The sequence below is a fragment of the Leucoraja erinacea genome, chromosome 3 (genome assembly GCF_028641065.1).
Source record: "Leucoraja erinacea ecotype New England chromosome 3, Leri_hhj_1, whole genome shotgun sequence".
In the NCBI taxonomy this organism is placed as follows: domain Eukaryota; kingdom Metazoa; phylum Chordata; class Chondrichthyes; order Rajiformes; family Rajidae; genus Leucoraja; species Leucoraja erinaceus.
Genome location: NC_073379.1, coordinates 102,894,531 through 103,038,709, shown reverse-complemented (window position 1 = coordinate 103,038,709; position 144,179 = coordinate 102,894,531). Strand labels below are relative to the sequence as shown.

The following is a 144,179-nucleotide window of genomic DNA, read 5'->3' as shown; positions in this document are numbered from 1 at the left end:
CCATAAATTCACAACTCTCCGGGAGAAAAAGTTTCTCACCTCAGTCTTAAATGACCTCCCATTTATTCTAAGACTGTGGTTCCTGGTTCTGGACTCGCCCAACATTGGGAACATTTTTCCTGCACATCTAGCTTGTCCAGTCCATTTATAAATGTATATGTTTCTATAAGTACCCCCTCATCCTTCTATACTCCAGTGAATACAAGCCTAGTCTTTTTGTTTGGTATAAATAATTTTCCAGACTAACAAGGAAAATGAGAATGGATTCAATGCATTTAGCTACTCTGAAGGATTATTGAAGTGAAGTTTAGGGGCGGCACAGTGGCGCTGCGGTAGAGTTGCTGCCTTACATCACCAGGGATTCATGTATGATCCTGAGTATGGATTTGTCTGTGTGGAGGTTGTACATTCTCCCTGTAACTGCGTAGATTTTCTCCAGGTGGTCTGGTTTCCTCCCACACTCCAAAGATGTACGGGTTCGTAGGCTTGTAAATGTAAAATTACCCTGGTGTGAAGGATAATGTCAGGATCTGAGGAAGGGTTCGACCCAAAACATCACCCATTCCTTCTCTCCAGAGATGCTGCCTGTCCCGCTGAGTTACTCCAGCATTTTGTGTCTATCTTCAGTATAAACCAGCATCTGCGGCTACTTCATACACATTGTGTCAGTGTATTGGGTGATCGCTGGGCAGCACAGACTCAATGGGCCGAAGGGCCTGTTTCCGCACTCCATCTCTAATCCCTAAAGCCTAAAGCCAAGTGTTTTCCTAGAATCTAAAGTTGATAGGAGAGGGTGTGGGGGAGGGTGGGGGGGGGGGGGGGGGGGGTGGAGGGGGCGTGGAGGAGGGGGGGGTGGGGAAGGGGGGTGTGGCCTCAGCTTTCGGCCTCACACAGTAGATCCCGGTCCCACTCTGGCTTCACTCAGAGGCTTCCGGTTCAACTCAGCAACTCCCGGCTCGTCGTGCTGTTCACCATAGAAGCTGCCCGCACGCTACTCTCTCTCGGCAAGCTGCCCATTCTCCGCAAGCTGCTCTCTGCCCGCACGCTGCTCAACGCACCGCACCCCTTCAGCTTTTTATTCTCCTTGCTGCCGTTATTGACAGTGGGTGCCGGAAGGGGCGGTTTTTTCGATTTTTAAACCTTCATATTTCACCGATCGGAACAAAACTTATTTGACTTGCAGCAGAAGAGAATGGTGAGTAAGGTGGTGAAAAATCGTAGCGCTATGGGGGATCGTTTTTACGCAAATTTAAAAACAACGCAAACCGGAAGAGGACAAGAGTGTTTTATTAATAGTATAGATAGATAGAAGGTAGAATATAGGTAGAAGATATAGCAGAATCCTGGGTGGTAGCAGCAGATCAGGCACAGTTATTTCTTTTAATATCAGGAGAGTTGAAATAACTGGAAATAAAGGAATACAGATTTCCTAAAGAGTGATAAAACTGAAAAGGATTATGGAGATGCAGATGGGAAGGTATTACAGCCTGTACAGGATTTGGGAACAAGAATGAAAATCCATAACTCTTAAACTTTGCTTAAAAAGGTAGGGTAAGTTTAGACACAAAAAGCTGGAATAACTCAGCGTGTCAGGCAGCATCTCCAGAGAAAGGAAATAGATAATGTTTCAGGTCGAGACCCTTCATCAGGGGAGAGGGAAACGATAGATATGAAAAGGTACAAAGAACAATTTAATGAAAAATACGGAAGAGGACAAATCAAAGCAGACAACGATGATCAAGGAAAAAGTGGAGCCCACAATGGTCCATTGTTGGCTTTATGTAGGTGATGATGAGTGATACTGGGAAACTCAACCGTACGACAGTGAAACTAGTATGACAACTGGGGGGGGGGGGGGGGGGGGAAGAGTGAGAGAGGAGATGCAAGAGATACTGGAAGTTAGATAAATCAATATTCATACTGTTAGATAGTTTCGTTTAGAGATACTACATGGAAACAGGCCCTTCGGCCCACTGAGCCAATGCCGACCAGCGATCACCCATACACTAGTTCTATCCTACAAACTAGGGTCCATTTACAGGGGCCAATGAACTTACAAGCCTGCACGTCTTTGGAATGTGGGAGGAAATTGGAGCATCCAGAGGAAAGCCACACAGTCACAGGGAGAACGTACAAACACCGTACGAACAGCACCCATAGTCAGGATCGAACCTGGGTCTCTGGTGCTATAAGGCAGCAACTCTACCGCTGCACCACTCTGCCACCCTGTGATGCACAAAAGTGAATGATACACATAGATGCAACATGTAACATGGCCAGGTACGACATAACCCATGGCTTCTATCACCAAGAAGGCCAAGTGCAAGTAGGCATCTGGGAAAACACAACCTAGAGTTTCATTTCTTGGCATTGTGTGAATATCTGCAGTAGCAGGACAGTGCTGATTCAAAAAAATTGGCTCATTACTGATTTTTCAAAGGCAATTAGGAATAGTCAATAATCGCTGGCATCGTCAGATACATCCACATTCTCAAAATGAAATTTAAAAGAAACAACTTCTGCATGATCTTAAATTTACAAAAGCCAGGCATGATTTGGGATATAAAAATGGATATCTGCTTATAGTTATTTATTAGGTGAGATGGAACTGCAGATGCTGGTTTACACCAAAATGCTGGAGTAACTCAGTAGGACAGGCAGCATCTCTGGATCGAAGGAATGGGTGACGTTTTTGGTCAAAACCCTGACCCGAAACATCACCCATTCCTTCTATTCAGTGATGCTGCCTGTCCCGCAGAGTTATTCCAGCATTTTGTGTCTATCTTCTAGATCAGTTTCAAGTTTGAGATTGTCCCTTATAAGTCATTTAAATATACAACCTAACTTTTCTACTGTATCAATTGCAAATATTGAAATTTGAATGCAATTTTATACAACTTGCAAGAGAAACAAACATTTAACAATATTGAAAGATGGGAAAACTAATTTGCATGAAGAAACATTTCATAAATTAGCTTTATGGCAGCTTTGTGGATGTAACAACAGGGCCATAATATCCCTGAGATCTTGCTCGTGAAGTGCTGTTCATATTCCTTTCCCTGAGGCATTTGCAAGTACATGTTCATTTAAGAGCTGGTCTTGTTTCTTGCTTTGTTTTTATATATTTAGATAGTGTCTTAGGTCTCAGCTTTTCATTGCACTATATTGCCTTTCCAGGCAGTTTAATCCTTTGAGAACTGTGTAGTACAGCTTACAGCAAAACATAGGGTTTTCATTAGAAAGCAGTTGCCAACAGACACACCTGGCTACTTTTAGTGCAGTGCACACTTTAACATGGCTAGTTATTGCAGTAATTTAATCCCTTCTTTCTCGATGATAGCTTATGACAAAGCACATTAATACCAACTCTTGTGCTGAGACGTTGTAGTTCTTCATTCCTTTTATCTAAGCAAGTAATTCACAATATTTTTCTGACAAGGGATTGCACCCATGGAATTTTCAGGGCACTGTGGATGAGGTCTACATGTTTAAACATGTGAAAATGCTCACCAGCTCTGCTAACGTTCCGTGTCTTCCTCTATTTCAGTTAATATAGTCCTACACAAAATTGAGGAATAGAATGGGGTTATTAAAAGTGCAGAAATTGATAATTTGCTGGCCATTTATTTTTGTCATTCTTAACGTATTCTATGCATTGTGGGGAAAATCTGTTAAATGTATAATGACAAAAATGTACTTTTGTGCAACAGGCGAACTGACCTTTTCACCTGCAGGAAGGCTAATTTTGAATGTTATTGATGTCAGGGGCAGGATCTGCCATTAACTTTCATGTGATTTGATTATACCAGATGTTAAGTAATTTTCAAGGCCTACTTGATTGGCCTGGTAAAACAGCACTGGATGTTAAAAAGTCTGCATGTTCTCATCAAAAACAAGCAATTTGTCAGACCCTTACAATTCTCCTAGAAGTTGTACATTGGTGTACGTTGTGAGATTTTTTTTTTGAAATACCATCTTTTAGGTTTCTTTAAATGTCTGTACATTTCATTTCACAGTATCTTTCCGCAAAGACTTTTGGCTCATTTTTTATTTCTAAACAGGTACTTTAATGCCTATATTAGTGGTTGTTCCAGTTGTTAGTGCACATGTTCATCTGCTTTGCTGAAAGCAAAGGCAAAACGTTTCTATAGTAATTGTGTTCAGTTTTTGGCACCATATTATATGAAAGATGTTGTCAAGCTGGAAAGGGTATGGAGAAGATTTACAAGGATATTGCCAGGACTAGAGGGTCTGAACTATAGGAAGAGGTTGAGTAGGCTGGGGCTCTATTCGTTGGAGCATAGAAGGATGAGGTGTGAACTTATAGAGGCGTATAAAATCATGAGAGGAATAGATCGGGTAGATGCACAGAGTCTCTTGCTCAGAGTAGGTGAATCGAGAACCAGAGAACATGGTTTAAGGTGAAGGGGAAAAGATTTAATAGAAATTTGATGAGTAACATTTTCACACAAAGGATGGTGGGTGTATGGAACGAGCTGCCAGAGAAGGTAGTTGAGGCAAAGACTATCCCAATGTTTAAGAAACAGTTAGAGAGAGACATGGATAGGACAGGTTTAGAGGGATATGGGCCAAACGCAGGCAGGTGGGACTAATATAGATGGAACATGTTGGCCAGGGGGCAAGTTGGGCCGAATGTCCTGTTTCCTCGCTGTAACACTCTATGACCAATATAAAACTGAAGTTATTGAAAATACTCAGCAGATCAGGCAGCATCTGAAGAGGTTTCATATCAACAGTCCACCACCAGCACTGATATTCAAAGAGATTTCAGAATGCCTCACCATCAGAATACCCCGTAAGTGCACAGTAACAGATTATTTTTCATTATATAAACATATAACCATATAACTATATAACCATATGCCTTTCTGCAATGTAATACCATCCAACTCTAGGACAAAATAAAGACAAAGTGTGCATATGTTTTACACAAGTCAAATCTTTTATATTTTTTGTTTGGAAATCCATTGCATTAGCAACAATAAACATTACTAACTTTACTTAATAGGAGAATAAAATCCATGGGATTGAAAGTAGAATGAGTTTAATAATGTTCACAGTCCAATAAAACACAAAACATAAGCTTCAATGAATTAGCTTATGTATTGTAACCATAATTAAATGTGCAAGGCTCATTGAAGGTTAAATATGCTCAGGCATTAAGGCATCATTAAGAGCACCAAATTGCATATATAACTCCATTCCTGCCATAAAGTTATTCATTTCAGTATTTTGAGGACTTCTCAATGCTCTCCTCTGATATACAGCTACACATCTCTGACAAAAAAGCAATCCACAGCTTTCCATCCACCACTCATGAGAAGTTCTTTCACTAATTGTTTGTTTGCAGAATACTCAAAGACTGCCATTTGTCTGAAAAATCTCTTCCAAACGCAAGGCGAGAGAAATAGTATCATAGACTCATCCCAACTCGTCCTTAACCAACTAAATTGCTCCACAGAGCTAGTCCCATTTGCCAGCACGTGGACAGTATCCCTCCATACCTCTACAAGTGTTTTTTTTTTAAATGCCATAGTTGTATTCACCTCTACGACTTCCTCTGACAGCTTTTTCAGGGCCTGTCCCACTGTACGAGGTAATTCAAGAGCTCTCCCGAGTTTAAAAAAAAAAATCAAACCCGTGGTAAGTACGTAGAATGTACGTAGCGGGTACGTCGGAGGTCGGGATAGAGGCACAACATGAGCTGCCCTTCATTCCTCCAGTACATCGCATGTGATGACCAATGATGCAAATATATCTGCAGGGGTGCAGCAATTTCTTCCTTAGCCTCCCAAAATGATCTGGAGTACATTTGGTCAGGTCCTGGGGATTTGTCTACATTCATGCAATACCTTTTCTTCAGTGATGTGAGCCTTTATCCAAGACATCGCTATTAACTTCCTTGAGTTCACCAGCATCTATGTCTTTCTCCATGTTAAATAAAAAACCTGAAGAGAGAGCTCACTTGCTTTCTCCTTGTCTTGCAAACATATGTAAAAAGTTGTTAAATTATTAAATAAATACAATTGACCATGTTGAACTAATTCCTTACGCTGCAAAGTACTCTTGCTTACAATCCAATCTCTGCTTTCTCTTAAACTGTCCAGTGAATTTATTCAGAGCTGTATTTTGTTTTGGAGTCTCTGGAATGTTGGTACTGTGGAGGAGGGTTGCTAATAGTTGTAGTTCTGGAAATGCTGAGTCTCAATGCCTTAATGCTGACTGGGGACTATTCTTTGCCTTGCAGTGTAGTGTATCAGTTTCAGTCTTGGTTTCAATGTTGAAGTACCATCTGGTGTATTCTTAAAAAGTCACAGAGCCTGAAGCAGGCACATGGGTGTACATTATGTCTGCACTTGGAAACACATTAAGAAGTATTCTCACTGTCCACCCCCCTCCCCCCCCGTATTCTTTACATTTCTGTCAAATATATAATAATGCACCACATGAGGTTCAGTTCAGTTGTTCTATAGAAAATAGCTCCTCGGAATATCATTTGATATTAAGTTTCATAGCATAAAAAGTATTGTGAGACAAGAACAGCTTTTAATCTTCACATTAAGATTTATAAATCAAAATCAGCAGCTAAACATCTTTGGAAAAAACTGATGGCAGTCAGCAGGGAAACAATGTGTTCGCCAGTGAACCCGGAGAAAAGATGACCTTTTTGATGTAATTTGCTGTAAGGCATCATTTCAGTGGGATGCGTCTCATCAGCAGCTGTGAGGTCATCACGGTGTCTGAGCAGCCAGTCACTGCGATAAATTTTGAAATATTAACCCAAAATTTTAATTCGAATTTTAAAACATATTCCAAGAAGCAAAATAAAAATTGGAATACACCCATGTAATTAGATAGAAATGGAAATATTAAAACTAACAATATTTTAAAAAATTTCAATATCTATTAAATTCCAAAATATATTGAGGTATTACAATCCACGTATAATAATTTGTTTGGATGCAGAGTAATTACCATATAAACCCTCATAGCTCACATGCATCAAACTGCATTAGTTTCAGAGTATTTTACTGAAGGATTAAATGTGTAGGAAGGAACTGCAGATGCTGGTTTACAACGAAGATAGACACAAAATGTTGGAGTGACTCAGCGGGACCGGCAACGTCTCTGGAGAGAAGAAATGGGTGATGTTTCGGGTCGAGACCCTCCTTCAATCTGAAGAAGGGTCTCCATCCGAAACGTCACCCATTTCTTCTCTCCAGAGATGCTACCAGTCCCGCTGAGTCACCAGCATTTTGTGTCTATCTTTACTGAAGGACTAGTTTGTTTACAATTCAACTGCATCCCCCAAAAGCTGCCAAGGGTTACAAGCCTTGGGGGAGGCGGCAACTTTTTTCAGAAATTCACGTCTTAATTATGTGTGTGCAAAATCTTAAAGTTGCTCCAAAGCAGAGTGAGTCACCAACAACAATCAGACCTCATGTAGCACGAGATACCCCAACCCAGAATGAGGTCAAAAGACTCCAAACTGTTTCCAAAGGTCTCTGATGGAGGTATTTCACAACTGTTAAACATTAAGCCTAAACAATTAAAGAACATTTTTTTCAATACATTAAATTAACAAGACTAAGTACCCAAAATCAATTTAAAGGTTTTACCTGGAGCCTGGCTCCCAATGCATTGGGCTGAGCCTGCAATGATTAATACAGGGCCTCGTTCAATATCATTGTTTGACTTCACAGAGATCAGGCCCCACTCCTGCTTGACAGCTGTCAAAACTTTACAAATTAAAGGTCCATAAATCACCTTAACGTTCACAAACATATAGTCAAAAAAAAGGAACTATTAAAATGTAAAAACAATATTCAGATTTTTTTACAATGAAATACCCCAAAAAATAGACATTTTTACAAATAACCAATTTGTTATTTATTGATTAATTAAATCAGCACGAAAGGTTTACTCCCTCTGAGAGCTGTTTTCACTCAATGGCTTCATTAAAGTTACTGTACTTGCAGCAAATTTAACTGGCGGCCGAGGTCAGATAGAGGAAATAAGTGGGACAAGGGCATTGGGCATTGCACATGGATTGGAATGAATCCCATTGAATTCACAAGTTCACAAGCTATAGGAGTAGAATTAGGCCATTTGGCCCATCAAGTCTATTCTGCCATGGCTGATCTCTGCCTCCTAATCCCATTTTCCTGCCTTCTCCCCATAACCCTTGACACCCATCCTAATTATCTGAATGGTGGCCGATTAGGAAACACACCTGGAGTATTGCGTACAGTTTTGGTCTCTTAATCTGAGGAAAGACATTCTTGCCATAGAGGGAGTACAGAGAAGATTCACCAGACTGATTCCTGGGATGTCAGGACTTTCATATGAAGAAAGACTGGATAGACTCGGTTTGTACTCGCTAGAATTTAGAAGATTGAGGGGGGATCTTATAGAAACCTACAAAATTCTTAAGGGGTTGGACAGGCTAGATGCAGGAAGATTGTTCCCAATGTTGGGGAAGTCCAGAACAAGGGCTCACAGTTTAAGGATAAGGGGGAAATCTTTTAGGACCGAGATGAGGAAAACATTTTTCACACAGAGAGTGGTGAATCTCTGGAATTCTCTGCCACAGAAGGTAGTTGGTGTAGTTCATTGGCTATATTTAAGAGGGAGTTAGATGTGGCCCTTGTGCCTAAAGGGATCAGGGGGCATGGAGAGAAGGCAGGTACCGGATACTGAGTTGGATGATCAGCCATGATCATATTGAATGGCGGTGCACGCTCGAAGGGCCGAATGGCCTACTCCTGCACCTATTTTCTATGTTTCTATGTTTCTAATGAAGGAAGTGTCTATCTCTGCCTTAAAAATATCCACTGAAGGCCTCCACAGCCCTCTGTGGCAATGTGTTCCACAGATTAACTACCCTCTGACTAAAAAAGTTCCTCCTCACCTCCTTTCTAAAAGAGCATCTTTCTTCAGAATTCTGTCATGTGGTTGAATCCAAATTGGCACAGACCTGATCAGGGCTGCTGTGCAGTTAGTTCATCATAAGGCAGGAGAAGAATTAGGCCATTCGGCCCATCAAGTCTAATCTGCCATTCAATCATGGCTGATCTATTTTTCCCCTCAACCCCATTCTCCTTCTTCCTGTAACCTTTGATGTCCCTACTAATTACCTATACTAAACTGGAGATGATGAGGCTGAGATAGGCTGGCAGTGATAGATCCTTGGAGTGAGTTGATTTTAGAGTAATGGATAGTAATGATACATGAGGGGGTCAGTACGGATTATGTAGTTAGGGTGCCCTATGGATGAAGGTAAAGTTATTGACTTAACTGATAGCAGTGTCAATCCTGCAATGGTCTAGAGAACAAGGTATCCCCAAGATGGTGCTCACTAATGGTTGCTCTTGAGACAATACTGTCCAAGTTCCCTCATAATGCTGCAAAAAGGCCACAAACCCTTAAGACATAAAATCTGGAGGAGTTCATTCAGCCGCTTGTCCCTTCTAACGAATAAAATCATGACTAATATTTTACCGCAAACCCACATTCTTGTACTAACCCCATATCTCTTAATTCCCTTAATATCCCAAATGTTGTTGAGCTCTGTCTTGAATATACTCCCTCATTTTTGTTCTAAATAGCCTGCATGAATTATTTTACTTTCAGTCCTAATCATCTACATATTGGGAACACAACATTTTTACTCTTATACTGAAACCTCCTGCAAAGATAGGTCAACTGACAGGTTGTGTTCCTAATTACTGCATGTTCCTGCATGTTAACTTTTGAGTGATTCATGTACATCCAACTCCCATTGAAACCCAACATCTTTTGATTTCTCACCATTAACAAATTACTCTGCTTACTGATTATTTTTCTATTGACAAGTCTAATATCTTATTTTCTGCATTACATTCCATTTGCCCTTTCGCATAACTTATATGCGTTCTCGAGAAGTCTTTCTGCAATCTGCTGAAAGCCCACAAGGCCACCCAGCTTTGTAACAGGAGCAAACTTGATCCCTTCATCCGAATCATCAATGGAGGCTGTGAAGTGAGGGGGCCTTAAGATCAATCCATGAGCACTCCATGTTCACTCATCCCCCAACCCCAAAATGACTCATTCATTCCTCCATTATTTCCTCTTCATTAAACGATCCTCAATCCATGCCAGAATAACATCTCCAAATCCTTGTGCCCAGATTTCTGTTCATAACATCTTGCATGACACCATGTCAAAGGCCTTTTGAAAGTCCAAATACATTCAATATGATCATGGATAATCATCCAACTCAGTATCCCGTACCTGCCTTCTCTCCATACCCCCTGATCCCTTTAGCCACAAGGGCCACATCTACCTCCCTCGTGCTATATTTAAGAGGGAGTTAGATGTGGCCCTTGTGGCTAAAGGGATCAATCAGGTGGTATGGAGAGAAGGCAGGGACGGGATACTGAGTTGGATGATCAGCCATGATCATATTGAATGGCGGTGCAGGCTCGAAGGGCCGAATGGCCTACTCCTGCACCTATTTTCTATGTTTCTATGTTTCTATCACATTAATTGGTTTCCCTGTATCTATAATGCTAATAACTGCCTGGAAAAAAAACTCTTTCAGATTTGTCAAATATGATTTCCTTTTCATAAATCTACATCCAAACCTACTTCTAGGATCTCTGTTGCCTCTTCCTTAATAATAAATGTAATCATTTTGCCTTTGTCAGTCTAATAGGTCTGTGTGTCCCTGTTTACTCTCCCTATCCATAGGCAACTCACTCCCAGAAAGGCCCGGTCATTTTTTGCAGAATGTCATGAAATGACCTGGAAATGATCATTATTGTGTTTCATTCCAGAAATAAAATGAGTCTCAATGGTGATTGAAACTGCATCATGCAAATCAATTTCTGACAGTTTTATTTTGTTACCTGTTTTAATATAAGCATAACACACATACCAGAACATTAATTTGTTATGCTTTCTCAGTAGTTCTGTGGTAATCTGTTTCAAAAACACAAATGTATACCAATTAAACATCGCCTCACTGGATGTGCTGAAAATACAGGATGGTGAAGGATTGTGAATTATTCAGTAGCTTGTTATGCCCCCAGACTTGATTGGTTCCCTCTAAGATGTTTCCCATAAAAATGAATTCCCATGGTAGCTGAGGAGCTAGGCTTTTTATGATGTCCATAAAATGGAAGAGCAGGGCTTTACTTGAACTAATAATATCATGGTTGCATCGAGTGATTGATGATCTTCAAAAAGGGCTGGATTGGATTCATCTTTCTTCACATTTTATCACTGACTTGTTCCCAGTCATGTGCAATCACAAAGGCCAAGAGATGTAACAAGTGTTTGATATATGATACTTGAGACACTTTTGTCAGAACTGCATTCATTTTAAAACAGACTCATGTTTGATATTTAACTTCAACATGTACATATTGTTTCTTTTTTATTTCATTTTCAGCCCTTGGAAATGCCTACTGCTGAGGGACAGGTCAAGAGGGAAACCAATCGCAATGGTGAGATGCCAGATAAATAAATAACAATAGTGAAACAAAGAATCAGGCACAATTTATTTAGAGGAAGAGACTGTTATATTTTATGTTACAGGTCGTTTAGGTTTATAATGTATGCATGAAATCACTGCAAATTAGTCTTTGTTTGTGTTAGGTGAATAGAAAGGAGGTGTTTTGTTAAAAGAGAATAGAAATAAATGAGGAGATACCAAGAGTTAGTTTTGAGAGACCTTGCTGGAGTCATTCCTATTCAAAAAAACAACAATAAACTAACAGCTGGGCCAGTGGATGTTTTGTGTCTCCCTTCACATTAACTGCCTTCATGTGGTTTTATTTGCCTCCACACCAGCTTACAAAAATGTTAATATATCTTTTTATTTTGACATTTGCAGCACTATCGCAATGTTGTTTAACAAAAACAACTGGGGTGCCTGCAATTAATTTCTGCTGCGGACTGGTATTCTTGGACTGGCTACACCCCCCCCCCTCTTTGGAAGGGGAGTCATGACAGAAAGGATTTTGATTGAAAGAGAGACAATTCATTATACAATTCAGCAGCAACTAAAAGTGGCTCAGGGTGTCAGCCCCAGCTCCAGTGCTTCAATGCTAATGAGAGTCATTGCATATTCATAACCCTAAGTACAGTCAGCTTCTTGTAAAAACTTTTGTCACCCAGGCTTCACGGCATGAGCAGAGCAGCACACTGTTCATGTTGTGGCACTTCCGCCATCCGAGCACAAGAACAAGATTGATTGTGTTTCAACGCAGTTTGACAGGGAGCTAAGAGATGCTGCCCCAGGGATATGGAAGCTGAGCTTAGTTTGATTAAGAGGCTCTATATAATCAAAAAGAGAGGGACAAAAAAAGAAAGAAAAATATATCTTTGGTAAGGTAAAACAATGCCTAAAAGATGAGATGCAACTTCCCCACGTGGTGCCATGGGTTATTAGCTTCTGGCAGTGCAACAAACTTATTGTTAAGTTAAGGTATGTTAAAGATGGCGGATGTGTCCATTTTAACAATTGCTTTCTCAGTTTCGCTTGGTATTCATTTGCAGATCCTTGAGTATTTGGACAGAAAATTTGCTAATATTATTATTATTAAGTGGACAAGGATCTTCAAAAGGTCTTAATCAGTAGTGTCTGCCCATGAAGCCAAAAAGAGTTATAAGAGGAAGTGGAGAGGATGAGAAGATGAGAAGCACATTAGCAGACAGCCCCACAGTGTTGGCGGGAAATTGGGACTGGATTTTCACTCTTTGCTCAGCGACCTTCAAGATCCAGTCTGCAGTGCACACGTGCATTTACATATGGCCACCAAGTTGACTTAATTTACAGCAGTCTGTGCTCCTGCTGCTGCATGTAGGCTTTAGGGTGTTGCTGTTTGTGCCGCGATGGAGACTGCTGCAATAAAAGCAGGTGAGTCTGCATACTGATGATTATTATGGAAGGTGTACCCAAAGCCCTGTGTAGGTTTAGGTTTATTATCGTCACATGTGTGGCCTGAGGTACAGTGAAGACCTCTTGTTTGTTTTGCACGGCATCCAAACAGATCAGATATACCATAATTAGATACAATCTGTTCACACAAAAATACATCAGAAAGAGCAAAGGGGAAGATACAGAGTGCCGAATATAGTTTTCAGCATCGCAGCACATTTAGCACATCAGTTCCTTAGACAAAGTCCAATGTCCTCAATGGGGTAGAGATTAATCGAACAATACCCTAGCGTATGGAAGGACCATTCAGAAGCTTGATAATGAAGGGAAGAAGAGGAGACAAGCTGATACCAGACTTCTTCCTTTGAATTGGAACTCAGGCTTTCTGGCAGGTTTCATTTTGTGTGACTGTGCATCAGTCTCATTCTAAAAGAAGTCCCCACAAGATATTCTCACCTGGTTTCTCCATAACATAATTTATGCATGGGCTTGTCCTCCAAGTAGCTGGCATTGTGCCATCCTTTCCTGCTTTCGCACCAAAAATCCAATTATTTATCACAACCCCACCTCTTTTATATTGCCTGAATCATGGGGAGCATTGACATCTTACCTGGTGGCTGTGTGTGCGAAAGGAACAATGGTGTATCTCTATATCCTCTATCTTCATGCTGTTACTGAACGACTGGATCATATTCAGGTCAGGCAACATATGTGGATGAAATGGACAAATGACATTCCAGGTTGGGACTCTTCTTCAGGCTGAAAGTAGTAGCTGAGAGAAAACAAGAAAAGAGAGTTGGGGGTAAGCAAAGCCTCGGATGTGGTAGGTATAAAAAATACACAAAGTGGTGGAATAACTCAGTGAGTCATGCAATATATCTGGAGAACATGGATAGGTGACGTTCGGGTCAGGAGTTTGAAGAAGGGTCCTGACTCAAAATGTCACATCCATTTTCACCAGAGATTGCATGTAGCAATGGAGGAGGCGAAAGACAGAAATGTTTTGGGGGGGAATGGGAAACAGTTAAAATGATTAGCAACCAGAATGAATAGTATCCAATGGGTCTTGGTGGGCTGAGCACAAATATTCAAAGGTTTCAGGTTTCAATGGTTTCAAAGGTCTTTTATTGTCACAATTAAGATACAGTGATATTCAAATTACCACACAGCCATAATAAGAAAATGCAACAAGACACACAACTACATAAAAATTAACATAAACATCCACCACATCAGATTCCCCACATTCCTCACTGTGATGGAAGGCAATAAATTCCAAACTTCTTCCTCTTTATTCTCTCGTGGTTAGGGCAGTCGAACCATCCATTGGGGCGATCAAAGGTCCCGCAATCGCCGGTCAAAGCACCTGCGTCAGGATGATCGAAAACCCCACGTGTGGGCGGTCGAAGCTCCCCCGTCGTGGCTTGGAGCTCCCAAAGTTGGAGCTCCCATATTCAGTCTCTAACCAGAGACCGCAAGCTCCACGATGTTAAAGTCTGCAGGGTCCTGCGGTTGGAGCTCAGAGGTCGATCTCTGGCAAAGGGACTACCAGCTCCACAATGTTAAGTCCTGCAGGCTCCTGCAGTTGGAGTTGCTGAAGTCGGTCTCCAGCAGGCCGTGAACTCCTCAATGTTAGGCCATAGTGCAGACAGAGATACGATACGGCAAAAAATTGCATCTCCGTCGAGGTGTGAGATTAAGATAAATATGTCTATCTTCGGTTTAAACCAGCATCTGCAGTTCCTTCTAACACAACAAGTCCGTATGAAGCTTTTGCAAACGGGGGCTGGCATAACAGGATTACAAAAAATGTATGTGAAATAATGTGCGCGCAACACACATAACGAGCGCGATTCCCTTCACGGCCGGCGTCCACTTAATTATATTCAAATTATATTAAAAATATGATGCAGAAAGAAAGTTGCAAACAATGAAATTCATATTTTTCAGTATTGTTATCAAGGAAAAGAAAGATCCAATTGTTCGATATTATTCATATGGAAATGAGGGACGGCGGGGGGGGGAGGCGAGGGGCCAGTGGGGGGGGGGGGGGAGGCATGGGCCTGGCGGGGGGGGGCGAGGCGAGGGGCCAGCGGGGGGGGGGGGGGGGGGCTTGGGGGGGGGGAGGCTCGGGGGTGGGCCCGGCCGCAGTGCCGCCTGGTGTCGGGTCACGGCCACTGCCAGGACTGGGTTCAGATTCAGTCATTCCCACTCCCACCCAGCGACGGGAGAATGGTTTCCCCAGACCAGCCGCCGGCAGCGGACCCGCTCCCTGGACACCAGGCTGACCGGCGGCGAGGCTCCGACGCCCTGGATGGAGGCGATGGACCAGGCGGGCATTTTGACACCCCCAATAAAAACAAACAGACTCCCCCTCCCGCATCGCGATATTCCACGACCCCACTAACTCATCCAGACTAGACACGAGGCAAGAAAATGGTGGTGAGCTGATCCCGCCCGGGCCCACTGCGCACGCGCGGAGAGACAACGTCATTTTGTGTTGCTACTGTCAAGGATTATAGAGGACCCCTCCCCTTCTGACGGCCATGCACAAACGTGTATCTTTAGTTTAGTTTTGTTTATTATTGTCACATGTACAGTAAACAGCTTTTGATTGTGTACTATCCAGTCAAAGAAAAGGTTATACGTGAATATAATCAACCTATCCACAGTGCTTAGATAAAGGATAAAGGGTACGACATTTAGTGCAAAGATATATATCATTGAAATCCGATTAAAGATAGTTCAAAGGACTCCCAATGAGGTAGATGGGAGATCAGGACCACACTCGAGCTGATAAGAGGACCGTTCAGTTGCCTGTTAAAAACTGGGAAGAAACTACTCCTGAATCTGGAGATTTGCATGTTCAAACTTCTGTATCACCTGCCTGATGGGAGAGGGGAGAAAAGGGAGTGACCGAGGTGAGTCTGGTCCTTGATTATGCTGGTGGCTTTGCCGAGGCAGCATGAAGTATACATGGAGTAATTGGAAGGGAGAATGGTTTGTGTGATGCTCCGGGCCACGTCCACAACTCTATGCAATTTCTTGTGGCCTTGGATGGAGCTGTTTCCAAACTCTCATTTCCCACTCCCTCTGCTAGGACATATTAAGCTTCCACAACTTTTCCCTGGTCCTTTGTCAGGGATGTTCAAACTTAGCCCGCCATGTATTTATTTGTACTTTCATTCTACACATCCCTTTCTGAAAAATATGCAGCATTAATCACACTTTGCAATAGTTGTTCTCGAAATAGTCCCTTAATATTTTAACTTTACAACTGCACATATCACCCTGTCAATTTTACCATTGGTTACATCTTTAGTTCAACTCATTTCTGCTGCAATATGTAATGGAAGCAATAGCATTTCCAGAAAAGCTACCTCACTATGCACTACAACATAACCCAAAGGTCTCAGGGTTCAATCTAAAACAGCATGATGAAACTGAACTGTTAACTTTGAAACATTAAAACAAGCCATTTATTACAATAATGCATCCGGTGGGCGGCGCGACTCTCGTCAGCAGCGGCCTCTGCAGTCTGTCCGCGGTTTATTATTTTTTGTCTGTGTTTTAATGTAGTTTTTGTTATTTTTTGTTGGGGTGTGTGTGTGGGGGGGGGGGGGAGGGAGGGAGAAACTTTTTTAAATCTCTCCCTGCACTGGAGACCCGACCTTTTTTCGTCGGGTTTCCGTTGTCGTTGGGGCCGCAACGAGGAGCGGCCTCCAACAGGAAGAAGCCGGGGACTCTGGTGCTACGACTCACCGTCGCCGTCGCGGGGCTGGCCGAGTCCGGAGCGGGTGGAGCGGTGGAGGAGCGCTGCTGCTGCTGCTGCTGCTGCTGCTGCTGCTGCTGCTGCTGCTGCTACCGGAGAGTCGGAGGCTCCAACGGCAGGTCTGTGGACAGCGGCACCGGGAGCCCGCGGATCCCTGGAGGGAGACCGTTTTTCAGGGCTCTCGCAACGGCAACTTCCCCCGTCCGAGTTGCGGGGTCGAAGAGCTCCTGGAGCGGGGCCTTTACAGCACCACCCCGCGAGGCTTGGAATGGCCACGGGACTCTGCGAGCGCACACCGGGGGCTCTAACACCAAGACCCGGTGTGCGACCTCGCATCACCCGGCGTGGCTTTAATGGCCGCGGGACAATCGCCATCGCCAGCCGGGGGCTTTGACTTTGACTCTGACATTGTGGGGGGGAGAGTGCAGTGGAGAGATAAGTGTTTTTGGCCTTCCATCACAATGATGTGATGGATGTTTATGTAAATTATGTTGTGTTGTTGTGTCTTGGGTCTATTTGTTTGTAATGTATGGCTGCAGAAACGGCATTTCGTTTGGACCTCAAGGGGTCCAAATGACAATTAAATGTATCTTGTATCTTGTATCTTGTAATAATATATTCTGAACAACAGTAATATTTGCAATATTACATACTGGACCTCCAACCACCTTAGAAAATACTGTATATTCTACATGTCATTAAATTAACTGATCACCTCAGGTGTCCAAGCTCCAATACACATTTGCAGTTTGTTCTTTGCTGGGATATTATTGAGAGCAATGTCAGGAAAGGAGCTCCTGAGGAATAATAAAGAATGTTTGGATGATGATGTTTGCGTAAACAGCAAGTTGTACTCATCAAATTGATTAAAAGTGCTCAATATGATTAAAATGTAGCCTTGCGGTGAACACGGCAAATAGATCCCAGTGAAATTGAGAGGATACGCGTCAATATCAGCTTTAAATCTTTCTTTCAACCTCACGGCATGCTTTGAAACTCAGCATGCCACTGTTGTCTTCCTTCCTCTCTTCAACCTGATCATCCCCAGTCTCCAGACATTTTTTATCTCAAATATTAATCTATAAAATGTTCATGAACTAATTTAACTACCTCTACCTTTACAGTCCAGCAAATCCTTTGAGCTGTGGTTTTAAGTCCTCCCATACTTTTGATACAGCACTGATACAAAGTGCGGGGTTAACTCACTGAGTCAGGCAGCATCTCTGGAGAACATGGATAGGTAACGTTTTGGGTCGAGATCCTTCTTCAGACTGATTGTGGAGAGGGAGGGAGAGGAGCATTTGATTAGTACGGGTGTCAGAGGTTATGGGGAGAAGGCAGGAGAATGGAGTTAGGAGGGAGAGATAGATCAGCTATGATTGAATGGCGGAGTTGACTCAGTGGGCCGAATGGCCTAATACTACTCCTATCACTTATGAACATACTCTTTGCATGCCAGAAACCATCCTTAATAAGTGTCCTTAATAAGCTCTGTTCTATTCCTGTGCCCCAGGAAATATACTGCAAGTTCCTTACTTTTCTTTTCAAAGCAATTCATGGCCGTGGGCATATCTTCCTCAGCCTTATGGCAAGGAATCTCTTCCAAGCTGTTTGTTTTTTTCTCCGTTGCCATAAATCACCAGAAATGTGATCACTATCCGATGTATGCACATAGCAATGTTTTTGTTGGAAATGTCAGAGTGAAAGAATGGGAGAACGTCATAGAAACTTCCCACCCTTGTGCATTTCTTAGACTCTGTATTTCTGGTTAATTTCTGCTTTGCCTTTTCCAGAGACTGATCTCTTATCACCATGTCTGTTTATGGAACGCATTTTGGTTTTGTCTCACCTTTCCCTGCCTTTCAAAAGTCTCCCAATAATCCATTCAAGTGTAAGTACTGGAAATATTAAATATGAAATGTGTCGAGGTTTTCATGATTAGGAATAAAATGTTAGCAAAAACTGGGCAACGTGATGATACTAAAGAAAGGTTTTAGACTTTAGAATTTAGAGATTATGTATGGAAACAGGCCTTTTGTGTCACTGAGTCCACGTCAACCAGCGATCACCCTGTACAGTTGCACCATCCTGCACACTAGGGACAATTTATATATATTTTACCAAAGCCAATTAGACAAGAGTCTAGAGAGTTTAATATCATGTGTCCCAGATAGGACAATGACATTCTTGCTTGCTGCAGCACGACAGAATATTTTAGGCATAAATACAGATCAGATCAGATCAGTGTGACCATATAACCATAGAATATATATATACACACATAAATACACAGATAAAGTACAATAGGCTGTTATAGTTCATAATTTGTTTGAAATTGTGTTTAATAGTCTGATGGCTCTGGGGAAGAAGCTGTTCCTGAACCTGGATGTTGCAGATTTCAGGCTCCTGTACCTTCTACCTGAAGGCAGCAGATAGATGAGTTTGTGGCTGGATGGTGTGGGTCCTTGATGATGCCGGCAGCCTTTTTGAGGCAGCGCCTGCGATAGATCCCCTCGATGGTAGGGAGCCCAGAGCCGATGATGGACTGGGCAGTGTTTACAACTTTTTGCAGCCTTTTCTGCTCATGGACACTCAGGTTGCCGAACCAAGCCACGATGCAACCGATCAGCATGCTCTCTACTGTGCACCTGTAGAATTAACCTACAAACCTGCATGTCTTTGGAGTGTGGGAGGAAATCGGAGGATCCGGAAAAAACCCACGCAGTCACAGGGAGAACGTACAAACTCAATACAGACAGCACCAATAGGGAGGTTTCACGGCAGTCGGGTCACGACCCATGACCCGTACTGTTGCTACGCTACTCCAAATGGATTACATGCGATGAACTGCATGTAGGCACTTACCATTGTTTGCAGCGTAGCGGGTCCATTAAAACCCGCTGAAATTGTCAATTGTTGCGGTGTAAATAATTATGGAAATCGGGATAAGCGTGTGAGACATTTAGCCTACTTCAGAATTCCAAAAGTGAGGAGAAATGACGGCAGATAGAAGCGAAAGCTGAAGGGACAACAACAGACAGAGTGCTTAGCGAACATTGGCCGTTTGCTCACTGCATTTCATCAACTAAGGTGTTTTTTCTTGATTCCTTTGGCATCTAAAATTTTTCGAAGTGATAAATCTGGCTGTAATTTTTTTTAATCGCCCATGGTTCCCGTGGGTTTTTACATACAAAAATGAAAACGCATCTGAAGAAAAATTTACAGCCAGATTTATCACTTCTGAGAATTTTTAGATACCAAAGGAATCAAGAAAAAACACAAATAATGCCTTACTTGATGAAATGCAGTGAGCAAACGCGATAATTCCCAATATTTTCAATTCCGATATCTGCACGGCAAATGTTTACCAAGCACTTTAGCTGCTGTTGTCCCTTCAGTTCTCGCTTCTCTATACCTTCATTTCGCTTCATTTTTGGAATTCTAAAGTTGGGCACATGTCTCTCACACTTACCCCGACTTCCACAATTTTTTTCAGCGCAAAAATTCAACATTTTGGCGGTTTTTAACAGGTAGGAAAGTACGCGTTTCTTGCATTAATAACATATACCGGAAGTGACGGATGTCCTCCAGATGGATTTAGCGGCTCCGTGCGTCGAGCCCTCTGACCCAGTGACCTTTCGTGCAACCCCACTATAGATAAGATCGAACCCGGGTCTCCGGCGCTGTAAGGCAGCAACACTACCGCTGTGCCACTGTGCCAGCGTGCTGCGCCACTGTGCCGCCTTGTTTTAAAAGTTATAATGTGAATGTATCCATTGTAATCATGTATTGTCATTATGCCGACAGGTTAGCACACAACAAAAAGCTTTTCACCGTGCCTCGGTACAAGTGACAATAAACTAAACGGAAACTGAAACTGAACGACGAGATGCGACATAAAACTGGACAAAAGTACTGCAAACGCTTTAGTACAACAGACCAAATCACCACATCCTGAACTGATTTTTTTTTTAAAAACCCAGATATGGCAGTGAAATTAGTAGCCAATATCGAAGCAAAGCAAAAGTCCCACTATCACTTGAATGAGCTGCCCAGTGTGTGAGGAAGGACTAGACAGCAGACAATAGGTGCAGGAGTAGGCCATTCGGCCCTTTGAGCCAGCACCGCCATTCAATGTGATCATGGCTGATCATCCCCAATCAGTACCCCGTTCCTGCCTTCTCCCCATATCCCCTGACACCGCTATCCTTAAGAGCCCTATCTAGCTCTCTCTTGAAAGCATCCAGAGAACCTGCCTCCACTGCCCTCTGATTCTTGCATCATTCCACAAAGCAGAGTTCTAGGTCTCATTAGGTGAGTAAATAAGATGCAAGGTTTGTCAAATGTGAATCCATCTGAAGTAGCCATGTAACCAAGCAGGTTAGGGGTAATTATGTTCAAAACAACTCTGATCAAAAGCTGCAGAATTTTTCATCAGTAGTTGATGGTTTACATGTAGGATAATGTTAGTTTTGTCCATTGGATCTGGCACCAAAATAACGCTATTAATAATTAAAACATTAAGGCAACATGTTTAAATAATATCACAAAAATATCTGAAGGCTAAAATAATGGCAGTGCTGCTCATTGATTTCAGTAGACACCTATGTTCCATTCATTTGCTGCCAACTTTGCTCGGCAACTTGATGAACGACATCACGTGATCTACAAAGCTTCTGTACTTCACATGCATTAAGTTAGTCCAATAAAAAGTATCATGTATGGCACTTGGAGAATATATGCCTATAAAGTCTCCATTAAATTAGAATACTGCAACTTTAAATAACAGCATGGTGAGATTTTACATACCTGCCGTGCACAGTGGGAAAGGTCACTATTTTTTCAACAAATACATGGAAAATGTAAGGTATTACTTATTTCCACTGTTGGAGCCTGCATTTGCTATATATGTGTACCAAAACCACAAATCCCTTGATAGAGAAGGGTTTACAATTTCAGAACCTGCATGTCATACAGATGAAATCCTCCCTGAGGCTTGTACATGTCCTTTATCACTAAACTCACTCACCAATGGATTTACTTGTGGTTCAGCTATTGCTGCAGGCAGGGATTCGGCACTTTTGCGATCCATGTGTTTGGGTGTTCACCGTAAGGTAGTTTGACCTGGGTGAAGCTTTTCCGTCCTGCAACAGCCCGTATGGTGTTATCAAGCACAAACACAGATTAAAACATAAATCATTTTTCCCGCTGATTTACTCTGCTCTTGCCCTGAAGATGGACGCTGAAGATTGGGTGCAATTTAAGAGGCGGCAGCGATCAGCTACAACTCATTCAAGCACACAGGGATCAATCTAGTGCCTTCCAAATCAAGGAATGCTTCAGTGACAAATCAAAAAAAGCAAGAAAAATTGCAATTATTCAATATCACGATTTTCAGCTTCTGCAGACTTATGCCCCTGTCCCACTTAGGAAACCTGGACGAAAACCTCTGGAGACTTTGCGCCCCACCCAAGGTTTCCGTGCGGTTCCCGGAGGTTGCAGGTGGTTGCCGGAGGTTGCAGGTAGTGGAAGCAGGTAGGGAGACTGACAGAAACCTCCGGGAACCGCACGGAAACCTTGGGTGGGGCGCAAAGTCTCCAGAGGTTTCCGTTCAGGCTTCCTAAGTGGGACAGGGGCATTAGATAGAGTGGATATGGAGAGGATGTTTCCACTAGTGGGAGAGTCTAGGGCTAGAATTCATAGCCTCAGAATTAAAGGAAGGCTCTTTTAGGAAGGAGATGAGGACTTCTTCTTGTCAATGAAACATACACCAAATGAATAGTTAGATCTCAAGCCGGGTGTTGAGCAGCCAGGTTGGTTGAGGAGAAATTACTTTAGTCAGAGGGTGGTGAATCTGTGGAATTCTTTGCCACAGAGGCCAAGTCAGAGTTAGATAGATTCTTGATTAGTACCGGTGTCAGAGGTTATGGGGAGAAGACAAGAGAATGGGGTTAGGATGGAGAGATAGATCAACCATGATTGAATGGCAGAGTAGACTTGATGGGTCAAATGGCCTAATTCTACTCATAGTCCTTATGATCTTATGACTTAAGGACTATCAGAGCAAGTTGCACACATCATCCTGCGCGTCTTCTGTTGGGCAGTATAAGAGAGGAACATTCTCCAAACTGATTGAGAACAAATGACCCAAACATCTTATTTAATAGAGGCATAGTGTTACAGAATGGAAATACCACACTGGGTTTATTGAGCTCTGCAGTGGCAATGATTCCATAAAAAGTCTTCAAAGTACAAGGTGATGATGTGTGCGTTTAAGCGTGTATGCTTCATGTGTGCATACGTGCGTCCATTTTAATTTGTTCTTAGTCTGGGATGTGGAAGCACTGGCGATGCAGCATCTATTGCTTCCTTTCCTCATTGCCCCTGAACAGACTGGATTAACCATATAACAATTACAGCACGGAAAACAGGCCATCTCGGCCGTTCAAGTCCGTGCCGAACACGTATTCTCCCCTAGTCCCATCTACCTGCACTCAGACCATAACCCTCCATTCCTTTCCTGTCCATATACCTATCCAATTTATTTTTAAATGATAAAATCGAACCTGCCTCCACCACTTCCACTGGAAGCTCATTCCACACAGTAAAGAAGTTACCCTTCATGTTACCTCTTAACTTCTGTCCCTTAATTCTCAAATCATGTCCTCTTGTTTGAATCGTCCCTACGTCCCTGTCGGCACAATGGGCTAAGTGTTCGGCTGGCGACCGGAAGGTAGCCGGTTCGAATCCCGCTTGGAGTGCATACTGTCGTTGTGTCCTTGGGGCAAGACACTTCACCCACCTTTGCCTGTGTGTAAATGTAATGTAATTATGTGAAGCACTTTGGGGTCAATGCAAGTTGACTAAAAATGTGCTATATAAATAAGATTATTATATTATTATTACTCTCAATGGGAAAAGCTTGTCCACGTCAACTCTGTCTATCCCTCTCATCATTTTAAAGTCCTCTATCAAGTCCCCCCTTAACCTTCTGCGCTCCAAAGAATAAAGACCTAACTTGTTCAACCTTTCTCTGTAACTTAGTTGCTGAAACACAGGCAACATTCCAGTAAATCTCTTTTGTACTCTCTCTATTTTGTTGACGTCCTTCCTATAATTAGGCGACCAAAATTGTACACCATACTCCAGAATTGGCCTCACCAATGCCTTGTACAATTTTAACATTACATCCCAACTTCTATACTCAATGCTCTGATTTATAAAGGCCAGCCGATTGCCAGGCCGATTTTTGACATGCCATGTTGTTGGGTGAGATTAGGTGAGAATTATATATTTAATTCCCAAGAGGATGCGCGGGTGATTAGTACAACCACAGTGCTACCTCTATCCCCTGTGTTTGTGTGTGTGTATACATGCTGAGTTACTCCAGCATTTAATGTTTTACTCAAGATTCCAGCATCTGCATGCATACTTGCAATAACTTACAATTTACAAGTGTTAGCAAAGTTAGAGTAAAACACAAAATGCTGGGATAATTTAGCAGGTCAGGCAACCTCACTGGAGGACTTGGATAGGCACATTTCATTTTGGGACTCTTCTTTAGACTGTGCAGATAGGCAATGTTTTAGCTGAGGCCCTTTCCTCCGACACTCTTCAGTCCTCCATGGATGCTGCCTGACCTGCTGAGTTACTCCAGTACCTTATGTTTTACTCAAGATTCCAGCATCTGCCATTTCTTGTGACTCTATTAGAAAAGTTTATAGTGTGACGCCAAAACTATTACTGGGGAAAATTCAGAGCTCCCAGCAGAAAATTGACCAAAAAGGCAGCAATCCAAATTTTTCTCCCACCTCACAGCAGTCCTGGTGCATTAAAACATTGAATCGACAGTAACTCCTCAAGCCAGGGCCCTTCATTCAATGAGATTATGTTTGATCTGGTTGCTAAGTCAATACACCAAGCTTTGGTTCATAAGGTTGAATGCTTTTAATTAACAAAAATCGAAATGGTTAGATTTAACATTAAAACATGGTTGGTAATCCTTTACTCCCCCACCATTCAAAATTATTTTTCTCAAACAATCCCAATTGTTCCCCAACATCTTGAAAACTTCAATCACCCTCCTTTATCTTCTGAAGAAACACAAACGGAGTTAATGTCATGTCCACTCATAATACAACCCCCAGGTCCAGATGTCATTTCAGTAAAGTGAAGCTCCACATCCTTCAATGCCAATAAGTTTCTTTAGATGTACTGCCCAGAAAAGAACACAATATTCCAGAATGGTTAAAACAGCTTAAATATAAATTTGGAACCTACCATTTTGTAATCTTTCAGGCATGCATTAACCTTTTCAATCATTTCCTGTATTTTCCTGCGATATTTTACTGGTCCACATACAAATTACGAAATCTCTTTGGATCTGCACTATTTTCAGTTTTCTGCTATCTGTCCATTTTCAGGTCGGTTTTCGGATTTATTTACCCATTCGCTTAAGCGATTAACATTTCTTATGACTTTTACACATCCATTTACAATGAAGCCTGTTCAACCCTCCCCCTGGTAATGAGAGTTCCATTTTTACAGGCGTTCATCAATCAATTTTGGCCCTAAGTGGAAAATAAACAAAATGCATTCAATATGGTAACTATGCCTCCACAGTATTTTAATGAAGGGCATCAAAGCACATAAGGATAATAAGAAACATAGAAACATAGAAACATAGAAACATAGAAATTACGTGCAGGAGTAGGCCATTCAGCCCTTCGAGCCTGCACCGCCATTCAATATGATCATGGCTGATCATCCAACTCAGTATCCTGTACCTGCCTTCTCTCCATACCCTCTGATCCCCTTACCAACAAGGGCCACATCTAACACCCTCTTAAATATAGCCAATGAACTGTCCTCAACTACCCTCTGTGGCAGAGAGTTCCAGAGATTCACCACTCTCTGTGTGAAAAAAGTTCTTCTCATCTCGGTTTTAAAGGATTTCCCCCTTATCCTTAAGCTGTGACCCCTTGTCCTGGACTTCCCTAACATCGGGAACAATCTTCCTGCATCTAGCCTGTCCAACCCCTTAAGAAAGAACCATTACTAAAATTGGAGAGAGAGCGGTAACTTGTTTAGCACTTGCAGGAACGAGCGTACATGCACAGGCTGGACGTTTGAATTTAATAATATTATGAGATCATTCATTAGTCAGGTATCCAAAAGTCAGGTATTCATAATCAGAGGACAGGCTGCATTTCTCTCACTGTATAGTCTTGATACATCCACTAAATTGTTACAGAATACAGTGAATTGTTGAGGTCCCAACACAGATCTTATTAGTAACATCTGACAATTTAAAAACCTGCCCATTATTCTAAAATGCTCTGCCCTTCTCCTCACTCAGTTTCCTAACCAATCACCACCCTAATTGTTTCTCTGCAATTCCATGTGCTTCAACTCTAGCTGATATTGGGAGTTTAGTCAAATTAGTTTCAAAAGTTCACTTAAAAATTTCATAGGCCTTCTACTGTCCATCATTTTAGCTGATCTTGAAAGAATTCAATTGGAATCATTAGGCATAACCTACTTTAAAAAAATATTTTCTTCCATATCTAAAAAGAAAAAATATTCTTACCGATTTATGAACAATGTGTCTAGACAGAAATGCCTTAATTCCATTTGAAAAGTGGATTTGTGTATAAAATAACCCTTTTCACCATATCTATTTTTTTCCAAAGTCTAACAAAATGGATCCTCTTAGTGGCCCAGCATACATTTCAGAGCTAAATCCCGGGACACACATGGTATTTCTAAGTTTATTAAAATGTCAGATGCAAATAAAATATTATATTGGTCAAATTGTAATTAACTAACAGTGAACATGGGGAGCCAACTCCCATTAGCTATTCATGGCTAAGGTTATCTCAGACTCTTCCTCATGCCTAGACTAATTTGAAAGTCCATGGCAAGCTGGAGTTTAGATACTGACACATTTGGCCTCCTATGCCTTTGTTCATGCATTCTTGAGCATAGAGGCGGAATAAAGATGTGCTGGTGACTGGACTGGATTCACTTCACATTAAAAAAAACATCTGGCTCCTCAAAGTTAGGCCACACGTCAGGAGAGGTCTGGCATATGAACCGAGACATCATTCATTTAACCCGCCAGGTAAACATATTTGTGAGTAAAGTTTAGTTTATTTATTGTCACGTGTACAGAGGTACAGTGAAAAAGCTTTTGTTGCATGCTAACCAGTCAACAGAAAAACAGTCTGAAGAAGGGTTTTGGCCCGAAACGTTGCCTATTTCCTTCGCTCCATAGATGCTGTTGCACCCGCTGAGTTTCTCCAGCATTTTTGTGTAACAACAAAAAGACAATATATGATTACATTCGAACCATTCACAGTGTACAGATACCTGATGAAGGGAATAATATGAATAATATTTAGTGCAAGATACAGCCAGTAAAGACCGATCAAAGATTGTCCAAGAGTCTCCAATGAGATAGATAGCAGTTCAGGACTGCTCTCTAGTTGTGGTAGGATGGTAAGTTGAGTAATTTTACTTAATTTTATTTAATTCTAATGCTTATAATTAGTGATGCAATGTTAAATTATTTTTAATTAGGTTATTTTTTTAACAATTATTACTAATATGTATCTGTTTGAATAGTTCTTAAATATCTGTCAGAAATGCTTAAAAACAGTTTAAGAGATACTGCAATGAGCTGTCAAAGGTTGTCAGAGCATTCACAAAGTGAGGGCTAGAATTTAGCTAGAATTTAGAAGATTGAGGGGGGATCTTCGTTTATACTCTCTAGAATTTAGGAGATTGAGGGGGGATCTTATAGAAACTTACAAAATTCTCAAGGGGTTGGACAGGCTAGATGCAGGAAGATTGTTCCCGATGTTGGGGAAGTTCAGGACAAGGGGTCACAGCTTAAGGATAAGGGGGAAATCCTTTAAAACCGAGATTAGAAGAACTTTTTTCACACAGAGAGTGGTGAATCTCTGGAACTCTCTGCCAGAGAGGGTAGTTGAGGCCAGTTCATTGGCTATATTTAAGAGGGAGTTAGATGTGGCCTTTGTGGCTGAGGGGATCAGGGGGTATGGAGAGAAGGCAGGGACAGACTAGATGCAGGAAGATTATTCCCGATGTTGGGGAAGTCCAGAACTAGGGGTCACAGTTTAAGGATAAGAGGGATGTCTTTTAGGACCGAGATGAGAAAATCATTTTTTACACAGAGAGTTGTGAATCTGTGGAATTCTCTGCCACAGAAGGCCAGTTCATTGGCTATATTTAAGAGGCAGTTAGATGTGGCCCTTGTGGCTAAAGGGATCAGGGGGTATGGAGAGAAGGCAGGTACAGGATACTGAGTTGGATGATCAGCCATGATCATATCGAATGGCGGTGCAGGCTCGAAGGGCCGAATGTCCTACTCCTGCACCTATTTTCTATGTTTCTATGTTTCTATGTTAATAGGCTGCCTGAGGTTTCTCACTTACTTGTCTAAGACTGCACTGCCTCTAGTCTCGCAAGGCCGGAGGGTCAACTCACTCAGCCCGTCTTAACCAGAGGAGGTAAGTCCAGGAAAATCTGGCCTATACAACTGTGCTATTACACTTACATATTTTATGTGTATTAAAATAAAATCCTTAGAAACCGAGATCACAGATTTTGTGGAAAGGGAAATAAATTCAATGGTAGCTAAGCCGTTGAGATTTAAACATAATTCTATTCATTACAACTTGATTCTGACAAAAATAAACGCCCCAAGATACATAACTTCCTTTACATTGTCAGAGTGTAATATTCTTCCTTTCACAGTGGTGCTGTGGTTTGGCACAGCTCCACCAAATGGGTGGGAAACAACATTAGGAACTATTCAGCCTGTTTCAAATTACCAGTGATTTCCACTTTCGCAACATCATCTTTGCAATGGCCTATTCAATGAACTGTACCTCTTTATCTCATTCTGCTTTTAAAAAAATATAATAGTACGCATCAGGGGAAGTAGGACCAGGACAATGGGATAACTACACAAAATAATACAGCAGATGCTGGGACACTGCATCCCAGCTCACTCAGGAAATGTTAGAAAGTATTTCACAGGAATGTTAGAAAGAAACTGAGATCAGACTATGGAGTGAAGGTACTATTTAACATTTCAGGTGTGTGGGCTCTTAGTTAAGTCAGGAAGGTCTTACTAATAAATGTTGTCAGTTCTTGTCTGTTTTCGTCACATAGACTGCCTGACCTGACATTTGTAATGGTTTGGGCTTTTCTTCTGAAATGAGGTTAATGAGCCTGGACAAGGAAGCTGTGTTTACAGCCATTCTTCCCCAGCATGTGAAAACATGATCTTGATGTGTAAGTTAATGTGGATCAATACTTACTTACTTGGATTAAGACAGCGGGGATTACAATTGACCATCAAACAAATGCACTCCCAATGGCTATCGGAGTTTGTACCAAGCCTGTTCTCCTCCAAGTGGTTTATAGCCAAGAAATTTAAAAATACAAAATAGAAAATGCATAAGACCATTAAAGTGCGAGTCTAAATGAACATTTCTAGCACTGGATTGTCTTTAAGGTGTCCAAATACAAATTTAATTTTCTAAGCTTTCTAGTCAAATTAATTCCTGTTTTATCCTGAATATTCTAAAGATCTGCAAAACCATAATGATGAAAAAAAAATACTCAGAGTATAAATAGCTAGTTTTTTTTCCCCAGAGATGCTGCCTGACCCGCTGAGTTACTCCAGCTTTCTGTGTTTATCTTTAGTTTTCTTTTATTTTTGTATCCAATGATGTAATCCTGAAATGATTTGAACATTCTCAGAGAGAAGCATGGCAAAAGAAAGAAAAACCACATGAAGTAAAATTCAATGGAATAGTGCAGTTGTATAGGGCTCTGGTGAGACCACATCTGGAGTATTGTGTACAGTTTTGGTCTCCTAATTTGAGGAAGGACATCCTTGTGATTGAGGCAGTGCAGCGTAGGTTCACGTGATTGATCCCTGGGATGGCGGGACTGTCATATGTGGAAAGATTGAAAAGACTAGGCTTGTATTCACTGGAGTTTAGAAGGATGAGGGGGTGATCTTATAGAAACATATAAAATTATAAAAGGACTGGACAAGCTAGATGCAGGAACAATGTTCCCAATGTTGGGCGAGTCCAGAACCAGGGCCACAGTCTTAGAATAAAGGGGAGGTCATTTAAGACTGAGGTGAGAAAAAACGTTTTCACCCAGAGAGTTGTGAATTTATGGAATTCCCTGCCACAGACGGCAGTGGAGGCCAAGTCACTGGATGGATTTAAGAGAGAGTTAGTTAGGGGCTAGTAGAGTCGAGGGATATGGGGAGAAGGCAGGCATGAGTTATTGATAGGGGACGATCAGCCATGATCACAATGAATGGCGGTGCTGGCTCGACGGGCCGAATGGCCTCCTCCTGCACCTGTTTTCTATGTTTCTATGTTTCTAATGGGCATTTACACATTCAGCCCATAGTTAGATGGGTAGGGGAGCAACTTGGATACAGTTAAAGGAAAATAAATCTTTGTTTATATATCTATCATCATAGTGGTCTCTTCGATTAAATGGAGACTGAAATAAAATACTAGTATTTCCAGCGTTGAGAATTCTCCAAATATTCCCATATATTATAGGATGTTTAACTAGCCTGAAGTAGAAAACCTACATTTTGGGTGATTTATTATGGTAATTTTAATTTCTGGTAGATTATTAACTGTTGTGACATTACATTTTCAGCCACATCAGCTTTATTGAAGTAGAAAGGTTAAAAACAATGAGTGTTTGGTGGTTAGTGAGATTTATTTCTCCCTGCATGACAATCATTTAGTAGAATCAGGCACTCTGCCAACAATTGTGATTTAACCAACAACAAACATAATTCCTACCATCTCTTTACAGTTGTAACATTGATCAGTTTTAATTGTTCAACACTGTAATGGTTTGTGCAATGCTAAATGTTATTCCTGTGCCCAGAGCAGCTATAAAATGCATGACTGCCAACTCATTCATACAGATCAGCATGTTGGTATAAACCAGTTGACAATGAGCTACCAACTATTTTACAGTGATCAACCTGAACTCATCTCTGTTTTATAGTGCTGGTGATAGAGCAGTTAAAAATAAGGCCTTTATAATGTGTCATTATTCTTTAATGGACATGCAAGCAGTTTAATAATTGTATTTGTGAACACACTCCAGAAAATGCAAACTTCTTATATTGAACATTCCCTTTGGTTGCTATTACCGCTTTCACTGTTGTAATATTTTTCCTACATAATAAATCCATGTAGTTGGAATTTCCATCCATGTTTTATCAAATGTGTTGGCTTAATTAGGTTTGTGTTTCATAATAATTCTGATTGTTGTCAAAGTGTTGCACATAAAGTGCAACATTTCTATATTCTACAAACAAATAAATGAACAAAATGTATTATTGCATGTCATATAATGTTCTGTTTTATTACGCCATTTCCTTTTGCCAGCTGGAATTTCTCAAGTATTTTGTAGTAGAGATGAAACACTTTGTTTTAGACCACGACTATCGACCAGTGACACTAACGTCGGTGGTGATGAATTGCTTTGAGAGGTTGATCATGGCACAAATCAACTCCTACCTCGACAAAAACCTGGACCCACTGCAGTTCACTTACCGCCACAACAGATCAACGGTGGATGCGATCTCGCTGGCTCGCCACTCCACTCTGGACCACTTGGACAACAAAAACTCATATGTCAGGCTGTTATTCATTGATTACAGCTCGGCATTTAATACAATCATCCCCTCCAAGCTGGTTATCTAACTCTCAGAACTGGGTCTCTGCGCATCCCTCTGCAATTGGATCCTTGACCTCCTCATTCACAGACCACAGTCTGTTCGAATTGGTGAAAAAGTGTCAGCCTCGATAACAATCAGCACAGGAGCACCTCAAGGCTGCGTGCTCAGCCCCCTGCTGTACTCACTCTATACTCACGACTGCGTAGCCGGTCATAGTGCGAACTCCATCATCAAGTTCGCTGACGACACCACTGTTGTGGGACATATCACTGATGGGGATGTGTCAGAGTATAGAAGAGAGATCGAGCAACTCTCCATATGGTGCCAGCACAATAACCTGGCCCTCAACACCAGCAAAACCAAGGAACTGATTGTGGACTTTGGAAGGGGTAGGTTGGGGACCCACAGTCCCGTTTATATCAATGGGTCAATGCTGGAAAGGGTCAAGAGCTTCAAATTCCTGGGCGTGCACATCTCTGAAGATCTTTCCTGGTCCGCGAACACTGATGCTATTATAAAGAGAGCACATCAACGCCTCTACTTCTTGAGAAGATTACGGAGAGTCGGTTTGTCAAGGAGGACTCTCTCTAACTTCTACAGGTGCACAGTAGAGAGCATGCTGACCGGTTGCATCGTGGCTTGGTTCGGCAATTTGAGCGCCCCAGGAGCGAAAAAGACTACAAAAAGTAGTAAACACTGCCCAGTCCATCATCGGCTCTGACCTCGCTACCATCGAGGGGATTTATCGCAGTCACTGCCTCAAAAAGGCTGGCAGTATCATCAAGGACCCACACCATCCTGGCCACACACTCATCTCCCCGCTACCTTCAGGTAGAAGTTACAGGGGCCTGAAGACTGCAACGTCCAGATTCAGAAACAGCTTCTTCCCCACAGCCATCAGGCTATTGAACTCAACTCAAACAAAACTCTGAACATTAATAGCCCATTATCTGTCTATTTGCACTTTATCCATTTTATTTATTGATGTGTGTATATATTTATACAAAGGTATATGGACACACTGATCTGTTCTGTATTTAAGCCTTCTATATTCTGTTGTGCTGAAGCAAAGTAAGAATTTAATTGTCCTATCTGAGACACATGACAATAACTCTCTTGACCTTGATCAGTAAAGAAAGCGAATGGTATGTCAGTAAAGAAAGCGAATGGTATGTTGGCTTTCATAGCAAGAGGATTTGAGTATAGGAGCAGGGAGGTTCTACTGCAGTTGTACAGGGTCTTGGTGAGACCACACCTGGAGTATTGCGTGCAGTTTTGGTCTCCAAATCTGAGGAAGGACATTCTTGCCAAAGAGGGAGTGCAGAGAAGGTTCACCAGACTGATTCCTGGGATGCAGGACTGTCTTATGAAGAAAGACTGGATAGACTTGGTTATACTCTCTCTAACGTTTGAGAGGGGATCGGGCCGAAACCCTTCTTCAGACAAGGGATCATTCTTCAGACAATAGAGATTTTTTTCATTGTCTGGATCTCTGAGGGTAGTTGAGGCCAGTTCATTGGCTATATTTAAGAGGGAGTTAGATGTGGCCCTTATGGCCAAGGGGATCAGAGGGTATGGAGAGAAGGCAGGTACGGGATACTGAGTTGGATGATCAGCCATGATCATATTGAATGGCGGTGCAGGCTCGAAGGGCCGAATGGCCTACTCCTGCACCTAATTTCAATGTTTCTATGTTTCTATGATCTTGAACTACCCAGACCCACTCTGCAACTCTTTCTCTTGTACTTTGACTATAGATACCACTTCCTGTACTTGTGAAAACCTTTTTTTAATAATGTTTGCTGTCCATTTCCAGTTGTTCTACCTTCACATGATACATCTTTGACTTTTCCTCTCTGTTTTCAGCACAGGAGACAAACTAGCCTTCATTATCCAGAATGTCCAAATTCTTCCACAACCATATTAATTATACTTCCTCCCATCTTGCCTCTCCATTCTGCCATTCTTCCAGTTCCTCTGTTTCTATTGCATTTGCTCCAGCGATGAGACATTCTGCACAGGTGCCTTCTTCATAATCTGTGGCTTCCCCTCCCACATCTCTGCTCTCATCTGTTCTGCTCCTGGACAGAAAAAAAACAACATATCCCTGGTCCTCACCTCCCACCATACCAGCTTCTGCATTCGATATGACATACTACAATTTAAAACAAATGTAGGTCCCTTGAAGTCAGAAACAGGTGAGTTGATCATGGGGAACAAGGATATGGCGGACCAATTGAATAACTACTTTGGTTCCGTCTTCACTAAGGAAGACATAAATAATCTGCCGGAAATAGCAGGGGACCGCGGGTCAAAGGAGTTGGACGAATTGAGTGAAATCCAGGTTAGTCGGGAAGTGGTGTCGGGTAAATTGAATGGATTAAAAGCCGATAAATCCCCAGGGCCAGATAGGCTGCATCCCAGAGTACTTCAGGAAGTAGCTCCAGAAATAGTGGATGCATTAGTAATAATCTTTCAAAACTCTTTAGATTCGGGAGTAGTTCCTGAGGATTGGCGGGTAGCAAACGTAACCACACTTTTTAAGAAGGGAGGGAGAGAGAAAACTGGGAATTACAGACCAGTTAGTCTAACATCGGTAGTGGGGAAACTGCTAGAGTCAGTTATTAAAGATGGGATAGCAGCACATTTGGAAAGTGGTGAAATCATTGGACAAAGTCAGCATGGATTTACGAAAGGTAAATCATGTCTGACGAATCTTATAGAATTTTTCGAGGATGTAACTAGTAGCGTGGATAGAGGAGAACCAGTGGATGTGGTGTATCTGGACTTCCAGAAGGCTTTCGACAAGGTCCCACATAAGAGATTAGTGTACAAACTTAAAGCACATGGAATTGGGGGTTCAGTATTGATGTGGATAGAGAACTGGCTGGCAAACAGGAAGCAAAGAGTAGGAGTAAACGGGTCCTTTTCACAATGGCAGTGACTAGTGGGGTACCGCAAGGCTCAGTGCTGGGACCCCAGCTATTTACAATATATATTAATGATCTGGATGAGGGAATTGAAGGCAATATCTCCAAGTTTGCAGATGACACTAAGCTGGGGGGCAGTGTTAGCTGTGAGGAGGATGCTAGGAGACTGCAAGGTGACTTGGATAGGCTGGGTGAGTGGGCAAATGTTTGGCAGATGCAGTATAATGTGGATAAATGTGAGGTTATCCATTTTGGTGGCAAAAACAGAAAAGCAGACTATTATCTAAATGGTGGCCGACTAGGAAAAGGGGAGATGCAGCGAAACCTGGGTGTCATGGTACACCAGTCATTGAAAGTAGGCATGCAGGTGCAGCAGGCAGTGAAGAAAGCGAATGGTATGTTAGCTTTCATAGCAAAAGGATTTGAGTATAGGAGCAGGGAGGTTCTACTGCAGTTGTACAGGGTCTTGGTGAGACCACATCTGGAGTATTGCGTACAGTTTTGGTCTCCAAATCTGAGGAAGGACATTATTGCCATAGAGTGAGTGCAGAGAAGGTTCACCAGACTGATTCCTGGGATGTCAGGACTGTCTTATGAAGAAAGACTGGATAGACTTGGTTTATACTCTCTAGAATGTAGGAGATTGAGAGGGGATCTTATAGAAACTTACAAAATTCTTAAGGGGTTGGACAGGCTAGGTCCAGGAAGATTGCTCCTGATATTGGGGAAGTCCAGGACAAGGGGTCACAGCTTAAGGATAAGGGGGAAATCCTTTAAAACCGAGATGAGAAGAACTTATTTCACACAGAGAGTGGTGAATCTCAGGAACTCGCTGCCGCAGAGGGTAGTCGAGGCCAGTTCATTGGCTATATTTAAGAGGGAGTTAGATGTGGCCCTTGTGGCTAAGTGGATCAGAGGGTATAGAGAGAAGGCAGGTACGGGATACTGAGTTGGATGATCAGCCATGATCATATTGAATGGCGGTGCAGGCTCGAAGGGCCGAATGGCCTACTCCTGCACCTAATTTCTATGTTTCTATGTTTCTATGTTTCCACCAACTCCAACAAGGTTTGCTTCTCTCCTTTCAGCATTTCAGTACCTCTGTGACATCCTGGGCCACTCCACTGTCCTCTGCTTATTACACCCCATCACACGGCACTTACACACCCAAATATAGAAGGTGCAACTCTTGTCATTCACTTCTTCCTTTGCCGCTCAGAGGTCCAAATAATCTTTCCAGATGAAGCAACAAGTTCCAATCGGCATTCAGTGTTCAAAATGTAGCGCCCTCTACAGTGGAAAAGAACAAACACAGATCAGGTGATCACTTTGTGGAGTACTTGCACTCGGCCCCAAAGTAACCATGAGTTCCCTGTTGGCTGCCATTGATTCACCAGCCCATTGGCCTTGTTGTGAATGGCCTCCTACATTGTTTCAAAAAGGTCCAATGCAAGCTCGTCAACTCAAGTTTATCATCATAGGCAAGTATGGTGTGTACAGGTAGAACAAAAACCTTGCCTGCTGCAGCATCATAGGCATATAGACTCAGCCAAATGCACAAAAACATCAATTATACATAGAGTACATATAAAGTTCCACAAGGCAGGAAGAAGAGAAATCACTGCAAACATACAAGGTATTAGAGTGCAAAGCACAATTAAGATAAAAACAAATCCACAATAGAGAGAGAGGTGTTGTCAAGACTTAGCAGTCTGGGCATGTCACAGTGGCAGGATTCACTATCAAACTCACCAACTTTACACAATTCACTTTTTTCTGATTATATTAGAACCAATCACTTCTGCCTGAAACCATTTTGGTTCCATTTTTTTTTTTAATTCTAGCCTCCAGCCATATTCTGCAGTCTTAGCATTAGCTACATATCACATAAAGAAAACCTAATTTTAACTGCTCCCTTACTGTCACATTAGGTCATCCAGGGGAGTTTTACCAATCAGAGATATGTCTGCTGTTCTACCCATTCATTCCCCCCAAGCCCCGTTCTAATTTACTGCAAACTAACATTTTCGCAATCTTTCACAGTTCTAATGAAAGATCCAGGGATGTTGACAGAAGATTCCTCGAGGCGATCCCCGGGAACGACGACACGATACACTCTGTGACGCATCGGGCGGCCAATTCTGTCACCATGCTGGACGACGACACAAGCCAACAGCGAGCTACACGTCATCAGACACACCAGCGACCAATGAAAAATCCTAGGAAGACATAAATGCTGGAGAAATTCAGCGGGTGAGGCAGCATCTATGGAGTGAAGGAAATAAGCAATGTTTTGGGTCGAGACTCTTCTTCAGATTGATGTGGGGGTGGGGGGGTGGAAAGAAGAAAGGAAGAAATGGAGACAGTGGGCTGTGGGAGAACTGGGAAGGGGAGGGAAAGAAGGAGAAAGCAGGGACTACCTAAAACTGGAGAAGTCAATGTTCATACCACTGGGGTGTAAACTACCCAAGCAAACTATGAGGTGCTGCTCCTCCAATTTGCGGTGGGACACACTCTGGCCATGGAGGAGGCCCAGGACAGAAAGGTCGGATTCAGAATGGGAGGGGGAGTTGAAGTGCTGAGCCACCGGGAGATTGGGTTGGTTATTGCGAACCGAGCGGAGGTGTTAGGCGAAGCGATCGCCAAGCCTACGCTTGGTCTCACCGATGTAGAGCAGCTGACACCTTGAGAAGCGGATGCAATAGATGAGGTTGGAAAAGGTGCAGATGAACCTTTGCCGCACCTGGAAAGACTGTTTGGGTCCTTGAATGGAGTCAAGGGGGGAGGTAAAGTGACAAGTGGAGCATTTCCTGCAGTTGCAAGGGAACGTGCCAGGAGAGGGGGTGGTTTGGGTGGGAAGGGACGAATTGACCAGGGAGTTACGGAGGGAGCGGTCTCTGCGGAAAGCCGAAAGGGCAGGAGATGGAAGATGTGGCCAGTGGTGGGATCCCATTGGCAAAAATATTGGAGGATTGTTTGTTGTATGTGACGGCTGGTCGGGTGGAAGGTGAGGACAAGGGGGACTCTGCCCTTGTTATGAGTGGAGGGATGGGGAGTGAGAGCAGAGTTACGGGTATAGAAGAGACCCTGGTGAGAGCCTCATCTATAGTAGAAGAGGGGAACCCCCGTTCCCTAAAGAATGAGGACATCTCGGATGCCCTGGTTTGAAACACCTCATGCTGGGTCCAGACACGGCGAAGACGGTGGAATTGGGAGTAGGGGATAGAGTCCTTACAGGAAGCAGGGTGGGAAGAAGTGTAGTCCAGATAGCTATGGGAGTCAGTGGGTTTATAGTAGATGTCAGTCAGTAGTCTATCACCTGATGGAGAAAGATCCTACATCAGAAACTTTAATTGTTTCCATTTCCACAGAATCTGCCTGGTCTATTAAGTGTTTCCATTATTGTCTGTTTTTATTTCAGATGTTCAGCAGCTGCAGACTTTTGATCTTAACTTGTAACTATATTGATTCATAAAACCTAAACGTGCGTTCATGGCTGTGATGAACTATCAATAATTCTACCAACTATCATCCTCTTCCGCCCACATTTCAGGAACTGCAGAATTAACTTAATGATGTCAACGTTATTAATTACATAATTAACTTTCTTTTCTGTTGCCCTGTTCAGTGAAGCTGTGTCACTTTTTTTCTGCATTTTGCAAGAATCTGCCAAGGCTTTACTATTTGCTTCTGGCTGTTCCCAATACAAATGCTGTAATCTTGTGACATAATCCACACATACAGCATCACATGCATGTTTATGGCACCTGTCTCTGCTTTTTTTATAGTTTAGTTTAGTTTAGAGATACAGCGAGCACACGGACCCTTTGGCACATCGAGTCTGCACCGACCAACTCTACCGCTGCACCACAGTGACCCTCCACTATATTTTATTGGATCTATGTTTTTACTCTCTTTATGTTCCAGATTGTCGTAAACATTCTACAAATACTTTCTCATGAAGAGCCCTCGCTGGGGCTCGCCGGAGGGTAGCGCTCCGTTTCGCTGGCCCGGGGCAGCCGGCAGCCTGAAGCCGCGGTCTGCACAGCTCAAGCTGGCGCGGCGTCTACAGCCCGGGATCCCTCGTGGGGGACCCGGGGGAAGAAGAAGCCATCACTGCCGGCCCGCGGCCAACTTCTATCGCAGGCGCGGTGGCGACTTACCATCACCCCTGGAGGGGAGCTTCGACCGCCGGCCCTGCGGTCTGCGGTGCTTCTGGCTGCGGCGCGGCGGGAACTTTAAACTTTAAATCTTCGACCGCCGGCCTGCGGCCTACACCAACTTAAAGCCGCGGTCTCCGGTGGGGAAGAGCCGACTCTGGACTTGTACCTTGTCCTTTTACCATCTGGACGCCCGCAGCAACGGCTGCGGAGGGTTGAGGTCCCGACCACGGGGGAAAATGGAGGAGGACTGGCCAAATTGTGTGCCTTCCACCACAGTGATGAATGCTGTGGTGGATGTTTATGTTAAATTTTTATTGTGTTTTTGTGTGTGTTCTTTATAATTGTACCGCTGCTGACATATTCATTTCACTTGCACTTTATGTGTAATGTGACAAATAAACCATATTGTATTGTATTGTATTGTATTGTACATTGGAATGACCAAAGACAACATAAATACAAACATCATACACTTCTTGCTGATTCAATTCTCCCTCAGGCCACTATCACAGGCTGAACCAAACAGCTCAAAAACCTGAATCTTATTTCTTCTGATCCTTAAACCTATTTCATCACCAGTCAGGAATCACCAGACTGATTCCTGGGATGTCAGGACTTTCATATGAAGAAAGACTGGATAGACTCGGCTTGTATTCGCTAGAATTTAGAAGATTGAGGGGGGATCTTATAGAAACTTACAACATTCTTAAGGGGTTGGACAGGCTAGATGCAGGAAGATTGTTCCCAATGTTGGGGAAGTCCAGAACAAGGGGTCACAGTTTAAGGATAAAGGGGAAATCTTTTAGAACCGAGATGAGAAAAACATTTTTCACACAGAATCTCTGGAATTCTCTGCCACAGAATGTAGTTGAGGTCTGTTCATTGGCTATATTTAAGAGGGAGTTAGATGTGGCCCTTGTGACTAAAGGGATCAGGGGGTATGGAGAGAAGGCAGGTACAGGATACTGAGTTGGATGATCAGCCATGATCATATTGAATGGCGGTGCAGGCTCGAAGGGCTGAATGGCCTACTCCTGCACCTATTTTCTATGTTTCGATGTTTCATTACAAACATTCCCACCATACCTCAAAAAAATGCATGTCTTCATCGCTGTATAACACACTTGGCAGCAATCATTTCCACTTTCACACCATTTACATAGCAATTCATATGTTCTTCTGGCCACAGTCCCATATCACCTTTCTCTGTAACTTTCATTTCATTCATAGCAGTTTTGCGCACCAACATTTGCAGTCCAAGAAAGCACAACGTTAACCATATTAAGGAATTAGAGTCTGCAATAACTGCACTGACATTTCAGGAGCTGACGATGGATAGACACTCAGCCGTTGACGGTGAACAGAAGTTCTCCAGGGTGGTGCGAGGAGAAATGTGGAGCAGCTACCTGCGTTCCCTTCAGTAGATGGGAGAGCTACTGAGAAAGAGACAGGATACAGTTATAGTCATGCATGATCAGTCATAGCAAACTTGAACAACAACTTAAGCATCATCATCATCCTCAACAATGTGCCGAAAGTCCTGAACTAAAGGCTTTTCCTCACCGAGTCAGAATTAGTGTTAATTTCAGCCATAGTTATTCTTAAAGCTATTCAGATTTGGATGACTAAATTGATGCCTTTTCTTATTAATTTATGTGTAGATTTTTCTGCTCGACTTCCGTATGTTAGGAATTCATTTACAACAGCTTCCACATAAAACATCTGCATCTCATAGAGAGAAGACTTTCAATTTATCACGACGCTGAATCTGACCTTTGTTCCAGGGTGAAAGAGCAATATGTTAGCACACTGACATTTTTGACCAGTTGGCCTCTGACCCTGGTGAGACTGAACTTTGATTGTGGAAAAAACAAAACAAAGCATAGAACATGGTACTATGAAGATTACAGCACAGGTACAGGCCCTTCAGCCTCTGACCCCAGTGCCAACCATGATGCCAATCCAAACCCAGTCCCATCTGCCTGAGAATGGTCTAATTCCCTCTTTGTAACCAGCCTATTCATGTGCCTGTCTAAAGACCTTTTAAATTTTCTCTGGTATCTGCTTCCACCACCTCTGCTAGCCATATAAGTCATTGGAACAGAATTAGGCTATTCAACCCATCAAGGCCACTCCGCCATTCAGTCACGGCTGAACCATTTTTCCCTCTCAACCGCATTATCCTGCTTTCTCCCCGTAACCTTTGATGTCTTTCCTAATCAATCTCTGCCTTAGAAATACCTGATGTATTGGCCTCCCTTGCCGTCTGTAGCAAGGAATTCCACAGATTCACCACCATTTGGCTAAAGAAACTCCTCCTCATCTCCAGTTTGAAGGTACACCCTTTTATTCTGAGGCTGTGCTCTTTGGTACTGTAGTCACCCATTACTAGAAACATCCTCTCCACGTCCGCTCTGTCTAGCATTGCAGGGACCTGCCACCTTCTGAGTAAAAAACTTGTCTCCTAACTCTCTATTATCCTCTCCCCTTTCACCTTGAAACTATGCCTTCTTGTTATTGGGGGAAAAACTCGGACCAACCATGATGTCGTATGCCCCTGTCCCACTTAGGAAACCTGAACGGAAACCTCTGGACACTTTGCAACCCCACCCAAGGATTCCGTGCGGTTCCCGGAGGTGGCAGGTGATTGCCAGAGGTTGCAGGTAGTGGAAGCAGGTAGGGAGACTGACAAAAACCTCCGGGAACCTCCGGTAACCGCACGGAAACCTTTGGTGGGGCGAAAAGTCTCCAGAAAATCCGTTCAAGTTTCCTAAGTGGGACAGGGGCATTATCCTCTTATTATTTAACCATGCTGTCTTAGTCTCTTATTATTTTTTACAATATTATCTGTCTCCCCTCAGTCTCCGACGATCCGTAGAAAATAATCTAAATTTGTCCAACGTGTAACATGGCTTCTGGCTTTTATACGCAACAGCCAAAAATGAAGGCAAGCATGTCATACGACTTCTTTAGCGTATTCAGGGAGCTGTGGACCTGTGCCCCAATATCTCTTCTATGGGCCCTGCCTTTTACTGTATACTTCTATCTTATATTTGACCTCCAAAAGTGCAAAACCTTATACTTTTCTGGCTTAAATTCCATCTCCAATTTCAGCACCCATATTTCAAATTGATTCATATACTGCTATATCACTCGACAACCTTCCTCATTATCCAACTTTTGTTTCATCTCCAAATTTAGAAAATCAGCCCACCTACATTTTGGTCAAAATCATAAACAACAGAGGTCCCAGCACTGACCCCTGCAGAACACCACTGGGCATAGACTCCCAGCAAGAACAATGCCGCTCAAACACTACCTCCTGCCTTCTACGATCAAGCCAATTTTGAATCCAAGCTATCAACTCACCATTGATCCCATGTGCCTTAATTGTGAGGATTAACCTAACATGAAGGACCTGTTGAAGGATTTACGAAGGTAAATAATGCCTCGCTTTTTATTAATTATATTTCTTCTCCATTTATCAGTTAATTTTTAATTTTATTTCACTTATCTCAGGCCACGTATCACTCCTCATCCAGCATTGAAGATAACCCCCCACCCCCATTGAGGCTTTTTTGCTGTTTCTTACTGTAAAAATCGTTAGTTAACTAATAATTATGTGTTGATAAGATTGATTTGCTCAATTATTTTCTCCTTTCCTTTTTCCTGAAGAAGTTAACTGAAACACTATTTCACTGATGCAAATGACCTCATCATTTATTTCATGCATTGGGCCTGATGGCAGGTTAAATGGCTGTATAAAGAATCTAATCTTTCTCCCACGTTCATTCATATAAACTTCCAGCAGAGTTTGCTGTGAGCGCCAAGAGCACAAGATTGTCCAGTTTCTCTTTCCCTAATCTGGGAACAATAAAGCCAATTGAAACAATTATGCTGTCTGCGCTACTGAGATCAACTGCCTCATCAGCACAATGATTGCAGATGGAACTTGCATAGTGAGACGTCACCGAGAAGTGGCTCTTCTCTCACTCTCCATCCCTCATCCACCCCCCCCCCAATGCTCTTCCAGAAAGAACATGGATACAGTTCTTCTGGTCCTTACCTATCAGCCCAGTATCTTCCACATTGAGCATATCACTCTCTGACATTTCCTTCAGCTTCAACATAACCAGCATCCCATCCCCGCCCCTTTCCATTTCCACAGAGGTGATTCTCTCCATGGCTCCGTGTTTCGTTTAACTCTCCCCACCCACACCTCTGCAGGAAGTGCATTGCCTGCCTCTGCACCTCCTCCCTCACTTGCATTCAGGGATCCAAACAAACCTTCCAAGTGAGACAGAGATTTTAATGCACCTCTATTGCATTTGGTGCTCTTCTACATCAATGAGACCAAGCGTTCCCTAGACAGCTGCTTTGATGAACATTTGCACTCTATCCCTCACGGCCAGCTGGAGCTACCAATTTCTAGACACTTGAATTTCCCTCCTAGTCTGCTGAATTGTCTGTCTGTCCTCAGCCTTCCTCGCTGCCAGTGAGGACACATGCAAACACAAAGAGCACAACTTTATATTCTCTTTGGGTTGCCACTTTCAGATAAATTTCCCCCTCCGACTCCACCCCCCACGCACATTTATTTCCCCCCCCCCAACACCCCTTTCTTCCCCCCCCCCCCAACACCCAGCTAGAGTGCAGTCCTGACGTCCCATCTACCTCATTGGAGACTTTTGAACTATCTTCAATCAAACTTTTGCAGACTTCAATGCATTGAGTTTCTAAATGATGATTCTATCTTTGCATTTTCCCCTTCTCCCAATGATTTTTCATAATGGTTTTGACATGGTACATAATGCAATTGAATGCATGGGTAGGCAGTTAGATTTTATCTTGTTAGATATAATTATTGTCTGGCATTGGAGTGATGTGAATGTACTTGCAACCTATTAGTATAAGCCTGTTGTTAAGGTCTTACTACATACGTAGACTGCTTCAATTATTGAGGAATTGAAAGTTGTACAATCACCAACAATTTTACTTCACCTCTGGACTTCAGCTCTTTGGTTCATATTTGGACCAAGACTCGGATGAGATATGAAGCAGAGTAGTTGGCAAAAGTCAACGTATTATTGGCAAGTGCCACCTGATAGTACCGTGCTGCTAACAATACCTTCCTTCATTTTGCTCATTATTGAGAGCATTCTGACTGGTAATAAATAGCCAGATTAAATATCGTGCTCTATCTGGGCTTTGGAATGTGTACTTTGGAAGATAATTAATGCCATGTACTCACTTGGGCACGACATTGAATCTGCACTCCCAGCAAGGACTTTTGCTACCTTGAATGCATGATGAAAATTCTATCAAAATAGCCTATGATCCACAAGGAATTTTCAATCATTAATGTTTTCTCGTGCCCAAATCCCAGATGTGTACTTCAGCTAAATGAAACTCCCTAGCAAAATCAAAAATACATAAAAATTATCCTCTTGTCTGAATATATGCATGTAGCCACAGCAACGCCAACTAAGTAATTTCACTGACCAAAAACATGCTAAAAATAAGTAAGGCAACTGATCAGAGATAATTATTTAAAAATTCTGTAGAAATTTGTTTACTTAGAATATTACATAAAAAAGACCACTTACAACTATCAGCACAATAAGCCTTTTACGCAACTTTCAAGCTTCCAACAGGCCTAAGGGCCTGTTTCCACTGTACTGTATCTCTAAACTAAACTAAAGCAAAACTCTGAGAAAATCATCATACAAATTAGGAGCATGTGAAGGCCAGTCAGGCAGTTCTTTTGTGTTTTTCATTCAAGGGAAAGGGACTTCCCAGGCTAAGCAAGAATTCAACGATATTGACCTAGTGACAGTGAAGGAATAGTGATATATTTAGTTTAGTGATTCAGCATGGAAACAGGTCCTTCAACCACCGAGCCGGCACCGAGCAAGGATCACCCGTACACTAGTTCCATGTTATCCCAGATTGGCATCATATAACCATATAACCATATAACAATTACAGCACGGAAACAGGTCATCTCGGCCCTACAAGTCCGTGCCGAACAACTTTTTTTCCCTTAGTCCCACCTGCTTGCACTCATACCATACCATAACCCTCCATTCCCTTCTCATCCATATGCCTACCCAACCAACGAACCTGCCGCCACCACTTCCACTGGAAGCTCATTCCACACCGCTACCACTCTCTGAGTAAAGAAGTTCCCCCTCATGTTACCCTTAAACTTCTGTCCTTTAATTCTGAAGTCATGTCCTCCGCACTAGGGGCAAATTACAGAAGCCAATTAACCTACAAACCTACATGTCTGGAATGTGGGAGTAAACCAGAGCACCCGGGGAAAACCCACATGGACATAGGGAGAATGCACAAACTCTATCCAGACAACACCTGCAATCAGGATCAAACCCTGATCTCTGGTGCTGGAAGGCAGCAACTCTACCACTGCACCACTGTGAAAAGCAAGTTCCAGGTGATGGAGTTCCCATGCACTTGCTGTTCTTGTACACCTAGCTAAAGATGATATCAAAGGAGTCTTGATGAGTTGCTGCAATGTATCCTGTAGATCCTGTGGGAGATTTCAATTTTCCACACATAGACTGGGAAACACATTCTGTAAATGGGCTGGATGGTTTGGAGATTGTAAAATGTGTGCAGGATAGTTTTTTGCAACAATACATAGAAGTACCTACTAGAGAGGGGGCGGTACTGGACCTCCTGTTAGGAAATGAGATGGGTCAGGTGGCAGAGGTATGCGTTGAGGAACAGTTCGGGTCCAGTGATCACAATACCATTAGTTTCAATATAATTATGGACAGGGACAAAACTGGACCTAGGGTTGAGATTTTTGATTGGAGAAAGGCTAACTTTGAGGAGATGCGAAAGGATTTAAAAGGAGTAAATTGGGACAGTTTGTTTTATGGGAAAGATGTGGAAGAGAAATGGAGTAGAGATATTGAACAGTTTATTTTCTTCGGTATTCACCAAGGAGAAGGATATTGAATTATGTGAGGTAAGGGAAACAAGTAGAGTAGCTATGGAAACTATGAGGATCAAAGAAGAGGAAGTACTGACACTTTTGAGAAATATAAAAGTGGATAAGTCTCCAGGTCCGGACAGGATATTCCCTAGGACATTGAGGGAAGTTAGTGTAGAAATAGCAGGGGCTATGGCAGAAATATTTCAAATGTCATTAGAAACGGGAATAGTGCCGGAGGATTGGCGTACTGCGCATGTTGTTCCATTGTTTAAAAAGGGGTCTAAGAGTAAACCTGGCAATTATAGACCTGTTAGTTTGACGTCAGTGGTGGGCAAATTAATGGAAAGAATACTTAGAGATAATATATATAAGCATCTGGATAAACAGGGTCTGATTAGGAACAGTCAACATGGATTTGTGCCTGGAAGGTCTTGTTTAACTAATCTTCTTGAATTTTTTGAAGATGTTACACGGGAAATTGATGAGGGTAATGCAGTGGATGTTGTGTATATGGACTTCAGTAAGGCCTTTGACAAGGTTCCTCATGGAAGGTTGGTTAAGAAGGTTCAATGGTTGGGTATTAATGGTGGAGTAGCAAGATGGATTCAACAGTGGCTGAATGGGAGATGCCAGAGAGTAATGGTGGATGGTTGTTTGTCAGGTTGGAGGCCAGTGACGAGTGGGGTGCCACACGGATCTGCGTTGGGTCCACTGTTGTTTGTCATGTACATCAATGATCTGGATGATGGTGTGGTAAATTGGATTAGTAAGTATGCAGATGATACTAAGATAGGTGGGGTTGCGGGTAATGAAGTAGAGTTTCAAAGTCTACAGAGAGATTTATGCCAGTTGGAAGAGTGGGCTGAAAGATGGCAGATGGAGTTTAATGCTGATAAGTGTGAGGTGCTACATCTTGGCAGGACAAATCAAAATAGGACGTACATGGCAAATGGTAGGGAATTGAAGAATGTAGGTGAACAGACGGATCTGGGAATAATTGTGCACAGTTCCCTGAAAGTGGAATCTCATGTAGATAGGGTGGTAAAGAAAGCTTTTGGTGTGCTGGCCTTTATAAATCAGAGCATTGAGTATAGAAGTTGGGATGTAATGTTAAAATTGTACAAGGCATTGGTGAGGCCAATTCTGGAGTATGGTGTACAATTTTGATCGCCTAATTATAGGAAGGATGTCAACAAAATAGAGAGAGTACAGAGGAGATTTACTAGAATGTTGCCTGGGTTTCAGCAACTAAGTTACAGAGAAAGGTTGAACAAGTTAGGGCTTTATTCTTTGGAGCGCAGAAGGTTAAGGGGGGACTTGATAGAGGTTTTTAAAATGATGAGAGGGATAGACAGAGTTGACGTGGAAAAGCTTTTCCCACTGAGAGTAGGGAAGATTCAAACAAGAGGACATGACTTGAGAATTAAGGGACTGAAGTTTAGGGGTAACATGAGGGGGAACTTGTTTACTCAGAGAGTAGTGGTAGCTGTGTGGAATGAGCTTCCAGTGAAGGTGGTGGAGGCAGGTTCGTTTTTATCATTTAAAAATAAATTGGATAGTTATATGGATGGGAAGGGAATGGAGGGCTATAGTCTGAACGCAGGTATATGGGACTAGGGGAGATTATGTGTTTGGCACGGACTAGAAGGGTCGAGATGGCCTGTTTCCGAGCTGTAATTGTTATATGTTATATGTTATATGTTATAAGATGGTACAAACTGCTGCTATTGAACATCAGTGGTGGGGTGGCTGAATGGTTGTGGATGGACTGCCTATCAAGCAGGTTGCATTAATCTCATATACCCTCACATAACAATGCGATCCCAGAACTACGCCAAAATGGTATGTGATAGCGCTAAAAGTTTTGCACCACCTGATTCACAATTGTCCTGTGGTGGTTTGTGTCAAGTTTTGTTCAGATTGGTGTTCTATTTTACAAGTGATTAACATTTTTAGCTTTACAAAATCCCACTTTGAGGAGTGTCTGAAGAAGGGTTTCGGCCCGAAACGTTGCCTATTTCCTACGCTCCATAGATGCTGCTGCACCCGCTGAGTTTCTCCAGCTTTTTTGTGTAACACACTTTGAGGAGGATTTCTTCAAACCTGCGCTGGCAGCTAACAGCCATGATGTCACAATGGGATTGTAGCCCTACCGGCTACAATGTTGCTATCCCAGTCCTTGGCAGCAAATGTCCTTCAGGGGAAGAATCTTCCAGCCTAACCCAGCACATATGTGATTGCAAAGCCTTTTAATTGCTCTCCAAATTGAAAATGTAATGATTAGATTTGGATAACAAAAGATGGCCTTGTCGGTGGCACCTACATCACATTAAAGAATTAAAAAATGTTAGTGCAATTGCATTTTTTTTTAAGTTCAAAATGAGGGAGAGCTGACATGCACAGTTAGGGGCTCTGGGTGAGTGGTAGAATATTGCGTTGGGGGAACAGGTTGCGTTGGGGGATTGGGTGAGTGGTGGAATGGGTTGTGTTGGGGGACCAGGCCTCCAGTTTGGGGCTCTAGGTGAGTGGTAGAATATTGCGTTGGGGGATTGGGTGAGTGGCGGAATCTTACATTGGGGAATGGGTTGCATTGGGAGACCAGGCCTCCAGTGGGGGCTATGGGTGAGTGGTCGAATATTGCGTTGGAGGAACGGGTTGCGTTGGGGGGCCAGGCCTCCCGTGTGACAGGGACCCAACGGGTCCCACTTGGTCTAGTTTAGAATAAATGTTTCTTTATCGCTCTTGCCAAAATGAACAAATTCATATTTCCCAACATGATAATGATCACTGAGCTCAATATATCCCTTTGTATCTTCCTTCTCTTTACAATTTATTTTTCTGTCAATATTTGTGGATCTGTAATTTTAGCAACAATACCTTTGTTGAAGTTTATTCCAAACAGCAAGTTTAATTACTTGGCAATTATGTCATCTTAGTAACTTCCAGTTTTGCTCTTTACACAAGAGGCAAAATGCCTAGAATTGATCATAATCTGTAATTTTAAGGATACCTATCAGATTAAACTACTAATATTGATTTCTACAACTTCAGGTTAATTCATTTCACTGACTATACAATGAGTACTCAGTTGTGATATTGGCTCATCTTATTTGTTTTTTTTTCAGTTTACTTCTTTTTATTGTTTCTGCTTATGGTGGACATGCCCAACCTTACCAGCATGGCTTGTCTTCCTGCTCTGCATTTCACATCTCCTACATTGTTTAATGCCATCACTCTCTAATTACTCCCATTAGTTCATAGACAAGATAATAGACAAGACAATAGGTAATAGATAATAGACAGAAGAAGGCCATTTGACCCTTCAAGCCAGCACCGCCATTCAATGTGATCATGGCTGATCATCCACAATCAGTACCCCGTTCCTGCCTTCTCCCCATATCCCTTACCTCCGCTTATAATCTTGTTTATAGTTTATGCTGATCCCAACTCGATTTTACCCTACCAGAGACATTCTCCCCCACACAATCTCTGCTCCCCACCACCCCACTCAACTTCTTGTAGATTATCAAGCTTATTTTGTCTTCTTTGCAGTTCTGAGGATAAGTCTTCGACCTCATGCATTGGCTTTGTTTGCCTCCCCACGCATGTGGCCTGATCTGCTTTATGTTTCCAGCATTTCCTGGTAATACTTTAGAGTTTGTTATTTTCCGATTGGTCTAACCTCATGGTTCTGATATAATTCCTGGGAAATAGTTTGCTATTCCTGCAGTGTCTCGATGAACTTTGAACAGCAGCACCATGCCATGTGTATCATCCTGATCAGAACAGTATATGCAGTTTCAAGAGGATTCCTCCAAAATGTATTACGTGTTTTATCATAACCTATTATAAAACATTAAGTCTTATTCATCTAGAAATAAACCTTGAGGCAAATATGTTTACTATATTTGTAACTTTATTAATCTGCATTATACCATTCAATAATTTTTACTGAATTCATGTAATTAGTCCATGTAAGCTATTCGCTTAATTAATCATTTCTTGTTCAGTTATCAGTCAAAATACCAAATGCTCACAGTTATAATCTGGCCACTTTTATGCAACATTGATAATGATGGCATATTTCCAATAATGGTAATGTTGCACTTCTTTTGGTGTTGACTTTGAATATGTCAGAGCTAAGTAGCAAATACAGTGCTTAACCATCTGTGAAGATTACAAAGTTCACATGAAATGATCCAATAAACCATGTGGAAAGGTTGCTTTCCAGTTCTGATGCAATTCTCGGAATAACAAGTATATATGTGGCATCTGTCATTCCCATATTTTATAACTTCTTAATTCATTTCCTTTGTGCTTTATAAATACTGATAAGAAAGCTAAAAAATAAAACATTGTGAGTGTTAACATAAAACATCATGTCAAGTACTGTGCAAAGTATTACTCTGACATACGAATGCATGGGAAATAGTTGAGGAAAGTACCCGGAAAGGTAGGTATGTTGTCCAATGAAGAAAGGTTTCTCATGCAAGGCTTGTGTCTTTGAGTTGAGAAAGAACCCATCAGGTATTGACAAGCTGGATGTAGAGAGTATATTTCCTCTTGTGGGAGATTCTAGAACCAGGGATCATAGCTTAAAAAATAGTGGATTCCACACTTAGACCAATATAAGATGATTTTTTTTTCTCAAATTATCACGAGTCTTTGGAACTGTCTTCCCTAAAGTGTGATGGAAACAGTCTTTGAATATATTTAAGATAATTTATAATAGGTAGATAGATTCTTGCTAATAAAGTGTGCTAAAGGCTATAGAGGTGGGATTGCAAAATTGAATATCAGATCAATCTATTCTGCTCTGTACTGTGTACTTAAATAGGTATGTTCGTTTCCACTTAGATCTGGGTGGGTTTTTGTGGTGCTAGTTGGTCTCTAGCCAGGCAGGGCAATCCTGCTATAATAAGTTAACTCATGTCAATCAAATTGCAAATTGCAGTGGGGCAGTTGGTCATTGAGAACTTTGGTCATAAGTGAATGCTACAATGCAAGCTCAGGAATATTTCAGAAAACTCATTTGTGAAGAAAGGAATAAAGGATTGAAGTCAGGAATAGACAGGTCCATGGTAGCCACATAAGGCGTGAGAGCTTTAACAGCCAATGAATGGTGCGGGGAGCAGAACTATCCCATGCTAAATTGGAAATGTGTGGCATTAATAATGGCAATGATAAAAGAACATAAGTTTGTAAGAAATAGGAGCTGCGAGACTATTTTGCCATTTGAGTGTGCTTTGATATTGATCCAGATCATGGCGAATCTTGATCATTTTCCTTCCTCATGTTCTTTGATTGGCTTAATGCTCAGAAATCTATTAATCTCTATTTTGAATGAAGTCAATAATTAAGCCCTGTGGAGGGTGGAATTCCAAAAATTCACTGCTGTCCACATGAAAAAAAAAATCCTAATTTTAGCTCTAAACGCCTTATCCTTTTTTGCTGAGACTCTTCAGCTCAGGACTCATCCTCCCAGCATCTGCCATGTTGAGCCCTGTAAGAAAATTATAATTGAAGATTGTAATTGAAGACACTTTGTCAGAATTTAGCAAATTTGAAAAAGACTGAGAGATAGTAGCAAATGAGAATGAACCATTAATATATCAGATCAGGAAAGTAAATTAGGTGGTTGAAACCAGACGTTACAATCCTCACATTCTTCTAAGTTCCAAAGTACACAGGCTTAGTCCCCTCAGTTTTTCCTCATATGTTAAGCCCACATCCCTGGGTTAGTTTAGTGAATTTTTTTTTTTTTCATGAGAGTACAACCGTATTTAAAGACAAAAGATATGGTTGATTCTGGAATAAAAAAGCACATGGCTGGAAGAACTCAGTAAGCCAAGCATTATCTGCAGAGACACCACACCAGGACCTTGATTTAGGTAAGGTAGGAAAAAAGGATTTTTTTAAAGTAAGGAGACTAAAATCGAACATGACCTCCCAGGTGCAATTGCACCCAAAGATCACCTCACTCCCCATTAGCCCATTGACCAGATGAACTTCTCTTCCCACATCCCTGGATTCCCATATCAGAGATGTTATCTTCTTCCTATCTAGCAACTCCTCCCCCATACCCTTCCACTCTCCTTGCAGTTTGATACTAATTATTTTTCCGCCCCAATTCTGACAAAGTGTCTTCAATCTGAAACATTACGTCTATTTCTCTTTCCGTAGATAAGGCCTGCCTCTGAGTCATTCCTACATTTTCTGTTTTTAGTTCAAGTTTCCAGCGCCTTCAGATATTTTTGGTTTTCTTACATTATGTCTGTCTTTTTGTTGTGCGCTCGCTCAGTTTGCTCGCGTCTCCTTACAGCCTCTCCATGTCTTCATCCCAACTCACAATCCCACCTGGATTTGTATCATCAGCAAAGTTAGAAGTACAGCATTTTCTCCCTCATCCAAATTATTGATATAAATCATGAATAGCTGGGACACAAATAATAATCCCTGATGTACCCTACTTCTGTTATTACTCCCTTTGCTATATCCAATATTTTCCCTTCCAAAACTGTTAGATAGACATCCAGTCCAAGTTTATTTCAGGTCCAAATATGAAACTAGGGTTATGACTAGTTAAATTTTAGATAGTTGCTAAGGAGTGGGTTAGAGGCAGTGGCGAGGGAATAAGATATTTCTTTCCAATGTTCTTCCAAAAACTTCATCCTGTACTAGATATTGGACAAGTAATTTGACAGTTTAGAAATGATGGAGTGATGAAAAAATATGGATGTTGAGTAAATCTGGGTTTTGTCACTGAAAGCTCATCATATTATTTCAGATAATGTTACAAGGAACTGGCTGGAGGTGGGAAAAAGAAATTGTTACCTTTGGATATTTTCTTGAGAGCTATATTTACGTAAATATAGCTCTCAAGAAAATATCCAAAGGTAACAATCGAGCATTGCAAATGATTCTTTAATAAATAGAGGGACCAGCTGAGTATAGTCCACCAATTCAAAGGTAAAGAGCAGGTTTTGGATGACAATATAGTCAACCGGCTTATCATTAACAAACATGATCAAGTAGAAGGAAGGACTGATTTCCCATTTCACAATTGCGGAGGATGTCAGTAATTTTTATAGGCATTTGGATGTTGTGACAGAGATGGAAAGCTAATTGGAACTATTTAAATTAAAACAATGGACATACATGTGGAAAACTACATGTGTTTGGAGAGGCTAGGAGGATTGGAAATGGGCCAATAGTTTGATCATGCTAGGAATTGGTTTTATGAGGTATGTGTTAGTGGCAGCAAATTTGAAAAAGACAGAGAGATAGTAGCAAAAGAGAGTGAACCATTAATATATCAGATCAGGAAAGTAAATTAGGTGGTTGAAACTAGACATTACAATCTTCAATAACATCATTACACATTTTCCTTCCTGAACTGATTTGTTTGTAAACATCTGCTTCTGCTTCCTTTCCCCCCACAAAGATTTATAATTTAGCCAAGGGAATTGGGAAGTATTGTAATTCATTCTCCCAGGATTTTCAGATCCATTCCAAAGAACAGGTAGTAAGATGGACATAAAAACAGTGCCAAGCTTTTACTCAACAGAATCATTCTGCACACTCTTTCCACTATTGCATACGTAATGCCAAGTCATGTCCTTCCATGGCACTTTGTGTTGGACATTCAGTAAGCACATTATATTTCGCAGTTGCTATTAGTAAATACTATTTCTGGTAACAGTTTATTGAAGTTCCAAACTGATCAGATGCAAACATGGCAGTGTACCTTTATGCCCCTGTCCCACTTAGGAAACCTGAACGGAAACCTCTGGAGACCTTGCGCCCTACCCAAGGTTTCCGTGAGGTTCCCGGGGGTTTTGGTCACTCTCCCTAATGGTCGAAAGTGGCTTCCGCGTAGTCGAGGCTTCTTCTATGTTCCTGCGATTATTTCAAAAAAATCAAAACCGGCCTCGACTAAAAATAGGTTGCCGTTTGGTCGAAGCCAGTGGAGTGGGGTCGCTATTTACTTACAGGCAGTCGAAGGCAATCTCCTTCGCTGACTGGCCATTTTGATTGGCTCATTGGAGTTTTCAGCAAAGATCCTGTAGGATCTTTGGTTTTCAGGACCTAGAAGATCTGCCGGAAGGTAAAATGCCCGCTAACTTTATTAAACTTCTTAAAACTGTCTCCATTCCTTCTCCCTCCCCCTTCTCCCCCCTTCTCTCTCACCTTCTCTCCCCTTCTCCCCCCTTCTCTCTCTTCTTCTCTCCCCTTCTCTTCCCCTTCTCTGTCTTTCTCTCCCGTTCTTTCCTCTTCTCTCCCGCGCTCTCTAAAGGACTTACCGTGCTCTGTGGCAGCCGTTTACCTTCCTCTTCATCGCACAGACAGCGCTCCTCCGCTGTCCCTGGTGTGTGTGTGTGTGTTGTGCTGTGTGTGTGTGTGTGTGTGTGTGTGTGTGTGTGTGTGTGTGTGTGTGTGTGTGTGTGTGTGTGTGTGTGTGTGTGTGTGTGTGTGTGTGTGTGTGTGTGCGTGTGTGTGTGTGTGTGTGTGTGTGTGCGTGTGTGTGTGGTCGGTAGCAAAGATCCTGTTGGAGCTTTGATCAGTAGATGCAGCTCACGCTTCGGTCGAGGCTTTCCAGGCAAGTGACCAAAACCTCTGGCGACTCACGGAAACCTTGGGTGGGGGCGCAAGGTCACCAGAGGTTTCTGTTCAGGTTTCCTAAGTGGGACAGGGGCTTTAGGAATGCAGGTCAATTGTTTTAAGGCTAAAAAATTCCTTTGCACAGCAGGACTGAATGAGTAAAGAGTTATTTAATTTCCTTTACTTCCAGACCTATGAGCTCTGTCACCGAAGCACATGATATGTTTTGTTTGTATAATTTAGAAATCTGAATTTATTTATTATACTTTACTCTGCTGTTAAGCAAAATGTTCAAATAAACAGCACTCACCAGTTCAGCAGCTTCACACAGTGTTCATTTGTAAAGATACTTAACTAATACTTACTGATATCTGTAGTTGCATAATTGGCTTTTACAGTTTTTGTCAAAATAAATAATTAGCAATAGGTAATAGCTGCATGATCCCAGAGACTAGCTTCAAGGAAACATAATAGCTTGCACTGATTCTACTTTGCATTATAACATAGGAGTTCTTTTCCTCCTAAACTTTTTTACAGACGTGGTACACAGAATCTGGTAACTGCCTGAAAGCAATAGTAATTGTGCTATGAATGGAACAACTGGAGTGTGTCCACACAATTGGACGAACAGAGTTAATCATTGGTCACTTTAAGGGGGTTTATTTTCAGGCTGCATTAAAAACATGAAAATGCTCAGCAGTCACGGACTAAAACTAAAAACAAAGTGCAATTGATCAGCGACGGGCCTGAACACATTGACAGTGGCAGGGAAAAATGGATATTCTCCGGACTGTTACATTGATCTGCCCTGAATTTGGGTAGCAATTCAACTGCAGCATAAGTTTAAAAAAAAAGGTTTGAAAATCTATTCCCGAGGGTCACTTTTCTCCAAATCAAAATGACCTAAATAGTAGCAGAGGTTTGCAAGGAGTTTATTTGTGTGCATTTATTTCATTGCCATATAGCAAAATGAATATTTAGCAGTAGTATTACAAGAGGGGTGAAATTGCACTAAACAGAGTCCAGAGGGGATTCACACATATGTTGCTAAGCCTGGAAATTTGTAATTAGAAGGAAGTTTGGATAAATAAGGATTGTTTTCTTTGAATGGGAGGAGATATCATTTTTTTAATCTATATTTTTTGCATTAGCAAATGAGATTTCATCATCATGCAATATTTATTGAATATCCAGTCAGTTATCTTGTGCCTTCAACATTTCTGTGAGAAAGCTGTTCTTATTTTTAGGCATGAATGATCAATATCTGGCTGATACACAGTGTTTAAAATTATAAGCAACCCATTTCCCTGAAGAGAGTGGTCAACAACAAGATGGCTGGAGGGATTAGAGGGGAGATGAGGAAGTTGCAAGTCCAGGATTCACATCCTGAGAGGATAAGACAAAACCTTCATCACGTTTAGATTTAGATTTAAGGTCTACTTCAACAGCTGTTGGCTGCAGAGCCACAGAGCTGGTACAAAAACGTGCGATTTGGCAGGAGTAATATTTTTCTATTGGCATGGGCATAATGGGCCAAATAGCCTCCTGCAATATCTAAGATGTTTTGTTATTCAGTGATTTCGCTCTTACCATCAATGATCAACTCGGGTTGTTTGCAAGACAAGCACCCAGCAAATTTCATCCTGGAAAGTGGAAAGTTTGTTTTAGGCGAAGATAGTTCTGCAACATGTAATAAACTCAACAACAGTGTAAAAGAATCATAGGTTAAGTCAAGTCAAGTCAAGTCGTCAAGTTTATTCGTCACATACACATAACCCTGCACCATCAAAGGCTGTGTATTTGTTTTTTGTCCAAGATTTAACATATTCAAGTACATTGTGGCCATTTATGCTTATTTTATTTAGGATTATTCTAGAATTCCATCCAAAACTAATATCGCCTCATATCTCTTCTCCAGACCATGAAATAATTTTAACGAAGTAATTTCACAATGTGTGGTCATTGTTTCAATCTTTAAACCAACACACAAAGCAGCTAAAAACATTTGCCCTGCTTAAAATGTAGCGACCATAATACAAACGGGTAAATGTGCATTACAACATCTGCGTTGAAATATGAAAAATATTAAAGCGTTGTTGGCTGTACCAATTGCATTTCACGGGAATCTCTAGTCTCAGTAATAAACAAGAAACAAATGTTCCAAGATGTTCCAGATGTTTCTTCAGCAATATATTCTCAACTAAATATTTACAGGTCTGAAAAGAAATTGAACAATCTTAAAACAGCAGGGAAGAGTAGAAAATTGACAGCTGTAATGTATCATCAGTGCATACAGTAATGTTGCTTAGCAAATTCCAAGGGATTGAGTGATAGTGCCTGATGATTGACAGTCAGAGTTTATCTTCATTTATTTGGCTCTGATACAAAATCTTTTACAGATTATGACTTGAAAATGAAGTTGAATCAGCAAATTCTCAGAATTATCAGCGACTGATCATTTCTCCGTTTCCATAATACACATTGGGCATGTTTTATTCCCTGTTGCCTGCTATTTTTGGTTACATTTAATTGTCCATCTTGACTTTTCGTACATAGAGAAACCCTATTATATAACAAATGCCTGCAGCAACAGGGAAATATAGCAGGAAATGTCTTGGATAGTACTGGAGGCATTATTTTCTGTTTGTTTGAATTAGTATGTGAAAGGTGAGCCTTCCCAGGCCTATCATCACCACTTTAGTGATTAAAACTTTGCAGGCTCAGTACTCCGGCAGTCCCTGTGTGTGAGATGTACACACTTCACTTATCTGTCAATCTCTCAGCCCACGAGCGTTTCAAGGATTGGAGAGGAAACGTGAACCATTCAGTTCACCCCCTGATAAGGCGGACACTGCTGAAGCAACACGCTTCAGTAAATAACATTTAATGGAAAATATAACCCAGCCTCTCTACTTCAGATAGAAGAGGTCAGTGATTCAACATTGCACATTGCAAATATTGCAAATTAGGATTGTGGAATTATTCAGCAGCACATTGCCAGATATAGTTATTTGGTTTCATGGTACTTTGATATAAAAGCTCTGGCATCAAATCCAAACTCCCCAAACAGGACATTTCTCACAGTAATGGCTATTGATTGAATGTGGGTTGTGGGAATCCACTGATAGTTATAGATCTTGAGAACTGGTATACTGTTTAGGTTGTTTGGTAAATAAGCTCTTGGAGTGCAGAGATATCTCTTCACTCAGCTCCCCTGGGAATATCAGTTTCAACACAGTCCTAAATGGAGCCTTCAAAAGCACTTCACAATCTCTTTCTCAACTATTGAGATAGTCTAAACAGTCAGGCTATAATTAACCACTACTTCTACACCCCTGTGGCGGTTTGTATTACTGTTATTTTGCATTTTTGGTCCTAGAAATCAAAAGCTACAAGAACACTTAACATTGTTTAAGAAAGAACAGCAGATGCTGGAAAAATCGAAGGTGGACAAAAATGCTGGAGAAACTCAGCGGGAGGCAGCATCTATGGAGCGAAGGAATAGGCAACGTTTCAGGTCGAGACCCTTCTTCAGTCTCAGAACACTTAACATGTTCTCTGCTTTTTAGTTTGTTTAATTTTCACCACTTCCTGATTTAGTCCCACTGAAAGTGTGTTTCATACTCCAATGTTTAGTTCAGAGCCACAGTGTTGAAACAGGCCTTTCGGCCCACCGAGTCCACACTGACCAACGATCACCCCGAAGGGGATCAGAGGAGAGGGATCAACACTGATCACAGCTTCCCAAAAATCAGCATTCTGTATTGGCCTGTGAAAAATCTCGGGATTCTGCATAACATTTTGTGTCCTTTTGATTTTTATTTATCCTCGGTTACCCTATATGATGCCCCTGTCCCACTTAGAAAACCTGAACGGAAACCTCTGGAGACTTTGCACCCCACCCAAGGTTTCCGTGCGGTTCCCGGAGGTTGCAGGTGGTTGCAGGTAGTGGAAGCAGGTAGGGAGACTGATAAAAACCTCCGGGAACTGCATGGAAACCTTGGGTGGGGCGCAAAGTCTCCAGAGGTTTCCGTTCAGGTTTCCTAAGTGGGACAGGGGCATTTAAGCGTCCATTCCCAGAAACCAGGCATGAAATTCAATGCCACTTGAAAATCAAATCATAATCAAAGAACATCCCACATGGGTTGATTGCAATGCAGATATGGCACCAATTTTTATTGAGTGTTCTGTGCATGATATGTACAGAAGAAAATAGGAGCAGCAATAGGCACCCGCTTCCTCAAGACTGTCTTGCTATTTAATACTTTCATAACTGATCTGCTCCAGGCATCAACTCCAAATGGAGGGTCTTATGGAATTGGCACACAAGAGGAGTTGAGGCTTCGGTCAGGTCAGCCATGATAACATTGAAAATCTTTCAAAAACTTTTTAAAAACATCTCTCTCCTCTTTAAAAACCTCTAGTTGCCAATATGTCTGAAATAGAGAGTGGTTAACCACCCTCTGTGAGAAAATATTATTACACACTTCAGTTTTAAATCACTGCATCCTTAACATGCAAATATGTCCGCTTGGTAAGATTCCCACGAGTGAAAAATCTTGGCGTTTTGGAAAGCTTCAACCAGTGGCTCCACTACGAATGCAGCCAATTCTTTTTAAATTCTTGGATGCAGTTTGTTGGATCCTGATGATAGTTTGTCTTTAGCTCCATTGTTTTCTACTAACACTTTGTCCTTTGTGATAAGAATTGTTACAAGATCATAAGTCCATAAGCAATAGGAGCAGAATTAGGCCATTCTGGAAATCAAGTCTACTCCCCCATTCATCATGGGTGATCTATCGTCCCCTTAACCCCATTCTCCTGTCTTTTCCCCATAAGCCCTCACACCCGTACTAATCAAGAATCTTTCTTTCTCTGCCTTAAAAATATCCATTGACTTGGCCTCAATTGCCTTTTGTGGCAATGAATTCCACAGATTCTCCATCCTGCCATTCGTTATCTTTCAGATGTTTGCAGTGTCTTTCACCAGGAAGAATGATGCAATGTAATGGTTTAACTCATCTGCTATTTAGTTTTGAGACACAGCATGGAAACAGGCCCTTCGGCCGACTGAGCCCACAACATCACTAGGTCTTGGAATTCTCTGCCACAGAAGGCAGTGGAGTTCAATTCACTGGATGTTTTCAAGAGAGAGTTAGATTTAACTCTTAGGGCTAAAGGAATCAAGGAATATGGGGAAAAAATCAGGAACGGGGTACTGATTTTAGATGATCAGCCCAAATGGCCTACTCCTGCACCTATTTTTCTATGTTTCTATGTTGCTATCTATGTTATCCACTTTCTCATTCACTCCCTACACACAAGGGGCGAATTTACATTAGCCAATTAACCCTCAAACCTCGGGGATGTGTGAGGAAATCCGTACGGACACAGAGAGAAAGTGAAACCTACAGAACCTGAGGTCTGGATCGAACACAGGACTCTAGCACTGTGAGGCAGCAGCTTAATCACTGTGCCACTGTGCTGCCCTATTTCTTTGTTTCTCATCATTAATTCTCCTGGCTCAATTTCCAGAGTTCCACACTTATCTTTCCTTTGTCATGTATCACTAGAAGCTCTTAGTCTTTATTTTGTTATGACTCTCACTCTCCTTATTGACTTTGTAGTTCTCTGTTGCTAGTTTCAGAACATATCCTAGTCCTGTGGTCTACCACTGGGTTTTGGCATTTTGCATGCTTCAGTTCTTGATTTATTGTTTTCCCTGACCTCCTTCGTTAACCACCGATGGTTGATGGTTCTCATTGTCCCACTTTTTAATTACAATACGTTTCTGCTGAAAATTAAGAAATAGCTGCTTAATACTAATGCCACTGCTCATTTATTTACTCTTCCTTTAGCCTAGTTTCTTGGCCCACCCTAAACAGATCTTCATTCATTCCCAAGTAATTGCCCCTTAATTAAGTTGAAACTAGTAGTTTTGGATGTTGTAACCATTACTCTGTGATTTTTAACTGTAAAGACTGGATAGACTCGGCTTGTACTCGCTAGAATTTAGAAGATTGAGGGGGGATCTTATAGAAGCTTACAAAATTCTTAAGGGGTTGGACAGGCTAGATGCAGGAAGATTTTTCCCGATGTTGCGGAAGTCCAGAACAAGGGGTCACAGTTTAAGGATAAGGGGGAAGTCTTTTAGGACCGAGATGAGAAAAACATTTTTCACCGAGAGAGTGGTGAATCTCTGGAATTCTCTACCACACAAGGTAGTTGAGGCCAGTTCATCGGCTATATTTAAGAGGGAGTTAGATGTGGCCCTTGTGGCTAAAGGTATCAGGGGGTATGGAGAGAAGGCAAGTACAGGATACTGAGTTGGATGATCAGCCATGATCATATTAAATGGCGGTGCAGGCTTGAAGGGCCGAATGGCCTACTCCTGCACCTATTTTCGATGTTTCTATGTAAGATTTTTTATTATTCCTACCTCATAAGATATGACCATATCTAAAAATAGCCTGTTCCTAGCTAACCCAGTTAAATAAACTTAACTGTTTACTTGAGACACAAGAAACTGCAGATGCTGGATTCTTGAACACAACACAAAGTGCTGGAGGACTCTAGAGCACGTGGAACATTGTGTATCTTTATCATTTATATAGATACAAATGGTATATCAGATCTGTTTTTCACTGTACCTCGGTAAATATGACAATAATAAACCTAAACCTATATCGCGGAGATGTATTCATACTCAATTCACACTCACACACTCAATAATTAAACTAAACTAATTTGGAAGGGATCAAGGAAACTGGAAGACAATGTCAGATGTACTCTCATGTTCATGACACAGATGAGAATTCAGTGAATCTGAATACATAAACACCGATGGCTATATAAAATGTAATGCTTGCTGTGTTAGGCCTATCAGAAAGCCTGCATTCTTAACTTAAAGCACACGGTATTGGGGGTTCAGTATTGATGTGGATAGAGAACTGGCTAGCAGACAGGAAACAAAAAGTAGGAGTAAACGGGTCCTTTTCACAATGGCAGGCAGTGACTAGTGGGGTACCGCAAGGCTCAGTTCTGGGACCCCAGCTATTTACGATATATATTAATGATTTGGACGAGGGAATTGAATGCAACATCTCCAAGTTTGCGGATGACACGAAGCTGGGGGGCAGTGTTAGCTGTGAGGAGGATGCTAGGAGGCTGCAAGTTGACTTGGATAGGCTCGGGTGAGTGGGCAAATGCATGGCAGATGCAGTATAATGTGGATAAATGTGAGGTTATCCACTTTGGTGGCAAAAACAGGAAAGTAGATTAGTATCTGAATGGTGGCCGATTAGGAAAGGGGGAGATGCAACGAGACCTGGGTGTCATGGTACACCAGTCATTAAAAGTAGGCATGCAGGTGCAGCAGGCAGAGAAGAAGGCGAATGGTATGTTAGCATTCATAGAAAAAGGATTTGAGTATAGGAGCAGGGAGGTTCTACTGCAGTTGTACAGGGTCTTGGTGAGACCACACCTGGAGTATTGCGTACAGTTTTGGTCTCCTAATTTGAGGAAAGACATTCTTGTCATAGAGGGAGTACAGAGAAGGTTCACCAGACTGATTCCTGGGATGTCAGGACTTTCATATGAAGAAAGACTGGATAGACTCGGTTTGTACTCGCTAGAATTTAGAAGATTGAGGGGGGATCTTATAGAAACTTACAAAATTCTTAAGGGGTTGGACAGGCTAGATGCAGGAATATTGTTCCCAATGTTGGGGAAGTCCAGAATAAGGGGTCACAGTTTAAGGATGAAGGGGAAATCTTTTAGGACCAAGATGAGGAAAACTTTTTTTCACACAGAGAGTGGTGAATCTCTGGAATTCTCTGCCACAGAAGGTAGTTGAGGCCAGTTCATTGGCTATGTTTAAGAGGGAGTTAGATGTGGCCCTTGTGGCTAAAGGGATCAGGGGGTATGGAGAGAAGGCAGGTACAGGATACTGAGTTGGATGATCAGCCATGATAATATTGAATGGCGGTGCAGGCTTGAAGGACCGAATGGCCTACTCCTGCACCTATTTTCTATGTTTCTATGTTTCTATTCATTGTCAACATATATATATAAATCCAGCACCGATTAGGCACATCTTATGTATGGAGGCGATCATTGCCAGCAGGAAAGCAGTGATCAACTACATTGCCAAATTTCTGAACCAAACCATGAGCCCTTGTCAGATGGCTGATGTCACCGCTTCCAATACAACCCATGCCGATCTTCTCTAAAGCCACATGTAGTCTCCCTCAATGTAGGTCTGTGTTATTCCAAAAACAGTTTTGCGGAAGCTTGTACCTTTTATTGCATCTGAACCAATCCTGTAAAAGTGAATTACAGAGGGAAGCAATGCATGAGACTGTTGATGCATAAAAAAATAACCTTGTGGTTGCTGGTGCAACAATCATTGCATTCTTTGCAGACACCCCAGGCAAACATGACGTGTTTATGTTGCCTCCTCGATTCCTCTTGTTCCTCTTTCTGATCCTCATTCAGCTCCTCGTCCCTTGTTCCATACAATATAAGGTATAATCCAGGTATGTCAACAGTTTGATCAGTTTATATCTATCCTTCCCAATGCTTATGCAGGTGTGGAATATTTAATTAGAATGAAGATAGACACAAAAAGCTGGAGTAAATCAGCGGGTCAGACAGCATCTTTGGAGAAAAGGAATAGGTGCCTTTTTGGGTTTTGGGTTTCTCCTGCTTTTTGTGATCATCTTTGGTTTGAACCAGAATCTGCAGTTCCTTCCTACACTTAATTAGAATGGCCAGCCAAGATGGTGAGGTTGCTCAACATGCAGCAGTTTATAGGAATCTTAATGGCAGCACTGATCAATGCTTTAGAGCCCATAAAGAAACATACTAACCTTGAACCGTTATTTCATCACGTCAGTGGTCTAATCTATCAGATTTTTTATGGCAGAATGGCTTTCATGTTATGCCTGTCGCCCATGCAAGAATGGGTTGCACCATAACTCATCAGCCATGTCAGCAGAGCATAATACTTCACACCTAATGATCATCCTTTGATTTGACATGATTACTGGAGTGCAACTGGCAGCAGACATCTGCAGAATGCAGGCATCGTGACTGTTGCCAGGATACCAGGCGTTGACATGCATGATTGGCTGCCAATTGTCACACACACAAACTAGGCCATAAGCAGGTGGAAAATTTGGTAAAATAAAACAGGACTGGCCAGCAGAGCGACACCCAGGACCACGGGGAAATGTGCAATCCTATAAATCCAAAACCTTCCCTTCCAAAAAACTGGAGTAACTCAACGGGTCAGGCAGTATCTCTGGAGAAAAGAGGCTGCAGTTCAAACCTATTTCTTCCTACAGTTGCTTCGCTCCTCAAAATTAATTGAATCAATGCCTATAGTGCTACACTAAAATATCTGGGAATATGATCTTGTTTGTAATCTACCACTTGTCAAGTTGCAATAACCTGCGGTGTGACTTCCACTAAGAGCACGAGCCACAATGAAATAAGTACTAAGTTAAATCAGGCCAGCTAATTTAAATTAGTGCCTGACTCTCAGTCTGAAGAAGGGTCTCGACCCGAAACATCATCTATTCCTTTTCTCCAGCGATGCTGCCTGACGTGTTGAGTTGCTCCAGCTTTTGGTATCTGTCTTCGATTGAAAGCGGCATCTGCAGTTCCTCCCAATACGTTTTGTCTTTCCCTGCAAAGTAAACTGGAGTTAACTACCTTTGATCAACGACCTTCAATAATCTACGTTTTAAAAAAGTGGATGACAAAATGTGAACTTTGTTTAGTTTAGTTTAGAGATACAGCGCGGAAACAGGCCCTTTGGCCCACCGAGCCCATGCCAACCCGCAATCCGTGCACATTAACACGATCCTTCACTAGGGACAATGTTTTTTACATTTACACCAATACAAATAGAGTACAAACCTGTACGTCTTTGGAGTGTGGGAGGAAACCACAGTTCTCGGAGAAAACACACGCAGGTCACGGGGTACAAACTCCGTACAGACAGCACCCGTACCAAAGATCGAACCCAGGTCTCTGCCGCTGTTACTTGCATCTATAGATGTGTTAATAAGTTCTAGGAGCAGAATTGGGCCATTTGGACCATCTGGTCCACTCTGCCTCATTCCCTCTCAACCCCATTCTCCTGCCTTCTCCCTATAGCCCATAACACACCCTTACTGATCAAGTATCTGTCAATCTCCACCTTAAAAATATCTATTGACTTGGCCTCCACAGCCGTCCGTGGCAATGAATTGCACAGATTCACCACCCTGACTAAAGAAATTCCTCCTTATCTCCTTTCTAAAGGTATGTACTTTTATTCTGAGGCTATGGCCTCTGGTCCTAGACTCTCCCGCAAGTGGAAACATCCTCTTCACATTCAAAGACTGAACACTGTTTAGTGAGAAAACACTGTTTTGTTTAGTGCAGTTTAGTTTAGAGACACAGCATGGAAACAGGCCCATCGGCCCATCAAATCCACACTGAAGATCAATTATCCATGCACACTAGTACTATGTTACACCACTTTCTCATCCATTCCATACACACTCAGGGCAATTTACAGAGGATCATTAACCTACAAACCTGCATGTCTTTGGGATGTGGGAGGAAACTGGAGGACCTAGAAGAGACCCAGGCGGTCACAGGGAGGACGTGCAAACTCCCCGCAGACCAAGCCCGTGTCTCTGGCGCTATGAGGCATCATCTCTGCCACTGCTCCTCATTGTGATTCAGAAGAGAGAGATGCTACATGACCAGACTCTGTGGATTTGTTCTTCCAATGAAGGCAACCCATGCTCATCCACCCTCTTCCCACAGTCCATACTATCTTGCTCAAAGCGGCAGTGGCTGCAAATGTATCCACATCTGACAGCAACTAATTGATGCAGAAGCCTTGAAGTCAGTAAGAAAAAGACCTCAGGATCTGCCAGCTGCAAATGGAAGCATCTGTAGAACACTTGTGGAAACGTGGCCAAAAAAATCAACCGGCAACTAACCTGCAATCTGTGGATAATCCTATGTAATGCGATCATGCGTGCAGTAGGGTAGGGTGACTTTTAGCTTCTGTGCCTGTACAAGGTTAAGAGAGTGGCATCACCAGCATCCAATCAGTATGGCATATTAATTGAATTGATGATCTTGTGGGGATGGATACGTCCATTTTGCTCTTATTAATGTCATGTCAAAAGTCATCCATCACACAAATTCACCATACACATCATGGAAGCCATTTTGAAATTTTAATGGCACCTCAACCATCAGAAGAAAAGCAATAACAATGCATACACAGGTATTGCAGTAATATATGGCAGTATGGTAGACTTTTTTTCAAGGTTTGACCAGTGAAGAGAATAATTTTCAATCTGTAGTTGACAATAGGATGTTATTGTTTTGGCATCTATCTGACAAGATCATAAAATTCAACAACATTTGTTTACTTTTAAAACTTTACAAAAATGTTTCTATTTTTGGCTCTTTATTTAAGGTAAATTTGTGATGAATATATAATTTGTGATGAATATCCAACCATTGGTACCAAAATTAGCCATTGTTTCCAAGATTACATTATTCAAGCGGCTCTCCCAGTGATCCATGGCCCCTGCCCATGTTCCCAGCCATACTGTATTGCAAGGCAAAATGGCCTTTAGTGCCACTTTCGTGCCACTTTCGTCAAAACAATGTTAGCCTGAGAGAGTTACTGTGCTCAAAGTCCTTCATGAAAAGTGATTACTTAGAAGCACTTACCTTGTTTTCATTAATTCCACAATATGTGAGTGAAAGTGCTTTACGCTGACTTCCAAAATGTCATTGACTGCAATGTAACTGAATTTTGGAAGCAAAGTATAATGTACAGGCACCACTAGATTAAATATCACTGGCAACTAAGGGATAATTTCCAGCCCACAAGATTTTGGTTTAAAATGCAGATACTGAAACAAAGACAAGTATAATACAAATATCAAAAATTTAATTGAATCTTTCTGGCTGATAATTTTTGACAGTACGGTCGTGCTTCAGAACAAAACGTTAGCCATCACATAAAGCCAATTTGCCTTGGGAGACGTATGTAACTCTCAGAAAAATTAGTTTCAGTGGGCTGTGTAATGAGTTGATATCTCAAACAAGGTGTTTTACAAACAAATTCTCAGGAATAACTGGAAATACAGGCAGATAGTGGTTTCCAGTGTATGTTGTTCAGCTTAAAAATATAACGCCGCAAAAACTTCAATGAACTTTCACATTTTGTTCCAAGATTCCATCGCATTTAAATTGCAGAACTGAATATTTCAAGATTGACTGGTTATTCGGTGGATTTTTACTGTTCATTTTCCTTGGTTATGTTGTCGGCAATTAGATCGGTTATTTATCATGATGATTGTGTGTTGAGAGAACACAGACATCCGCCTTTGGACTTTGAGAGTGTCATGGCTGACCTAATTTACTCAACAATATCTAAATGACATATTTCGCAATAAGATGCTGAAACACTACTTTAAGGAGAAGATGATTCCTGAACGTACAGTTCTGCATTGTTTTCCCAAACTCTTTAAAGTTCTGTACAGCTGTTGACGGTTGTTTATGCTGGCACTGCAGAGCAGCACCATGGGAATAAGGAATCTGATTTCAGTGAAACTGGAGAGCCCTTCAAAGAGGACGAGCACTATCCCAAACTGATGGACCCTCCACAGGAAAGGAAAGGGGATGAGGTAAGGAATTATCAGCACTCTCACATTAAGCCTGAGTGATCTCTTCCAAATTTATCCTCCATTCGGGGACATTGCAGACACAGGATTTAAACAATAAACTTTTAATCTGGCTTCAATTCACTATTTGATTCAACTTGGAAATGGAAATTCCACGTGGATGGAAATATGTTAAATAGAGTCTTTTTTTTCTTCTATCAATACACAGATAAAATGCAAAGTAGAGCAGGCAAAGGGGCGGCATGGTGGCACAGCGGTAGGGCTACTCCATACAGTGCCAGGGACCCAGACTTGATCCCGACTACAGGGGCTTGTCTGTACGGTGTTTGTACGTTCTCCCCGTGACCTGCGTGGGTTTTCTCCGAGATCGTCGATTTCCTCACACACTCCAAAGACGTGCAGGTTAGGGTAGTGTTAATGTGTGGGGGTCGCTGGTCGGTGCAAACTCGATGGGCAGAAGGGCCTGTTTCCGCGCTGTATCTCTAATCTAAATTAGTGGGTTAAAAAATGTAGTACATGAACCTAGAACATGGAGGCACCAGCAAGGGCAGAATGAACATGGTGGATCAACAACTGATTTATAGACCTTGTGTGGTCCTACCATGAGCAGCTAAACAAATTAAATCTTTCTTTTGGAATTTATAAAATCTTGTGGGGGCATGACAGGTTGGTGTTGAAATGTTTCCATTAATGGGAGAATCTCCTACGAGGAGACATTGTTACAAATTAGAGAGCAATCAATTAAAACGGAGATGCATAGGAGCTTGCTCTCACAGTGGGTGGTGAATCTCTGGATTTCTATGCCCTCAAAGGTTGTAGAGACTGGTTCATTGAGTGCATTTAAAGAAGAAATAGATAATTTTTTGAAAGGCCAGAGAATTGATGGCTTTGATGAACTGGTAGAGATGGGGCCATAATCTAATTAGCCATAATCATATTCAATGGGGGGGGGACACAGGCTATTTTTGAAATGTCTTTCTCCAAAAGCAAGAAGCTGGTAAATGTAAAAAATATATATATTATATGTATAATAAAATGTGTTTTTATAATTAAATTCCTCATATGTTGCAAAACTTACTTGGCTAATAAGGTATGATTATGATTAAATCAAGGAAAGCATAATCTGAAGAAGAGGAAAATGCATTGACCTGTTAAGTGTAAAATATTGAAGGATACGTGCACATCAAGGAAATCCTATTTTGTTTTTCATTTCTTGCAGTTTCTTTTGCAAGGACAATCTAATACTCTGCTACAGGTTGTATTGAGGCTACTTCCATTGCCATTTCAGGAAGTGCTTTCCAGATCTTAACAACATGCTCAGTATCTTTTCGCTAATTTTTGAAAGTTACTTCAATCTGTGCCCTCTGACCCATCAACCACAGGAAATAATTCTGTCTTATTTTACCAAACCACTTCCTTGGAAACTTATGTACTCATATTTCAGGCATTCCTCCCTCCCTCCCTCCCTCCCTCGATCCTTTGCACTATCATTTTTTAACTCAATCTTAGAATAAATGATCAGCCTATTATTTTGCCTGTGAATTTTGCCTTCAATTTGCCTGTTTGGTGGCCGGTATAATAAACGCGTCAATATAATAACCCACCTATTTTAAATAGACTCTGTATTTGAGCACTTAAGTGTCATCCATTGCTGTAACAGTTCTGCTGATCAGTACCCCCCATCCTGTCAGTCAAACCCCAACACAAAATATAGCCAGGTCTATTAAATCTTTAAGCCTCCCTCTGTTTGAGCCAGGTTTGGAGGTTGCCGGTATATCATCAACCCAAGTGACTATACGTCTTGAGGCTCAAGAGCCATATTTACTGTATTCTGGAGAGTTACCACATGCACTCTGTATCGACCTTTGACTGGCTCACATTGACTCGATGAAATTAAGGAAAGCACTTTATGGCATGATGGCCAGATTCTCATTCAGACTGCTACTGACTCATTTTATAATTTGTTATGATACGTATTCCATATTTTATGTTTTTACCAGTCGAGAGCAAATTAGTGGATGACAACATCATGCTGTTGAATCTGAATAATGAATTTGGTACAAAGTAAATACACAAAAATAATGTTTCTAATTATTCTCACCAGAAAACATTACACAGAAACATCAGAGTACATAATTGCTGTTATTTTTTTAATATTCCAACATTTTTCATGCAGGTTGAAATGTTGACATTGGGATAATTTGATCAAATCAAGTCGGCTTTAGCCATGAAACATTTGAACTTTAGTCACCTTTTCTCATCCACATTTAGTATTGGCATCGTTATAACAAGTAAACTCTGTAGAATGCAAATATCCTACTGATTTCAGAGCAGCCCATTTTAAATAATTAAACAAGCTGTTCATCCTCATAACACAACTGCCTTGATCTACTTTGAGCTCTATCTTAAGGGCCTGTCCCACCAGCATGCGACTCCATGCGGCAAGCGCGACCTAAAGGGCCTGTCCCACCAGCATGCGACTCCATGTGCAAGCGCGACCTAACGTGGTCGCTTGAGCCGTATGGCCCCGCGGGACCGGTCCCACTTCGATCGCCGGAGCCGTATGTAGTTGTGCGGAGCTGGTCCCGACATCACACGGGGCTCTGGAAAACTGACCGTGTTCAAAGATTCCGTGCGGCAACGGCCTGCCGGCCCGTAGCTGGCTCAACGCCGTATGCGCCACCTCGATGGGCATACGCAGCATCTCAATGCCGTACGCACGTCTAGACGCTGCGCACGCCCGTCGGACTTCGCTCGAACTTCACGTCACTAACTCGACTTCCGCGCGGCCTCCGCTTCCGGTTTGATCGCGCCTGCCGCATGCAGGTCGCATGTTGGTGGGACCGGCCCTTAAAATAGTGACTGCATTTGTGACACTGACAGGGCGGGGGGGGGGGGGTTTACCATATTATCCTTGGGTCTTGTACACTCTATTTACACCAGGCAGTAGAGCTGGGAGTTCAGATTGAGATCCACAATATTGTGCAGAATGCTGATATGAATTATGGTAGGTCAATAATTGTGGTTTCCTCATTAGCTAGTTTGATACTTGCAATGGCAAATCACTCTGCTGCAAATTAGAAGAGTTCATAAGATGTGATACATGGATTTTAGCATTGGGTGACAAAGGCCCACATCACATGTTGATTAAGAAGTTAAAAGCTCATCAAGATTCTAGGGGAAATAGCAAGGATTAAAAATTGGATCAGTGTCCACTGACGGAACCATATAGACACACATGGGAAAATGAATTAGGTCATCCTATAACGAAAGACATGTGGGGCGAATGTTTACAAAATATACATCAATGTTCGTTAAATGCCAGACATGCTTTAATACAATTTAAAGCCTTACATGGATTACACTACTCTAAAATAAAACTAAATAGAATCTTCCCACAAATCTCTCCCATTTGTGATAAATGTCTACATCTAGAGGCTAATTTAACACATACGTTTGCAAATTGTATAAAAATTAAACATTTCTGGACTGATATTTTTGAAATAATTTCAGAAGTTATTAATACAAAACTGGATCCAAACTCAAAATTAATAATACTTGGAATATCAGAACAAAGTTTAACACTCACAACAAGCCAAAGAAATTTCCTCGACTAGTATAATAACCGGGAAAAAATTAATAGAAACATTTTGGAAAGGCCCTACAACCCCCACAATTAAAATGTGGATTGGGGAAATGTCGGAGACTCTATACTTCGAAAGAATTAGACTTGTCGTAATGGACAAACACGAACTGTTTGATAAAATATGGGTTCCATTCATTAATTATCTGACAGGATAGATTGGCCCAGCACGAAAACCCAATTGAAACTTCAACTCAGGATTAGATGAAAAGTCATACTTTATAATCTATGAACCTATCTCCAATGACGTATTATAAGTAATCCATTCCACCTTTTCTGTTTTTTTGATATTTGTAACTCTTTTTTCTCTCTTTCTCTCTTTTTCTATATAAAAAAAAACACTAGAAGCAGAAGTAATCGACAAATGAAAATTTTAATAATGTATGACTGATGTATATGAAAAGTTTGTTTTACTGTAATATGTAACTATACTTTATAATATGTCTACTTCTAATAAAAATATTATTAAAAAAAAAAAAAAAAATTGAATCAGTGGCAAAAAACCAATGGCCAGGGTGAGTACCACCACAAATTGGAGGAGCAGCACCTCATATTTCTCCATGGCCAGAGCGAGTCCCACTGCAAATTGGAGGAGCAGCACCTCATATTTTGCTTGGGTAGTTTACACCCCAGCGGTATGAACATTAACTTCTCCAATTTCAGGTAGTCCTTGCTTTCTCCCTCCTTCCCCTCCCCTTCCCAGCTCTCCCACAGCCCACTGTATCTGCCTGTTCCTTTCTTCTTCCCACCCCTCCTCCCACCCCCCACCCCCACATCAGTCTGAAGAACTGTGTTGACCTGAAACGTCACCTATTCCTTCGCTCCACAGATGCTGCCTTACCTGCTGAGTTTCTCCAGCATTTTTGTCTGCCTTTCCAGCATCTGCAGTTCTTTCTTAAACAAAGTACATTGGTTGATGGTTGAATATCGCTTTACTGGATGGAGGACTAAACACAGTGAGACCCCACTGTATGTTTCATGCTTTTTATGGTATATTTTAAACAGACTAAACTGAATGCACCATATTAGGATGATTGCAAACTATACTAACATTGGTTATGTAGCTGCTCGCAATAAAAAATATTGTAGGCTGCAGAAAGATATCTCCAGTGTTCAATCCTGACCTGACCTTGCACACTTTCCCTTGGGTTTATCTCCAGTTTCTCCAGTTTTCTTGTGCAACCACAATAAGTTAGTTGGTTACTGGAAATCACCTCTTAGTATCAGCAATTGGCCAAAGAATTAAAGGGAAGTATGAGAGAAATTAATTTGGGTTACTTTTTATGAAAAAGGGCTTGTGGTTTAAATGAAAAGTATGGCAAGGGAGCTCAGTCCCATGTGCAACCTCGATTATGTGGGATTTCCAGACACTCCACTGGCCTGGATGACTTCATCCACAGGAATGTTTGAGCATCAGTCGGATACATTCTGGTGCATCTGAGAAGCTGGGAGTTATATTGATAGCATATTAATACAAGTGGGTCATCACGCAGCTTACTAAATCCACTCAGAGATGGAATGGATGGTCATCGGGCAGATGAAGAAAAGCAGTTAGTCAGGGAAGCCTCAGGGTGCTTCAAAGGATCAAACCATTTTTTCTGCAGTTGAAAATTATCAGATTAAATGTCCCTTTGGGGAGAACAGCCCATAGCCCAATCCAAGTCCCTTCATTGTTGAGAGCTTGGTAGAAGATTAAAGAGCACCATCTCTAACGTTGAAATCTCCAGTTGAATCTGAAATCTCCAGTTATTTCCACTGTCTAATGCTAGGAATAGAAAGATAGGCCAGATTAATGCACGAGAAGATGATGCAGAAGGGAGGTCTTTCAATTCTCAGGATGGCAGGAAGAAAGCGAATGGCATGTTGGCCTTCACAAGAGGAGATGAGTATAGGAGCAAAGAGGTCCTTCTGCAGTTGTACAGGGCCCTAGTGAGACCACACCTGGAGTATTGTTTGCAGTTTGTGTCTCCAAATTTGACGAAGGACATTCTTGCTATTGAGGGATTGCAGCGTAGGTTTCCAAGGTTAATTCCCGGGATGGCGGGACTGTCATATGCTGAGAGAATGGAGCAGCTGGGCTTGTATACTCTGGAATTTAGAAGGATGAGAGGGGATCTTATTGAAACATAAGATTATTAAGGGTTTGGACACGCTAGAGGCAGAAACATGTTCCTGATGTTGGGGGAGTCCAGAACCAGGGGCCACAATTTAAGACTAAGGGGTAAACCATTTAGAACGGAGATAAGAGAAGAATCAAATACTTTTTCATGTATTTGATTCACACAGAGAGTTGGGAGTGTGGAATTCACTGCCACAGAGGGCGATGGAGGCCGGTTCTCTGGATACTTTCAAGAGAGAGCTAGATGGGGCTCTTAAAGATAGCGGAGTCAGGGGATATGGGGAGAAGGCAGGAACGAGGTACTGATTGTGGATGGCCAGCCATAATCACATTGAATGGTGGTGATGGCTCAAAGGGCTGAATGGCCTACTCCTGCACCTATTGTCTATTGCTATTATTGTCTATTGACAGGGACAATCTCTGGGGATGGTGAACCTTTGCACCTGATAGAAAGGTCCAGCACTTTTATGTGCCAGGCTTGGAGATTGGGTTAGTGATGGATGGTGTTGCTGGTGTTGATAAGGATGTTTAAAACCAGATTGACAAAGGGTGGCACACAGAGTAGGAGCACAGTAACAGGGGAATAACATTCATATAAAAGCTGAGTCTTTTGTGCATCTGTATGGACCTGATGGGTTGAATAGTCACCTTCTGTATCAAAGTAAGTAAACAAGAGAGATGCAAATGGAAAGAGTTGGTGGGAAATAAATACCAAATGGAAATCAATTTAGATGAGCGCGAGGTCATGTAAACAAGGCAAATAAATAAATAATCAATGTGAGAATGCAAAGAAGTTTGGCCATAGAGAGAGATCTGTGAATGCCTTTTTGCAGATCTCTGAAGGTAGCTGGCCAGATTACAAAAATGATTCAATGGGCACATGGGATACATGTTTTCGTCGGCTGTGGCGTAGAATCCAACAGCAAAACGGTTATGTAGGAACAGTGTGTAGACTTGTCCAGGTCTGGTGAAATAGCTGCTAAGTATTCCCTTGTCAAAGATGGCATAGATTTTGGTTTAATTTCGAGATACAACATGGAAACAGGCCCTTCACCGCACTGAGTCCACCCAACCATTGATCACCCGTTCACACCAGCTCTATGTTATCCAACATTCCCGTCCATTCCCTATTCAGGGTCAATTTTGCAATGGCCAAGTTAACCTTTCTGACTGCTAATTAAGCCATAAAAATAAAGCAAGTGTCTTCAGAGGCGTTGCCAGGAGGATGCTCATTTATTGTTGACCAAATTCTTTGGAAGGTCTTTATGTGAGAATTAGATTCTTCCTTATGAATATATAATGGTTATATGATCTGGTCGTATGTGATGTCTGAATATAGGTTGAGATAAAGAGACATTAAAACATTGTGTGGCTGAACTGAGATTTGGGTAGTGAAAGATGAAGAATCCACCCTGTAATAAAGGCTGTATTTTGACCAAGAAAAAAATATTTTGACATTTGAGCCATTTTAAAATATAGTTGGAATGGTCTCTTAAAGGAAATTTCCAATTCATATTCACCACTATTTCCCACTGTACCATATTTGGTAAGAGCCATGGGTTGCAATGACACATTTGTTAAGGATTGTTTCCCAACCACAACTTGGTCAGTTTCACTGGAATCTTCAGTTTTGGAATGATTGCAAAATATGAGCATTCTGGTCTCCTTTATTTCTTAATCTTATTAGACGAATCTTAAGGACTGGAGCCAACTGTTTCAACTGGACTAATTTTTTCAAACTAAGTCAAGTATATACAATGAAGATGTTTTTAAAGTCTCATTGAAAACATAATTTTAAAATAATAGTTGCAAATTGAGAAGGACTCAAGAGGAATTTTAGCAGAAATATTTTAGTTTGAGTCAGAAGATTACGTTTGTGTCTCATTCCAGAGAGTTAAGCATAAAACTTGATCTAACATTTCAGTTTCATACTGAAACATTGTCAAACTTTCCATGTGAATGACCTCTCGGGTAGATGTAAAAGATCCTATAATATTATTCCATAAAAGAACAAGAGATTTATCCTCATTCCTCAAACAATCTCTCCTCAGCCAACATCTCTACTCACTTTTGATGGTGATGTTGACCTTTCTCCATGCTAATTACGTATATATTGTTGCCAATGTTCAACAGTAACTACGGTCCAATGTTGAAATGCAACAGAAATTCCACCCATGTTTCAGATCTCTGCACAATTCCAAATATTTCAAAAATATTCTGCATTTGCATGTTTTTTGCCTTTCCCTTCAGCAGAACTAATTCATCTTATCTCTTATGTGGAGGAAGGAACTGCAGATGCTGGTTTAAACTGAAGATAGACACAAAAAGCTGGAGTAAGGACCGGCAATGGGAGGAGCGGGACAGACAGCATCTCTCGAGAGAAGGAATGGGTGACGTTATGTGTCGAAAGAATCCGAAACGTCACCCATTCCTTCTCTCCAGAGATGCTGCCCGTCCTGCTGAGTTACTCCAGCTTTTTGTGTCTATCTTCACCTTCTTCATTCTCACCTTTGATATTTTGTATCATCTGGCATTTCAATAAAACATTTTTCCTCTTCTCAGATATCTCTTACCAATCTTTGAAAACTAGCATTCTGCTAGATCTTTTCACACATTCACTCTGATCCCATTAGTCACCCATTACCATGTGTTTGACAGCCCTCCACCACCAATGAAACAGTCCTCGTTGGGAGGCATGAGCTTCATTCACAAATTACTAACATTTAATAAAATTTAAACTAATTTCAACATTTTTGCCTTTGCACACACTTCTTTCGCCAAGGCTTTGTCCTTTACTTTTACCTTTAGGATACATATCCGGTCTGGACTCTTCCTACTAGCTTCTTATTCTCTCCAGATCTATTGCATGAATTGAATTGCCGGCATGACATTATATTTTGCTACAGCACTTGATTAGCTAACTTTCCTCCTCTGATTTTGCTCAGGTACAACTCGAATTCTGTCTTCAAACCAAATGATGAGAGCCAGTCTGTAACAGTTTGGTGAAAATGTTCATCCTACAGAGCTGGAACAGCAGCCCTCTGTAGCTGCTTCACAATGGCTGGCAACATCATTACCATTCCTCTGTAGTTATTAACCTCATAATCTTCCAACCTCCACAGCCTGCCTGTTCTTGCTCCTTCAAAACTATTTTTCTCCATTTGATTAATTGCTAATTTCTTCCAAGTCCAATCCAATGACACTTGACCAATCCACCATCTTAATGACTTCCTGATCCCCATCATGTAATTTACCTCATAGATCATCTGGTACAAATATTCCACTTCATCCCCCACAAGGATTGCCTGAGGTCCATTTTGCTTCCCCTCGACCATGACTGAAGCATTCTTCTTCCACTGCCCTTTTCTGCCTGGCTGAACTTGTTCTCTCATTGACCAATTCCTTTCACTCTGCTCACTTCTTCCAGATGAAAGGTGTTGCTATGGGAACACAGATGGATCCTGGCTATGCCTACCTCTTTGTGGTGTACATTGACGATTCTTTGTTCCACTCTTACTCAGATCTTCTCAATCGCCTTTTTTTCCAGTATGTAGATTAATGTGTCAATGTCCTTTGCTCCCTTATCCTGAGCTGGATATTTTCATTAACTTTGATATTAGTTTCCACCCAAACCTCACCTATGTATTGTACAGGAAGGAACTGCAGATGCTGGTTTAAACCGAGATAGACACAAAATGCTGGAGTAACTCAGAAGGATGGTCTATCTCCAAATCTTTCTTCCCTTTCCTCAGCTTCCCTAACTCCATTTCCAGGGATAAACCTGCTACCTTTACTGTGAGGTCTCTGCCCCACTATCAATGTTCTTGGTCATTGGTGCATCTCTTCTGACAAGCCCACTTTTTTAATATTCATATTTTCTGCTGTCTTTTATTTTCTTCAATCAAGGCTACCTGAAGTGAGATAAATCAATATTCATACCACTGGGCTGTAAGCTGCACAAGCGAAGCATGAGATGCTGTTCCTCCAATTTGCATTTAGCCTCACTCTGACAATGGAGGAGACATTGGACCGAAAGATCTGTGGAGGAATGGGAAGGAGAATAAAAGTGTCCAGCAACCAGGAGATCAGGTAGGTTGAGGCTGGCTGAGCTAAGGTGTTTGGCAGAACATTCCCTCTCTCTCTATCCCTCCCCCACCCAAGTCACACGAGTTTCTCATTTTCACCCAACAAACACCTAACAATGGCCTGTTTCCCTTATCATCGTCACTTTTTTGTGTCTCTTTTATTCATTGTTATTTATCTCTCCACATCACCATCTATATCTCTTGTTGCCCTTATCCCTAACCAGTCTGAAGAAAGGTCTCGACCCGAAATGTCACCCATTCCATCTCCCCTGAAATGCTGCCTGTCCCGCTGAGTTACTCCAGCTTTTTGTGTCCATCTTCGGTTTAAACCAGCATCTGCAGTTCCTTCTCGCACATACAACCTTCCCATTCAATTGACCATCCCCCATTATATCCAGGAATTCCAAGATGACACCCAACACAGGCGACTATTTGCGTGCTAGCCACAGAAACAGAGCTACAAACACATATTACAGTCACTGCACACTCTTAAATCTCTATCCCTACAACAACATTTCTTATTTTGCTGGCTTCATCCTGCACTAAACGTTATGCCGTTATCATGTATCCATACACTGTAAATGGATCGATTGTAATCATGTATTGTCTTTGTACTAACTGGTTAGCACGCAACAAATAGCTATTTACTGTACCTCAGTACACGTGACAATAAGCTAAACTGAAGCTGATACTTTCACTTTTCCCCTATTGTGTAGGCAAGTGGTAGAAACTGGGAAAAGTTGAAGGAAACATTGGAGACAAAAAAATGGGATTAGCATAAATGGGTCCTTAATGTTTGGAGTTGACTCAGTGGCTCAAAGATTCCCTGCCACTTGCCACTATTGCTATAGCACCCTTGAACTGTTACCATTAAACACATTATACAAATGAAGTTCTTGTGCTTTGAAACAGCACAGCATGAAAAGATAGAATATAGAAAAAATGGTCTGCAGCTTTACACGAAAGAACAGTGCTGGAGGAACTTACTATAAATGTTAGAAGGATGAAAAGCAAGGAACGAGTTGAAGATCGCCATGTAGAGGTAGGGGTAGGTTCATTAATTTAGCTCATTAAGTTAGAATCTATCTATTTATTATTTATTATATAACTAAAACTCTTATCTTGGTATCTTCTGCTTTGGGAGGTTTTTCTGTTTGCGCAAAAACGGTACACGATAGCGCTACGATTTTTTGCCACCTCACTCACCATTCTCCTATGCTGTAAGTGCAACAGGTTTTGTTCCGATCGATGATATATATTTAAAGTTGTTAAGATTTATAAATCTTAAAAACGGCGCATGCGCAGATTGGTCTCATTTCCTGTCCATCACCGCCACAGATTGGTCTCTTCTCCTGTCAGTCACCACCACAGCCAAGATGGCGACGCCCCTTCCTTCACCATCTGATTGGCCGCATCCGCTGTCATTTACCGGGGAGAGGGAGAGCCGCGAAAGTCTCCCCGGCGTGCATACGTTTGACCGTGGCGCTGAGACCGCTTCTGCACAGTTGGGGGCTATGGGTGAGTGGTGGAATATTGCGTTGAGGGAACGGGTTGCGTTGGGGGAACGGGTGAGTGGTGGAATATTGCATTGGGGAACGGGTTGCATTGGGGGACCAGGCCTCCTGTGTTGCAGGGACCCACTTAGTCTAGTTAAAAAATAATACTGCAGATGCTGAAAATCAAAAGTAGAAATAGAAAATCTAACAAAACACAACAGATCAGGAAGCATGGGCAGTACTACAGGACAACATTTTGCAACAAGGAATCATCAGTCTAAATGTTAAATCTTCACTTTCTGCCTGACCTGCTATGGAGTACCAGTATTTTCTGTTTTCATTTAAGGATAAACTGATGAAACCATGATCCAATGTACTGCTTCCCCCTGGGTAATATATATTAATTTAATCTAAATGTTACAAAAAAATCTGTCTCCATAGATGGATTAAACTGATTGCTGGACATTTTGAGATATATCACAAAAACTGGTCACCACATTTTTTAAGTATCATGACTTTTTTTACTTTTTTTCCCATTAGGAGTTAAAATAAACGTTGTTTTATCCTCAACAAGTTTTTTTGCTATTATCATTAAGAACATTTATATTTATCATTGAGATCTTCCAATTTTCCAACCAAAAATACCAGTGTCTAAGAAAATAAATTGAATCTGGGTTAAAATATTCATTGATAATTTGTGTGATACAATCTGGGAGCTGCAAAACTGAGATGCTACTGTGCTATCAACAACAGGAGAGTGCAATTACAATGTGATAAGTTTACATAGCCAGTTTTCATTATAAATGATAATATAGGGATTTATCATAGAACACACTAACTGAAGGGTAGACATACAATGTTCACGTATGGATCATATTTAGCATTATTGGAATAAGTCACATATTTCCAGGCTTGACCTTGGAAGTCTAGTAACATGCTACAATTAAAGATGCTATGAAGTTCAAAATAATGTTATTGCCGTTAAGAACTAGTCATACAGCGAATTCAGCTGTGAGGGGAAGTTTTTTGTTGATTTCTATAGTGTACTGTTACATAGAAACATAGAAACATAGAAATTAGGTGCAGGAGTAGGCCATTCGGCCCTTCGAGCCTGCACCGCCATTCAATATGATCATGGCTGATCATCCAACTCAGTATCCCGTACCTGCCTTCTCTCCATACCCTCTGATCCCCTTGGCCACAAGGGCCACATCTAACTCCCTCTTAAATATAGCCAATGAACTGGCCTCAACTACCCTCTGTGGCAGAGAGTTCCAGAGATTCACCACTCTCTGTGTGAAAAAAGTTCTCCTCATCTCGGTTCTAAAGGATTTCCCCCTTATCCTTAAGCTGTGACCCCTTGTCCTGGACTTCCCCAACATCGGGAACAATCTTCCTGCATCTAGCCTGTCCAACCCCTTAAGAATTTTGTAAGTTTTTATAAGATCCCCTCTCAATCTCCTAAATTCTAGAGAGTATAAACCAAGTCTATCCAGTCTTTCTTCATAAGACAGTCCTGACATCCCAGGAATCAGTCTGGTGAACCTTCTCTGCACTCCCTCTATGGCAATAATGTCCTTCCTCAGATTCGGAGACCAAAACTGCACGCAATACTCCAGGTGTGGTCTCACCAAGACCCTGTACAACTGCAGTAGAACCTCCCTGCTCCTATACTCAAATCCTCTTGCTATGAAAGCCAACATACCATTTGCTTTCTTTACTGCCTGCTGCACCTGCATGCCTACCTTCAATGACTGGTGTACCATGACACCCAGGTCTCGCTGTATCTCCCCCTTTCCCAATCGGCCACCATTTAGATAATAATCTGCTTTCCCATTTTTGCCACCAAAATGGATAACCTCACATTTATTCTCTGTTCTGTTCACCTCTGTTCTGTGTCTTTTTTTCTTTTTCTTTTTTTATTTTGTATGGATTTATTGACATTTAATCTGTTCAATTAGTTTAATCAATCTCTGTAAAGCACTTTGGTTCAAATTGATTTTGTTTAAAAGTGCTATATAAATAAACATTTATTATTATTATTATTATAGAAAGAGTACAATTTACCTTTCGCCGTGTGTTGAAATATTCAGATTAAAGCAACAGAACAAAAATAAACACGGAACACACAGAGATGTCACCATTTTTGCAATTAGCCATTCAACCTGGGCAAGTAAGTTCATGTCAGTTTGCAATGCTGTTGAAGTGTCCTCATTGCATGGATGATCTTGAAAAGAACGACATTTATGTGAATTTGAGCATTCATCTTTCACATCATTTACGGGACTGTGAGAAATTCCAGCCATCAGTTGGTACGCTGAATGAAGAAGAAAAACAAAAAGAGAAGCGGTCCTTAAACACAGTGCAAAATAAATCCAGAGTGGTTTATTGACAAAAAGAATGCAGTAGCAGACATATCAGAACTTCACCTCAATTCAAACTATTACAGCCATAAATGGGGCAGCAGACAGAAAGAGGAGAACCCTACCTGATCCGCAGCTTACTTAACTTCTCTTGCAGCCAATGCACTCCTCCAAGACTCTTCCGACTTAAGGTCACAAAATACTTCAGATGTATGATGATCAACAGAGGTAACAGTTGATTTGGATTTTCTCTGCCTGCAATCAAAATTGTGACACATAGACATGATTTCTGAGAATATTACCAGCATAACAGGGGTGACATTGGGATCTTGGGAAGTTGTTTTTTCCAGAAAATGTCCTCAATTGCAACTTTTACTAAATTATTAAAAGTGTCTAAAATGTGTGCCCGGTCCCCAGCAGAACTTAGAACAAGACAATTATGGACAATGATGTCAAGATCAGACCATCTCTGGTCTCCAATGATGGCCATGGCAGAGTTCGCAATGTCAACAGTAAATTTAATTTACAAAGGTAGAACGCCAGGTCACTGCCTGCCAATTGCCTGCTACTATCAACTTGTACATGTCCACCAGCAATAGGATATTTACCCAAGTATCTTATATCGATCCCAACTCTTTTAGATCATCCCTGTGTCGGCCATCTCAGTTCAGAAATTTTAAAAAGCAATATCCACTTTTGGGAAGTGCAGGTCATTGCCTGGACAAGATGACACTGATGAAACCCACATTTTTATTTCGAGGATCATGTTATTCTCATAATCATCATCATACTTTATTAGCCAAGTATGTTTTGCAACATACGAGGAAATTGATTTGGCATACAGTCACACCAATAAAAAGCGACAGAACACACAAAATACATTTTAACATAAACATCCACCACAGTGACTCCTCCACATTCCTCACTGTGATGGAAGGCGAAAAAATGTTCAATCTCTCCCTTCTTTGGCCTCCAGAGGTCGGAGGCCTCCAAATTTCCATTGACGGGACGATTTAACTCCCGTAACCGGCGGTGGGCCGCCCTCATCGGGGTGATCAAGCCCGCATCGTGGGAGGGAGGGGAATGGGGGGGGAATCTCAGTTCCCTGCGTCGGGCGATCTACCTCGAGTTGTAGCTAGTCGAACGTTGTGCGGCTTTTGGAGCTTCCCGACGTCGGTCTCAAACCGAGACTGCGAGCCCTTGATGTTAAAGTCCGCAGGCCACGGTTGGAGCGTCGATCCCAAAGGTAAGTCCACGCCCAAAGTCAGTCTTGAGCAAGGCCACCAGCTCCACGATGTTAGGCCGCAGAGCGACCGGAGATATGATACGGAAAACAATCGCATCTCCGACAATGTAAGAAATTGAAAAAAAGTTCCTCCCTCCCCATAAAAAAATAATAAAACTAACCAGAGAACATTAACGCATACTTTTTAAACACACTAAAAATATCAAAAAAAAGAAAAATAGAAAGACTTCTATTATCCAAGGTCAAAACACAAAGTGCTAAAGTAACTCAGGTGACCAGACAGCACATGTAGAGGGAATGGACAGGCAAAATATCGGGTCTGGGCCCTTCTTCAGGCTCTTACCCAAGGTCTTTACTGGGCCATAGGAATATAAACGTTGGCAGAAAGGAATTACCAACCTGTCTGAAAAAGGGTCCCAACCCAAAGCGTTGCCAATCCATTTTCTCCAGAGATGCTGCCTGACCTGCTGAGTTACTCCAGTACTTTGTGTTTTTTTCTTAGCTATGACCCCTTAGTGACATTTGCACTCTGGGACATGGGCAAAGAATCCATTATATTTAGGAAAGGCTGAAAAGTTCCTGTAGTTGGCGAATTGCCTCCCAACCAATCTTCCATTGTGATCTGCAATCCCCCAATGTGCTTACAGTAATTATCCATCAGCTATTTGAAATGGTAACAATCTTTCTCGAATACTCTTTAAACAGGCTGTGTGAGAAACAGGGGGTCTTGATCACAATAATGAGAAACATCCCATTATTGGATTAGACAAACAGGTTGACCAAGGACAAAACTACATGGTACATCTTAGCTGCCTGATATGTTCCCCACTAGGGTACAATCTTCCTGTATATATCAAGGACAAAGTACATTTTGTACTAATAGTCATGTTTTTCGAAAGAGAATAACTTTATTCCTGATCAAAAGAGGACGCGTTTTGAAAAAATATAGACGTTCTCCTAATCTCGCTGCATTTTTGTAAATATTATGTATTCTTTCCATAAAATGTGGATCAAGAAATTGAAATATGTTTTTTTTTCTGAAAACATATTACCATAAAAATAATTGTCAATGCAGCTATTTTATTGTTTAATTTAATTAACTGTAAAGATTTAGTAAAGCATCTTTACTCTAATTAATTTAAGTATTTAATTTTCAGATTAAATCAAATTCTTTGTGGATTTGAAATAACAAAATTCAAAACTGTTTGTTTATTATTTGAAAAGTCAAACTATTATTATCCAGAAAAGTAAGTTAGCATTAATTGTCTTTGCAATTTATGAATATTGGATATGAAATTGGTTGACAACAATGAAAAGGAACATCAGAAGTTGTATAAAAATGGAGTTCATTTACTTTGAGCCTATTTTGGTCTGGTGGCATTGACAGATTTTACTCTCTTCACTGTTACATCCCCTTCCATGTGTGCACATTTCAATGGTAAGAAAAACCATATAGTATCTGAAATCTATTCATTAACAAATCTCCTTCGTTGAGTTTCAGTCATTGAGTTTATCTTGCTCACTCTAAGAAAGTTTAACCTACTCAACATTAAACTTAAATTAGAAATGGAATCCTTCCAAGTGATCCAGTTATAGCTAACTATTTTTGTCAAAACCTTAAAAATCACAGCTACAAGCATGTAAACATTTGGAAATGCTTAGTTACAGCTCTATAGGTATTTCAAAGCTCCATAAAATCCTTGAACAAACAAAACTTGATTCTTGTCCATGTTTTTAAAATGTATTTTTGTTTTCTTCTGATCTTTTTGGTTTTCCCCAGAGTGCCTTGACATGAACGAAAGAACAACGATATGAATGTTTTCTCTCTCAATAGCATGAGGTGCACAAAAATATCTGGGTAATATTTCTTTCTCCTTGTGGGAAATCAACACACTGCTTATTCTTTTAACTCACTGTCAGCATAGCTGGGATTAATAAACTCATCTGTGTCACACATGGTCCCACTGTCCATTAGCTCTGGATTCAGGGTTTAGACAAAAATAGTTACTGTAGCAGTGACTGGCTCACTTGGATACTTTCTGTTTAGCCACACAATATAAAATCAGACAAAAGAACATTAATAAACTTGAATTTTTACATGTTTTTGATGCTGCAATACCTCATCTCTTGGTCCAAATAATTTGCATTTTAAAAAACGTAACCCTTATATTTTGTAAATCTCTATTGAATGTTTCAGTGCATTGCATAAAATGTAGTTTACTTGTGGAGCTTAAATGTCATATTTCAGCAAATATTGCTCTCAAATAAATAATTTGTGACAATGAAGATGGAAAACTGACGTTTGGAGCATTTGACTTGTGTGTCAGGTCACAAAATGTTTCAAGTGGAGGATAAACACTTTCAAGTGGAGAAGAAATGCACTTATTCTATCATAAATGACAATAGTCCTTTGTGAACGCACATGCCATCTACTTTCAACTATGTTTTTTAGTTTTCGTTTCAGAGATACAGCATGGAAACAGGTTCTTCGGCCCATTGAGTCCGTGCAGACCAGTCATCACTCATACTAGTTCTATCCACTAATTCTATCCTATACACTCGGGACAATTTACAGAAGCCAATTGAATACAAACCTACAGGTCTTTGGAACGTGAGAGGAAACTCGAGAACCCAGAGAAAACCCAAGTGGTCACAGGGAAAAGGTACAAACTCCATACAGACAACACCCATGGGCAGGATGGAACCCGGGTCTCTGGCGCTGTAAGGCAGCAACTCTTCCACTGCAGATGCAGTTTAATGCGGATAAATGTAAGGTTATCCACTTTGGTAGCAAAAACAGGAAGGAAGATTATTATGTAAATGGTGTCAAGTTGGGAAAAGGGGAAGTACAAGGGGATCTGGGGGGGCCTTGATCACCAGTCTATGAAAGTAAGCATGCAGGTACAGCAGGCAGTGAAGAAAGCCTTCATATCAAGAGGATTTGAGTATAGGAGCAAAGAGGTCCTTCTGCAGTTGTACAGAGCCCTAGTGAGCCACACCTGGAGTATTGTGTGTAGCTTTGGTCCCCTAATTTGAGGAAGGACATTCTTGCTATTCAGGGAGTGCAGCGTAAGTTTACAAGGCTAATTCCCGGGATGGTGGGACTGTCATATGCTGAGAGAATGGAACGGCTGGGCTTGTATACTCTGGAGTTTAGAAGGATGAGAGGAGATCTCATTGAAACATATAAGATTGTTATGGGCTTGGACACGCTAGAAGCAGGAAAAAACATGTTCCCGATGTTGGGGAATTCCAGAACCAGGGGCCCCAGTTTAAGAATAAGGAGTAAGCCATTTAGAACGGAGATGGGGAAACACTTTTTCGCACAGTTGTGAGTCTGTGGAATTCTCTGCCTCAGAGGGCGGTGGAGGCCAGTTCTCTGGATACTTTCAAGAGAGAGCTAGACAGGGCTCTTAAAGATAGCGGAGTCAGAGGATATGGGGAGAAGGCAGGATCGGGGGTACTGATTGGGGATGATCAGCCATGATCACAGTGAATGGCATTGCTGGCTCGAAGGGCTGAATGGCCTACTCCTGCACCTATTGTCTATTGTCTAAAACAGAGGGGTGAATGTTGGAAAAGAGGGGGAATAGTGAGGGAGATGGAAAATGGAAATAAGATAATGTGGAGAAGAGCATGGGGAAAAAGTCAGCATGCAGGTCAGTTTAATAGGCCCTTGTCATTATGAGGGCACTCCATGTCCATCATCACAAATCACAGTTTTGGATTCAGGGATGCTGCGATATTTATCATTGTTATAAAATACAGCTCATCAAAATCAGTGTTGGTGGTCAATGAAAATAACGTCGATGTCTCAAGGGGGTCCCTTTAATTCAAATATAGTTCCAACTTTCTACGCGATAATCTCCTTGTTTGACTATGCATTAATAGAGGTTGGTTGTCATGACCTTTCAGTCCAATTTCAGCCAATAGGTTAGATATGCGCACAGCACATGTTAATGCTGACATTATATGCACAAGATATGATGAGGAAATGGCACCCACATTAGGATGAATCATTATAGAAAGTGTCTAATCCAATTTCTAAAGCAGTATTTCAATAGGAAATGAGTGCTGACACTTCAAAATATGCACATGCTAATTTTGCACAAGTTTGCATTAAAAATTACATATTTGTCTGGAATTCAAAAAAAATTATGGAAGATTTCCCCTTCAATTTGCTGTACGAAATAAACACACATAAAATCATTGGGTACAAAATCTGGTGCTCCGTGAGGATTGAATTAAAGCCTATAATTTAATGTCTGTTGCTGTTGTAGGTGATTTATGATATCGGCTAAACTAGCTCAATTAGATCATAACTAAGATCACAACTGTGGCTAGAACCATGGGATATGATCTCCAGGTAAAAAAAATACTGAAAACCTTGTAATAAAGTGAAAATTAACTTGTTCAGTCGTCATAAACCAATGGTCCTAATTAATAATGAAGAGATTCACTGTATGCAATCCCCAAACCATTAATTAAAGAAAAATCCCCAAATCCCACGTGATAAAGCATTATTCAGTACTGTAAACTGGTGGTCTTGATTATATCACTGCAACTCGCTGCATGGTGTCCATTACTCTGTAGGGGTAGTTTTACAAGTGTGTGCTGGCAGCAGGAAGCCTTGCCTGCCAGCAACACATACTGGAAATTCATGACCAGTTTTCTCTTTACTGCGAAGCAAACAAGTGTTTTAGTTTAGATTGCAACATGTTTGCATTTAAAACAAAATAATACAGATACATTGTCAATATTGTTTTAATCTTTGTTTTTCACAGATATAATAAAGAAAGGTGCCAGTCCGAAACTATGTCGAATGGATCTGTTCCAATTTTTCCCTAGTGTCTTTCTTCAAAAAAAAGCATGTTGACACTATACTAGGGCCAAATCTAGAGTACAGCCCGTTAAGTGTGCAAAAGGGAAGGCCTAGGACAATCACTCACCTCTCACCTCTGACCTGTGACTCTGGCACCCAATTTGTTTTGAGCTGGAAAGCTGGAAAAGGGGGTGGCTGGCTGTCCAGTGCACAAACAGGCAATTTATTCTTCAGGAACAGCTTGGAGAGAGATATCCAGTTCACCTGATCCTGTGTGGTTACAGAAACATCTGAACCCAACTCATCTAAAAGTAAATCTAAATTACCATTGATTTTGTAGATACCTGATTTTAAATTCTGCATTCTTTCCAAAACAGGTTACCACTTTATTTTCTTATCAGTTTTGGATTAATACAATTAAATAAAAGAAAAATAATATCTCTGTTTAATGCACTTTTAAACTTAATGTACAATGTTTTTCCCAAAATTGCTGATACAATTACTGATGATATAAATTGTTATCAGTACTGCTTCTCTCAAATAAATCTTCACTTCATATGGTTACTGGCTGTGGAAAAATACATGTTCAATGTTTAGTATTGTCACTTTCAAGTTAGAATGCTCTTACTTAGTAAGAACAATATCCTGGCATTCAGATAACTAGGATACCATGAATGTGATTAGTACACACACATGTTTGCAAGTACAAAATGCCATCTGCAATCACATTTTGGAAACTCCTGAGTAAAAGGGGCTTGCTTTAAGGAGAGAATTTTAATAGAGCTTCATAATTAACATATTTCTGCAACAAGCTTTTACCTGGTGCCTGAAATACGGTGGGGATGCAGCAACTGATATTTGGACCATTGCAGACAAAGAACACAAGCAGAGAAATATAATGGAGATTTCTAAAATCCTAAATAGTTAGAGGAATAAAATAAAATTATTCTTTTGTATTAATTTCATAATGCATATTTGAACTAGAACATACAATAAATAATCTTGGTCATCTGCACAGGTCCTTATAAACTATTAGTGCACACTTTATTGCATCTTCAGCGATAAGATTTAAAAAATTAGGCTAAAAGTGATCCAAACTTCAATAAGTTAGTTCTGCCATGATACGTATGAATACAGCATTTTATCTTATTAAATGAAAACCTAGACAGAGTGTAAGTTAGCCATTGTCAAACATGCATGATTTAACAAGTACTAATGCAGCAATTCTGTACTGACACAACCCCAAATAGGAAAGAGCATGTTCTAGAAATAGTATGCCCGGGGTTGCTTTCGTTTCAAAGGAATTTTTTTTTTTTGCAGTGCAATGAATTATGTGCTTACATATGTGTATTTTGCAAAAACCAAGGCTTTAATTATATTTGGTTCTACTATAAATAGGATTTCAGCAAACAAGTATTGCGAAGAATTACAACATGATCTGATTATTGTGAGATGAAACAAACCTGTTCTGTAACTCACTTTGCAGATGTCTAGTTAGTCAATCAAGTGATCTGTAATCACAAACCCTGTCAGAAAATGAGTGAATAATGGGCTGTGATAAAATGGTGGGATTTTCTGGTGTGCTTGTTCCATGTGGTGAATGCCATCTGTAATTGTCAGGTCCTGTTGGCTTTGTTCTTTATTTGAGCAGGGAAGTTAAACCATGTACTGTTCTCCTCATCCATGGAATCTGCGCACAAGGACAGAAGAGATGTAATGAGGATTGAGTTAACCAAAACATAATAGGAAAGCATTTTGAAATAATATTAAGGGATAAATTCTATCTTTGCCGCATGGGCATTAATCTAGCAAAGCATTGGAATGGAAATCAGATGTGCAATATAACAGACAGACTATTATATTGTCTGCTCTGCTGCATTGCTGTCCACGTGGCAACAAGTGAAAACCTACTCCAAAAGTTTCAACACCGCTAAACTAAATGATCACTAAACCTTTGCTGAACTGCACTCTGTAGAATAGTCCATTAGCTCTAGTCGTTGAGGGTTCAGCACCAAGTAAATCGCATAGCTGTTAATCACTTGCACAGGCTCCACTCCATTGAGGGAGTTTCGTTGGTATATGGAACTGCTTCGATGATGTGCAGTTCAGAAATACATTTCACCCAAAAATCCATGATGCATGGAGGGAACGTGGTTTAAGTGTTGAGATCTGCCTATCATCGACCTTCACCGCTTACCCGCTTGGCCAAGGTTTAATAGAATGTGCATGATGTTACTGGGAGGTTAATCAACTCCTCCTTCTTACTCTTTGGCAATGGTTTATGTATGCTCCTACTAAACTGCTGACAACATTATTATACATTATTGCAACAAAAAATATGTTGGTTTTCAAAGATCTCACGAATAGTCATGAACATATAACGCGAATGCTTCATTGACTGAAATATGAAATTTATTCATGTTAAAATAGTCTGTTTAGAAACTGACCAATACATTCCATTCTGATTCAGCATGAAATAAAAAATGTGTTGTAATATCTTTCATGGCCATATATTCCAAGCATTTACAATTAAATATGTACTTCTGAACCTTTTGGGTCAATTTCCATTCTGTAAAGTGGTGAGTCTCTGGAACTCTCTGCCACAGAAGGTAGTTGAGGCCAGTTCATTGGCTATATTTAAGAGGGTTATATGTGGCCCTTGTGGCTAAAGGGATCAGGGGGTATGGAGAGAAGGCAGGTACAGGATACTAAGTTGGATCCTGTACCTGCCATGATCATATTGAATGGCGGTGCAGGCTCGAAGGGCCGAATGGCCTACTCCTGCACCTATTTCCCATGTTTCTATGTTTCTATGTAAATATGAGTGTAAAATACATTTTAGTCCACGTCAATATTTGCAAAGTTAGACACTATGTATAATCTATCAACCATTCAAGAAATTATGCCAGTTTAATTTTTCCTTAAATGAAAGAGAGGAAAGTAGTGAGCTCGATGAACACACAATCCTATATCTTACAGCATTGTAGTGTGTTAGTCCATTAGCCTATTTAGGATGGCACAGTGGCGCAGCGGTAGAGTTGATGCCTTACGGCATAAGAGACCCAGGATCGATCCTGACTACAGGTGCTGTCCGTACGGAGTCTTACGCTCTTCCTGCGACCCCGTAGGTTTTCTCTGAGGGTTCAGTTGCCCCCCACATTCTAAGGGGAAAAAATTTTGTTCGGCATGGATTGTTGGATTGTAGGTTAATTGGCTTCTGTAAATTGTCCCTAGTGTGTGTAGGATAGAGCTAGTGTACGGGTGATTTACTAGTCGGCATGGACTCAGTGGACTGTTTCCATGCTGTATCTCTAAACTAAACTAAACTAAATTACCTCACCAAGTGCAACTGAAAATGATGAAAAGCAAAATAAAAATAAAATACAACAGGTACATTCTATGTTTCTGCCATTGTTATCTCGCCCTTCATCCTCACATCTGTGAAAGAATTGAACACTTCCACTGACCTCACGATTCATGCATTATGTTTATGTAAACAAATGTTACATTAAATGTAAAAATAAAAACTCACAATAAAAAAAACTGACAGGAAGCGTCTTCGTTTTTATAATATTGTAGATGCATTTAGCTTTTAATTTTCTTACAAAAATCTCAATGTTTCCTGACATATTAATATAATTGGTACTTTAATTTATTCACCACAATGTAGTTATACCCAAAATTATATCTTTAACTCGTGACAGTCTTGCTTAATTGGAGAGGCCATCTTTTCAGGGTGTTATGTTTTCAAGACCTTTCGAATGAAAATACCTCTATGAAAAGTATTTGGAAAGCAAACTCAGAACATTAGACATAAAATAGACGTCAAATGTATGTCATAATTTCATATCAACCTTTTCCCTTAAATGTCAATGCAAATAAAAATATGTCCGTAACATTTTTGGATATACGCCTTTATTGGTTTCATATGATAACCTTCTTGGAAAGTGCATAAGAATTTATTGCACATCTGTTCTGTGTTTTCTTTTTTATTAGAAGAAAGGGATGAAACAAATCAACTCCCCCCCCCCCCCCCATCCCCCCCCCCCCCCCCCCCCCCCCCCCCCCCCCCCCCCCCCCACTAGTGCCGTCCCCTTTCCACCCACACCCCACAACATACCATTTCGTTCCGAATGCTGCTCCATATAGAATTATTAAAGGTGGGGTCTACCTGCAAAGGATTTATTGATTTTTTTCATAAGCTGTACTTAAATGAGTTTGGTTGAGAAAATGAATTCTGCAAAAGGTTCAACGGCATAAGGGAAAATATAAACAGTTCCTGCCAATGTTGAAGTCATGCATTGCAGCTTGCAATAAGAAAAGGACAAAGCACACATATTTCATTCAAGCAGCTTCTAGTAAATAAGAGGAATGAAAATCAGGCTGCTGTAGTTATAAGTACACATGTGCAGAATTGGAGATCAGCTGCATTTTATTTTCCATAAGGTTGGGTCAGTGGTCTCATTTAAAAAGTCTTTATAACCATCTAACCATATAACAATTACAGCACGGAAACAGGCCATCTCGACCCTTCTAGTCCGTGCCGAACACATAATCTCCCCTAGTCCCATATATCTGCGCTCAGACCATAACCCTCCATTCCCTTCCCATCCATATAACTATCCAATTTATTTTTAAATGATAAAAACGAACCTGCCTCCACCACCTTCACTGGAAGCTCATTCCACACAGCTACCACTCTGAGTAAAGAGGTTCCCCCTCATGTTACCCCCTAAACTTCAGTCCCTTAATTCTCAAGTCATGTCCCCTTGTTTGAATCTTCCCTACTCTCAGTGGGAAAAGCTTTTCCACGTCAACTCTGTCTATCCCTCTCATCATTTTAAAAACCTCTATCTTAACCTCTATCTTAAAAACCTCTATCTTAAAAAGTCCCCCCTTAACCTTCTGCGCTCCAAAGAATAAAGCCCTAACTTGTTCAACCTTTCTCTGTAACTTAGTTGCTGAAACCCAGGCAACATTCTTACCCTATATTTAACTACTCTTTCCTCCACAGAACATTGTACATTATTACCTAATCAAGGGGTCTGTCTATAGCGCCCAGACGGGCAGCGCAGTTGCACAGTTGATAGAACTCCTCACAGTACCAGAGATCTGGGATCAATCCTAACCTCGCTTACTATCTATGTAGAATGTGCACGTTCTCCCTGTGACCACGTGGGTTTCATCCAGGTGCTCAGGTTTCATCCCACATCCCAAATAACGTGCTATTTTGTAGGTTAATTGGCCTCATATAACATGGAATTAGTGTACTTAGGTGTGGTCTCGGTAGGCTGAAAGGCCTTCTTCCATGTTGTATCATTCAATTTAATTCAATTCAATTCTTTTCAATTCAATTTTATTTTTGCGCCCCATATTTTTGTGATAGAGAAGCACCTGACACCAGCTATCTGAGCTTACAATGCCATCACTGAGGTTCACCCTTTAAGGAGCCATAAATGAATAAACCTGGTGCTCTGGACATCAACGGATGACCACTTGAAATTTTTTTTTTCACATATGGTATGGGTATATAGCAGCTTCATGAAATGGTATTAAAAAACAATGTTATAATCTGAAAAGAAATATCCATTAGGCATCAATTACTTTGATGTCCCTTTTATAGCATACATCCCTCGTATAAAACAGAGAAAGATTTTCACTTTTAATTGATTTTATTTGGTCTCTGGTCTCTTGAGTATCACAAACATTAAGTTATTTAATTATTCATTCTGCAAAAGAAATCACACTGATCAGTGTTCCAAACAGTGAGCTAACAATTGTACTAGGCAAAGGAAATCTGTTTCTTTATACGGAGGAAACAGAAACAAAGGCATGTTACCCTGGTTCATATGTAGACACATACACATACACATACACATACACATACACATACATGCATATACATTGGCTGCATTGCAAAGGACTAGTAACAAATCCACTCCATGTTCACGATTACAAAGGTTTTTAGTTTTATTAGTAGTTTCTCACATGGGACCTTGTCAAAACCTTTCTGACACAAATAAATCACATCATTGTGAGTTCCTTGCCTACTTTGCTTGTAACATCTTCAAAGAAATTGAGGAGCTTTGTTAAACAGGAACTTCCATTATAAAATGCTCTCGCTGTTTTATTAGGTTTTGCTGTATAACTGCTTTGCCAGTTGACTTCTTAGCTTTCTTTCCATTATTTCATCAGCTTGTGATTTAGGGGCCAAGTTTGTTTCTCTTTTTTTTTAAAAACACGTTCCTAATTGAAACACAATCCTGTGAAGTTTCTCCAGGTTTGAATGCCAAGTATCATCAGGTATCTTCCACGTATCATCAATGCCAATCCAACATTTGAAATGTGCAACTTCACAAATTTCTCTCCCAATTGCTTTGAACAATGTAGAATGTGCATCCGACCAAAGGAATTCAAGGGATGTCAATCCATTTAATCATGGCCTATTGACTCTATATTGATTTCAGAATCTATTATGGCATTTATTGAACAATGTTACAGGGCCCACACATTTTACCATCTCCATTCCAGTTGTTGGAGAGATGGAGCCATGCTAAGGGAATAATATTGGGTATTAATAATAATTATTAAAGACTTTACAGTCAAAGTGTGACTTACACCATGACCTTGCACTGTACCATAAGGTCAGGTGTGATCCACATAAGCCTCTCAGGGATGCCAAGTGAAATAAACAAGTTAATCAAATGGATATCCAATGACTATGGTAGAGCCTACATATCACCAGGGATAACAAGCCAAAGTCGGCGGTGATCTCTGCCAATGACACATCTCTATCAGATTATCTTAATGCTCTTTGTGCCCATTTTGTACAGGCAAACAAAGATTCACCAATGTCTTTACCACCTCTCCCACCGGCTCTGTCCCACACATCTTGGTGGCAGAAGTCAATCTGCTTTAACAAGGATATACTCTCGGAAGGTAGACAGCCCAGATGTATAGCCTGGACAGGTTCTAAAATTGTGCACCAACAGTCTTTGCCGGCAACTTGAAACTATCACCTCCATAGTCTTTTGCCCCCATCTCCTTCAAGGAAATCTCCCAGCATCCCAAAACACATATTCTTCCAGGAAACCTCCAGCATTCCAATCCCCAAGAAATATTAAGTAACCTGTCTCAAAGACTACTGCTCAGAAGTTCTAACATTTACCACAATGAAGTGCTTTGAAAGACTGGTAATGGCCCATATTTGCAACAAGCTTCTGGACATAGAAACATAGAAAATAGGTGCAGGAGGAGGCCATTCGGCCCTTCAAGCCAGCACCGCCATTCATTGTGATCATGGCTGATCGTCTCGTATCAATAATCTGTGCCTGCCTTCTCCGCATATCCCTTGACTCCACTAGCCCCTAGAGCTCTATCTAACTCTCTCTTAAATCCATCCAGTGATTTGACCTCCAATGCCCTCTGAGGCAGGGAATTCCATAAATTCACAACTCTCTGGGTGAAAATTGGACAATCCAAACACCCCACAATTGTTTGGGTCTCTATAGGATGCCACCCACCTTATACTACATTCAGCCCTGCCAATTACCTTGACAATTAGAACGCCTATTTCAGAATGCTGTGCGTTGACTATAGGTCAGCCTTCAACACCATAATTCCAAATAAGCTCATCCATCGCTAAACCTCTAGAACTTGGCCTCAGGGATTCCATCTGTAACTGGCTTCTAGACTTCTCAACCGGCAGACCTCGGTAGGTTAGAATTAGTCAGAACATTCCCCCCCACCCTGACCCTCAACACTGGCAGCCCTCAGTCCTTTTGCATTGCTCCCTGTACGCCCATGGCTTAGTGGCCAAATCCAATGCTAGAAAGATCTTTTAGTTCAAGAAAGATGCCGCTGTTGTAGGTCAGATCCAGAACAATAATGAGATGAAGTACAGGAAAGAGATCAAGAACCTAGTGTCGTAGAATCATGACGATAACCTAATCCTAAACATCAGCAAAACAAAAGGGTTGCTTATTGACTGAAGGAAGCAGGGGGGTGAACAAAACCCTGTCCTCCTCAACAGAGTTGTTGTAGGGATGATCAACAGCCTTCACGTTTGGAGGAATCCATATCACCACAACCTAACCTGCTCCCCTTGCATTTTTGTGATGATCAAGAAAGCACGTCAGCATATTCACTTTCTCAGACATTTGTGAAAAGGCGGCATGTTCACGGAATTTTCTCAACTTCAACTTCTACTGATGCACTAAAGAAGGTATTCTGATGGGATGCACTCAATCTGATAAGGTCTCCTGAACCTGCAGAGAGTGATGAATGCAGCCTAGTCTGTCAAAGGCTCGTCATTTCCTTCCATCCTGTCCATCTCCATGGCGTTTTGCATCAGGAAGGCTGCCTGTCACCCTGGCCATTCCCTTTCCTTTCTGCTGCTTTCTGACATATTCAGTAGCTTGAAAGCTCGATAGTGCTAGTGTACAGGGGTGATCGCTGGTCAGCGCAGACTCAATGAGCCAAAGGGCCTGTTTCCGCACTGTATCGCTACATTCTAAAGAAATGCCCAGACTTAAGAACAGCTTTTTCTCCCATTGTCATCCAACTCCTGAACCAATTCCTTCTTTCACACCCCATACTGCATTCTGAACTCTATCTCGTTTGCTTTTTCTGTTATTGTACCTTAATATTATTTTGCACTACTCGGATTTCCCACTACAATCTTGCGTCATTCTACTGTTTTGCACCAATTGTTGTATTTAGTTATATTTATCATTACTGTATGTATACGGCTTAATCTGTGAGCTTCAAGTGAACAAGGAATTTCATTGCAGCCTGGTGTATATGACAACATATTACCGTAATCTACGTAATTTGTCCCTCTGTGTGAAATTGTTGAAATGAAACAACAACAGCTGAACAAAGACTTCAAAGAATCTAGAAAAAAATATCAGTTCAACAAATTAAAACAAATTGTTGAAAAAGTATGTGTAACAACCATATCAAACTCTTAACATCAAAATATTTCTCTTAAAACAGCAAGCTAGTGAAGTAGATAAGTATATTTTCAAATGGCAATAAGCATCCATTACAAGCCTGCACAGTCCCACAGTTACATCAGCCACTCTTGGCCACATCCTGCATCCTGTAAATAACCCATTCACCGAGTTCCTACATCGCCATCATATTACTTATTTCCACACAGTTGCCTCTGAGATGGCTTCCTTCTTCCTGAACCGTGGCTTCCACTCCACCTTAGTTAGATTGCATCTCATCCAATTGCCACATTTCTGTTCTCAATCCCACTCTTCCTGGACTAGTAAAGGGTAACGTTTTGTTGGTTGGTAGCCGCTAACCTACCAGCCTTTACAATCAACCAATCATCCTTCCTAATTTCCATAACTTCACCAAGATTCCACCACCAAACATATATTTCCTTCCCCTTTCCTTTCCGCATTTTGTAGGGACTGTTCCCTTCACAATTCATTAATCTGCTCTCAAACAGGAATCTAAACACATCTTACACTGCTAATGTGCTGCTTTTCTTGTTCACAATATGCTCACCTCTATATATTAGAAACTAAGCACAGATTAGCTAAGCACTTTGCAGAACACCTACTTTCAGCCTTCGGGGAGAACCCTAAGCTTTATATTGTCTGCCACTTTCATTCTCATTCCTATTTGCCACTCTGACCTCTGTCGGAGACTTTATGTTACAAAGAGACTCAGTGTTTAAAGAACCACAGCTCATCTCCTGATGGGCATATTGTGACTTTCCAGATATGCAACTTGAGTTCTAGACCCAGTATCAGACAAACTGGGTCATCTATTTGTAATCAAGACACAAGGTGCTGGAGGAACTCAGACATTTCCATTCCCCCAATAGATGCTGCCTGACCCACAAAGCACGTACTTCCAGCTCTTTGAGTTTTGCTAGATATTCCAGAATCTGCGGTTTCTTGTCTTATCTACTTGCGACATTGGCCCCATTTTCCTAACTCCATTAGGACAGCCTATCTTGCTGGTCTTGTACTGCGTCGCTGCATTTTGCAAATTTGCATTCCATCGCTTGTGTTCCCACTCTCAAACTCGCACACAGACATACACGCATGTGTACACACTTTTCAATCCATCTTCAGTTTGCATGCTACAGATGCAATTTCTTTCAGCACTGCCGAAAGACGTGTGTTTTTTTAGAGACAAAATGAGAAAACGCAAAACCCATGACGGTAACATTCAGGTTCAGGAACTTCTTCCCAACAGCCATCAAGCTATTGAGAACTACAAATTCCAACTAAACATCAAACTACAAACTGCCTGGGTTGCTCAAGGGACTTTGGGCTTGGTTTTGTTTTGGCACTATATTGCTTTTTTAATATATTGAACATTTTAAATTTTTGTTTAAATTTAAGAGTTTTTCTGATCTGTTTCTGAACATATGATAATAAAACACTGTTAACTCTCTTTTGAGATATCGTATAATTTGCATATCAGGTACACCCTTCTTTCAGACACACATTACAAATTTCTTTTTTTTAGTTTACAGCACGTAAACAGACCCTTCGGCCCACCGGGTCCACGCTGACCAGCGATCCCCACACATTCACACTATCCTACGCACATTAGGAACAATGTTTACATTCACCAAGCCAATTAACCTGCAAACCTGACACGATGCAAGTTCACCCAAGAGCTCTCCCGAGTTTAAATAAAATCAAGCTCATGGTATGTACGGAGCTGGTACATTGGACCTCGTGGATGTCCTGGGATGGCTAGACTTTCATATGAAGAAAGACTGGATAGACTCTACTTGCAATCGCTAGAAGTTAGAAGATTCAGGGGGGATCTTATAGAAACTTACAAAATTCTTAAGGGGTTGGACAGGCTAGATGCAAGAAGATTGTTCCCGATGTTGGGGAAGTCTAAAACAAGGGGTCACAGTTTAAGGATGGGAAGTCTTTTTGGACCGAGATGAGAACAAAAATTTTCACACAGAGAGTGGTGAATCTTTGGAATTCTCTGCCACAGAAAGTAGTTGAGGCCAGTTCATTGGCTATATTTAAGAGGGAGTTAGATGTGGCCCTTGTAGCTAAAGGGATCAGGGGGTATGGAGAGAAGGCAGGTACAGGATAATGAGGTGGATGATCAGCCATGATCATATTGAATGGTGGTGCAGGCTCGAAGGGCCGAATGGCCTACACCTTCACCTATTGTCTATGTTTCTATGTCCCGTTGCGGCTCGTAATGCTAACGGCAGGTACTGGGGATACGCGGTAACTCGTGAAGTTTTTTCAACACTGTGAAAAATGTCCAAGTGTTTCCCGAGTACCCGCCGTTCGCATCACAAGTCGCTACGGGACATCCACGATGTCCTACGTACCCGCTACGTACATACCACGAGTTTGATTCTTTTTTAAACTCGGGGGAGCAGTTGGGTGAACTCGCAACGTGGGACGGGGGCTTAAAAGTCTTTGGAATGTGGGAGGAAACCAAAGATCTCGGCGAAAACCCACGCGGTCACGGGGAGAGCTACAAATTCTCCCTACAATTATATTGGCATAGTATTGATGTTCTACTGCTGTGAATCATCTGTGCTGAATCCTGCATTTCTTTCTTTTAAAAATATAAACTAAGTGTTTCTGTGGGTTGACTGAGGCGAATATAACGTATTCTGCCCGCTTTTAGTTAGAAAGTAGAATTTTACTTTTTCCCATGAATATTTTCCTTTTGTGGATCATTGACGAATAACATTTTCAATACACTTCAAAATACACTAACAATGGTTGGGGGGGGTTCTGCAAATCCCAGCAGTACCCCTCATCCAAGGTAAGAGGCATGCAGAAAAATTGCACAATGACAGTTCCAAAGTTCTTATTGTGGACAAGGTGAAACATCTGGCAGGTCTCAAGAGTGAAGGCTTCAAAATGAGAGGATTCCAATTTTACCGGGATCTTTCACCAAGTCCCCAAGTCCTTATAAAATCCCACCATCTGAAATGGCCAGGAGCTCTGCAGACAAAGATAATTGATCCCAGATGGAATGATTACCTAGTTTGTCCCAGCAAGTGGTTCCTTTGGCATTTAAATACATTTTTGCTATGCTTTCTTATCCCCAGAATCCCTCGGGGAACATGGTGGACAAGCTGTTAGTATCTCAAATGCAACTATAAATCAGAGCAAGTTACGCTGATGCTCCTCGTGGCCCCACACCATGCCAATATAATTCCCCTTCATCCCCAAAATTTGGGATGGTATTTAAGGTTTGCTGCGTAAAAGAATAAATCCTCCCAGCATTGACAGCTACAGATTTAGATTGTTATTTCAGTTATAGCGAATAGAAGTATAGAAATGACAACTTTAACTTTACCACAGGATGCACTGAAACCACAATATCCAATAGGTGCTCGATTTGTGGTAAGTTGGTGATCTTTTTATACAAACAAACCTGATATGAGAAATAAGTTAAGAGGACCCTGCAGACACATACAGAATTATTTACTTATAGATGTATTGCCAGTATACTTCAGCCAACCACTGAAGATATTAATCTAAGGTTGCACAAAATGGTTAAGAGGTAGACAAAAATGCTGGAGAATCTCAGCGGGTGAGGCAGCATCTATGGAGCGAAGGAATTAGGTGATGTTTCGGGTCGAGACCCTGTTGGAGTTCACTCTATAATTGTCACAATAGGTTCCTTTACCTTGTTCCTTTCATAATAATAATATATTTTATTGTCATTGCACATAAGTGCAATGAGATTTGGTATGCAGCTTCCATCCAATGTCATAAATAACTAATAAGATTTAGATTTAGATACCAGAATCCAATTAAGCCTCTACCAGTGAACTTTTAAGATTTTTTCATTCATTTTTCAGGAACTGGACTTTGTTGCAAGGCTCTTCTCGAACTGCCCTTGAGAAGGTGGTGGTGACTTGCATTCTTGAACCACTACAGTTATTCTTCTGAAGATGTTCCCACCGTTCAACTCTGGAGGGACTCCCATCATTTAAATCCAGCAACACTGAAGGAATGATAATGTTTTTTTTCATGTCAGGATGGTGAGTGAGTTGGAGGGAAGAAGTAGGTGACAGCGTTCCATACACCTGCTACACTTGCCCATCTTGGAGATAGCGTTCATGGGTTTGAGCAATGTCATCCGAGCAGTCTGGATAAGTAACTGGAGTTCTTTTTGAAAGCTGTGCACACTCTACATTTGTGTACCAACGTTTGGGGAAATGAGTGTTTGGGGTGATCGATGAGGTGCAGTCAAGAAGGCCGATTTATCCTGTGTGATGTCAAGCTCCTTGAGTATCGTTTGTTGAAACTTAACTCGTTCAGGTCAATAGAGACATTTGAATTAAGTCTTGAAAATTAGGTTATGAAATTAATTACTGAGTACATTGAAGCCCAGGGGCTCCAATATCCAATAGATTTGTGAGCATGAAATTGGCAAGCACTCTTAGGCCCAAATGGCCATTTTAGTAAATAACAATCTTTTAAAAATCCATGTAGGAATTTGCAGATCAAATCTATTTCATTTTATTCCATCACGCAGAAGTTGAAACTATTAAAATAACAGGCGTTTTGATGATATAAACTAGCTTTGTTTTTTTTTGCAGAGCCCTAGAAGAAAAGAATCCTCATCAATAAAAGAAGGGTGACCTGAAATTGGTCTTCAAGATCAGGAAAGTATTTTGCAGAGTGGAGATAGATAAGATGTTAACATATATGAGAGATTTCAACACTAGGATTATATATGTGAGATATTCACCAATAAATCCAACAGGGATTTCAAAAGATTCTTCAATCCTACTGCATTGGCTAGTTAGGGAAAGTAACATTGGTGAAAAATAATGATTGAAGAGACAGGAGGAAAAAAAATAAAAGGTGATATCAGTGGAAATAGAAGACAAATGGCAGGAGGCATTAAAGTGTAATCACTGGAATAATCATTTGTTCAAATGATCCACTTTGATGTGGTAAATTCTATGCATTTTAGTGCAAATGTTGATTGCTCTTGTATCATGTGTGGAGTGAAGGGCTGAACATCTGTGGCCATACAAGTCAGAAAATCTGCAAACTAAACTAAGTCAGGAGCTCATTTTGAGCTTTCGATCTTTATTCTCTCAAACTAAATTGAAAGTTTTTAAAACTGTTGCATGTTTGAGATTAGCAATTTTCAGAAAGTATGGTAAGAGATTTGGCAATTATGCAGAGGGATGTGGCTGTCGAAAGTGTATAAAGCTCGTGATAACCAGGATCCAAACTCATGTTACTGGGAAGCCTCGGACATGGTAAATGCAGAGTGCAAAATCAAAACATCGATTGAAAAATGGTGTAAACAGTCTATAATGCAATCAAATAAATTGCAGTGGGGCTGTTTAAAGAAACATTGAAGAACAACACAATCAACAGCCACCGAGTTCAGTATGAATACGGAATATGATATGTTAAACAAGTGTGGAATGAATTTAAGCAACATATTAAATAGAATTAGGGAGATATAAGGGGATAGGGACATCTCACACATGGAGTGAATTTAACGAAAAGAAGTTGCCACCATTCTGAAAATGTTTAGCTCAACATTCAAGAGGCTTGAGCACAAAATTCCAGGCACACACATGAAACAAAGAGATTGGTGTATTCTCAATGGCAGCATTATTCTTTCACCACTTACCCTTATTCAACCAGCTTAATGCAAAAAAAAAAATTGCTGCAATACCTGAAAGAAGAGGTGAGATGTCCTTCTTGTCTTGGCTCTCCTTCAATATCACAAACATGAATTAACATAACTGTTTGTGGAAATTTGCTGTATGGAAATTTGTTGCCATTTTTATGTTAACGCTGACAACAAATAAACTCACTGAAAGTAAGAGAGAATTCCAAAGGTTTAGAAAGGTGCCAAGTAAGTACAAGTCCAACATTTTGTAAACTCCAGATCATCTTTAGCTTCCAAAATCAAGGCTTAATCCTCAAACTGAAACTCTTCCGTGATGAACGAGTAAACAATTCATCAGCAGAATTAAAATAATGTATGGATTAAATGGAGTGATCCCAGTTTTACTCTAAACCAATTGATTGCCATTAAAAAAAATGCCAATTTTGAATATAACAAACAACTAAGTGATACTTTTAAAAGATGAGGACTATTTAGCCATAGTTATGGAATAATATAGCATGCAAACAGGCCCTTGGCCCAAATCATCCACACCAACCAAAATGAACAACTGAGGTAGGCAGAGTTGGATTTTACTGGGTTTGATCTTGTACCGACCGTTATTCCCTTCACCCTGTATCTGTACACTGTGAACGGTTTGATTGTAATCGTGTACACAGTCTTTCTGAAGAAGGGTTTCGGCCCGAAACGTCGCCTATTTCCTTCGCTCCATAGATGCTGCTGCACCCGCTGAGTTTCTCCAGCATTTTTGTGTACCCTAGCATACAACTAAAAAGCTTTTCACTATTCCTCAATACACGTGACAATAAACTAAACTAAACTAAACATAGGCCTATGTCCCTCCAAATATTTCCTAACCATGTACCTCCCCAAATGTTTTTGAAAATGTTATTATTGTATCAGCCTCATGCACTTTGGCTGGCAGCTCATTCCATATACACACCACCCTCTGCATGAAGAGGTTGCCCTTTTAAATCTTTCCCCTCTCACCTTAAACCTATACCATCTTGTTTTTGTTCCTCCATCCTGTTCCAGATCTACAATGGAATCACCATTGTGTTTTGTGTTTTTTATGTTGTTTATTTTGTTTGGTTAGTCTAGTTTTTTGGTTTTAGCTTGTGTTTTGTTTGAAACGGGGTTTGCAGTCTCTCCCTGCGGGGGAATACGACCTTTTTGTCGTATTCCCCTTCTCTGCCTCCGTCTGTGCTGAGGCCTAATGGAGCTGACGACCTCGAGGCTCCGGAGGCAGAGCACCGTCAGGACTCGCCCTGAGCTCGCTCCCGTGAGGGTGGTCCGGCTCAGGGCTGGAAAAGGTTGGGATGCTCCCGTGAGGGCGGTCAGCCCGAGGGTGGAACGAGGCTCCCATTGGAGCGGCCGAGCTCGGGAAGGTGCGGCGCTGGCAGCCCGAGGGAGGTTCGGCGCCCAAGTCGGGGCGGCCCAGCCCGGGTAAGAAGCGACGCCCAAGTCGGGGCGGCCCGGTCCGGGGGAGAAGCGACGCCCAAGTCGGGGCGGCCCGGTCCGGGGGAGGTTCGGCGCCCAAGTCGGGGCGGCCCAGCCCGAGGCTGAAGACGGCGCAGTACTCACGTGAGGGTGGCTGGGACGGTGTTCTGGCGGCGGTGGCCTGAGTCCGGGGTTCGGCCGCGGGCCAGCGGCTGCGTCTGCAGAACTGGTGGGCGGCAGCTTCAACCACCCCGGGCCGCGGTGTTTGAGCCGCGGGACTGTTCTTAACATCGCCCGGGGGAGTATCGCCCCAGCGCAGAGGGAGAAGAGGAGGGAAGAGACTGCAGACCTAAGACTTTTTCCTCCATCACAGTGAGGAGATGCTGGGTGGACTCACTGTGGTGGATGTTAATATGTGTTTATTGTTGTTTTATTGTATTGTATTATATGTATGACTGCTGCAATTTCATTCAGACTTCGGTCTGAATGACAATAAAAGGCTATCTATCTATCTATCTAGTAGAGGTGTTATACTTGGAGACAGTGGCGGACTGGCCAGGGTGTCGGCTTGCCCGATGGCAAGTGGGCCCCTGATGAAGTGATAGCAAGTGATGGCAAGTGGGCCCCTGTTAAATGATAGCATTGTAGTTGTGGGTGGGGCCCCTTTGTCTCCTGGCAACCAATATGTTTAGACCCAGTCTGCCACTGCTTGGAGACACCCATTTGCAAATGCAGAAACATAATATTGCAGAGGCTTGGAAACTTGTAATGAATAAAACAGATCATTCAGATGTTGTCAATAGTTAATATAAATTTAAAGGATGTTAGTAAGAAAAACAGCATTGGTTCCAACAGCCACTAAATTGACAACTCTTTTGTTTTGGAAGCAGCTTTAGTTTGCATTTCTCACAAAGCAGTAGCCTAACTTCAGAGGTGTGCCTATCCGCACAGTAAAATACAATAAATTGATGTGAGATTTCCTTAGGGGCACTGCTCACAATATTAGGGCAGCATGAGATAAAATTTAAAACATGGTTTTACCAGTGTTACTGGTCATTCCCAACAATCCCAAGAAAATGTTTACTGTTCAGAGAATAAAATTCTGTTAGTAAATGTTATGCGCAAGACTGATAAGGAGAGTCAGATTTGTAGAAAATACTACTCATTTTCTCTCAATAATTATTGCTCTCAAACTACCAATGCAACATTACTGGAATGTTAGTTTTGACCCAAGTTTCATCTAAGCTCTATATGAAATTTACATTAGCTCGAACAGGCCAAAGCTCATTTGCAAACTTATGTGTGGGCATGTGTGCATGCATGGGTGATGCGTAACGTATTACATTTATACTATTTTTAAAATCAATAATGTTAATTGATTATTTTTACAGATACATTAAAGTAACTCCTAGCTCAGTCAACATTGAAAAGTCCTCATAACAAACATCTGAGGACTAGTGAAAGCTCAAAATATAATTAAATTGAGGAAACAGACATTAGTGATACATTTACAGAATTGTTTGAGGAGTGTTTAAATTATTTAAAGTAAGTAATGGCTCTGAGCCTCAGATTTATTCCACATATGATCCCCGAGGCAGCCTGGCATGGCCTAACAGGGCTACTCAGGTTCTCGGCTTCATGACCATGGCATGTCACAAAGGTAGAGGGTTTATGACAGACATCAGGGCTCAGACAGCTGAGCACTAGACCCTGCCCCTGACCATCTTGATCATCTTCTGACACATTATGCCATGGGAGTCCCTGACAGGAGTGAGAGGTTATGGGGAGAAGGCATGAGAATGGGGTTAGTAGGGAGAGATTGATCAGCCATGATTCAATGGCAGAGTAGACTTGATGGGCCGAATGGCCTAATTCTACTATTACTTATGGCCTTTTAACTGCTTCTAAATATGTCCAAATCTGAAACATTAAAAATAATTAATATCCATTCAAATATTTTTAAAACTTAATTCTGCCAATGAGTTGTTCATTACATTTAAAATATTTTTTTCAAACTTACCTGATGTTAATAAGATAATATAATAATTATTATTAATTGATATGATATAAATTAATTATACTAATGTCAATTAAATATAAGGAAAATAATCTCTAATCTTTCAATTCAGAATAGCAATCCAATTTCAGGGATATAAAATGGTGGGGACCAAGATGAAGCCCCTCAGTATTATGCAAAATCCCAAAATTGGTTTATACTAATGGACAGCAATTCAGAGCAATCAAATTACCAGCAGTCATGATCATTTCACATTCCCTCGTTCCTTAACCATTGCACATTTTCTACACATTCCTGGCATCTGGTTTATTCCCAGTTTCTTTTCCAAATTATCCAAGCTCTGTAATATTTTCTTCCCAGATTCAGTGCGTTCCCAGATCCACTGTGTTCAATCCCACTAAGAACAGCCCTCAGTGCTACATTCCCCACGTGTTCTCAGCTGCATTTTGCTGAAATCAGCGCACAGATTCTGTTCCCACTTGCCGACACACCTGATTGCATCTTGTCATTACTTTTGTCTACGACCACCGGCAATATCACTGGAGATTGTCGAAAATATTATAAAGTTGAATAAAATGCTATAGCAGTTCTCAAAGAGTTAATGCAGGAGTACTGTTCCAATCTATAACAAGTTGACAGAAACAATGATAACTTTTCGCTAGTATATACCAACCGGGTGACACAATCCAGATGTTTTTTCCCTCTTTTCTCAAAATGAGGCCCAATTTAAATCATTTGCCTGAAGGCAAGGGGTCAGTGATAGCACCCAGATCACTTTGGTCCCGTCTCAACCAGCAGCTTCTCCACAAACAAAGCAAACTACTGTTGAGGCAAACATTTCAGTCCTCAATGTCTCATCATCTTGCCGGGAGAAAATGCCTGCAGCAGTGACCAGCAATCACATCGCCCGGCCAGACAAATTGGTGGAAAACAGTTTTATAACAAAGATTCTGCCGTCCGTACAGAGGAAAATAGTCAAATTACAGGTAGCTTGATGCCTCCGTTGTTCACATGCAATGATGAAACTACAAGTGTCTGAATTTTATGTGTACAAGCAGCATCAGAACCCGTGGCATGTACCAGCTTTTGAAGCATGAGTTGGCTCCTCTTATTTTCTGCTTCTTCCTTTCTAGGTGACGAGCCCCACCGTCTTTTCTCTTCCTTCTGGTTAGTAACTCAAAGAGCCCGATCAACGTCAGTGGTTGCCTTTCTACCCAGATGCACCAGAAAAAATGCATCGGAATTTGTTTCAAAAATGTTTAGATGAAGGTGTTAAATAATCTACACAGTTGCATTTAATCTTAAAATGGGCAACTGAAATGCCAATGTTACATCCTTCAAAAAGCAAGATACAAATGGTTTGGGAGTTCACCTATTATCATGTAAGGCAGACTGAATTTTTGCAGTGAAAGCACAAAAGTAATTTTATCATAAATCGATTGGGCAATGGCTAGCTGTGAACCAGATTATATAAACTAAGCAAGGGGATAGCACAATGTTTGAGGATAAATTAACCTGGGACCGTTGGAACAAAAAACTGATATTCTGTAATTGCTATTCTACCCAACTATATATAGAAATATTTTTAGCGTATACTAGACGACCCGTGAACCAGTTGGGTTCCCGTTGTGACGCCAGTATTAGTTCAAAATAGCAATCTGAAAATGGCGATCTCATCATGTATATATATATATATGTATGTACCCAAAATACAGCCAAAACGGTACACGATAGCACAACAATTTGAATGAAACTTGATATTGCACACTGCGGGTGAATGGTGAGTAAGGTGCCCCTAGAATTGTTATGCTATCATGTACCATTTTGGCTGTATTTCGGGAACATACTTACATACACACATACACACATACATACATACATACATACATACATACATACATACATACATGCATACATACATACATACATACATACATACATACATACATACATACATACATACATACATACATACATACATATACACACACACATACGTACATACATACATACAAGATGACGCTTTTAGTTATATATAGATTCAGACAAACATTTCAAATAATAGAGATATCACCTATACATAACTAAAACTGATCTTGTGCTCTTCCGGTTTGCGCAGTTTTTATATTTGCGCAAAAAAGGTACATGATAGCGCTACGATTTTTCATCAGCTTACTCGCTGTTCTCCTGTGCTGCGAGTGCAACATGTTTCGTTCCGATCGGTAGTATATTGTAAAAGTTAGCGAGGTTTAAAAATTATAAAAAACGCGCATAAGAAAGGAGATTCAATGGGCCATAACCTATTTCATTTCCTACTTCTTATCGTCATGAGTTCTTTACGATTAGATGTGGGACAAGAGAGAACAGTGAGATGATATGGTAAGGGCAGCTTGATGGCAAAAGGACAGAGAACTGTTCAGCAGCTTGAGGTGACAATACCATGAAAGGTTGACAACTAAAAGAAAGGAAATTAAAGAGTATTTTTCAGAGGTAGGGCTGAAGGTAAATAAAAAAGATGATGATGTGTTGATAGCAAGGAAAATAAGAGCAGTAGCCAGTTCAGATCAAATAAATCTCGGTCAGATCTTGAGGCGTGTACGGCACAAGCTTAGGGATCAGGACAAGGAGTCGAGAATTCAATGAAAGTAAAAGGGCAGGTGTTGCATCTCCTGTGGTTGCATGGGAAATGGGTGTTTTTGCAGGGGTATGATTGGTAAAGAAGAGCAAACCAGGGATAATGAAAAGTGTGGAAAAATATCTCCCGTAGTGTAATCTCATGGAAAGTGATGCATTAATTGGAGACTGGCAAGATGGAATGCAAGCACAAATTTTTATTCGAGCTGGGTGGAGAGCAGATGAGAGCAGAGGTGTGGAGAAGGTGCTGTCAGCTCTGGCAATTAAGGAGTCAAGGTTAAGGAAGAAGTAAAACATCTCAGAAATACGGGTGTGGAAAATCTTAACATCAAACAGATGCAACAGAGATTGAGTACCCAGAAGAATAGAATGAAGTATTTAAGGTTGGTCTGTAGGCTTGTTGTGGATATTGGTTACAAGCATATCACCTGAAATGGAGATAGATGTCAAGAAAGGAAAAGGAAGAGGTGGAGATTGGCCATGTGAAAATAACGGCAAGGTGGAAATTGCAAGTACATTTAATGGGTTTGCCAAATGTTGTAAGTCCAAGAAGTAGCAGTAATACAGTACAATATGACACACAAAAAAATTAGGGTAGGATCCTGAATAGACTGAAACAAAGAATTTAACTTTAAAATGTTTGGAATCTTATTTCTTCATATATTAATTCTCGAAAAGATGGAGAAAATTAATTATGTTTCTTTGATTTGTTTTTTTCTCAGTTCTAAAATGTCTTTCCTTCTCGTTGTTTTTTGTGCTCCATTTAACATTGAGTTCACACTTCACATTCCATATACTTTATTAAAAGTGCAATAGCCATTTGCAATTCTCAATTTGATTGGGTCAGTAGACATATAATTGCTTTCCCTCTTTACATAGGTCCCTACAAGCACCCTAACAAAGATTTGAAATAGTTGAATAATGGAAATTGATGGAAAACTATGATAGTTGCAAATACAACAACATTCTGAAACCATTCATAAACTATCCACCTCAAAATCTAGCATATTCAAGGCAAATTATAAAGTGATGATAAATTAATGAAGGGAATGAATGGTTAACAAAACAGGCATTTCACCAAGAAACTATTGAAACTAGTCAAATAATTATTTGTACAATATCAACTCAGTACATTCCCTGAAGATCAAGGACTTAATTTGCCTAGTTAGGCACCATGACCAAATTACAGTTGAGGGACAGCATAATCTAAAATAAAGTGTTTGTATGAATGTAGCAAACTGGAAATAAAGTGGTCTTAGAATTCTATTGAAAGGGGAAAACAATTAAATCACCAAAAATATTAAAAGGAAAATTATAGAAATTTGCATTAGATATCAATGTAATCACAACATATTTTCACCAAATATTTTACAAGAAACTAATAAAAGGTATAATGAATGTGTGGGAGTAATGAGTGATGTTGGAAATGCGAGGCAGCAAAATGGGTTCCTTGAATCTGTAGTAACACTAACAGCCATTTGAACATGTAAACATAAAAATGTAATGGAAAATAATTTTTTAACCTAAAGTGCTCTCATTATGCATCTTTGAGAGGCTTAATCATAAGTCACATCAAAGAGCTCTGACAAGACTTGACTGGTAATATTCTTGAATGGGATAAAGAAGGCATTATTTTTTAAATAAGTCGTCGTGCCCACTAAATATGAACTTAAGCTTCCATATCTGAACAATATATGGTCAATTATTTTTAATTTGTTTCTGCTGATATTCAATCAATTCAAGTATTCTATTAATTAACAACTCACATAGTGCACAAGGTAGATATTGTAGCAACTGTCCCTGTTTTCCTACCAAGATATACATCTCATTTTTTATTCAGAAGCAACATATTCTGTCAAGTTCCTTGAATCTTATGCTGTTATGTTGTTGAGCAACTCAGTTTGTAACACGTTTTTTTCACCACCAGGAGATGCGATTACTTCTACTTCCTGAAAAACATTTGGTCTGGGTGCCATCGTGATTACTAATGTGTGGATGTAACTGTGCTAAAATATCTTCTGGTAGAATAAAGTCTCATTAGATTAATATTTATAGTTTCTCAGATACTGTGTCAATCTGAGAAATATTACAATGCCCCTGATACGGGACTAAATCAAATAAAGAAGATGTTTTGAAAAAGGATATGTGCAAGCAAGGCAGCACCTTGCTGGTGTGTCCATTCAGAGTGAGAGAGAGGAAATTGTGAGAGCAAGTCACCTTGGCTGCACTTGAGAACCTCCTGAGGTTTGGTTATTGGATGGGTCTTTGGAGCATGTTGGCTGTTTGCCCTATAAGCAAGAAAACGTGAAATACTGCAGGATGATCTTAAAAACTAAGACTTTTTGGTTAGGAAAATATGTATTACAGTATATAGAGCAAATTAGATTACAGAAAACATTACCCAATGACAGCAGACTGTTAATCACTAACAGTCTTAGAAACACTACAGATCAAATAGCTGACAAGTTTCCATTGAAAACTTTGTAATATGTAATTAGAGAAATAATATTGATGCCAAATTGTCTTCTGAGAATGACAACTAGATCTTCCATTCAAATTGAATCAAGAACTGAATTTTCTTCATGGATCTATCAGCTTACACTTCCATCAACCTGAATATTATTCACTTTATGTCCAGTAACTACGCAAGCATACAAACTATTTAAATGGAAATAAAAAATGCTTTTGTTTCTTTAAGCCAATAATCAGTCTGACCAACAGTGAGTATCTTACGGATATGATATAAGAATGTCTGAATGCTGCAGACCATTATTTCGATATGAGATAGATGTTTCGTTCAATGCCCCTTAAGGAAACATTTGTAAGGTAGGTTTATAGGTATGATGACACCCTGATTATTATTTGATGTAAGAAGGACAGGACCTGAGATGGTGCAATTAAGATTCAAATGGGCCAGATATAAATGGATTAATTTTAATATTACTATTCAACCAGACCCCTATATTCCACTGTTCTAAATAAGTATCTATACAATGATTTGTCCTTTAAAGGTGATTACTGAAATATTTAAAAAAACGAAAGTGACAATCCAACACTCCAACAACATCAATAAAGACATTGAAACTTATTTCCAGTACTCTTCAATTACACTAATCCAAATTACTGCCTCTTTCTCCAGATCCTAAGCATTTTATAATTCCAACCATTGCTGTATGTCAGTTTTATTGATGCTAGTTAATATATTATTTATTTTTGATATATGATTAAATGTACAGTAAAGATCAGTATATTGATGCAATAATATATTTCGCAGCACAGAAAAATGAATGCATTGTGACTTTGATTATTTAGTTTTTTCTCCTTCAACTTGAAGCTGAAATACAGAAAAAAACCATTACAAAGGAATTTAACGATCAGACGATTTACAAAGACACTATATATTTTTAAATGTCATTACATTTAGTGCATGTTATCCACACACTACCAAACAGAAATTGCTTTATTTGGTTATCTTGAATACATTTAGTGGTATTGGTTACAGTAACTCAGCAACAGAACAAACTTTAAAAACAAAGTACTGGTTTCTACATATTAGGAACTGATGTTTTATAGATAAAATAATGAGCGAGGTGTACGATAATGAGTGATAGATTTGTCCAATTTGTTGCAAGCTATTAGTGGCCATAGGGCATATGTTTTCATTTATCTATACTAAGGAAGTTCTGAATATTTTTCTTTTAGATCAAAGTGACTGAAAATTTGTGATTGTTTATTCAGGTTTACAGTTGGCAGTATAGATCTTTTTGAGTATTTCTGATGCTTAATTTATTCAAAATGGATGGACATTCTATTATCTTTGAGGTTTGACATGTAACTATTAACTATTAATAAACTCATTAATTTAAAATACGACAACAAATAAAAGTGAAATACTTTCCAGTGTAATAATAATTTTGTGTTCCATGTTTAAACTTTGCGTACTTAGTACAGTTGGGACCTGAAATATTTAAAACAAATAACACTTGGATAGTTTGGCCAGTTTGGCTTGTTCTGATGCCAAAATGAATTTATTCCAACTTTATCTCTGCATTAACAAAATTTATGAAGAAACCCATTTTATATATTGCTACTTTAATATACACAGATGACTTTGTTATTGCCAAGAGCGGCCGGGGTGTTTGGTGAATAATTAAGTTACTAGCTTTGCTGTACGTAGACACCACATACATGATTACATTAATGAATAATGTGCATTGACTAATCTGCATCTTATAAACCATAGTTCTTTCAATGTATTATTTTGTAACTTATGCAATGCACCTCCAAGGGACACACATATTGAAGCTTTCGTGTCATTAATCAACTGTGCATCAAATAATTTCTGGACAATCAGTTTATTAATTAGTTGTGAGAGAGCTTTAAATTGACATGAATGAAGGTATAATTTTGTAAGATATAAAAAGTATTAATTAACTATTTTAATGCATATTCAGCAATGATGAAGAAAAAGCTCGGTAAAATCATTGATATTGTTATAAAGAATTGTGCAATTGATGCTAAATGGAATACAGTGATTATATTAGTTATCATATGCTGTACGATATTTTGAGGGTTTTTTTTTATGGTTACTGCAACTGTTTTCAAACTGCCCTGTACATTATTTATTTGAATATTCAAGTATGGTTGCTCATTGATCTAATGTTAGCCAATATGTTTCTCATGTGGATTGTATTGAACACAACTATGCAAAGCTAGTAACTTGTATCAAAGAATCTGACTTCCTGAACTTTTTTTTTTAACAAAACTAAGAATGCCTGCAGAGATTGTGCCTTGCAAGCTTTTCATCTCATTGTCTTTAGAGAAACAAAAGATCTTTAATAATGTAAAAAAAACACAGTTTATTTATTAATGTCCTTGGAATGCAGTAGAAAAGGTGCATCCTTGCTGCCAACTGGGGGATTTGGGCTTTGTGGTTCTATTTTTACAAGAATAGGCTGATTTGTCTTAGGCTATTACCGTCTATTACTGCTGGAAGTATCCTGTAAAGGTGGGAAGCAGCGAATCCTGGCATTCTGCCTAAAGAGAAATCAATGAAACAAATTAATCCTTCGCAGGCTGCAATGACACAGTGATCCATCATTCAGAGCTGCTTTTATACACGAAATCAGGGAGCAGGCAAGGAGAAGGAGCCCTGGGGGATACCATAGACACTCACAACATACAGCAAAGAAAATACTAGGGAATCATTTCATTTGGCTGGGTTACATTCTAAGTTGATTGTCCAGTGCTAATAATTTCATTGGGTTAAATGCTGATCCCAAAATGTGCACCTAAGGCTAAATGGACTTTTATTACTTGGCCCAAAATTACTGAGTATGAAACTTAATTAGTTGGACACGTGAGAAAGAACTTGACCCTGGCGTGATCTAATGAATCTGGGGCCATTTCACAAAGTAAATAATTAAGAATAGTGTGTGTGCTGAAAATTCGACTTAAAGAACCTTTTGCTTTCGTAAATGCAATTGAGCAAAAACATAACTCTGGATCATAACACCGACTCCGTAGAAGTTTGATGTGACCCAAATATCAGTCGCAATTACACTGTAAAATATTGATTGTTATATGTTAGTCGTGGGTGAGCACACGACAGGCTGTCCGCTCCGAGCTCCGGCTCCCAAATGATCTGCCCATCTCACTACACAAATACAGATATTTCAGGAAGGGCTCAGAGAGCTTGCACGCTATCTTTATGACTTTGGGTTTAACTTATGAAGATGTGTCACGAAGCGAAAGAGAATCATATTTTGTAACAGATACGGATTAAATATCGATTTTAAACATGGTCTGTCTCCCTGCAGCCCACTTTTCAGCCTCTTGCCATATATTACATATCAATCAGAAAGATGGATAGATAGATAATTCTGTCTTAATAAGATACTGGAAATGGAACTATAATCTGAATGAAATGAACCGTTCTATGCATATTACATACAGTTGCTTCTGGTCAGTTTACCACAAAGCCATTAACAATATAAAAACCACGGGCGTAAAAGTACAGTATTAGACTCCTAGCGAATCTGTACAAAAGAGTCATGTCAAAATCAGTTGCGCGATGAAACAATATTTTCCAACGCAATTAATGGTACGTGTTCGTGAGGGATCTGTCTCATTCCACAAAAGTTACTTTGTTTAGCCGGAAATGCAGACAGTTAATAAATGGGTATTCGGCATTAGTAGCAGAGACCCGCTGAATTATCAGTGTAATCTGTGTATGAATGTACACGTGTACGTGGTCCCGGTAATATCGCAGTGGTATCGGCATTACTCAAAGTGGCCGTTGTATTTATGCATATGAAAATAAAATGTTACTGTTCATTACATAAAAAAGCAAAGCATATAAGGCACTATACAGTATGTTGTTGCATATGATAGCGGTAATTACACGGGATACAGGATCCTGGTGGACGCCGAGAGCGAGATCGCCACAATTTACTGTTGAAATAATTGAAGGTATCGCCAGCGTCGTAAATGCTATTTCATCGGCAGCTGCTCCAGAAATGTTGGAGATGTGTTAATATATTCATAAATGTGAGCTTTCTAAGAAGGTGTTTCTATTCTCTCCCATCTTTATTCTTCTGACCTCCAAAAAAAATCTGAAAGATTATGCACCATTCTACATTATAAAAAATACAACCATGTTTTGTCAGTTCTTGCTTCACTAGGTATGTGGCAATCAGTGACAGACTAATATTAAGTATATGCTGTTCGTTTTTATGAACGTAAAAGTTGCCACGACCTGATCATAGATAGAGACAAGTGTCCCTTTTGGCCCTTGTTGTGTCGGGTGGGATATAAAGGTTTTAACATTTCGCATTCTATACTCAACAAACTTGCAATAAGATAGACTTTAAAAAAAAAAACGTTATATGGAGGTTGTTGGGGGATCTCGTGTGTACTAAGTGTACTGAGAAATATTGTTGCAGAACAAAAGAGTTTAAATTGTAAAGCGTCGGGACAGTTTGACAAAATAAAGCACCTAAACCAAATGCATCTTAAATAGGCGCAATGTATATCCTGGTACAATGGCTTCATTCTGTAGAAAGCACACTTTTTAAATGAACAATACTTTTAGTCACGATATTAAGACTTTGTTTATTGCAAGTTTTCTGTTCTGGTCGATGCGGCATCTGAAAATGCTCTCTAACGCCAGGAGAACTGAAATTCACAATGTCTTTATTCTCATTACGAATTTGCTGCCTTCTCAACCCATCCACCTCTACCATCGCCTCCGCCCCCCCCACCAACTCTGCTCACCCACCCCCTCCCCGCTCCTCACGCCCCCCCCCCCCCCCCCCCCCCCTCAACCCCCCCCCCCCCCCCCCCCTCTACCCCGCCACCCGCCCCCTTCATTTCAATAAGACACTGTCGACTTTCCTTCACTTTCACCAAAATCATTAAAGCACATTTTCTGTCATTTGTGTGGGAGAACCTCAGAGGAGGAGCTGTGCAAACACCTGAGATGTGAGATGAGAGGGCAATAAAGACCTGGTAATGGAACAATTTCGCTCCCTGCCTCCACTGGGAGCTCAAAACTAAACGCGACCACCGTCCAGCCCTCCCTACAACGCCTGCCTATCCTCCTCGCAAAACGCACGGGTTTTCGATATTTTTGTTACACACTTCAATGTTTTCTCTCTTAACGCATTTTACTAAAACCCGTTCATGAAGAAAATCGTGTGTATATTTCATATCAAGAGGATTTGACTTCATGTGGGCAAATATGCAACAACTTGCATATGGCTCTTTTTTTCCCCCACCAAGAACGGCGATTTTTATATAGTGCAAGGTGGGATATGTCATCTACGCCAAGATCTGACTTTCCGCGCTCACAGCTCAAAAGACGCACACATTATCTCTGCTCCAATGATACACGCATAACTGATAATTTGTATCCCACTTCTGCTTTCCAGCTTGCCAGACTGTTCCCTTCCCCCAATCCAGGCGCACACAGAGGAGGTTGGATGCGTTTGGCGCCTTACATACAAACAACATTGAATGCAATTTTAATCAGTCAAAAGCCTATCGATTCATATGATCAGCAATGTCACCTGAAGGGGTTACATTGACCACCTTGGAGGTTTTTTTCATCTCTTGCAGTAACAATTCAAATTATTATTTCGTCAACAATCTTCCTTGCATGATGGAATATGTTACATGAGATTCGATGGTTTCTTAAAAGACATAAAAGGAGGGAAAAAATGACATTGATTCAAATGCTGCCCACTCTTCAGCAGGTTATAGGTCACGTGATCAAACATCAGCAGCGCCCTATCTATTGAAACAAAATTAACCACTGCAGCTCGAATTCTAGGTGGAAGATTGCGTTCTGTCACGTCTCTCTTTGACCACTCTTTCAGCTATACGTGAATTGAGAATTAGGAACTTTAATAATGACATTAGCTTGAAGTCCACACACGAAATGTTATATACATGTTTGAGATACAGATTAGAATAATATGGTTCTAATCATGCTTACCAGATTGAAAATTCAATTAACTTATTAATACATTGTATTCTGATTATTATGTCTATTTAAAATGTAAAGGAAATGTTCTGTTTTACTTATTCACCAATGCACCAGAAGAACTGGCCTACGTTTAACTAGTCTAGGTAAAGAATTATTAGGTTTTCTGATTAACTTCAGCTTGCGATATGCTCGACAGTTTCCCCACTATTTAAGTACTTTGCCGTTTGGAAAGAAAACAAATAATATTGCATTAAATATCCTGTTATCGTCATAATATTTTTTAGATTGTGTTCTTTATGATACGTGACAGCCCTTTGGGAGGGGGGTGGAAGCGAGGGGGGGTGGAGAGAGTTATTTGATACTTTGTTGTACACTTTGGGAATGCGCTCGTTTGCTGCTTAATTCACAAGAACTGTCACCTTCCCAGACAGATGCGCAGCATTATATCCGAACTAATGGACACCCAATTAACAAGTCGATATAACAAGTTAATGTTTTTAACAACTCGCAGTCCACTTCTGCATCGGGACGTCCCATTGTCCCCTCCTGTCAATGAAGTCATTTTGAAACTTGGTTACTGTGTTAATGAAGTAAAAACAAAAGGCCAATTTGCGCAATGCAAGCTTGCCACACTTAGTAGGGTGTTTGTGACCGGGTTTTCTCTTGTTACTGACACATCGGTTAAGAGATCAACAGTAGTCTGGTAGCAGGTATTCTCCAAAGCTCTTGTTCGACGAAGTGCCATTGGAATGTTTAAGTCTACCTGAGAAAACTCGTACGGCTTCAGTTCAAAGTCCATTCCTCAAGAACACCTCAAAAAATGCAGCACTCCCTCTGCACTGCATGGAGCGCCAGTCTGCATCTTACACTTAAATAAACGGAGTGGGACTTAAACCCGAAACCTTCTCGGTCAAAGGCTCCGGCGCAACAAACAGATCCACGCTTAAAATCTGAAGTACTTAATAGTGGGATACATGAACGATCCCGCTGCCATCTATATATCTAAGAGTCTTCTTGCTGATTCATTTCCACAAATCACGCACCTCTGTTTCTCGGTCCCACAAACCCCAATTGTACTTGATATTTGTCGGGAAACAGAGCTTGGAAACTTTTTAAGAAAAATCTTTTCGCATGGACTATTTAAACCTACCTCCAACAATTAATACCACGACTGAATCAAACAGCACAATAACCAAACTGCCAGTTCATACAAATACAAGTTTAACACTACAGTATTTTCAACTGACGAGGTTGATAGAGAAAATGGGAATGAGGACATGCAACAACAGGCTTTTCATATAGAATAACAGCTAATGTGAAGAATGTCCAGAAAAGGATATCAAGTTATTACTGTCAGACCATTTAGCCAAGTACTCGTCACTACCAGAAAGGTTGACTACTTCCACAAAAGTAAATACCATCTGATCAGAATGGTATTGAAGAGCCAAGATTGCCATTAATGTGTTAAGTGAAAGTTTGCAAACTTTTACTTGAACAATTGAAACTATCGATCATGAGAATCCACTTAACTCAAAACAATTTGGCTCAATTTGGTTCAGTGAATAGGTACACGGATATAACTAAAAGGACAGAGGGAAAGTTTGATAATGTGTATCTATCGAACTTTTTCCCATCCGCAAAAAAACATCACTTGCCTACTACTGCGAGATGATGGAACTATGTTTATTAGTTGTAAATAGAGCATTAAACTTAAACAGTCAATGGTGTTTTTCGGTCCTAATAGATTCATGGTGTCTGTTTATACGCCCATCCACCGTAATTAGCACATATGTTCTAAATAGATGGCGGTTTTGTGGGCAATAAAGCAATTACCTATAGCTGTATCTGACAGTCCTTCCAACAAGATCCAACGACCGTCTAATTATAAAAGTAATCTTAACATCATTGTTTGCGATTAGTACTTGCTCAAAAAACAACTGCTGAAACACTACTGCTCTGAAGGCATATTCCATGGCTAAATAATCGGGGGAAAAAACTTTCACATCGACAATTTGTGAAAGTTGAAAGCTTTACTATTGCATCAAACCATTTTGATCTAACGTTTCATTTAATCTGGTGTGCACTTTAAGTTCACATCCAGAGGCTATGTTGTGAATGTTTAGCCATATCAGTGTGCACTTTATTCGCATTGTTCAAATATCTTCTTGTCTTGTTCGACTATGAGCTACTTTTGTTTTGTAACACAACTAACGTCTATTTGCATTACATGTGTTCCAATTTTGAAAGGTGCTGCATTTCTAAAATAATACCGTGTTTGTTTTTGTCTTTTATGCGACTCGTTATGGCAGCGAAATGGAAGCTTTCGGCTTATTTAGTGTTAGTCTTGGCCATTAAATACGCTGTTAGAATCGTACATCTATTGACTCTAAGTCGCCTAGTATTAGTATTGTTCCAGCAAGTATAGACAATAATGTTTGCAAACATTGCCGCAAATACGGCTGGGGGTTTTCTGTTTTATGCAGAGGGTGGCTAGGTTGTCAATGAGAAGAATATCAAATATTCTCAAAAACTCGCTTTAGGGTAAAAAACAAAACAATGGTTAGAATGATTTATCCATTCTATTGTTGTTAGAAACTGGTGCATGGATTGCTAAACGAAGCAAGAGATGCTAGGAGTTCGCAGCAGCAACGTATTTGCAAAAGTTTTGAACACTGAACTGTTTTGCCATCGCCAGTAGTATTATCATCTAAATCTATCACGTTCATTACAAACTTGCTCACTTAGAGCACCCTCAGACATGTCAATGGAAGAGGATTGAGTTAAAATTTGGGTTTATTACAAGCCAATTAGAAAGCCTCCAAGAATTCCTAAGGCTTTCGATTTGTTTTTGAGATTATATTAAAGCAATGGGTGTGAGGCAATTAGCTGCGCTGATTCTAACGGTAAATGCAGGTGAAGGCGGGCTCTCGCTTTCTCGCCAAGTTTCCATTAAGTGCGATTAGATGTGTCTATTCAGATCCGATGATCCACAGAGAAAATGCCAGTAGATAAAAGGCGATGTCAAGTGACCTTGCCGTCTCTTTCACACCAAATTCACCCCGAGAATACCCAGGGCTGAATTCGGACAAAGGGCCCCTCCTCTTCTCTTTGACGCTTCAAGAGACTTAAAGAACGAGAGTTAGCTTTTTTTTTAAGGAAAAAAAAAAGCTTCGTGTATATTTTATGTGTTTTAAACATCTGGCTGTTATTATCACACGTACGATGTGACCTAAAAGTTCTCCGTGCCTGTTTACAGTTGAGTAAAAATATCCAGAAACCCGGAATTGCTTATATAAACAGCTAAACCTTTTCGCATCTGTCACTACCCTACTGTGACTAAAACACAACTTTCTGGACAGAACGAAGCACAGAAAAGATGCACCATATAGTGTAGGATTCAGCCTGCCTCAGTCCACCACTGAATTTCACCTCGAATTGTTCGCCATATTTATTGAAGATTAAATGTAATGAGATTTAGCTGCAGGACACATAGGACATTTTAAATGATCGGTCAGGGAAGCTAGCAGTGTTTTGTGCTTTAGTTGTTTACCTGAAAATAAGTGTCCTGTGCGTTCTGGAGGCATAAACCATTTTAGTATTAGCTGGGCCATCGTTCAGGCGACCAACTTTGTGCTGCAATACCGTGAGAATACGGAACAGATAAAAGTGCAGCACAAACTCGAAAGGCATTGAGTGTACTTCATGGTTTATGATATCAGTGTCTTTTAGTTGATCGGCGCAAGTGAAAATCAGGTGCTTAAAACTCAGACTTGTCCTTTAAATGGTTCACAGTGCATGTTTGCATTTGATGAAGAAAACTGGAAGAAAACTTGACATTAAAAAAAAAAGTTTTGCACCGTAGCTGACTCGATGCAGCTGGAAAAGTTAAAATTCTCTTTCTTTTTTTTGCCCTCGGGAGTTCGGCAAAAAAAAAATCTTGGGCAATGGGACAGGTCAGCGGCCTTAACTGGGGGGAGGAGATCTAACTAAAAGACCAGCCTTTTTTTTCTTTTGAGATTTACAAATGTCTACAAGCCAGATGCTCTTGGTGGGTGGGTTGGTTGGAAAAATGAAGGGAAAATGCATTAATTTTCCACTGAAAAATCTTCTCCCTGGATGGAGTGTATATGAATTGTTATCACGGTTAACGTTTATTTCAACATGTATAAGATTGCATTTGGACATATCTGAAGAAGTCCTCAACAACCTGAATTCAAGGTTACTCGAGTAACATCTAGCCGGGGAAATTAATTTGTTGGACGAAGCAATGGCCCGCGATCTTATTTAAATACCTGTAATTTTTTTAAATAAAACCCACAGACGTGAAATGTAACCAGAAATGTGCTTGTTTTGTTTTTCAGTGCGAGGACTGAATGTGAGTGAATTTTTGAATGCACCTTGGAAAGCGACTCTGATCCACAGATGCTAAAATAAGTAGAAGAGTAACAAAGTCATACAGCCGGACGCCCTCTGACAGGTACAGCAAGAGTCGAGGTATGGCCATGAATGCCGGAATGTATGGAAGTTAGAACGCATGAAATGTAGCGACTCCAGGCCGCTATGCCACCGGCTCATCCTCTCTCTGCCCCAGCCTGAAACCATTCTACCACCCAACGAGGAGCTTTCCGTGTCCCCCCAGCCCCCACCCCCCAGAGCGCCTCTCCGTTGCAATTACCACAACATGCCCTCCCACCCTCAGCAAACCCCACTTATTTTTTTTTTCGGATGCGAGCCGAGCATTGCATCCCGTATTTCTCTTTAACTTACGGCGCTGAACTTTCATCTCCTGCGCTGCCTTCTAACACCATACTGCTGTGTTAATTGAAATGGAGCAGCACAAAAAGAGAGGGCGAGGGAGCACTGAGAGAGACTGAGGGATCGGGCGGGTGGTAGCAGTGTGTGTATTGTGTCCCTGTATACCGGCACAGTCGATCATTTTACTGTTCCTTTATCTGTTGACACTATCGCTTAGCCAAACATTGGCCGATCGATCTTTTCATTAGGTGATCAAACAACAAATAGTGCAGGTGAGAAGCTTACTTTCAGAGCCGCACAAGTTAGTCTGCCTTGGTTTCCACAGCGCCCTCGATTTTTTTTTTTTTTACACAAGATCGCATAAACTGACACGGGAAGATGGAATTCTGCCCCACTGCGCTATAAGTACACAGCCTACATATTAAAGCCGGCATCAGTGGATATCAAAAACACACTCTACATTAATACATTCATCGCCGCCCCTTTTCTTTTGCAAATACGCACCAGAATGGCCTCGAAAAACGATGTAGCGAGCGTGGGGGAACTGCTCCGTCGCGATCAGCCTTATTATCCCAGTGCGTCTTGTGCAATTAACAGTGATAAATATTTGTTTCCGACCCACATAAAGCAGTCTTTGGTCGGCGTCATGTTTGAGGCTGAGTTAACAAGATTTGTCACGTTTCAGCCAGCCGCGGACTAGTTTGAAGCGGCATTGCTAAAAGCCAAGTGGAATAGAGACAATGAAAGTGAAGTTGGTACTTGCCTGCTGGCTTGCTTTGCCGACTCGCGATCCCGCCGCTTACAGGTGCCTGCTTAAAGATCTTTACACTTCAAGCAAGTTGCAAGAAGAGAGGCAGCCTCCCTTCCAATGTCCACTCTATCCCATTCTGAGGAGGAAACCCCTGATGATACACTTACAGAATTTTTCCTTTGTCCCCTCTAATCTTATTCGTTTCACCTTTTCACTAATCATAAGCCATGGCTGAGACTTTATTTAGGGAGCGAGGGTGAGAGAGAGAGAGAGAGAGAGAGAGAGAGGGGGGGGGGGGGGGAGAGGGAGAGAGAGGGGGAGGGAGAGAGAGAGAGAGAGAGAGTGAGAGAGAGAGAGAGAGAGAGTGAGAGAGAGAGAGAGAGAGAGGGAGGGAGCGAGACGAGGTCCACTGTTGCATAGTCAATAACGGCGTTTCATCAATGCATATACAAAAGGGGCGGTTGAGGATGCAATGCGTTTGTAGTATTTAATCAAGGCAAGATGCAAACATGCAGCTCCTTTTATCAAAAATAAACTTGATAGTCAAATTTACATGTGTGTTTCTACTATAAAATATTTCTGAAAACTGCTAAGAAACCTCTATGGGGTATATCAATGGCGTGGCTTTAGGAGTTTGCATTTAGTTTTTTTTTGCACCAAATGTACTAACTAAATACGGATAGCACGGAATCTGTATGTTTATTAATTTTGTAGGATTGTGCTGTTTGTCGCTGATGGTCTATTTGCGTCTCAAAGATAAAAGGTGTATTGTTACATCAATTGTTTTTAAAGAAAATAGGTGATAAAAGAAACTAGGAATAATGTTTGACATTTCAGAATGCATGTGTGGAGCAGGGCAAGATGGAACAATGAGAAACAAATAATAATTTGTGATACTTGAACAGGGGGGATTCTCCTTTCCCGCTCATTTAATGATTAATTCCTAAATTTTAGGGTTAATAACATTTGGATTAAAAGTTTAAAAATACTTACTTTAAAATTCAATAAATTATTCGCATTAAACAAATCCCTCAATAAAAGCCCATCTGGTGGATTATCCGGCTGGGTGTGTGTATTATATTTGATAATTGTCTACTGTACGCTAGATGGCAGCCGGATACAGCTGTTCTGAGATTTAATTTACGTCAAACACGTTAACAGCCTCCGCACTTTCTGCTGGACTTATCCTACACTTGCAAGCACAGCTCCCCGGTCTTCAAGACAATGGCAACTTTTCTTCTTCTGCAAATCACAATTGAAATCTCACCGGCATTGCAGCGGTGCCTCAAAGCGCAATCCAAAAGCAGAATAAAAATGAAATATATTAAAAAAAAAAATAGGTCGCTCGCCGAATTAATATTACAAGAGGAAAAAACGGAGTGCTTTTTCTCTTTGACACAAAAGACAGGAGGGTGTCTGTTTTATTTATTTATTTTCCAACAATAGACTTCTTAAATACAAAGAGAAAGTTTGATTGTCAACTAACTTTTGTGATAATGTGACATTTCGAGGCTGCTCGCTGCATTGTTTTACTACAAGCACGGGGTCCTGGGTTTCGCTTTTTTGCGGTGACCACAAGCGACCCATACTAATAAGGTCTCAAAGTAAATACCAGCGCAGGAGATCTAATGTAAATTTTGCTTGTCAGAGCGTCGTAGGTAATAAATAAGCCGGCTAACCAATAGTGAGCAGGAGGCTGGCTAACCTTAGACTCCCCAGCCCCAATTCAGGGCTATGACCAGTCGCCTTTGATTATCAGTTGCCAACAGCCCCTCTCTTGGCTCCTTGACATGAGCTCCATATAAGGCAGCGATCTCCATAGAAACGTGTCAGTTTCAATAGTAGTGTCAAAGTTCACTATATACAGACATTCGCGCAGATCCCCCTTCGGAAAAATTGCTCCGCTAGTCTCCCCGTTTAAACGCATTCATTTTGTCTCCCCCTTGCATATTCTATCAGTTGTTTTTTCTTTCCTCCCTTTCTCTCTCCACTCCGCATGAGAGGTGAAAATAGGGCGTTTTAGCGTCGGCCGGCCTTTTTTTTTGTCCTGGTGAGTTTTTTTTTCTCTGACAATTCAGATCTTCGGAGAAGAAGGGATTTAACACTCGCCATACTTTACTTCGGATCGCGTGGTTATTTTTTTTCTGTGTGTGTCCCCTCGAATTGTGATCGTTTCTTTCCTTTCCCCCCCACCCCCAACTCCCATAATCTTTAACCCCTCGTTCTCTCCTATATTGCTTTCCTGAATGGCTGACTGCGTGTTGCCCTGGATCTGGCCTCCCGACACTTGCTTCCCCTGATCGGGATATTTTTTTAATTCTTTCTTTTTGCTGCCCATTTGTTTCGGTTACTGGTGATCAACGCACACTCATTCATTCACTGCTCCCTGTGTGTGTGTGTCTGAGTGAGTTGCTTTGATCGCAGTTGTATTCCTTTTCCCCCCTCTCTCTCTCTCTCTCTCTCTATCTCCCTCTCTCTCTTTCTCTCTCTCTCTCTCCTCATTTCTGTTACCACCATCCAACTCTGCTCCCTACCCACAGGACAAAAAAAATCCGTGCGACCAACTTGTTTTCCCGCACTTTTTGGGCCCGAGATATGGCAATGGTAGTTAGTACTTGGCGAGCTCCACAGGACGACGTGGCCGGAGCTCAGGGCGGCCAGTCTGCACAAGCGCAGCCGGGCCAGCAGCAGCAGGCGGCGTCGGGTGCTCCACACACCCCGCAGACTCCGGGCCAACCGGGGCCGCCTTCCACCCCGCTCGGGGGCAGCAGTCAGAGTGTCCAGCCAGGCGGCGAGAAGCAGCAGCCCAGCCAGCAGCAGCAACACATCGAGTGTGTCGTGTGTGGGGATAAATCTAGCGGCAAGCACTACGGCCAGTTCACATGTGAGGGCTGCAAAAGTTTCTTCAAGAGAAGTGTTCGGCGAAACTTAACGTACACATGTCGTGCCAACCGGAATTGTCCTATAGACCAACACCACCGCAATCAGTGCCAATACTGTCGCCTGAAGAAATGCCTCAAAGTTGGGATGAGACGGGAAGGTGAATATTTTTTTTACTTATCGTCGCTGTAAATGTGAGATCAGAGCTTGACATTTCTCACCGTGTTCATGTGATTTGGTCTTATCAAATGCTTTGGCGTTTGCTCATCCCAAAACAGAGCAATCTAACCAATGAATTGTAAAATACAATTGATACTGAAAAAAAAATGCCAATAGATATTCCTAATAATAAATATACATTTTCATTTCGGCTAAGTCAAAAAATATTTCCCATCCCCTAGCTTCAAAGTTGATAGAGTTTAACAATTACAAGCATGGCTGCATATTTTTGTGGATTCAAATGGTTAATACATCGGTCTTTCCCCCCCACCCCCTGTAATTGTAAGTTAATCGTTTGCATTCATGCATTAGATGTTTGGAGATTTTTCCAATTGTAACCGTGGGTGGGTGGTACAGTTGGGGTGGGTTTTTGCAATCCAGCGATTCTTCTGCAATGTTATGTGCTTGCGATTTGTTTCACAGACATAATGTGGTCTGCTTCTACGGGTAAAGCTATATTTAGTATTTTTTCTATTTTATACGTCTTATTTCTAACATTGTCGCATATTTAAATTTTGCGTTAAGAAATGACATTGTTTATCTGTGAACTTTTTTTAAAACTGCAATTAATAATAGTAATGAAACCGTCCGTTTCCGAAGCATCGGGTGTGCTGCACTGCGCTCTGTGGATGTACATTTCCTCTCCTTTTTTTATTTCTGTCAGCGGTTCAGCGAGGAAGAATGCCTCCAACTCAACCAAACCCAGGCCAATACGCGTTGACGAATGGGGACCCTTTGAACGGCCATTGCTATCTATCCGGATACATCTCCTTACTACTGCGGGCCGAACCTTACCCAACCTCTCGCTATGGGAGCCAATGTATGCAGCCAAACAACATCATGGGGATCGAGAACATCTGCGAGCTGGCTGCAAGATTGCTTTTCAGCGCGGTGGAATGGGCCAGGAATATCCCTTTTTTCCCTGATCTGCAGATCACAGATCAGGTGGCTCTGCTAAGGCTGACTTGGAGTGAGTTGTTTGTGCTGAATGCTGCCCAGTGTTCGATGCCGTTGCATGTGGCCCCTCTGCTGGCTGCTGCCGGCCTCCATGCTTCACCGATGTCCGCAGACAGAGTGGTTGCCTTCATGGATCACATCAGGATCTTCCAGGAGCAAGTGGAAAAACTGAAAGCTCTGCACGTTGACTCGGCAGAATACAGCTGTCTTAAAGCGATTGTGTTATTCACATCAGGTAAGTAGCTCGAAAAGCGAATGAGAAAGAAAGTTGAGTACATTGGATCTAAATCAATAATGCCGTTCCCCCAGTATAGCAGGAGCAAGGAGACATATACCATTCCGGGTTATTTATGTATGAGTGATATGAATCAGGCTTTATACCAATACATCATTTTATACAGCACGTTTTATTAAACAACTTGGGAAAAATGATCAGAAAATATTACAAATTAATCCTGTTTTGTACACCCCTTGAATCTACGTAAATTATCCCTTCATCTTGTAATCTGCTGGTAAATAAAGCAAAATCAGAGAAAGGTAAAACAAAAGATAAATAATTGGCCGTTCCGATTATTGCAGGAAAATAAAGAATATAGATGTCCCAATGCGTTATATCCGCAATACCACTCACATCCACCTCCCCACCGCCACCACGAGTACCTCTCCCAGTTTTGACCAAACTTGTTTTGATTTTTAGCCAGAGGGGAATTCATTGGAAACCTTTCCGAGAAGCTGTCCAAGTTCTCCAGAGCGAAGAGTTTTTAGATAATGGAGATGGTGCTTTTTTGTGCCATTTTCTTTCCCGCTGGTGTGTGAGTGAAGGCCGCTTCAAGTTACTGAAGCCTGCATTAGGATTGTTGTGGTTTTACCTTAGTTTCTGGATAGCATTTTCAACCTCTCGTTCTGGACGCTGTCCAAGTGCGGGGTCGTGACCCAAACTTCCTATTTTACTACATTAATCCACTTGCTAAAATACGAGATCTACGCGGATACATTTTTACAAATCGTCCAAGATCTTTTCCTGAAATAAAGCGTAAAATATCTGGCGCTTTTTGTTCCACAAAATGTTTCAAATTCGACAGGGTTCAGCAAATATCGCACACTCATTCATTGCATTATTTTTATTTACCAAACGTAATTTCACATAACATTTGTGTAAAACTACAGCCACCAGGCACTAGAATTAACATTGTCTTCAATAGACTATATTTCTATATTCATTGGAAAGCGTTACGTACAACATAGCCACTTCGTTAACATAGTTGCCGTACAAAACTGCCAGAAAAAGGAGAGATTTCACAGCATATAAGGGTTGTCCTTTTTTGTGTGAGTGATGTATGCGTGGTTAGTACGTCTTGCCTTTTACACTTGTTTCATCTAATTCGGTACTCGGTTACACTGTGTTCTGTAGAATTAATTGAAAATAAACCATATCGAAGTGGAATGCACAGAAAGTGTGTGCTGTAAACAATAACACATAGCAGTATCTATCACACAATGTTCCCGGACACTGGTGTCTCTTGCTCGGTTCTCTGTGGGAAATGGCGTACATCTGTACTTATATTTTAAGGGTGCCTTTGTTACCTTCAATCCAATGTTTCTGCTGTTTTTTATGCCATCAAAATGAAATATTTGCAGCAGAATAGATTCGCGTTATCAGAACCTGGTTCACGAGCAGCTTGGAGAGGAGTGTGTGTGTGTGTGTGTGTGTGTGTGTGTGTGTGTGGGGGGGGGGGGGGGGGGGGGAGAGAGAGAAAGAGAGAAGTGGGGGGGGGGGGGGGGGGGGGGGAGGGAGTGTATGGATTGATATCAAAACAATAAACCAGGATTAAAATAAAACAAAAGATAGGCTGATAGCGGCACTAATTCTGTTTTTCTTCGGCTGTCAAGATGCCTGTGGCCTGTCGGATGCTGCACACATAGAAAGCCTGCAGGAGAAATCTCAGTGTGCTCTGGAGGAATATGTGAGGAGCCAGTACCCAAACCAGCCGAGCCGCTTTGGCAAGCTCTTACTGCGACTGCCTTCTCTTCGTACCGTCTCATCCTCGGTCATCGAACAGCTCTTCTTCGTCCGTTTGGTAGGTAAAACACCAATTGAAACCCTCATCAGAGATATGTTACTGTCGGGGAGCAGCTTCAACTGGCCTTATATGTCCATCCAATGATGAGAGAAGGACACCCCTCCCCAAACAAAACAAAAAAAAAAAACAAAAGCATTTTAGGCGAGACACCCTCTCTATTCAAGGACTTGAAAGTTCCTATAGGATGATATCTGTGAAAATAAAAGGACCTTCCAAGAGGCCAAGCTGGTGACTGTGGGATTTATTCTGTGAAAAAGAACTGAACTGCATCATATGTAGAACTACACTTACCACAAGCATTGTTTATCATTTTGTAAAATATTAGTCATTATTTTCTTTTTTGTAAAATTTAAAAAAAAACATCGTATGCGCATTTTAAAACAAATCAGAAATTAGGGGGAAAATAACATTTTCCAAATAATTATAAATTTGTCCTGTGTCTGTGTATCTATATCTGTTTTGTATTTTTTTTTTCCTGGTTCCAAACCAGGTTTTCTGTGATTCTATACTAATTTTTTTTTATACGACCTTTTGCTTCATATAACGAGTGCGATTAATGTCGTCAAAACTATGTTCTCCAAGAATTAAAATTGAAATCCGAAATAAACAAATAAATACAAGAATTTAGCACAACGTTTAAAATAAAGGAAACTTTGTCGCTTTAAGCGTACCGAATAGCCTGCATTATTGGCGAAACTGACGTTTTAAAAAGTGATCAGATTATTAGAGAGCACTCCGAAATGTTAATAGAGAAAACGTGTTTTTAAACTCTCACGCAGTGGACCCCCTAAAGAACATTTGTATTCTGTGCCGATTCCCATTGCCTCTGTAGTTTTGGTCTGAGTGTCCAAGGCACTTATCTCTTTCATTTAACAAAGGTCTCCATGAACTCTGAAATTAGTTGGACTGAAACTGCTCATTTATATTCAGGACTATCTTGATTAAAGTTTTATTTTGTTTATGAGAACCGCCCCCATCCTACCTCCGCCTTGTCTCCGAATTTCCACGTGGAAATAAAACGTAAATTTCCCCTGTATGCCCCCACCCCAAGACTCTGAAGTACCATTCATCTCCCAGTTTTTAATCATGTAACCAAACTTTCCTATCACTACTGCCAAGCCTGTTTACCTGTAGTTTTTTTTTTAAAGAAACAACGTTTAGCAAAAAAAAAAAAAGTACAAGCGCTGTACTCTTGCAAACGCGTTGTTCTGTTGGTATGATGGAATATTCTTGTAAAAATGGTTGTTATGTTGGAACAGTTACAAAAGTGATATAAAAGAGATCTATCGTAGCTGTGTCTGTGTTATTCATCTCACTTCGATGATCTACAATATACATTTTAGAGCACTCCCATCCCAGATATATTTGGAAAATAATCTACCTTAACACTCACATAAATGTTGTGTTCCCTCCTCATCCTCTAAATAAGACATTAAAGTTATATAGTGGTTACAGGATTAAAAAAAATATTGGGAATAAGATTTGAAAACCCTATCGCTTGCAAGCAGTGTAGATGTAAAGACGGCTGTGCCTTGTCCAGGGAAGGCTGTTGTAAATTTCAGTTGCTGCTTTCATTAATGTTTGATAATCCGGGTCAAAGCTCTAGCACACACTGTCATGGGAGAGCTTTAACAACTCTGCATCGAAATTAAACGTAACAGCCAAGCCCGAGCAAAGCACCACAAGGCACATTGTGAATCCGAGAGAGTGGCTGCAAATGTCTGTGTGTTAGTGGGAGTGAAAGTATATTGTACGTGTGTATGTGTGAAATGTTTGTGCGTGTGTACGTGTGTGTGCACCTTCAGTTTCCTCTCCAAGCTTTCTATTTCTATTTACATTTAACGAGAATCTGCTATCTGGCCGCTTGGGGTTTTTAACATTCTAGTCGCAAAGCTCCGGGATACACAAGGCGATGCCCATAGACTCTTTTAGATGGAATAATTAACGTGTAAATGGATTGTCTATATACGTTTTCCTGCACTTGTTTATATGCAGTGATAAACAGCATATGCAGCAACACTGAACATACATGCCTACGCAGTCAAGATGAAACACCCCCTCAAAAAATAAACATTGATGTTCACACCCTGGTTATACTTACCATTCTGGATATTTCAGGGTAATTTCAGGGAACGTATTGTCTGTTCTCGCTATTAGCGTTGTCCCCAGGCCTCTGCCTCCATCAACCCCGACATTTACACCCCCTTGCACGGCCGCCCATCAACATCAAAGCCATCATAGATTATTTTAAATTTCATCGTTTCACCGTTAAATCCAATTAAAATACTTAAAAAACTTGTAGTACAGAGCAAGGCAGAGGCGTCCTGTGGTATTCCATGTCAGTAACTGTGGGGGTAGTAATTGCGTTCCAAAATTTAAAAAAAATTGTATTTTGAAACTCTGCTTCTAATTATTTGTCTGAATTCCCATTTTTAAGCACATTTTTTTTTCTATTTCATGGCTCTGATTGTGAGGCGTATGACTGGATTCCGGCATATGTTAAAACCCCATCCCTTAACACCGCGCCGTACCATTCTACAGAAATTAAGTCTTGACGTTGTCTGTGATGCCATTGAACACGCAATTCTGCCACTGTGTAAATACTGAATTCCACTTTCTTTATGCTAAAGCCATGTTTGTACATTGGGCACATGTTGTTTAATAACTGATAGCTTATTTTTCTTATTACCGACTACTTAAAATCTCCGCAGACATTTTGTGAAATTGACAAAATGTCAGTATCTGAACTCAATCAGCTGAAGGCTTTATTCTCAAAATGTTGTCTTGGTTTTATTTTTAATTTACATTTTCTATTTAAGAAATGCAACCGAGCGGCTATCTCCGTAGATTTTCAGTCCAATACAAATAATTTGAATATTCAAATATTAATAGGGTTTTTTTTCAAAAGCAAACTTCGGAGCATTACTAAAAATATATCGACCTTTAAACTGGAAATAAAGGTTAATTTCAACTCAAGATGCCCGATTTCAACATTTGTTGTTACATTTGACGATGTATTGTGATATAGGCTCAGTAAATCGCCGATTGTATTGAGGATGACGAACATATTTATATTAAAGGCTGCCCATCTCTTGGAGAAAGTCCACTCAAATGCTTTGATAGCATGTGAAGCCATAATCATTTATACCAGCAAACAAATATGGCGTCTTAAAAGCATTAAAAGCATTACCTAAAATAACATCGTCTACCGACCATTTTCAGTCTTTCCACGTAAAAGCGGAACAGAAACAAAGCATGTGGGCCACAAAATCCATAGTTCCATTTCTGTCGTTCAGACTTATTTTGCAAAAAAGCTGGGAATTATACAGTGTGTGGCCAATCTGCCTGGTACGTAGAATGTACTTACGTGTCCTGGAGGCTGTTCTCCAGCTACTTATATCTGTATCATTTACCTGTACTCTGCGTACCACAATGATTTATTTCTATCAAAATTGTGATTTTTTTTGTGTAATAAAACACATTTCCACACACTACTGTTTCCCAATTCAAATGCTCCTTTCTGTTAATTTCCTATTTTAAATAAAATTTCGCAAATGATTTAATTTCTAATCATGCTGTTCTTTCCTCCCCAATAAATTCTTCTGCAGTTAAAAGCAGGACTCAAATTATTTTACCGAGAAGGATCTAACATGCTGTGACATCGTGACTTTTTACCATTGACTTTGCAGCGTGGTTAATATGAGAGGATGGATTAGTGTCATGCCTTAGGAATAAACTCTAAATGAAATAAGACCCTGAATCAAGGAAAGATGTTTCAGAAATTAAAATAATCCAACAATCTAGGAAGTTTAAAGGGTGATTTAGGAGGTGGAGTTAGGTAGTTCAGACTCAATATTGGAGCAATAACATTATCCCGAGCTTTATATACCAGCAACTGAAATTGTAAAGCTGGTCCTTTTTTGAAGAAGAGGTGTTACATGTTAAGAAAATGGAGACTGGTAATTGATGAAGGGAGGGTATATTGCCACCATTGCATAAATTAATCCGAACATGAGTCTGAACAATTAAATGCTGGATGAGTGTATGTTAGTGTACTTTTTTTTAATAAAACATGAAGCCAGCTGTGTATTGTTCTTATAATAAATGATCTTTCAGTTTGGAAATATGTTTTATTATTTCACAAGACATTGCACTTCTTATTTTTAAAAATAAGAAAATAAGTATATTTCTGTCAAATTATTGAACTGTTGAAGCGGAATTAAGTTGGGTCTCATCCTCCATTCCGCCCCATACTTTTGCCCCAAACATCATTCCCCAATCCCGTGTTTGCTTCGATTCTCATTTTAGCGCTCGTCTTGTCTTTCACACTACTCAATTTTTTATTGTGAAACTCACTGTTTGGACTTTACCTACTGAAACACCCCATCTTCCCTCTTGTTTCTTGGAATTCTTGAACCCACTTTCCTGAAGCATTGCTGGGATCTCCGTTTGCCCCTGAATTTTCACACATGTGTTGACTCTCGTTTATGTCCTGAATTCACCTCGGAGACTTATTTTTTTATCTTCCCCTCGGCTTTATTTGCCCTTTAAATACATACTTTTATGTTCCCTTTACCATTTTCGCTTTCAACTTCACCACTGAATTCACCACATCACACCCTCCACCTCCCCCCTTACACCGCCTCATATCACAATTAATGTTCCCACCTTTTAGCTGATTTCAGATTCTCCAATGGATTGCCGGTGTTTTTCAGGTGTATTTTAAGCTGATGTAACCATAATGTTTGTTTAAAAAATCAAAAAGGAAGTCCCTTAGGGATCTAACTATGTAAAGGCTAAGTACTGTCTGTCTGTTGTTTGAACCATTTATTTTAAATTGTTGATTGCGGTTCAAGTCGAGCGAATTGGATTTATTTTCATTCCACCTGTCTATTTTCACCGCTTAACTCCTGCCACTTTTTCTTGCAGTTTGAGAACGCTTTAACACTAACAGATTAAAAAGATATTTGATCGGCCTGATTGTGAGCTGCAGAGCGAATCCCTTGGTGTTATATTCAATATGGTGTTGGAGAAAGCGGAGGGTTGAGATTAATCCTGAAAAGTAGTTAGTGTTCAAAACCACGCAGATTGGACGCATCCACCTCATCGTACTTGTCAAGAAGGGTGGTTTTATTTTGCAGACAAATGCCACTTGTCAAATAGGAAAAGTCAGTTTTATTTGTTAAATTCTCGCACATCCGAACCAACTATGATCACAAAACAAATCTATTAATCTCCGTGCGTGTGGTGGAAGTTAGGACTCGTTTATTTTTTGCACTGATGATCTAGTGACCATTGTAATTGAGTGACATTTGAAATTAATGGCAAATGTGGGTGAAGGAGTGGAAACTAATAAAACTCTTTTTTTTAAATAGCGACTTGTTCTGGGTACATGGCGTCTCCGTGTCTTTCACTTAGAGAGCCAAGAGTTTTATTCCTAAATGAGTTAAAGACCCATTTACCGATGTCGTGTTCTATTCATCAACCTACAAGTCGAGAGTCTTACATGAAACTATTTGTTTGCTTATACAACCAGCTGGGCGCAATTTCACGTCTGAGATATCCATCTGAAAGCGACCCTCATTTATTATACCCACTTGTCAGCAAAACGTTTCAAACCCCACACCGAGGAATCCGAATTCCAGCGTCCACCCACTCCATGAAAAAATCAGCCTGAAAAAGTTCACATCACACATTTCAGTATCTTTAGAAGAGAGTGGACAAGTGCACAGCCCGGATTCGTAGTGCGTCAGCCACTGGGAACTCCATTAGGTCCTTCTGCGGTCGTTCTGATTAAAGAGAGGTGCGATCGCCATTTATTTAATTGCAATTCAAAATTGTTGGCCTAGGGAAGGAAGCCCATCTAATTTTCAAACAGTGATAAGTTTTCTTTCGGCCATTGCTCAGACAAACAAAAACACGCAGTATATCGAATATCGTATATTTAGAAGACAACATATTTTCCAAATATCTGCGCAAATAATCATTGTCCGTTTCATCACAATTCAAATGATCACATGTATGGCATGGCACCATGCGATCTGTTCAATGGTTATTGCAATGCAAAAGGTATTGCACTTTATCCAGAATATTTATGCTGTAGGCAGACGTGTGTGTGTGTGTGTGTGTGTGTGTGTGTGTGTGTGGGGGGTGGGCATTATGTGGAGAGTAGATTGGGGAGAGTAGGTTGGGCAACACATGTTAGATGCATTCAGATTGCTTGGTCAACAGCATTGCTCTGGATTGCAGATGTGTTTTCTTTCTTAATCAGTTCACGAGAATGGTCTGATATAATCGCCGCTTACGTGACAACTTGGTTTAAACTTTAAAATGGACTTTCCAGCAAAACGTTAAAAAAAAACCCATTGTGGCTTCTGTCTTTGTCCCTCGCCCGCCCCACACCATCCCAGCAACCAGCTATGAAAACCACCCCCACCCCCTTCATCCACCTCCTCCCCATCCCACCTCCCCTCAAATACAGGTCACCTATCATGATCCAAAGTGTTACCGAGCAAGATAACGTCTGCATAATTGTGTATGTACATGTCTAGAATCTCAGATCAAGCTGCGGCAATGGATTAAAAATAAATGCTACCGGATATTAAGCACCCCATCCGTAAAGGATTCTGTGAAATGGGGCTGCAGAGATGCATTCTGTAAGCGAACCAGTGTGTTGATTTAGGAAGACGTTTGCTGTATATAACGTTCAGGGGTGATAATATCATTGCTTGGCTAGATAAAACATTGCCCAAACCAATGGGTCAGGTATCGATCGCTGCACACACACACGCAGCTTCAGTTTTCACGGCACAGTCACATTAGCATTCTCGGCCCATGGGCCCGCACTGACAACTAACAGAGATATCCACGTCCTCACTATTTGTTCCCTCATTTCGTCTTCATTTTATTTTCTGCCGGGGCTCAAATTTCCACACATGTTGCAAACGGTGTTTTATGGCAGAAATAAGAATCGATCCAGTCTAGTGAAGAACACAGCCGTGTCTAGAGCTGCACGGGGGCACATGTTTACGTGGCCTACATGATATTTCGTCAGGATTTGTCTTTTTCATTTATTACCTCGATAATCACATGTTTAATGAATGAAATGAATAAAGCAATCAGGCGCATTTTTGGCACCAAGCATTGAATTGTGGTTTCACACGCCGTGTGACGCTGCCCATATATATTCAGCTGCCACTATTTCGCCCGAGTTTCTCTCATTTGATTTCCCATTAATAACTACACTCATTACATAAGAACGGAGTCATTATACGCCAAGTCAGGATCAACGTGCTGAGTCTGAGAAAGTACTTCACGTTTTACTGATGCACCAACCGGTATCACTGTGCACTGGTAAATATGTTAGCCTGCCTTCTTCGTCACTTGTTTTAACTGTTGCATATTTTAACCATACTTAATGCCCTTCCAAATGAACCTTAAGAGACAAAGCAATCAGCTATTAAAATAATTGAAGCAAGGTTCCCACAAATTTGCAACATACACTATCCGCCGCACTCTGAAAGAACAGCAGATATGTGATATTTTTTAAACAGTAATTCTCATCGCTCAGACTTCCAAGTTTTTGTTTTGCTCTAAGCCTTGTTCCTCGCTTGCTTTGTTGTTTTAAAATATGCATGCCGCTCAGGAATGCAAGTCACGAGTCCAAACTTTGTGTCCAACCTCCCACACGAAATGATCCTTTTATAAGGAACCCGATATGTCTCAATCTGCACTTAACTGGGAGCCTTTGGGTTTGGAGCAGTAAGTCCCTTCTCAAAAAAAAACATTGCACCGAGATTGCATCCAAAACACCAGGCCTTTTTTTTCCACAGGGAAGAGATGTAGCACACATAATTAAAGAAGGCAGCGGCCAGAGGGGATGTCTGCAAAAAGTAAGCGCTTTATTTCTATTGAGATTGGAGTTAGGTTGTCATTAAGTACAAATTTATCAACACGTGGCATGTGCATCTCAGTTATATTTACGTGTGTGTGAGTGTGTGAGTACGTGCGCGCGACAGAGAAACGGGGGAGAAGAGGCAGACGGAAATGAAAGTAAAAGATTGCAAACAAAAGTAAAGGATTTATAACGGCCCGGTTGTGGAATAAGCCTAGCGAAGTTACATGGAAACATATTTACGAATGGCGTGACATGCCATTAAAAATAGGCTTCTAAAAGGATGATAATTAAAAATGCAAACTCAAATGAGGGAACAATATAGTGCCTTGGATGGGTGGGTGGGTTGATTTGTGGGAAGAAGGACTAGTTTGGTAAAGTAAATGGAAACATGCAGACCACTAATGAAGGGCAGAATGGAGACACTTCACTTGAAGTTCAGGCGGATAAATGAGATGCTTTGGGTTGTAATGTCGCTGTAGCCTCAGCACTGTGAGTATAAACAGGGTGAAACCTTAAACAGTCAGTGGAGGCGTCAGGAGGTTCCTTCTGGTATACACTCTGATCACAGTGACGTCAATACATTTTTAAAGACATCCTCTACAGTGCACAAATCGTATATGTGGACATGTTTACTTAATTAAATGTGCAAACAATTCTTCTTCTCGTGTCGGGCACATTAACCGCGTGTACAGAGACGCGGTTTGGACTACGGAGTGTTTGAGCCTCGATACATCTGACGTATTTTTCATTACACACTCACATGTGGAAAATTAAACATGAGTAGGGAACATGACTGGTTCTGCTAACACCTGGGCCAGCTTCAATAGTGTCAGCCGTTTTGAGTACACTGCAGCTAGTCTGTAATTTTAACTCTATGATCAACTATCTCTTTAAATGTTATTTGGAAACATTATGTTGCAATTATGCACCATGCTGAGACCAATTTTATCATGGCTTGTTTTAATGCAGACATATTGAGAAGTCACTGGCGCTTGCATCTTATAACGGTCTCTCGCTCCCTCTATAGATTACTATATACACACAACTAATCCGAACACTAGACTGTCACTATACCAATCACAGGTCACCCAATTGAGATAAAACATTTTTTTAAACTGGGCACATATTTTTGAATTGTATTGTAGATTAATACAAACCGGTAGATACCTAACGCTTAAAAATAAATTACATATGCAACGTTTTCGACGAGGGCGAAAGGACAATTTCTTTTTACTTCTGAACATTTTAGTCATTTCCCTGAGGTAAAAATAAAACCACATATGCTTGTTTGATTGATCTGAATCACACCATTTTCTTCTCAGTTTAATATATACAATCATTTAGCAAACAATATGAACGGAGTGGAACATTTTCAACGCAATGCATGTGCCTAGACACTGCAAGAAACGTATGAAAAAATAACATCTGCCTTCTTGCAGTGACATGAGCGAGGTAGGTAGGTCTATTGTAAACGTTGAATCGTTTTAAAAGGAAAGGAGAAATTGATGAACTGACGCGCATTCGCTTTGAACATTCGGGACAGTTTTATGAGATAAAGCTGGAACCATTCATATAGTCTTTTTAGATTTAATATAGCATAACCCCCGCGCTCCCTCGTCCCTCCGTCCCAAAACAAGCATCGCTGCATCGGATCCACGACAGAGATAAAGAGAGGAAAGTGAGCATTTTTTTAAAGTGTAGACGGCCCCACAACCGGGGGACGTTCTAACGCGAATATGCTTTAATTTAATTGCACATCAGGCCAGACAGGCGTGGTGCTGTGTGAATGATGTTGTGGTTAATATTCTTCTAATTTAGAATTTATTTACCTAATTTCTCAGCATGGCTCCTATTTTTCTTCATAATGGATGGCTAGAGTGTTTTGTTAGATTTTTTTTTCCCGTCCTCACGTTTTAGCTGCAGTGTTACAGATTGAACGTGGAGCCTGCAATACATCATGATATAATCAGGCCCCCTCCCCCCCTTGCGAAGGGGGGACGCGGACTCTTGCTAATTCCCCAATATGTCTACAATAAAAGCAACGCAGCCTTTGGTGAATTAGTGCCCTCAATGTTTCGCAGATGTGCCACTTAGACCAGAACTTGACCCCCTGATTCCCTCGTAAATAATCCACTACTAAACGTTCCCGTCAACATACATTTCCCTGCATAACCAAGCAAAGTCCGTAAAAATAAACAGAATGAAGACCAACAAATAATGCCTCCAACAGCATAGCGTAAGCGAGGCGCTTTTTAATATAGATGCACCAGGTAATGACGCCTTGCTGGCCACATCGCCCTTTTTAATATATTTGGCTTATTGCTGATATTGAGTCAGCCATATTTAATGTTAATTCATAGAGAGACTTGGTATGGAGCGAAGCAGCAATAGTCGATAAAAATCCTACAAGCCTGAGACTGGAGCGCTCCAGGGAGGACATCACTAGCTGTTTGGTAGCACTTTGTGGCCTACATACCGCTGCTATGATTACAGGAGCACCTCGTCTTCTTGTAAAATGCCAAATCTTTAATCTTTGTGGCATGTTGCCTTAAAGCCAGCCCGGGTCGACGTTGGTTTCGAGTGCGAGCTAGTGAACGGTGTCGTTGTGGCGAGGGGGAGACGGAGAGGGAAGGAATAGCCCTTTCCTGAGTGACATGACCCCTCTGTTCAAAGGCCAAGCAAGAAATAAACGCTCCTAATCTGAATGGGGCAATTTTTTTTTTGCAGGTTTGAAATCCTTTCTTTTGACATGGGATGAATTTAGAGTCAAGGAGCAATCTTTCTTACTCAACATCGGGACATTTGGAAGGGTGGGTGGGGGTGGCGGTTGTGTGTGTGTGTGTGTGTGTGTGGGTGTGGGGGCGGGGGTAGGAACATACTCGCATTGGACGTTGGCCGTTTTACATTTTCATTTTTATGAAAATTAATTCTGTGTATGTTGACAAAATCATTAAAATGATGTTAGCAGACATCACGTGGGTAATTTAGGGACAGGCTGGACGCGGGGTGGACAGGGACAGCGGGGGCATGCACGCTTTAAGACAGGGGGTCTTTATTAAGTTGGAGCATTTGGAGAAAGAAAAACGAATATCTTACAAAGCTCTCACTATACTACTGACAACAAAACCTGTCAGATCTTCGCTCTCTTTTACTAGAAAGGAGACAGTGTCCTCATGTGAACACCTTTCAAGGCACTATTTAGAGACGTCTTTGTGAATACTCACTTTCTGAAAGGGAGACTTAAGTACAAAGGAAAGGGGAGCTACGAAAATTCTCTCCAACTAAAGTTCATAGGAAAGTTTCTTTCACAGTTTAACCAGCCTTTGTATTATCGCGGTTATTTAACTTCAGGACCATACTTCCGTGTAGTCTTCTTCTAACGATTCAAATGCTGCACATATTTCAAATATTCTCTCCGTGGTGGACGAGAAAAAGAAAATCTGACGTCCAGTGATTATTCCTTCCTATTCATCCACTCACTAGCATTCGGTTTACAAATTGTTGCTCTTCCGATTATACATTAACGTCCCTCGAACTTTGCACGTGATTACTGTGTGAAAATTTAACTCACGCTTTCCATAACATTATAAAGACAGCACACCGAAGGACAAAGGACAGTTTAAATAGCTATCTGTGGACAGAAGGAATAAGGTGGCTTTAATAAGGAACAAGAGGAGGAGGGGGAGCTAAACATTCAGGTGAAGTTCAGTATTCTGAAAGCACATCAAAGTAAGTTTGAAATCCCATGCGTTCAGCACCATGTAGATGTGGCAAGTGGGGACGTTTGATATATAGACAGTGTGAAGGTAAGGCGTGGTGTCACAATGCATTCTCCCCAACCGTATGCAATTATACACCGCACGACTGTACAGCTGAGGCATGCACCTTCAATTTAGACAATATTTTTTATTCATCTCCTGCTGAATATTTAATTTACAGATTGCCTAATATGGAATGGCAAATATTACTGCGCCGGCAGCATGGAATTAACACTCCTTTACTAAAAAGAACATTTCGACAGGCGTTAAGCATCCATCCTCTTTATATTATTTACAATTGATCTAACTTATTTTGCCTAATCTTTCTCGATACCATTCTTCACTCACTCAGCAACAATATTTCCAACACCAGTACAACTGGAGGAGAATCAAACAATTGGTGCATAACCGTGAACAAAACGTAATGGCAGCTCGACTGCCACCTGATCATTAGAGGAATATTTGCTGACGTCCTGATGAACGCCGTTGGCTTCTATGCTCTTTGCTTCTTAATGCAATAAATCGATGTTAATCCACACTCTACATTCACTGTTATATAAAAAAGATATCTAGTGTACAGTTGTAATGTTATTGCATTTTCTGTCAACCGTGAACCCATTATGCAATCTACGGCTAATCGAAAATTAAAACGGGAATTCTAATTTAGTGAGGGCTTTATAAAAACTAATGTTTTTGGTGAAATATATTGTCAGTTTACAACAATTTGATCAGCATTCTGGTCAGTGTACACATTGAACACCTCACCCCCTGCGCTGTAGCTTTTGAGAAGGAGAATATAAGTGATTACTTACTTAAAACGTACTCTATAGGATTTGCTTTTATTGGATTCATAGATGGGATTTACCATTGATATCTAACCAAATTAATAACAGAATGAACGTGCCTCCCCTTGGTTAAATACTTCGAATGCGATAACAAGAATAATCGCATTAGGAATGATGAACAGTGACTAACAATCCCCGAAGAAGCTTTTGGCAGCTAGTCTTGCTTATTTCAAATTTTCCTTTTCGTTTCTTTGTTTCATCGCCCCCTTTTCTCTTTCATATCTGCTAGATAAGAATCCGCGCACGCTTTCCTGCCGTAGTCCAATGGCCAATTTAATTCAAATGAACTACTCAGCAACGTTTGGTGGAATATTATTGCGACTGGCAGGAACAGATCATTGAACCCATGTGGAAATTCGTTGTTCCCGTGGCCTAAAATTACAACTTCTTAAAAATAAACTCAAAATAGTTATAATAAACCATTGCAGCGCAGTCTAGCACGAAACCGAGTAGGGGCTTCCTTTGATGGTAAATCCGTTATAGAAGTTATAGCACTGTTCACTAACAGCATCAAGATGAAATAATGATAATGTTTTTGAGAGCAAGACCAGGAATCATTTACAATGTTTTAGAAACGGTTGAGTTATTTAGTGCAATCGCTCCCGTTCTTATACACGATTCTTTTTTGCCTTGCAGTTATAGAAATCTAACCGTTTAGCATTATCTTATCATTAGAAAACTTTATCCGTAGAAGACTCTTCGTACATTAAAGTACAGGACATTGGCAGGACCATTCTTTTTATTTTATTTTATTTTATTTCAATAAAGTATATTGCGTGTCACAAAACTACAATAGGTCACCTCATCCCAGCACTGTGGGTTTTTATAAACCAGCATTGCAATATGTATCGAAGATGCATTGTATGTTGTAGCATGGGCTAATAACTATGATATTTGGAAATAATTTACTCAATTTAAATGTTTTAGATAAGCAAATAAATACTTAAAATGTCATTTTTCTGAGCTTGCTTGTGCTATTTTACTGAAACAGTTGACAAATAAACAATTGTGGGCTCTCTTGCTTCATGGAAACCCAGGTTCGAGTTGGATTTGCCGACGTGGGTGCATGTTATTTGTCCATTGGTGTGAGCAAAATTATAGCTGAAGGATAACTGAATTAATATTATTAATCTAATAAATATGTTATTATTTTACCTGATTAATTGGCACGGACGTTAAAACCGACGTGTAATCTATGTCACGGTGTAATATAATATAATCTATTTGCACGACTTATGACTTTTTAAAAATAAATTCACGAATGTGGATTAAGCACCCTTTAAGCCTCTTGATTATAACATTGGTCTGTTAAGCTTTTTGTATATATACGACCATCTATATCTTGTGCTTTAAAATTGAAGATTCCTAATTAAATTTAACAATCAAAGGCAGCATATTAATTTAGATAGTTGTGCATAGTTTGCCATTTACTGCATATATTCATGAAACAAAATAACCTGTTAGATAAATGAATAGATTTAAACATTGACAAACTCAGCCCAAATGCGTTTGGTACATAGCTTGATTGACTTTGCGAATTGATTTAGTTAAACGATTGCAACCAGTTGATATTTTCCACAAGTATCGCAATGATTTATTTCCATTTATTTCCATTCACCATTTACATGGTTGGTGCACTGTCTATGCAGTGTTGTGATCTTCGGGGACGCTTTCCTCCTCATGTGTTGAAGACAGCGTGTCTGGTGCTGCTGTGTAGTTTCATATTTTGTAGGCTAGGTGGCGCGCAATTTCGAGAACCGAATAAGTACCGGAAGACGTTGAAAACATTGTTTTAAACTGTTTCCCTGTAAGATTTATTTTAAACACATTCACGCACATACACAGCTGTCCAGGTGTTTTCGATTTTCAGTACAATCCCACTTTCCGGTTGGTTATATTCCGTTTGATCCTCCGCCCCCCGTTCCCCACCACCTCCACAGTCGATGTAGATCACAGCAGATATTGCCCAATAATTGTTTCGCTAAATTAGATTTCACACTAAAAACAGCTGTAGCTGTAGGCACTTCGGAGTTTATTGCCATATCTGAGTTACAACAGTCAAAACTATCCTGAACAATAAATGTACTGGCATGTGGTACATGTATTTATCGATCTGGCAGAAAAATTCGATTTGCAATATCAAATGAAGCTTTGACTAAAGATCGCAGAATTAGTCTTTCCACGTTAGATGTTCCCTTGAACCCTGCACAAGAGGAACAAGCGAATTAATAATAACGAGTTTCGGTTCTAAGTAATAGCAAACCACGTTCAATGCCGTGGCAATCAACTTTCACCCACATTAGCGAGGCCGAATCTCTATGTACTCTTTACCGGACTGCAGTTGTCACTTGCTGTATGAGCAGAATTAATCTTATAGTATTAATATAAAATAATAAAACATTTAAAAACACGAATGTTAGTTATAAATCAGCTATAATTCACACCATTTCAGAGTTACTATGATAGCGTTTTAAAATGAGACGAGGAGGAAGGGGCGTTTTAAATTGTTTCAATGAATTTACAATCAATCTAAGTTTCAAAGTATATAATCAATCTGTTTCAATATGCTTGATAATATAGATAGGTATTTTGTGCGGAATAATTGCATCAATTTGTCAAACGCTGTTTAAATCCAAAAGGTATGGCCAGTTATTTTAGCAATCATGTCAGACTGTCTTTCAAACAGCGAACTGCCGAAATGCATTCAGGTACATTAATATTAATTTTATTCCTCTTTAATCACCATTTTACATTTTATTCCGAGTTTTATATTTACATCTTGTTAGTTGGCTTGAAAAGAGAAATCGGTAGAGAGCGCGACAGCAGCTGCATTGTAACTAGGTGGCAATGAAAACCACCGCAGAGCGCAGGCCGGCCCATAACACAAGCGCCGGGGTATTGGGACTAGAATTCGGCCGCGACACACCTGCACTCCCACAGCAACCAGCAACTATAGGGCGAGAAAGTAAACACAACGTCAATTTGATTTATTGAATGATTAAATGTCCCGTTAAAAACATCGAGGGTTAAAGTTATTGTCAGCTATAAAATTGATATATTTCAAAGAATTTGATTAATATTAACATAAAATATTTGAGGTTTATTAATCTAATATAGGTGTTTAGTCCGAAGTGAGACTGAATGACGTTTTCCCTTATTTGTCTTGCCAGCGTCCAAACGCCGTTAACATCGTTAATATCCACATTATTTTCGTAATTTATTAAATTAAAAAAAAAGAAAGAAAATTGTAACCGTTGTTCTTTGCCCCTCAATCCCCAACGCGAAATTATTTAAAAACATGTCGGCTGTCCTGGGCTTTAAACAGCGAATTCAATGTTCTGACTCAAAGCAAAGTGGTTTGATCAGTTCAAAGTCAAACATATCGATTATGTGAACAAATCAAAGAAAATAGGGCTGGGAGAGTTTATAAGGAATTGCATCTGAATGGAGCTGGAATAAAATTTTGAAGACCTTATTTTTAATTTATACTATATTTGGAAAATCGAAGTACTAATTTAAATGAAACAAAAAATCAAAACAGTTAACGAATGTTTATCACCAGACTCTTTATATTCCTCCATTTAACGCCGTTTGTTTTCAGTTCTTGTCATAACATTGTTTTCAGTTCTGGAGTCGTGCAAGGTTATAATGTTAGGTGTAAAATTAAGTTGTGAAAATAAAAATGCTCTGAATGTCATTAGGAAGTCTAATATCAGTATTTCCTGTTTAATGGGCACAAATTTACTTCCAATTCGCGTTTGAGTTTTGCGTCTGAGATCAAATGGTAACATCTTAAGATTGATGTTATCACTTATTAGATCCCAGCTTGCCCCATTGTCATTACTCACGCCAAAGACCAGAAATAAATGTTATGTAACGGGATTATCAAACGATAACATGCCGTCCCCGTTTCAACCTATCTTGTCCTATTTGTTGTGCGTTTTACCGAACGAATATTTTTGACGCAGAAATAAGCTGAACCTTTGTTTCATTTAAATGCTTTAAATTAATTCGAGTTGAATAATGTATTCAGAGGTTATTCTTGCATAGATGTTGAGGTGAGATTTTCAATTCTCCCGATCGCAATCGATGAAAATAGTATTGGCTTTCGCATATTCAACACTTTTGAAAGCGGTTCATATGGTTGGTAAATATTTTGGATATGATATTGATTTCCATGGAAGGTTTTCCCTGTATAG

General features: G+C 40.7%; 2 protein-coding genes and 1 long non-coding RNA gene across 15 annotated transcripts in view; 2 read left to right on the top strand and 1 right to left on the bottom strand.

Moving 5' to 3' along the window:
* Positions 1-48,845: 48,845 nt before the first annotated feature.
* On the bottom strand, positions 48,846-121,632 carry LOC129695898 (uncharacterized). 9 transcript variants are annotated; one of them, XM_055633347.1, is made up of 8 exons: positions 105,207-105,701; positions 88,088-88,314; positions 87,444-87,540; positions 86,759-86,894; positions 80,698-80,811; positions 80,261-80,510; positions 55,731-55,783; positions 48,846-51,042 (listed from the first exon to the last, which is right to left on the bottom strand). In XM_055633347.1, the coding sequence occupies exons 3-8, from the start codon at positions 87,489-87,491 to the stop codon at positions 50,978-50,980; spliced, it is 666 nt and encodes a 221-aa protein (XP_055489322.1). In that variant the 5' UTR covers positions 87,492-87,540; positions 88,088-88,314; positions 105,207-105,701; the 3' UTR covers positions 48,846-50,977. The 9 variants fall into 9 exon arrangements, 6 of the variants coding, with proteins under 6 accessions (XP_055489322.1, XP_055489323.1, XP_055489319.1 ...); XM_055633348.1 differs by lacking the exons at positions 48,846-51,042; positions 55,731-55,783 and adding an exon at positions 55,891-62,461; XM_055633344.1 differs by lacking the exons at positions 48,846-51,042; positions 55,731-55,783; positions 105,207-105,701 and adding exons at positions 62,468-63,831; positions 121,097-121,232.
* On the top strand, positions 119,880-128,771 carry nr2f1a (nuclear receptor subfamily 2, group F, member 1a). 5 transcript variants are annotated; one of them, XM_055633340.1, is made up of 5 exons: positions 119,880-120,055; positions 120,199-120,314; positions 123,884-124,383; positions 125,107-125,634; positions 127,290-128,771. In XM_055633340.1, exons 3-5 carry the CDS (start codon positions 123,939-123,941, stop codon positions 127,562-127,564), a joined length of 1,248 nt encoding a protein of 415 aa, XP_055489315.1. In that variant the 5' UTR covers positions 119,880-120,055; positions 120,199-120,314; positions 123,884-123,938; the 3' UTR covers positions 127,565-128,771. The 5 variants fall into 5 exon arrangements, with proteins under 5 accessions (XP_055489315.1, XP_055489313.1, XP_055489314.1 ...); XM_055633338.1 differs by having other exon boundaries at positions 119,912-120,055; positions 120,199-120,331; XM_055633339.1 differs by lacking the exons at positions 119,880-120,055; positions 120,199-120,314 and adding an exon at positions 123,116-123,393.
* Positions 128,772-134,217: 5,446 nt separating this feature from the next.
* The window catches only part of LOC129695900 (uncharacterized), an 18,984-nt gene continuing 9,022 nt past the window's right edge, over positions 134,218-144,179 (top strand). The window contains exon 1 of the long non-coding RNA XR_008723247.1: positions 134,218-135,372. This is a non-coding gene — a long non-coding RNA (uncharacterized LOC129695900). The remainder of the gene's footprint in view (positions 135,373-144,179) is intronic.

Excerpts from the sequence above, each read along its gene's own strand:
- LOC129695898 (XM_055633344.1), bottom strand. The coding sequence starts at position 87,491 with ATGGTCCAAATATCAGTTGCTGCATCCCCACCGTATTTCAGGCACCAG. Across the intron at positions 86,895-87,443 it reads CACCGTATTTCAGGCACCAG|GATCAGGTGAACTGGATATC; the intron begins GTAAAAGCTTGT and ends GTAACCACACAG. Across the intron at positions 63,832-80,260 it reads ATTTCAACACACGGCGAAAG|GGAAAGACAAAACGTATTGG; the intron begins GTAAATTGTACT and ends TTTACTTTGCAG.
- nr2f1a (XM_055633340.1), top strand. The coding sequence starts at position 123,939 with ATGGCAATGGTAGTTAGTACTTGGCGAGCTCCACAGGACGACGTGGCC. Across the intron at positions 124,384-125,106 it reads AGTTGGGATGAGACGGGAAG|CGGTTCAGCGAGGAAGAATG; the intron begins GTGAATATTTTT and ends TATTTCTGTCAG. Across the intron at positions 125,635-127,289 it reads GATTGTGTTATTCACATCAG|ATGCCTGTGGCCTGTCGGAT; the intron begins GTAAGTAGCTCG and ends TCGGCTGTCAAG.